General features: G+C 39.3%; 6 protein-coding genes and 1 long non-coding RNA gene across 8 annotated transcripts in view; 3 read left to right on the plus strand and 4 right to left on the minus strand.

Annotated features, from left to right (window-relative positions):
* The first annotated feature begins 7,622 nt into the window (after nucleotides 1-7,622).
* Nucleotides 7,623-13,933, plus strand: kcnk18 (potassium channel, subfamily K, member 18). Its single transcript, XM_018678884.2, has 3 exons — nucleotides 7,623-8,018; nucleotides 8,284-8,430; nucleotides 12,697-13,933. The coding sequence occupies exons 1-3, from the start codon at nucleotides 7,763-7,765 to the stop codon at nucleotides 13,530-13,532; spliced, it is 1,239 nt and encodes a 412-aa protein (XP_018534400.1). The 5' UTR covers nucleotides 7,623-7,762; the 3' UTR covers nucleotides 13,533-13,933.
* Nucleotides 13,934-19,705: 5,772 nt separating this feature from the next.
* slc18a2 (solute carrier family 18 member 2) lies at nucleotides 19,706-41,260 on the plus strand. Its single transcript, XM_018678895.2, has 16 exons — nucleotides 19,706-19,762; nucleotides 19,904-20,091; nucleotides 24,541-24,877; nucleotides 28,790-28,848; nucleotides 28,951-29,034; nucleotides 29,760-29,852; nucleotides 30,503-30,592; nucleotides 30,786-30,829; nucleotides 32,362-32,422; nucleotides 33,182-33,277; nucleotides 36,671-36,749; nucleotides 37,411-37,462; nucleotides 37,880-37,943; nucleotides 38,052-38,171; nucleotides 38,949-39,082; nucleotides 40,697-41,260. Exons 2-16 carry the CDS (start codon nucleotides 19,959-19,961, stop codon nucleotides 40,802-40,804), a joined length of 1,554 nt encoding a protein of 517 aa, XP_018534411.1. The 5' UTR covers nucleotides 19,706-19,762; nucleotides 19,904-19,958; the 3' UTR covers nucleotides 40,805-41,260.
* A 5,914-nt stretch (nucleotides 41,261-47,174) lies between these two features.
* pdzd8 (PDZ domain containing 8) lies at nucleotides 47,175-94,831 on the minus strand. The gene is made up of 5 exons (XM_018678894.2): nucleotides 92,191-94,831; nucleotides 82,198-82,323; nucleotides 77,293-77,395; nucleotides 53,327-53,489; nucleotides 47,175-53,131 (listed from the first exon to the last, which is right to left on the minus strand). Exons 1-5 carry the CDS (start codon nucleotides 93,072-93,074, stop codon nucleotides 50,769-50,771), a joined length of 3,639 nt encoding a protein of 1,212 aa, XP_018534410.1. The 5' UTR covers nucleotides 93,075-94,831; the 3' UTR covers nucleotides 47,175-50,768.
* On the minus strand, nucleotides 70,466-76,910 carry LOC108884807 (uncharacterized). The gene is made up of 3 exons (XR_001961121.2): nucleotides 72,342-76,910; nucleotides 71,630-71,721; nucleotides 70,466-71,043 (listed from the first exon to the last, which is right to left on the minus strand). It is a non-coding gene; the product is annotated as an uncharacterized LOC108884807 (long non-coding RNA).
* Nucleotides 94,832-98,278: 3,447 nt separating the features above from the next.
* On the plus strand, nucleotides 98,279-111,710 carry edaradd (EDAR-associated death domain). Of its 2 annotated transcripts, none has more exons than XM_018678892.2 (6): nucleotides 98,279-98,475; nucleotides 105,498-105,556; nucleotides 105,988-106,030; nucleotides 106,720-106,793; nucleotides 109,569-109,617; nucleotides 109,951-111,710. In XM_018678892.2, exons 1-6 carry the CDS (start codon nucleotides 98,418-98,420, stop codon nucleotides 110,337-110,339), a joined length of 672 nt encoding a protein of 223 aa, XP_018534408.1. In that variant the 5' UTR covers nucleotides 98,279-98,417; the 3' UTR covers nucleotides 110,340-111,710. The 2 variants fall into 2 exon arrangements, with proteins under 2 accessions (XP_018534408.1, XP_018534409.1); XM_018678893.2 differs by having other exon boundaries at nucleotides 106,723-106,793.
* A 1,806-nt stretch (nucleotides 111,711-113,516) lies between these two features.
* si:ch211-125o16.4 (neuroblast differentiation-associated protein AHNAK) lies at nucleotides 113,517-121,000 on the minus strand. Its single transcript, XM_051076773.1, has 5 exons — nucleotides 120,895-121,000; nucleotides 118,765-118,855; nucleotides 118,457-118,577; nucleotides 118,160-118,336; nucleotides 113,517-118,015 (listed from the first exon to the last, which is right to left on the minus strand). The coding sequence occupies exon 5, from the start codon at nucleotides 118,013-118,015 to the stop codon at nucleotides 113,909-113,911; it is 4,107 nt and encodes a 1,368-aa protein (XP_050932730.1). The 5' UTR covers nucleotides 118,160-118,336; nucleotides 118,457-118,577; nucleotides 118,765-118,855; nucleotides 120,895-121,000; the 3' UTR covers nucleotides 113,517-113,908.
* A 10,692-nt stretch (nucleotides 121,001-131,692) lies between these two features.
* The window catches only part of exo1 (exonuclease 1), a 12,753-nt gene continuing 266 nt past the window's right edge, over nucleotides 131,693-144,179 (minus strand). Inside the window, 14 exon segments of the mRNA XM_018678891.2 lie at nucleotides 131,693-131,944; nucleotides 132,819-133,012; nucleotides 134,000-134,089; nucleotides 134,253-134,693; nucleotides 134,901-134,910; nucleotides 136,250-136,478; nucleotides 136,891-137,104; nucleotides 137,194-137,296; nucleotides 137,433-137,620; nucleotides 138,402-138,614; nucleotides 138,750-138,887; nucleotides 140,268-140,391; nucleotides 142,254-142,373; nucleotides 142,515-142,705. Of these exon segments, the coding sequence (XP_018534407.1) occupies nucleotides 131,830-131,944; nucleotides 132,819-133,012; nucleotides 134,000-134,089; nucleotides 134,253-134,693; nucleotides 134,901-134,910; nucleotides 136,250-136,478; nucleotides 136,891-137,104; nucleotides 137,194-137,296; nucleotides 137,433-137,620; nucleotides 138,402-138,614; nucleotides 138,750-138,887; nucleotides 140,268-140,391; nucleotides 142,254-142,373; nucleotides 142,515-142,675 (2,340 nt within the window). The 5' untranslated portion in view covers nucleotides 142,676-142,705 and the 3' untranslated portion in view covers nucleotides 131,693-131,829.

Below are 144,179 nucleotides of genomic sequence, written 5' to 3' on the forward strand. Positions count from 1 at the left end.
GAGGATGTCCCACAAAAGGTGTCTCTGAACAGTGTTGAAGACTTTGGGGAGGTTTACAAAGGTCCTAAACAAGTCCTCGTGTTGTTCCCAGCACTGTTCCTGAAGCTGCTGGGTTGTGAAAACAATATCAACCGTGCTCCTGTTCTTAAGCAACACGACCTGGAACTGCTTTGCTGTCTCTGGGTCTGGACAGCTCACCATCTTCAAGGGGAAAATGAATCCCAAGTTTAACAGTGTATCTTAAAGGACAATGTCAGGGTGGCTGTCCAAGAGCTGAAGATCAGGAGAAGTTGGTGATGCAGCAAGACAGTGGTCCTAAATGTTGAAGTAAATCTGCTACAGAATGACTTCAAATGCATTAAAACCCACCTCCTGGATTGAGAGCTCAGACCCTAACCCATCAGAGATTCTGTGGAAGCTCATAGCACTGTTTACACCAAACATCCTTCAATTTAGCATCTTGCTGCCTGAAGTGAAGTCATTCAAGCATCTTAAGAGTTTTGTGAGATTGAGAGGGAGATTGGTGCAGCCTTAGTAGTAATGTAAATGTCATACAGTACAGTAATGGGCTTTGGGTACTGATCAAAAGAATGAGAAGAATAGGTGTAAGTGACCAAAATGAGGAGCAAGATACGGTGATTCAGTCAAAGTAATAGAATCTTGAACGTAAATGATCTTCACCCTGCCAAGACAATGGCACACTGCAGATACCATTAGGTCTACATGCCTGCATTTACCATAGACTGCAGACTGAGATCCATTAATTTCAATGAAATTAACACAATCAGTTAATCTGTTTGTAAAGGTGAAGTAAATCAGGGAATATTTCAAATGTGGGGTTCAACTGTTCAACATTAAAAACAATGAGTCGGCACAATCTGAAATCTCTGTACATTTCTGCCATCTTTTCTCAGTATATTACAATGACCCTGTGAAGTTTTCACTGTGAGTAACACTGAGAAAGGATTACATTATTTCTGTATTTCATAATAAAAGACAACTGAAGAACACTTCACTGGAATCATGTTATTTTCAGAATTAAGGTTTCCGACAATATCCACTTTTCAAGTGCTAACCCAGTCTATTGCAACAGAGAAATAGCATAGTAAAACCTAAAGGTACAATCCATATATATATACACAAAACAATTAGCACGAGTATCAAAACTGAAAACTGGATTGACTGAAAAGGAATTAGACCCTGCCAACACTCTCAAACTGACTGACTGGTCAAATGATAATGAAATAATGGCTCAGTTTGAGTTATTAAATTTACCTGATGCTGCCTAAGGTTTATTTCCATTCAAAATACTATAGTAAACTGATCATGTTTCAAAAGTCATTACTTGAGAGGCACCCTGGTTGCTCACCTGGTAGTGCTTTCCACTAATCGAGGCTGAGTCCTTGCTGCAGTTGCCCAGGTTCAAATCTGGCCTGGGATAGTTGCTGTATGTCATCCCCTCTCTCTTCCCTGCCTTTTCTGTCGCTCTCTATGACTATCAAAAAATCAAAAATGCCAAGGGAAAAATATTACCTGAAGAACCTTACAAGCATCTTAAATGTTAGTAATTTAATTAATAGGTGCTGTAAATGACTGCTGGAAATGACTTCTGACCTGCAGCTGATTGACTTTCTGTGGCTGTTTCTCAAACTGAACACGATACTGTTTCATCTATCAGTGAGCTAACTCTTATAATGTTGGTAACCTACCAATATGAAACCATTCTGAAACACTGCTAGCAAACTGTGGTCAGATTAACTTTTGTCTCAGCTTCTTTCCCCTCAATAGTTTCTTTCTTTTGTCTTTTGGTAGCCTAATTTTGCTTTTTTATGAATAATAAATTCATGATTGCTTTAAAAGTCCTCACCATTAGCATCAGAGCAATCACTGGATTTGGAGACAAACTATTTTTGTCCACTCTACTGTAGGATGGACTGGGGGAGGGGGAGGTGGGGGCCCTAAAAATCTCTGATATTGTTTCGATACAAAAAAAAAAGTCCATCAAACAATTTAGCTAAGAGTAATAGTGTACTTATCATCAACACCCAAAACTTTGAGCCCAACCCAAAATGAATGCATGGAATTTTCAGGACCTTATGCAAGACCTGAGCATAATAAGACTCAATCCAACCTGCAGCAGACTGACCCTAACATAGAGGGACTGATGCACTATCAAAAAAATGTTGTATAATAATAAATAATAGATGAAAGTTCAATAAGGAAGACATTTTTCAAATCAGGAATGTCTCAGTCTTTTCTATCAACCTCACACAGCTGTGGACACAGGTTACTGGGTCCCAGCTTTCTTCTTACAGTACACCTCCACACAGTATAAACTTTATAAACATTATAACAGATGGCTGGTGTTTCAATTATTCTAATGTAAACAAATCTGACTTCTGACCTCTGACTTCCCTTCTCTGTCAAAGCCAAGCCCATTGGTTCCTGTTGAACATCTATAAAAACAATTTCACAAATATATATTTAGATTTTTGATTTGAGACTCAACAATTTCCTAGCTAGCTGGGCATTGTCTTTAGCTAACTTTTTTCCTGAAAATGAATCAATATTACATTTGCTGTTGGCTATTAATATAACAGTAGTTTAAAACCTTGTAGTTTTAATGACTGTCATGGTCCAATTAAGCACTAATATTCGTTGCTACAGTATATTTTCACCCACAGTTCAAAAGCTTTTAAAGTTAGCCTCTACCTGCAATGCATTATGGGTAAATGAAGTTACAGTAGCATGTAGATTTCAGTAATAAACAGTTTGAGGTTACCCTGAGCAGAGATTCCAACAAAAGAAATGAACTGACCCTGATTTATCTTCACGTGTATTAAAGACACATACCAAGTTTCCATTATGTATGCTGATGACTTTTAAACAGTGCCGGGAAGTCTAATTATATGTTAGTTTAGTTTCTCATCATTTATTCTCATCAACTCATCATTTCCACAAAATTCCTGTATGTTGTTTGATGGTGTGGGAAGTGAAAAACTTGCAAGCTGATCTTTTTTTACCTTATCAAAAAATGCAATATAAGTTATATTATATTTGTTTACATTTTATAACAATCCATTACAATTAGATTTTTAAATATGAAAATATTTTTTTTTTAAAGGAGAAGCCCAGTCCTCTGTCTTCTTTTTATTCACATAAGTTGGTCTTTGCAAAAAGCACATGAACAGCTCTTGAACAGTCCTTGCCTGCAGTGAAGTACTGTCTAAAATGTGCTTTCAGCATATGTGTGAGTAGCTTGTTGTTACATGTCTGGTAAAAGCCAGTATCAGCATTTGTTTCTTTCCTAAAAGAAACTTAGCTTGCACAATGCAAATAAATATGCCATGGTCCTCTAGCTGCATCTCACACACACTATATTGTAACTTTGTTTATTTGGTGCTGGATCACACACCACAAATCTGTGAATTCATTTTCGTTTTGTTTTTTTTTCCAAATGCACTGACAGGTTTTTAGAGCAACACAGTATTAATGTCTGGGTTAAAATGTGGTAATTTTTACAGTTTGTCCATCTGCTGTCCTCTCACTTCCCTCAGGACTTCCAGTACAGTGCAGAACTGAATAAAACAGCAAACAGTATTTCCCAAAATATCTGACTGCTGCAGATTTACTCATCTATCTATCAGGCACACGAGGTACCGAGTATACAAGAGACCGTTACAGCACATGCCACATAACTGCAACGTCCATGATTTGATTCTTCTTCCCTTGTTTCCTTTCTGCCTCTCTGCTTTCAACTGATCTAAAATAAACTGCCAACAAATAATAAAAAAAGAAAGAAATCTAAGACACTATCACTTTCACTATCAATCACTATCACTCAAATATTACAAACAAAGTTCATTACTGTGGATTATTCCAAATTATAGGTCAGACACAGTCCCAGGTCAAACATAGGCTTTGAGTGGTAAAGGAGAGAGAACATTATTACTGGAAAATGTCTGTCTGACTGGAGGGAGGGGAGCGCCTTAGGACTTGGAATTAGATCCCGTTAATGGTTTCAGGGTGTGCCATCAACGCCCTCTATGTCCAAATGGGATTGAATTACATCTTATCAGAATTACATTTTTTCTCTAAAACTTAAACTTTCTTTGTTAACTGTGCTTCTGACAACTTGGTCACTCAGATTATTGTACAACATGTAAATCTGTGAGAGGTTTTCAATGGTCATTTTAAATGAATGATGAGTTTGCTATCTGTTGTTTTAAATGCATCATAATAGCTGTAATAGTTAACTCCTTATATGATGAAGAAGCAGTGATTCTGTACAACCACCTCCCATATTCTGCATCAAACACCATATCAAGTCACAAAAAGTAACACAAACCGTAGCACAACTGTTACTTTGAGTAATACCTCCTCAGTGTAGGCCGGCTGAAGATGGAAAATGGATGACTGCTCTTTACGACTGCATCTCTGCATGGACAGTGCAGCACATGTCCCCACACCAGGTACTTTTAAGCAGAACTCTAATACCTGCTAAAAAAAAAAAACTCCTGTAGGCTGCTGTGTTCTTCACACTCCATGATACCAAAAGTTTAGGCACAGTTCTTTATTCTCTTCTTAAATCTCCAACTCTACTAGCGGTACCTTTGAGATTTACATAAAATAATAATGAGCAGGCCACATGATGACCTCTGATCTAGAAAGACTACTCTAGAAAGCCACCATGCTAACATTTGTGGTTTTGATTTATACTTTAGAATTCTGTCTCACTCATTACCATGATCAGGCTTCTTTCATCTGCTTTGTGATACAGAGCAGCAGCAGCTTACACAAGCTGCTGATGTCTAGAACATGTCTTACATAAAGGGAACCTTTTGCCTCAGCTCATCGCTGAACTTGAGACTGCATTGTGTTTACATTCTTTCATTCGCTGTGATGGAGAGTGGTGACTTCAATTAGTTTTCAGTAGGAGGTGGCTTTGTTAGATGCATGTTATTTAAAAGGAGAATAGTTAACCTTTCTTCAACCTGTATATTGATCACAGATCTTCCAGTCTCCAGTGTCTGTCTAGCCTACTGTGACCACTGTGTGTGGTTATACTTTCAAGGAGGCATATGTCAGCTACAGCTTAGCTATGGAGTGTACGCCTGTAGCTGCTGCAGTTTTACCACTCACCCTTTAACACACAACTGTAAATCTACCCTCAGCCTTTGGGTTCCCAGGTGAAACTTCACTAACATTCTGAATGTTCTCAAATTTGTCCCCATTCATTCAGTGTGCCAACTTGAATTTTCATTACCCCTGCACTCCTACTGTACTACAACAAGCACTGCCAGACCAGTAGTATTTGGCTTTGGTCCACTGGTGTCATGCTGAAATTGTCATGTGGCACTGTCTTTAAAAATTTGCCTTTGTCTTTAAAAATATATACAGTCAAGAATAGTTCAGCAGCCCTCAGTAAAATTTCTTCCAAGCTCATCTTGAAATAGGTCACATTAACACAAACACAGACGACTTAGTTTGCCTTTAAAAGCTTTGTCTAACACAAGGTGTCAGGGCCAGGAACAACATCACTGTGTTTCTTCTCTGACTAGTTGCTTTGGAATGGTGTCACCGTTAAATAATGCGATGAGTAGAGGCCAGAGCACTGTGACTTTCTGATGGGTGTTTATTTTACAGAATGCCAGCCAAAATGTTTATTCCACTGATGCTGAGCAGACATAAGGCTGTTCAAGTGTTGCATTTTACAGAGAGAAGCCAACATTTACTGGACCTCCCCTGTGCTGTAGTTTGGCTCTGCTACACCAATTATGGTCATTATTACATTAAACTGAGAACTGCACTGCCAAAGTACTCAGCAAGCTTCCTCATTAACTTTCAATATCTAAGCAAACCTTCAGCTCCATTCAGAATGATACATAATAATGTATAATAATTAATAAGAATTACTGGTATCAACTGAATTAGATTTCTAACAAACTGTCATTCTCAGATTCTCATTATCAGATGTAACTCTGTAATATTATTGATCATATAATATCTTTGAATAAAATCTTATATATTCTGACCTGTTTATCTATTCATTACACTACAGTACTTTTAAAATGGAGTCCACACCACTATTGAGGTCAGTGTGTTGATTTAATAAAACTAATGACTAAAGGCTGTAATAACTTTGTTCATCCCTGACTTTTCATGCCACCATGAGTTTGATGTTTTTATCTCAGGTGACATAACCCGACAGGTATTTGATTCGATTGGCATGACATTAGAATTTAATAACTCTGATAATCCCTTAACTTTTCATAAACCCAGTACTTTGGTTTATGACTGACTGAATACCTATTGACTTTGACTTCAGCCACAGCTGTGCTTTGTATTTAGAGTTAAATCTACAACACAGTGAAGTGTGCAAAAAGTGAGGGCCTCTGAATGCTTCCTGAAGCCACTGTGCGTAAAGCACATAGCTACTTTTAATATTTAATACTGCTGTGTAAATTTATCCTGCCAGATGCATTTAAGTTGCAATTGAGGTTTCCTGCTTTCCTTTGGTGTTTTCCTGAAAGGATCTTTGACTGAACAAAGTATAAACACAATTAAATCAAAACCAGTAGGTCTACAATTATACAGTCCAGCAGCCCTGTAACAATGTAACGTGTTGGTCATTATTGTGGCTGTAGTTTTGAGTGATTTGTATTAGATCACATCCTCTAGTGCTTTGAGCCAGTTTCACCATCCATCACATTATCACTCTTATAATGTGGTGCCAGGCCACAGAATCAAGCCTAAATTATGAATTTCCTCTGCAGAAGGCAGAGTTTCAGTGCAGTTTCCTGCAAATGAAAAGTGGGAGTAAACTAGGTAACTGGTTAGTTACAAGTTGAAGGCAGTGGCATCACTGGCATGGTTCATAGTTTCAGGTATTTATGGAAAGAGGGCCCAGTTGTTCTCTGACTCTAAATTACAACTGGCCTTCACATGGTTCACTAAATATAGAAATCCTGCAGCACCTGTTGCTCCTGGAGTTTTATAGAGGGTAGGACCAGTTTCTTAGTGATTAAAGGGACATTATTGCTCTTGCAGTAAGCAGGACTTCCAAAAGAAAAGTGAATAAAGTTGATTTATGGTTATCAACAGTGGTGCACTGTGCATTTACTACAGCACTGTACCTAAGTACAGTTTTCAGGTATTTTCACTTTCATTTCCATGTATGTTACTTTATGTCAGAGGGAACTGTTTTTGTAATCTTACACTGTTGTATTGCCACTTTTCCTTCATTAAAGGATCTGAGCTGTTCCACCACTGCTTGGCAGCACTGTATGTTGGATGGGTGGAACAAAGTGGGAGTTCAGTTGGGATGTTTAGTATTCCTACAAGCAGAGGTCAACCAAAGACAAAATAGACCATTGTGTGGAGGTGATCACATTACAGATTAGCTGTTATATTTGTAATGAAGGGTTTTCTTCTCATCGCATTATATAGCATTATTTCAATTCAATAAGAGCGAAAAAAAAATCTTCGACCTCGATCACCTCGATCACTGGGATAAAACTAATCACATCAAACCGTTAGACTGTAGCAGGTTCCCCCGGGACCCTGCAGTCAGATAGGGGAGTAGCCTAATAGGCTACAGAGTCAATAACGAGTCAGTCCAGTGTTTGAAATGCATGTGTGGATGATGTGGTGTTTGTGCTGCCTCAGCTGCCTCCGCGCACATTGCTGGAGCTCAAACCTCAGCTGACGGACGCACGGCCGCTCTCCACACAGACTGTAGGAGCCGCGGTGGAGGAGGTGGATGTGGAGGAAGAAAAAGAAGAGGAAGATGTCAGTGGCAGCGAAGAAAGGAATAAGTGCTAAAGCCGAGTCCAGAAAATGCGCCAGGCGTTTTTGGAGGCTCTTTCCTCACCTCTTTCTGTGCCTGTCTCTGGTCGCATACGCTGCGCTGGGTGCGCTCATGTTCGACTACATTGAAGGAGGGGGAGAGTCCACTATCCAGCCGGACTACAGTGACTTCTTGAGTCAGATTGTCAGGACCGTCCAGAACCTCACCGGTAACTGGCCTCAGATATCAGTTGAAGTATCACCTGCTGTCACTGTAGAAGACAACTTGAACAGTTCTTTGATATCGATCTGAACTTCTTATGGTTTCTGATTAAATCTGTGGAGTTTGGATCTTTGTTGGTGCTAACGATGACACAGTAACTTGGACCTTCTTGTTACAGTCGGTTTACAAAATAACAGCCCAAACAAAAATATTAATAATAACTCTTTACTCGCTTTACTCGCTCTACATCATCTCCTTCTCTTTATTTTCAGATAACTCGTCCTGCACACATGAGGACATTCTGCAGACAGTGGACAAAACCATGCGGAAAGGCTTCAAGTCCAATTGGCTCCAGGGACCCGAGAGATGGGACTTTTTTAGCGCCATGTTCTTCTGCTGCACTGTGTTCACAACAGTTGGTAAGTTGTGTGTGTGTGTGTGTGTGTGTGTGTGTGTGTGTGTGTGCTGCAATGCTGTGTTTTCTCGTCATACATGTCATTGTTTCTATTACACACTAAGCTGGTTACCACTTAAAACATTTCACTGGTTGCTCTTTAGTATTCACCTGCATTTATTTTAACTGTTATACTTAAAAGAGCTTTTAGTTTGATTTAGGTCATCACATTCACTCAGATGAACTCAACATCTTATCTTGACTTTATCTTACTGTGCCTTTAAGTTAAAAAAAAAAAAAAGTTTTTTCCTTAGTTTCCTTAGTTTTCCTTAGTTTATCCTTAGATATATGACCAGATAGTGAGAGAGAGCTGCCATTCTGAGTCACGACAGTGCCATGAATTGCATAATGTACTGTAGCTCTTCACATCACAGTTTGCCAAAACAACAAATTTGGGATGGATAGTAGGATAGTAGGATTACCAAAAGTTACTATAGCTCATCCTGTGGTCACTTGAAAGACAAGCGACACCCAGAGAACACCCGGAGGTGAGTTGTCCAAACTGCACTGAATGTACAGCATTTGTTAGGCCTTTAAGAACAACTATGTGTGATATTGTGCCATTATGGACTTGTCATTCTTCTCTCGTAGAAGGTTTCTTGTATTGTGGTCTGTCTTACTTGTGGTTTGATGCACTTTAGTACTAATGATTGTATGCTCAGCTCCTTGTATTGACATTGACAGTAAAAATGCTTGCTGCATATTACTGTGGCTTAGTCAGTGCGTACTAAGCAGTAACACTCACAGTAATACTATACTTTACACAACAAACATCAGAACTTTTGTTTACTTTCCCAGTAAACGTCGATCAAACCAGTAAAAGTTTGATTGGAGGAAAGTGAGGGGAGTTGAACAAGCTTTCATTCTGGACATCACTAGAAACCATTCACTAATATCCAGAAATGTTAATGAATTGCCATTGCCTTGAAATCAATCTCTGCTGCTCAATGCCTCACTCAAGGGAAGCCTGGTCAGACGATAAATTGAACTACATCGCAATACAAAGATACAAAGTACTGTTGCTGCACTAATCAATAATGTTATATTAACAGTGGATCAAATGATTGCATGTAATGTGAAGTGTTGAAACAAGTAATGAAACAACAGAGAATTCTCCATCATCACTTATACTGTTCCTCTCTGCTGTATGAAGACTTTTAGCTTCCTTCAGTTCAGTGTTTTTTTTATCATGAATTGCGGCTTTACAGCTTGGTTCACTCTCATCACATTAAACCTTGTTTTCAGCAGCAGCAGGCAGCTGTTTCAGCTAGAAAGCTCTGGTGAGCCCACTGTGCACTACTTGCTTGGCAAGAAATGACAGATAATGTTAGAGATTAGCATTTAAGTTAAGTGCCAGATATTTTTTTCAGGAGTGGTGGAAAAACAGAGCCTGAGTGAATATTGCATTTCTGTTCATCAGGTGGCTGGTAACATGGAGTGCTGCTAGCTTGATTTACATACACTTTTTCTAAGCTAAAAATACGACATCAGTGGTATAAACATAAGACAAAGACGTTCACCAACATGCCAATTTACTAACCACACAGTGTTAAAGAATGAATACCATCAAAATTCTATAACATAGAATGGCAGCCCAAATGTACCCTGAGTCCTTGTGAGCGAAACTTGAAGAGTGCAATTCTGCCATTCAGCTGTGATTCCTGGGCTCACAGCTTTAAGAAACCCACATCTATGTGAGTGACTGAGCATGAATAAATGAATGAGCTAGCAGTCATTTTCAACAAATGATACTTTGTTAAATCCATAAATGGGGAAGTATCAGCATTCATCCCAAGTGGCCAAAAGAAGAAAAAAAGCAAAACAGAAGAAAATGAACTGTAAGTGTAAAAATATGCTTCAGATGATGTTTACGTGTGTGTGTGTGTGTGTGTGTATGAGTAAAACAGAAGCCATCACCTAGTTTGTGTAGATAACTGGATTGATTAAAACAGATGCAGATCTCTTCAGTGTGAGAGACTGACAATTGAAAAATGCAGCTGAATCCACTCCTGTGCAGACATGGCATCAGACCAGCATAACTGTCTTAACCCGCTTTAATGCACATGGGGGCAGGGAAACTAAGGTGACTGAGAAAAACTGAAAACAGATGAACAAACAGATATAAAGACAGGAGGAAAGTCAGGGACATGTGGTTGGTAGATGGAGTATGACAGGTGACTGTGCTGGACGGAACATAGTAGGTCCAGAGGAATCATGACATATGGTCTTAAGAGTTTGCAGTACCTTGCAGGGGTCCAAAGTGTGGGCCAGTAGGAGCTGATGGTGATGCTAAATGACAGGTCAGCAGGTCATCAAACTCATTAGGGATCTTCTATAAGACTATACAACATACAGACTATAGACAGTCTGGCCAGTAATTGTTGAGATACTTTACTCTGGACCTAGAACATAGTGTTCACTGCACACACTACAGATATATAATTATTGCATTACTTTCTGATTAGCAGACTAACAAGCTGAGATCCTAAAAAAAGCTCACGACTGCCTTTGTTCCTTATGTGGCTTGTGTGTCTCATAATCAGATGGCAGCTGTTTTTGGATGGTTGGAATAATTGAGGCCTGACAGGCCTATCGCCGCTGTGTGTTAGTCCCTGTGGGGCCAGTGCCTCATTCACAGTTTATCAGGAGAAGCATCATGCTTATATGGATGTGCTTGTATATTTAACTCATTGGAACAATTTCAACATAATCAGAAACCCACTGCCATTTAGGTGCAGTTGTTTATGTTCATACTTATTGTAGTCAGGCGAGCCATCTAAGAGCTGAACTAAGAATCTGCATAGAATGTGCTTGCATAGACAAAGGGAAACAGCTCACAAATCATCCACCAGGGAAGCATCTTAAATGGCTTCAGAATGAATACCTCCACATCACTGACTCAGATAAACCAGTGTCTGCATTAGCCTCTTCTCATACATAAGTGGTTAAGGGAAGCCAGCTAATGGCTAATGGCTAATGGCTTAGCAAGAGCAGGAAGCCCACAACTTAGTGAAGAGAAGGCGCTCTCAGAGGAGACTGCTGCTCACCACAAAAAGCTTATTAGAGGTTGTTAGAGGTTAGAGCCACTCTGTCCTCTGTGTTGTCCTGTGAGTTCTGAACTTCATTCATCTCTCCACAACCAGCATAATGAGTGCTAATGTGTGTGTGAGAGAGAGAGTGTGGGTGCACGCATGCATGTTTGTGTGTGTGTGTAAATGTCTTCTACACACTCTATAAAACAACACAGTGACAATTGCTTTTTCAGTTTGAGATGACATTAAAACTTATTTTCATACTTTCCATGTGATGATAACACCAATGTAACTGCTGAGTCATTAGAATACAGTGTCTGATGAGCAGACAGGTTGTAAAAAAGCCCCCAGTTCAGCAGATTATCTAAACCATGTTATTCGGAGGTAAATACTGAAAGTAAGCATTATTAGCATGCTGCTGCTAATACCTCATCATTGATAGTCCACTGATTGTACTGGAGATTTGGACCTGGACATGCAAACTTAAACTTATAAATTCCTCAGTTTGTAGATTGTACAGTATACAGTATGTGTGAACCACCGGGCATATAATGAGTGAAGAACTGGCTTAGAGGACTGGTGGTTAATATTTTCAACCAGCTGTAATTAATATTCTTGAACAATGTAAAAAACAATGTATTAAATGACAATATGAAAATGGTTTCTTGCCCTGAAATCCGTTAAGTCAGGTTTAATGCTGTAGCTTTGTGGAATTCAGTGGTTGTGTTATACAGTTACATATTTAGAATGGGTTGTTCACTACTATTTTAATACATTTGTCAAGAACATATTTGGAACCACTTCACATACAATACAAGCATCAGAGAGTATTAGAGAGCTGGCTACAGACATGTTTCAAACCCCAAACCAGTCTAAGGCATCACATGTGTATAGTAATTAACATTTATAATTAACACTGATAGCAAATTTGTCTCTCCACTGCCTGTGGTAGTTAGCTTAATATAGTTTTAGTAGTATAAGTAAATTAACATTATTTTATATCTTAACATTACCTCAGTTTCTGTCTGGTTATTGTTTATTTGTTTATTTTCATTATTCTTTAAAGGTGTCAGTTTCATCTTGATGTCATGGGGAAGAAAGCTGCTGACAAATAACAGTTATTGTCAAGTTGATTTCATATTTTCAGGTCTGTAGACTTGACATTACTAAAGTGTCCATTTTCTCTATTACTGTTGCAGGGTATGGGGAGATCTATCCAGTGACTCTGCCTGGTAAGGTGGTATGTGTGTTGTATGCCATGGTGGGTATCCCTCTCATGCTTCTGGTCATTCTGGATGTGGGAGACTTCCTTGCTCTGCTTATGTCCAGAGCCTACATCCGCATTCATACACTCTGCAAAAGCCTCCGTTCCCACACCTGGTCACCGTGGAAGGCTCGTAAGAAGGCAGCGGAGTCGAGCCACAGGGCCCTGGAGGACGGTACCTTTGTTTTCAGCCACGAGGTTGTGATCCGTGAACCCCTCGACATCCGGCAGGTGCTGCATAGCCAGGCGGATGTACGGCACAAGTCCATCCAGCTCCAAAACAACAAAGAAATCTTTGAGAAGATTCTTGCCAGGGAGAATTTACTCAGAAAGGGCCCTCTGCTCAGGACTCTCTCCTGCCCAGAGTTAGACCGGCTACCACCACCACAGAAACAATATGCCATATGGGACTTCACAGGGTTAGGGGATGGAATGGAAATGCTGGATGTACCCTTTGTGCTGATTCTCTTCATTGTGTTTGCCTACATTTTCTTTGTTGGTTTGACTCTCCCACTGTGGGAAACTGAATTCAAGGGCTTTGACCCCTACTACTTCTGCTTCATCACGCTCACTACCATAGGTTTTGGCGACATTGTACCCAATCACCCCAAGTACTTCATGCTTACATCACTCTTCATTATTGTTGGCATGGCCATCATGTCCATGGCTTTTAAGCTGGGCCAAACACGAATTGTAAGCTGCTATCGCCAATGCATCAAATTCATCAGCAGGGGAAATGTGGAGACTTTTAGAAATGAAAACAGTGACTAAGTCACCAAGAGAATCTGCCTCATTTCCTAGAGTTGTACAAGCTCACAGTCTTGGCTTTGAAACAGGCCCTAGACAGGAGTCTGTGGGAATTCCAGGACATTTGTCGAGCTGGTTGTTTGGTTGTAAGCATGAGCAAAATAAAAAAAATGTGCATGTGCCAAATGCTTTTGCCCAATGAAGGAGGGTAATATGCAAAATGATTCCCATTAAGAGAAACCTCAAATTCTGCATATCTAGATACAGCATCTTGCCAAGGAATGACCAGTAGCTGTGCTGCAGTAACTGTACTGCTTTAAGTACTACATAGGATGCACACACGAGTGTTGTGTTTGCTTGTAAGTCAAAACTCTGGATTTCTTGATCCCTGCTAGAAAAATCTAATAAAGTACCCTTTATGGTCAGTATTGCTTCTTCTCTTAAATGTCACTTTATAACACACAGCTGCCCACACAGTCAGCAAATATTACATTTTCTAGACTGTAATATTAACCCTACAGTTAGATCAAGGGTTAGGGTCTTAACTGTACAGTGTTAAAACATGATGCTGTTAAACCTGTCCAGTCCAAGGTTGCTGGTGTTTACTGCTGGTGATTTACCTTGGTTACTCAAATGCCCAAAAGTCAGCAAAGACGCATTAGTTACTCTGACCATTACTGAAAAGAAACAATGGTAAAAACCTTGTCAACGTAGTGCACAGCAGTAGGAACTACTACACTGGTGACGTTACATCTGATGCTGGAGTTTTGAAGATTGCGTGAAGTAGGAAGAGCAGTTTCTGTTGAGGTACTGTGTTACAGCATGTATTGATTTCAGAATATGGCATCATTAATTATGTTTGAAGCCTCACTTTGGGCATACAGCTCATTTGGATACAGACACACCCCAAATACCATATATGGTCAACTACCTCCCTTCTTCTAGTAGTTGCGTGTTGAGACATGCAAGAAAAATAAAGAAAAAAAATCACATACAGGAAGATTAAGATAAGATAAAATCCAAATAAAAATGCATGTCTTCAGAAAAGATAGTTAACATTTACTGCATTATTACATTGTTGAGAGTTGAGTGTGTCTGTGATTTACTCACTGTTATACCTGCGACCCACTAGGCTTTTTTTGGTCCACAAAGTCAGCAGGGATACTAAATGTAGGAACATCTTCAAACACAAGAAGAAATGAATGCATAGAAATGAATGTTTACATGGTTTGATCTTAAAACTGTGCATACTTATGTCCCCATTGTGTTTTAGTAGAGGAGGTTGTGGCAGTATTGTGTTGGTGATATATGCAAATTCAGAAAACATCTTCACCAATTCACAACACTGCACAGGGGTATTACTGGTATATAATATATGATGCATATTTTTGTGAGTGAGGGAAAGCTTAGGAACAGTTCAGTAGTAAATGACAGAATAGCTGATCTTATCTTTAGCCTCTCTCTCTAGATGGAGAAAAATAAAATATGCCATGGGTTCCCAAATGTTTAGCTCTGATGCTGAACTGTTTCTCATCCCAAATTAAGATGTTTCCTCTCTCTAGGAAGATGAGAGTATGTGTTCCAGGGAAGCAGGGTAAGCAGGTAGATAATAGATAATAAGATGCAGGTGGGGACAGACCAGGTGACTGCAGAATTGATTGGGGAAGTGGGAACAGGTGAGAAGATGAAAACAGATGAAAACACTACATGCACACACACGTGCACACACACACACACACACACATGCACACACTCGCACACACAGGAGGACTGGAAGTAAAACGACAATAGACACATCAAGTCATTTCAAAATAAAACAGGAAATGACACAAAGTCCAGGGAGTCTCAGTGGGGCAGATCATGACATTTCCAGTCAATCTGTTTCACATCCCTGAGTTGACGCTCTCTAAGTTCTGCAACCTATGTCTGGGGCATAATATGGATGTTAGGTAGACAGTTAAACCAGCTGAAAACATAACAGGGCTTTCCTCTCCTACTACAATACCTACACTACCTGCACACTGCTTCTGAGAGCAAACATAACATCTTACAGGTGCAACACATAGGAGCACTGGCCTGAATATGTGTTTAGAACTTAGTAACTTGAATGGACAACAAAGCAGCACCCTCATACTATTAACTATGCAACATACCTCAACCAGGAAATGAGCACCACTACCTCATGAGCAAAGCAACAATTTGAGTTGGAACATTATAGATCAGAGTTTATTAGTGATGGGAAAGGTTGACTTCATATCTTTCAGTTCCTCCACCATCTGATGCTTCAGTTAACCTGTATCTCTGTAGCTGGTGCCAGAGTTTAACAGAAAGACCCAGACATTGTCTTTGTATTCTCTGAGCACTCAGCAGTTGCATACAATTGGTCCGATGGTGAGCTGGTAACTCAGTCTTATTTCAGCAATTTAGATCCCTCAGAAAAGATAAGCAGACTCAGACTGAATTTGCTAGAGATTTAACAACTAATTGTAATAACTGGTGTAATAACTGCCTCACTGGTTGATATTTGAAGGACATGCAAAAACAAATTTTACTTGTTTACTTGTATTATTCAAAGTAGTCTCAAAAATATAAATAAAAATAAAGACAGAGTGTGTGGTATTTTGGAGGCTGCTTTTATTTTGACAGACAAGTCTTATGTTGGGGAAAGCCATAGTTCTCGGTATGGTGGCTTTACAGAGAATAGTGTTTGTGCTCATTTCAGTAAGTTGTCACTGGAGGGAACAGAAGCATATTGCTTTTGTAAGTGTCACTGGAGAAATAAGCATCCAGTGTTGAGAGCCAAGTCTGAACTGAAAAGTGATCATCACCTGGCTGCTGCATCTGTGTGGTCAGTGTCACACACATACTAATACTAAGCCCATAGTTAATGAGACGGACTTGGACAGTGTGGCCCCTGCTTTTTGGGAAGACCACTCACCCTCTTTAGCAGTAGAGGCAATTGACTAAGATAATGCCTCATATGTTATGAGGCATCACTTGTGGGGAGTAAGATAGAATTACCTTGAAAACAGTTTAAAACATACAGGAAAACTGGATTCATTTATCGTGGACTGATTGTTCCTGCCCTAAAAATTCACTTCAGGGACAGATTGTTTTTTAATGTGCCAACACTGACTAGCAGTGACCCTGTAAAAGAGTAGAGAGATGACTCGACACACAAGGCTCTTCTCATTTATGTCCAGAGGAGGAGAGTGCAGCCCATGGATACTTCCTCCACAGTGTGCAAATTGGTGAGAGAATGGATTCCTCTGGGGTACTGTTCTATGGAGGATGAAATTATCCAAATAATTGTGCCATCTAAAACCCACTGATGGTGTTGCAGGACACTTATTTGTAAGAAAAACATTGTTTGAGTTCTGCTTTATTTTTAGTAGGCCCATTTGAAAAAATATATTTAAACATTTATTAAAACCTGCCATACTTTCCAGCTGCCAGGGAAGCATAACCAGGCATTAAAGCCTTCCCCTCTGTGCCATTTTCTAGTTGCTGACCACCCATTTAAAGACCTGATTGTTGACTGTGTTGGTCCCCTGCCTCACTCAAAAGCTGGTAATACTTTCTTCCCCACAGTTATGAGTCACCCATCATCCGGCTGTGTATCCCCTCACTTCACCACAAAGTCAGTGGTAATAGCTTTGACACAGTTTATGTCTGTTTTTGGTATCCCAGAGGTTATTCAGACAGATCAAAGGTAGAACTTTTCCTCTAAAATGTTTGCAGGAGGTCACTAGCAGTCATGGTGGTGCAGTTGTTAGTTCTGTCACTTCACAGCAAGAAGGTTCTGGGTTCAAACTCCAGTTCGCAGAGGGCTTTTCTCTGGAGAGTTTGCATGTTCTCTCTGGTACTCTGGCTTTCTCCCACAGTCCAAACACATGCAGGTTAACTGGACTCTAAGTTGTCTGTTGGTGTGAATGTGAGTGTGACTGGTTGTTTGTCCTCTGTATGTCAGCCCTGTGACAGACTGGTGATCTGACCTGGGTGTACTCTCAGCTGACACTGGGTGAAAAGTGAAGCGAGAGGAAATGTGTTGGTGTTGACATCTTATCTTAACCACATTCCTTTGGAAGGAATGATTGTCAATGAAGGTTATGACTGATGACATTATCATCCTATTTGATACATTACCATTTTATTTATTTAGAGGCATATTGAACTAGTTATGCTATCAAGGTGTTCTGAACTCACATTTTGTTACATAACATTATGTGAGAATAAATCAGACGGTTGAATAATTGTGGACTAGGTCAGTGAAAGCCCTGTTGCAGTAGTGTTAAGAGAGCACAAGATGGTGCTGCTGTAAAACCATGAGGAAGTCAGAGAGACGAGACTCACAGTTGCTGCCAGACTCTGTGTCTAGTAAATCCACTGGCAGGTTTTTCATGTTTGTTAGAAGGTTTCCCTTTGTCTCTTCCAACTTCAAATTCACATCCACTTTACTGGCAGAGGAAGGATATGCAGACTGTTTGCTATGTTTTTTCCCATGTAATTTTGTCATTTTCTTGGCACTAAGAGCCATGAAAAGAGCCAAGAGCCAACCCAAAACTGAAAATTTATAGTGAGGATGAAAAAGAGCAAAGAAGAATAGCCCTAAATACTTTTTTTAAACCCTTCATCATCTCTTAATCTATGCCAACACACCCCAGTATCCCTTAAATCAATTTAATGTATACCTTAATTTTCCCTCACTTCGCAAACTTATGGAAAATACCACTGCAATGGGTCAATTGACAAACCCACAGAGAATAACCACCCAACCCCAGCGATATAACCTGCCTGAACTCACTATTCTGGGTTTCCTGCCCCAACTGGACTGTTCTGGGTCACTCTCACCACCCTCATCAACCTCACCATCAACCTCTCAAAGCACAAGTATTAAGGCCAGACATGTTAATTAAAAGTGTTCAATGCATGCATGAACAAATCTTTAACCTCGCCTTGAAACTGAACTGAATCTCTGAACTTTACCGTTGTGGTCAAACAAATCAATAGTTTTTAGCAGTGGACTTCCACTCTGTGGGGACTCCATGGTGTACAGCACATTACTTCCAGGTTAAACAAAAGCCTGGTGAAATCACAGAAACTACAGGTATGATGCAATACATCAATACATGGCTGCTATATAAGCCTAGTAACAGCAAAACATCACAACTGACCTTACTGAACTGAAGCCAGACACTGTCATGACAGATGCTGTGCTCTCCCACATGTAGGTACTGATGTATTTGATGCAGCTTAGGAAAAATGAATGCTGCTGACTGAGAATCTCTGAACAGAAATTAAAAAAAAATAATAATAATTAAATTAGTGAGGTGATCCACAGTTCCCATCTTTGGTGTTACTGCCTTACTTCAACACACCAAAAATGATTAGACCATGAATGAGGCCATATCACGCTGGTTTTGAATACAGGATGTGCTTGTCAGTGTGCCACAATATTTACTGTAAAAGCAGGACACTAGACTGTTTAAACGTGATCTGTTTTCATTCTAACTTTTACTTAAGTAGTAGCAATACTGACATCTGTGAGGCCACTTACACTCTGACTCACTGTTTCATCATGGTCTTCATCATCTTTCCATGCAAGTGCTATACCACAGATTGCCCAGCAGATTTCACCACTACACCACTACAGGTAAATGAACACCAGTGAGGAGTGGAACATAATCTATCAATAAGATCTCTATCCAACCTCTTCAATTACTTTCATTGAAAGTATTGATTAGGCTTTGCATTTCTTTTCATTTCATTTCATTTATGAAACTCCACAAAACATATTTTCTTATATTTCTAGTTTTATTTCAGCTACATTTTTATGACAGATTATGAATAACTGGTTGAACAGCTTTATTTTCCTATCAAATATCAATAAGCAATGAGGTATCAGATGTGCCTGTTGTAATCTCATTAATGCTGATGAAGCAGTGTGAAACCTCAGACCACCAGGCAGGTGGTACATCATGGACTAATACCTCTGGTAATCTCCAGCAGAGTGGCTGTACATCCAAAGATGGCATCAGGTCAGAATTGATCTTTGCATCATCATTACAGCCCAGATCTAGGTTTGGTGCGTGCTGTCTCTAATATTTTCTGGTTCTGGTTTGAATGTTTGAAGGCAGGTCTGACAGGGACCCACTCATACAGGCTGAATGACGTCAGCAGCGGGTCCAGTCAGTAGAAAGACAGCATCCCCTCCTCCCATCTCTGCTGCTGCTGCTGGCCCTTGTGCATCTAAGGTAAGATTTCCACACTGCAGCGGTCACTGCTGCACACATTCTGAGCACTTTGTTCATTCTTTTCAACTAAACAACTGTTTCATATTGACTGGTAGAATTTTCAAAGTTACTGACCCATCAATGCCACTCACCCCTCTCCAGGAGGACCTGACATCCGTCTGTTTTCCACTGTCTTGCTCTTTTCGGGACTAACGCCATGGGGAGATTAGATGCGCTCCGGCAGTTTAATTTGATCAAATGGCTCAGAGAAGAGAGACAGTCGAGGAAACTGATTCTCTTTATTGTTTTCGTCGCTCTGCTCCTGGACAACATGCTGCTGACTGTAGTGGGTAGGTGCACTCCTGCTGTTCTCACCTCTTTATTTAGTTTTTGTTAGGTTGTTTGTTTGTTTGTTTGGTTGGTTTGGTTTGGTTTGGTTCGGTTTTCTGCCAACAGGTAGTCCCATTCATCAAGTCCGTCCAAACACCTGGAGCCTCTGCCTCAATGGTCGGTCTCAGAGTCAGAGAGTCAGCGCTGTCTATGGACTAAACCCGCATCAAAGTCAAAACCCGTAAACTGACGCCATATAATGACGGGGTTTGATTGGTCTATTAGTATCTGTGTATGTTACCGATCATTTCTGACTTCTCCCATTTATTGCATTTGGCTTTCAAATCCAATAATATCCGCTTGACATCTGCTCTCCATCAGAATGACTGAACTCTACCAGATCAGATTAAACAGAAGAGCTAGTCTTAAAAGAAAAATCCCATAATATGATAATTAAATCTCTCTTTCTTGTGTGTGTTTGGTCACGTAACCACAAAGCAGTTGATACATTAACAGTTGCCTCCTCTGCCTTTCGACAGGCGGTTATAACACATTGACACTTGATGCTTATTCTGTTATTTTAAGAATCGAACATATTTTTATTGTCATTGCACATTTACACTGTAAAACGAAATTTGAGTGCAACCATAAAAATATGACTATGTAATAAATACAACTCTGAAAACTCTACATACAAGTCATATATAATTACCTCAACAAGCAGAAACAACCCCTGTTAATACATTCAATTAGTTTTTAATTTACCCCTGAAAACATACCTTTCACCGTATTAATCAAGGTGTTTATTGAGGTTGCCAGCGACCCCTTTATTAACAAATTTATTATTAAGGGATGCGTGACTTTTTCCTTAATTTACATATAGTTTTAAACTTTTGACAATCCATCAAATACCTATCTAAGGTGTTATTGAGGTTGGGAATTTTTCATTTGGGTTCTGAAATGGAAATGGAAAATGGAAATGAATGATATTTAGAGGGATTCTTTAGATTCAGTATTCAGGTTTAGGGTAAATTACTAGATAAATTAATGGGCTGTAGAACACCTGTCCACCTACTTTCTCATGAAGTTATCCAGTCGGCCAATCATGTGGCAGCAATGTGTAAAATCCTGCAGATACAGGTCAGGAGCTTCAGTTAATGAATAATGTGATCTCAGTGACTTTGACCTTTGACCCAGACAGACTGCTTTGAGTATTTCTGAAACTGCTGATCTCCTGGGATTTTCACACACAACAGTTTCCATCCAGTGAGCAGCAGTTGTGTGGAGGGAAACACCTTGTTGATGAGAGAGGTCAGAGGAGAATGGAGCTGACAGAAAGGCTACAGTTACTCAGATAACCATTCTTTCCAACTGCGCTGAGCAGAAAAGTATCTCAGAGTGATCAACACCTCCAACCTTGAGGTGGATGGACTACAACAGCATCAGACCACGTCAGGTTCCACTCCTGTCAGCCAAGAACAGAAATCTGAGGCTGCAGTGGACACAGGCTCACCAAAACTGGACAGTTGAAGACTGGAAACATGTAGCCTGGTCTGATGGATCTGGATTTCTGCTGAGGCAGCAGATGGTAGGCTCAGAATTTGGCTTCAGCAGCATGAATCCATGGAGCCAACCTGCCTTGTGTCATCAGTCCAGGCTGCTGCTGGTGGTGGTGTAATGGTGTGTGGAATGTTTTCTTGACTCACTTTGGGCCTTTCAATCATGGTCTGAATGCCACAGTCTATCTGAGTATTGTTGCTGACCATGTTCATCCCTTTATGGCCACAGTCTACCATCTCCTAATGGCTACTTCCAGCAGGATAATGCTCCATGTCACAAAGCTAAAGTCGTCTCAAACTGGGTTCATGAACATGACAGTGAGTTCAGTGAACTTCAGTGACCTCCTCAGTCACCAGATCTGAATCCAGTAGAACACCTTTGATGTGAGTAGATGTGGTAGAACAGGAGGTTGGCAGCATGAATGTGCAGCTGACAAATCAGCAGAAATGATGTGATGCAGTCATGTCAACATGGAGCAGAATCTCAGAGGAAAGTTTCCAACATCTTGTTGAATCTATGCTGCTAAAACCTGAGGCTGTTAGAGAGCAGAGGGAGGAACTACCCAGTATTAGTATGTGATCAGTATACATTTAAGGGATTTTCAGCAGTCTGTCCCACTGTAAAAAGGATGTCTTTGCAAGCAGTTTATTACAACTCTTTTTCATGTTGTGCTGCAGTAATGATGAAGGGAGGAGGTCAGGTGATGTGGTATATAGAGTGAGAGGAAGTCTCTATTCAGAGGATAAGGCTAGGGTGGATAAATGGCTTGACAAAAGTCCTGTCAGACAGAAGACTGCAGTTTGTTTCTCATGTTTATTTATGACCATTCTACAACCTGAGCTATGTGCTCATTACATTAACCACGATCTTATTATTGTTACCATGACAATGAAGGTCCAGTTGTATTATTGTCATAATTTTGGTGAAGGTCCAGTACCTGCCACTGGCACACTTCCATTGGTCATATCTGAGGGTAGGGACGGGCGATGTGTATGGAGGACTTGTTGGACTTTCTGTGGATTATGTGCTCAGTTTCGTTTTTAAGGAGTGATCCTGTCCATTTTAAGGGGTTTTCCCCTTAAAATCCCTTAATCCATTGAAATATTATATATTTAAAAATCCCATTAATTATTGATGGGTAAATTAATAGAATTGTAAAATTTTTAAAAAAGAATTATAGTGGAGGAAGAGCTATGATTGAGACCAGCATCACCATGCAATAAGGTAATAAGTCTGTTCTGGATCCCTCCCTCAGTTTTAAGAATTTTATAGACAAAGGTTCTCAAATTAAGGCAGAAAAAAGAAGATCACTCAGACATTGGTGCTTAATGCAGAAATATTGAAATATTGAAGGAGATTCTGAAGAAGTCATTATCATACCATAAATGTTTAGTTCATTCTCAGACACACACAAACTGTAAAATTTAAATATTATGTCTAGATTAGTTTATCATGTCTATCACTTTTACTACCGTTTCAAATTCATATTCTAAAGAGGTGTTAACACAACGTGTTTTGCAACAGACTACACAGATGAATACCGGTCAGCGTTGTGTAGATTGATTTACCACTCTAGAAGAAGACTGAAATACCACATCTTTTTTTTAAAGGGTGCTGCACCAGTCTCCTCTTTGTTTAACTAGTTTAACTGACAGAGCTTGTCAAGGAGCAGTATTATGTCAGAAAGAATATGAACACAATGTGGCTCTGGCAAAAAGTCAGCATGACATGGATTTTGTTGACGTGTTTGTCATTCACCATCTGTCACATGAAGTACCAGAAACAGTTCCCAGAACATAGCCTTATCATTTTTGGATATGAATACAGTTTCATACATTATTTAATACATGTGTTTATGTTTGTAAGAAAATAAAAACGTTTTTTAAACATCAGATCCTCTTTCTCTACCCACGATGCTGACCTGTACTCTCTTCCTACAAATTTCTGCAATCATCTCCCTCTTTATTTTCTGTTACCAGCAGCTTCATTGTTCACTCATGAGCGTATTAGTACTTGTCTGCATCACGTCATGTGCATGCCCTCCTATCACTCTAAATACTGTTCCACTCAGCCACATTAGAATGGCAGTGCTTTGGAGCACCCAGGTGGCCTTGGGGTTGTGGGTGCTGATCATGAATCCCAGACTCCCTGCTTCAGATCTGGCTGGGGAGTTTTGTTTTATGTCATCTGCTGTCATCTCTTTATGTAAAACTCCCTCATAAAGCCATAAAATGGCCAAAGAGTGCCAGACCAAAAAAAAAAAATATTCACAACTGTAGTCAAAATATTCTGGGCTGAAGCTTTGAAAGATCAGCGCACTGGTTCTTAATTAAAGCTGTCATTACAGAAGTTGTTTTAGCAGATGACCTGGTTTTAATGGTTATACCCTTCCATCAAATGGAAATAATTATCTTGTAATCTGCATCTTTTTATACAAATTTCCCCCAAATTTAATTAGAAATTCTCAAGTGTTGACACCCAGGCTGATTGTCTAGAGGAGGCAGGACGTTGTTTCTAGAAACAACATTCATTCAAATGTAAATATTGAGTGATTCAAATCCTTTCACTTCCATCGTGTGTAAGTTTGTAATTTGGGGCTGATGCCTGAAACTCTCTGCATGGATAGACACCTCACCTGAAGTGAGAAATGTGTACATAATTAATTCATTAATTTGTATTTTGATGCTGTGGTCAACAAGCCTTTATATGTTGAAAGAAATCTTGGCTTTTTAAGGTTTCTCTCTGTCTTTAGGGTAGTGCTAGTGAGTCACCCACGAAGAACCCTCCTTGTTCTTTTCTGACATATGGTTGTAGTGACATCTGGATTAGCATCATGCCAGTGAGCATCAGTCAGTGGTCGTGTCATATTTCATTGCATCAGTCTCCTCTCGTCTCTTTATGCCCGACAGTTCCCATCATTCCCAGCTACCTGTACTATCTGGATGAGCAGGCAGATGTGGTGTTGAAGAACAACACCCTGTCCCAGCAAGAACCTCCAGGAGCCTTCCACAGCATTGTGTCCTTATATGATAACACTGTGAGGTTGTCAGGCTTCAACGCCACAGTCAGGTCTCCTGATCTGGTCCCTACAACCCCCGCTGTTGCAGAGCTGCCACAGAACTCCTCCGACTGCCCCCAGTCCAGCAGCAAGCTGGTCAATGAGAATGTCAAAGTGGGAATGCTGTTTGCATCCAAGGCCACCGTACAGCTCATCACCAACCCCTTTATAGGACCCCTTACAAACAGGTATGTTTTTGTCTGTGGAGCTATGAGTTATGGCGTATTTCTAGGCATTATTATTGCCTCTGTTATAGCAGTGTGGAAATGTTTGTCACAGAATAATGAGCAGAAGCAACCAAAACCCACATAGTTGTCACATAATGAACAGAAATCATGCATTTTCTTTATTCGTAAACCACAAGCTGCTGTTTACTCTAACATATAAATCAGTTTATGTTCCATCTGATCCATAACTGTGAAGTAAATGTCCAACGTATTTTCGAAGAATTACTTTCCAAATAATATATATAATATTTTCCAAAGAATCATTTTATTATCGATGAATCTACTCATTATTTTCTGGATTACTGAATCAGTTGTTTGGTCTGCAAAATGTTGCATAAAAATATTGAGGAATATCTATCATGATAACAAGTTAGGTTATCAAATTGTATTTTTTAATTGATTTTTTTATTTATTGTTTGTTTGGTTTTTCAGCCAAAAGTCCAAAACCCAAACATATTCAGTTCACTATCACAGAAACTGGAACAAGGAAATGTTTGCTTGGAAAATGACTTAAATAAATTATCAGTTGCCAAAATAATTGTAATTCTTCTGATCTTCTAATCAATTGATCAGCCAACTGTTCAGCTCTCAGCTGTCAGTTCAACCATGAGCTGACAGCAGAAGTTCCAATAAAAAAGCAGTGAAATGGAAAATGATTTTTTAACGAGGTTTAATAAAGAGATTGCAGAGATTGTTGTGCATGAGTTCAGTGAATGTTGGATGACACACACACTTAATTTTCAAAAACTGAATTAGTATTTGTATTTTCAAATGTATTTTTAGTAGTAGAAATTATCTGCATTCAAATTTAACCCTTGGAAATCATTTTAACTTCCTGGTCCTGAAAAGGAGAGCAGGATGTGCAGGTGTGGTCTGTAGATGGGCTAGCTTCAGGTGTGTTTGTTTGACTGGCATTGTTTCCATTCAAAGCAGGAACGTTGTGCCTTTATTCCACTTCTGTATAAAAGGTACAAAGGTGGGATGGGGGGGGGGCATTGTTGTTCTGCCTTTAAGCTGGCAGCAGTGGCAGTCACAGAGCTGAAGAGAGATGGCAGGGTGGGTCAGATGCCGACTGATGCCGAGGCTGCTGTGTTACACATCACTCCTCTGATTCTGGAACACTAGCATGCAACGTTACACCATCTTTGTTTGGTTCAGTGTAAACACCGCGTTCAAGTGCAGTTGAAGATACATGCCCTGGTCAATATTTTTTAAATTGACAATGGATCAATGACTGTGTCTAACGTGAAAGGTGTTATTGCAACAATTTCACAGATGATCAGTGCTGCATCAGCTCTACCAAGTTTTTCAGCTTCCTTTGTCTCACCACCGTATGCTAACTGCCCCACATGAAACATCACAGCTATAGTGTTGTGCTGCAGTTCAGGAGTCTGACATTCTCATTGGCATGTGAGTTACCATGGTGAGGTGATCAGCCCTGAGTGCAGCTTCTCTCAAAGTTGTAAGTCATATGAAAGTCAGACATCTGAAACATTTCTGTATTTTTGAATTTGCAGATATGTGAATTGTATCTGGCTACACATCAAAACCCTCCGGTATAAGATATCTTACCATATTTTCCTTAGTAAAATTCTGACTCAAGAACCAGTTGCATTTCCCTTGTAAAGAATCTGACTTTTCAGTCTCCTGCTGTGCTCTGAGAGCAGCAGTAGACTCAGATTGTAGATGTTACTTTATTATGTTTTATGTGTAATGCACTTTCCTACTGGTTACTTCACAGATAGTCAGAATAAAACTTAACCCTTGCGTTGTCCTCTGGGTCAAAGTGACCCGGTGGGGTCAGAGAAACAGAAATTTTGGGGTTTTAGGGAGGGACACCCTCTCCGTATGGTCAACATGTGAGTTTAATTTAGAGGGTGTTGTGTCAGCTACAGCAGATCTCATCCAACTGAGACAAAGAGAGTGGACTTCCTGATTATGAGTGTTTACATGACGGTGCATGTGCATTCGTTGGTTTTCATGCATGGATAGTACAAAATGGATGAAGCATAAAAAATGGCATTAGGTATTGAGACCATAATGTGCTGAGGAAAAAATGTGTGACCCTGTGTTTGCGTGAGGTATTAGGACTTTGAGAGTAGTTCTTCAAAACTGTTGGAGCCAGCTGATTTTCAGAGCTAGCACTTAGCAGCAGTTGGCGGTATTTCATCTTAAAGTTGCACTAATTGATATTTTTACAATGGATCAATATATGACATGTTGCTTGTGGTGATGAGCCCAAGTTTCCTGTCTGCCTTTTCACTAACTGTCAAATAAAGGTTAAAATTAAAAATTAAAATAAAAAATAATCTAAATGCTGCGTAAATGAACTGCCTGGAGTTACAGTTGTGTAGTGGTGTCTTGGGTGGTGTGGTAGTGGTGGGTGGGTGGTACCCTTTATGACATATTGTTTAATTTAAAGGTGGAATGTAACCATTTAGATTTACTTAAATCTTGTACTTTAGTATAGATTAAAGATACTTGTACTTAACCTGATTGTTTCCAATTTGGCCATCATAATTTTCGCTCACTACATATATTTGACTGCATTATACCCACCTCAGAGGTGGGTATATAAGTCTTGTACCTGCATGTACATACCACGCCTCTGCTAAGTTTCCAATGGATGACATTTTGTTCTTGAAAGCTCCTGAAACAGCATTTGGACATTACAAGACACTGAAAGTTTCCGCTTAATGTCAGGGTACTTACGTTGTAATGCCAGTGCATTGTAATTCTGTTACACTGGTTCAGCAGTACCCCTTAAGGCAGGTTCTATTAAATCTTCTACAGTCCTACACACTGCACTGCAATGATTCCTTTGGTTAGGCATCTGATATAAAATCTCAATTATATATATATGGTAACTAGTTAAGGCCAGGGAGGAACCTTTATCATGTATGCTGACTGGAGTACATCAGCTGACCAATCAATTTTATTACACACTGTATAAATGTATATATTTGTAATCTACTTTACACTTTTTCAGTGTTTTCAACTTTATACTGTAATGATGGGCCAAAACTAAAACTAAAGATTGAAACCTACCAGAACAGAGTCAATATTTTCATGGGAGAATGTGAGATAAATGTTTAGGGAGAAGAGAGAAGTGTGAATGCTCCAACAATGCCAGCATTCACCTCAAAGGCAATATTTAGTGTCTCAGATGGGCACTCAGAAATGCTGTAATTGAGGCAAAGAACACAGTTCCATTACTGGTTCTTAGTCACCTTCCCTCCTGACAGAGGACAATACAAGGCAAGTCAAGCATGTCAGGTATCTACAGGGGAATACAACAGCTCCGATGTGCCTGGCAGCTTTTAGCCTTTTAATGAAAAAAGATGTTGTCATCCTCCCCCAGTGTTTTGGTTAAAATGTCAGGCTAACAATTGTAACTGGTGAGAATGTCATGCAGATGTAGAATTTCTAAAAATGCTTTGTGTTCATGGTGTTATAAAATACTTATTTTCTATGAAGTTTATATTTATCAGTGTTGGCTTTCAGGTGATGATTTCATATTTTCATTTTTCATATTAATATGTTCTGACTTACCGTTGTGACCCCTCATGCATAGAGCAAGACAATCTACATCCTCCATACCTGTCCTGGTTGACCTTAGAAATAATGTGTTCAAACTGAAGGTGGATTCCACTCATGTTATTCTTATACATAAGCACAGCAATATCACTCCTCAGCAGTAATCTACAGATTCTATTTTTCATCTCAGAAAGAGACAAATGTTGAAAACAATGAATTTAAGCTTTAAAATAATGTCTTTTGTGTATATTTGTGTAGACATCTCAAACTAATTCTGCTTACTGTACAGATGTAATGTCTTCTAATGTCCACATTCTTTTGTCTTTGTCCCTTTAGAATAGGATACCAGCTTCCCATATTTGCTGGTTTCTGTATCATGTTCATCTCTACTATCAGTAAGTTCCAGCTAACATGTTTTTATTAACAGAATATTGGAATGCTTACATCATGCCTGATGTTTCTTTGTCTATACTTCTGTTGTTCTCACTGTTGTGAAGTGTTCGCCTTCTCATCGAGCTACGCTCTGCTGTTTCTGGCCAGATCGCTTCAAGGTGTGGGCTCCTCCTGCTCCTCTGTGGCTGGTAAGACCTCCTGTCCATTTCCATATAATGCTGAAATCTGAATATGTTAACATAATCAACAGGCACTGAATGGGTATTTGCAGCACATTGAAATTAGTGCTGCATTATGAGTTTTTTGTATTCTGAATGTGGTAGTCTGAATGGTGCTAAGCAATAGGTGAAGGCCTCAGTACAGGGTCATTTATTTTGATGCCACAGAAATATATATTTTTTAAAAGCCTTATATTTGTGGTGTTTTTGACTGTTTGTCATACAGGACTTATAATGTTTCTTGTAGAGTGGTAGGTGTGAAAGAAATACAAATGTAAGTCAGGTGAAGTGCATTTAAAAAAATGCTTTTTGCCAAAGGTTATATTGAATTTCACATCCATAGTGACATCAATGAGGAAAACCTTTTATCCCTACTGAGTGATGTGAGTAAAAATGAGTGTAAATCTTCAAAACATTGGATGAAAATCAACCTATATATTTTGAATGAAACTCTGAATATCCACCCGTTGATCATATGATGCCGTATGATCCCCAACTCAGTGTCCACAGTCACATTTTTAATTATGAATGTCATAATGTCTTCATAAAAACTAGCCACCTCAGCAGTCAGTGTTCATATAGCTAATATAAATGTCATAGTATTCACTGTGTAGCTCTTATAGGATTTGCTGCTCTGTATCAGCGACTATTGTTTTTGATTGTGTTTATATGACATAATGTCTGTGTGTTTTCAGGGATGGGAATGCTTGCCAGTGTGTACACAAATGATGAGGAGAGAGGTCACGCCATCGGGATCGCCCTGGGAGGTCTGGCATTGGGAGTGTTAGGTATGTATATGTACAAAGTACAGCCACAAGAGGCTTCTGTAAAAGTGACAAATAATAATTAAACACTTCATATTTGTTAATATTTGTCAGTAACAAATTTATATTTCTGTGGTAAACTACAACCATAAGATATATAAATGCATCCACATTTCATATTTTTAGTAAACAAATGAAAACATGTATTCCATGACTGTAGAAAATATTCCATACAAATATTTCATTGTAAATCAGATTTTCCTTGCAAAATTTTCTAAACCAACCTGACAGACCTGTTGCACCCTGAGCTGTGTTGTAGGGGAAAAGCTGTAATAAATGGAGCAATGCTTGCGAGCTAGTTCAGGCAGTTTCCCATCACTCCCTTTGTCTGTCAATGCTACTGCTACCCTGCATCCGTCTTGCTGCCTACCATTTCAGCCCCACCACCACCGGAGCATCCACCTGCAGGCTCCTATGGGGGATTAAGAAAAAATATTTGCTCATCACTCCGCAGTATCTGTATCTGCAGGGAGTGATGAGGTCGGAGCCTTGACACCAGACTCTATCTATGTTCAGCTGCTGTAATAAACATTTTAAACATGAGTTGTCTGACTGAGCTACAGTGATTGTAAGATGACCTCTCCACCACTGACCAACCAGTTTGCCTTTCATAGTTGGACCCCCGTTCGGCAGTGTGATGTACGAGTTTGTTGGGAAGACTGCACCTTTCCTTATTCTGGCTTTCCTGGCTGTGTTTGATGGAGGTACATTTACAGTCTTTCTTATACCCAAACCAAGAATAGAATAGTCATTTTAGAGAACATGGTATAATAGAATAGAATAGGTAGAATAAAATGTGAGCTTAATTTTTTCAGCATAATTTCATCATGAAATGATACTGATTTATTTAGATATTAGAAGAATTACATTAAGTTGGCTCTCTGTGTGTCTCCACAGCTCTGCAGCTCTTTGTTCTTCAGCCCACCAAGGTTGAACCAGAGGTGAGTTTGTTTGCCTTGATAATTCATTTCCTGAAAGTTTTCTCACTTCATTAAGATGACCTTCACAGCTGCAGAACATTTCAAAGACTATTTTTATGGCATTTTTTTCTTAATTAGATAGTAGATACAGAGAGACATAGAGAAAGGTGGATGATGGACAGCGCCTGTTATATAAAGCACCTTTAACTCAAAATACTAAACAGTACCTGACACTTACCCACTTTCAGACAGTTTAACATTCAGGCTCCAAACTTCAGTTTATTCTAAGTTTAAATCACTGACTTAAGATTGTATAAGTACACAAAACCAAAATTATAGCACCAAACGTGTCAGGACCTTCTTTCATTTGTGGAAGTAATGGGTATCATTATCTATGGCCACCAAGAGGCACCAGGCAAAAGCCAACTGGAAATGAATATTAGTAAGTGGACATTTTCTGACAACAATGTTGATGAGTTGTTTCGTACACTGTAGTAAAAATAAAAGATCCCATGGATCATTTGGATCTGTCACCTTTACCTGCTTCTTTTTACTTGTTTGAAGTTTAAATACAGTACAACATTCATACAACTGATGTATGAATGTATGAATGTATGAACAGATATCTCTTGATTTAGTAACATTGTAGTTGCAACAAACATGTTTCATCTCAGCTCTACTCACTTTACTGATGGTGATTTTTTAATGTGAGAATAATCCAATTAACTGCATTGAAAAACACTCTGGATCATCAAGAATTGTAATGTAAACATGTAAATGTCTGCAGAAATGTATCAATAACTCCTTTAGAAAAGAGAGGAAGACTGTACTGATGCTTCTATTCAGAATAACACACAATCTTATATATTAGCAAAGATAACAACCAAATAGACCTGCTAATGGAAGCAAAGCCAACAGGAGAATCTGTTTCTGGTCATTAGTACATTCTTTCACCTTTTCACTCTCAGGCACCACTTAAAGATGTCCAGCAGCATACTCAGTTAATGAGCAAGATATGTTGGGCTCACATGGTGTCATTCTACTTGTATTAAGCAGGAATTCATATTCTCAATTTCATATGTGACCTTTAACAGCACAAACATTTTCACTTAGATTTTACATGAGATTGTTAAGTGTTTTGTTTTCAGTGTGGTAAGGGTATTTCTACACAATACAAAACGGAGATTTCTTTTTCTTTGATTTGTTGTTAGTAATTATTTCGTCATAGTTTTTGTAAGTAAAGGGAGTACTGTCAGCCAGTTTAATAGGCCTGGTTGATTTTGCCTTAGCTAACCAACTACTGGAAAAGAAAAATATTGTCATGAGAGAGTGTGTGAGTCTAATGATATTAATTATTACATTACATATGCCTGTTAATGAATTCAGTCAGTGCTCTGTCGCCATTAATTCAAAGGTTAAAATTCACTAGGAAGAGGTTGTTATCATTATGGTAATGTTGGCAGAGTGCAAACATACAAAAAGAAAGTTGAGAGCCACTCTGAGCTTTTTCTATTTGATGTAGAATTTTGTTATTGTGCCTTTTCCCTTCACAGAGTCAGAAGGGGACCCCACTGTTGACACTGATGAAGGACCCATACATTCTGATCGCAGCTGGTAAGAAAATAATAGCAGCCCAGTAGATGTGAAAAACCTAGCATAATTAGCATAATTCCACAGTAAGGCATCCAGCAGGGATCCTAATCAGATGCCCAAACAACCTCAACTGGCTCAAACTCCTTTCCCTGCTCTCAGGGGTGAGCTGAGACACTTGCTGATTTCTGTTGCTTGTGTGCGCACTCCCTCTTTTCAGTCACCACCCAAAGCTCAAGACCATGTACCATAGGACTTGGAACATGGACTGTGAAATTGAAAGCTTTGACTGGGACCCATAGGTGCAGTCCAGCCATTCTCCTGCAAACTACAGCCTACCAGGATCTATTGCCCCCCAACAACACAACTTCCAGATTTAAAGGAAAACACGCACAATGTGACCACAGGCCAACACACTATTTAACACAACGTCAAATAGTGGAGAAACCCAATGAATTTAACAAAACTAGTAAATCAAACTGAATCTGCCGACAGTCAAGCAAAGCTAGACTCATCAACCCATGTGATGAGAACATGTAGTGGCAGAGAAAGGAATTTCAAGAAATATCAACAGCCTTGAGGTCAAATGTATGTTCTATTACCTTCTATCTCTGCTGACACACTTCTCTTAACTGACAGTAAGCCTAGTGTTTCACAGTGTCTTAGCTCACCAGTGGGACAGAATTATAAAATTCTTATGTTGTCTTTTGTGACAACAGAGTAACCAAAAGAGCAGGATTTCATTTTTATCATCAGTCACTCATTTTCAGTCTTCTTCTCCAGGTGCCATTTGTTTTGGGAATATGGCCATAGGGATGATGGAGCCAACGCTGCCTATCTGGATGATGGAGACCATGTGTGCCAGGAAGTGGCAGCTAGGTATTTACAAAGTTCTGCTCATGTGCTAACCAACAAATACACATTTTGCATACAGAATTTCATTGCAGCACCTGAATGATAACAAATTCTCAATACTTAAAAATTGCTGAGGGCCCTCTGACTGCCAGACTGGAAGTCACCCTCTCTTCCCCTATTGCCCGACAAAGGTGTGTTTAGAAAATACAGTAAACCTATTCAAGAGCTAATCATTCAGTTGTAGGTGTCACTATTACATGGTGATTTGTTCACAAAAACACATTCACAAATGAACTACATATGTGAAACTGCCTACAGCACAGTGCAGAGTCATGTTTCTTCTTAGGTTTGTACAGTAGAACAAGACTGTTAGGAGCCCTAATGTCATTCAAATATTTTCAACAGCATAAACGACAGTATCTTGTCTACAAGCACAAGTCCCAGTATTCTACCACCTAGACTGGCACATAAAATCTGTAAAGTAACTTGCCGATTACTACTCTATCTGTGTAGTAGTAGTATCAGTGCTAATGAATTCTGTTAGTGTATTGCATATCATACTGGTTAAGTTACACTGAGGGTTTGGTTAATACTGTGGCACAAGTCACAGAAGAAAACAAAAATATCTCAGAGTGATCAACACCTCCAACCTTGAGGTGGATGGACTACAACAGCATCAGACCACAGTCAGGTTTCCACTCCTGTCAGCCAAGAACAGAAATCTGAGGCTGCAGTGGACACAGGCTCACCAAAACTGGACAGTTGAAGACTGGAAACATGTAGCCTGGTCTGATGGATCTGGATTTCTGCTGAGGCAGTAGATGGCAGGCTCAGAATTTGGATTCAGCAGCATGAATCCATGGAGCCAACCTGCCTTGTGTCATCAGTCCAGGCTGCTGCTGGTGGTGGTGTAATGGTGTGTGGAATGTTTTCTTGACTCACTTTGGGCCTTTCAATCATGGTCTAAATGCCACAGTCTATCTGAGTATTGTTGCTGACCATGTTCATCCCTTTATGGCCACAGTCTACCATCTCCTAATGGCTACTTCCAGCAGGATAATGCTCCATGTCACAAAGCTTAAGTCATCTCAAACTGGGTTCATGAACATGACAGTGAGTTCAGTGAACTTCAGTGACCTCCTCAGTCACCAGATCTGAATCCAGTAGAACACCTTTGGGATGTGGTAGAACAGGAGGTTGGCAGCATGAATGTGCAGCTGACAAATCAGCAGAAATGATGTGATGCAGTCATGTCAACATGGAGCAGAATCTCAGAGGAAAGTTTCCAACATCTTGTTGAATCTATGCTGCTAAGACCTGAGGCTGTTAGAGAGTAGAGGGAGGAACTACCCAGTATTAGTATGACGTTCCTAATAACGTGCTCAGGGAGTGCATCTCACAGGTGCTAATAAACACAGCAGGCCTATGGTGATTACAAAGAACAAGGTGAGAACCTGCTCCATTTATCATCCAATATATAATGTTGTCAGACACTTACAATAACAATCTGAGCCTGTCAGTGGTACAAAAACAAGCACTTTAGTGGACGTAGTTACATGGGCAATTGCCCATTGGATTAAATTGCAGCAGCTGTTTTTGCTTAATACTGCACCAATTCCAAAGATTTTTGTCCCTACCAAGTCATTCACACCCAAAAATGAGGGAAAGTAAGGCCCAGGTTCAAAAATAGAAGAGTTAAGTGCACTGCTGACACATTCACCAAATCTATATTCTATGTCTGACAAATTAAATGATAGCTGAAGGTTAATGACAACAGCTGTACTGTGTGATCACAGAGAAATTCACAGAGAATCAGTGGCCATCAGTGTGCGTCATTACAGAGGAAAGCTGGATCTCTGCAGTGAAAATTCAGAGGGTATAAGCTCTGGAAAAACATTAAGTCATTCCTTCAACCATTCCCCAGCCCCTCCCTGTCAGTAGTTAGTGAGTAGCCATCACGTACACAAGGCAGGCATGTACGATCCATTCTGTGATGCGACTCTGCTCTGCTGCTTCATGGACCAGGAACTTTCAGTTTAGAAACATACCTCCAACTAAGTACTGATAACTAATATTTTACAAATTAGAGTTTTCTATCAAATATTTTGTCTTTTAGGTTTGCAATCCATATGTGAAGGTGAACCAAATTTGTTTTATGTCTATAAAAAAATGAAAAAAGATGGTGGGGTCAGTGGGAAAGCTATGTAATCAGTGTGTGCGTGAAAACTGTGTACCCTAGACTACTGCAGCAACCTACCAGCTTTGACACATATTGCTTAGGGGTGGTAATAACACATGCAGAGGACCAGCTGGCAATTTAAGATAGCTACTGTACAACCATCTTCGTGTACTCCTGTGGTGTGAAAGCTTGTAAACAATCCAGCCTTAATGACATGAACTCCTCATGACCGTGCAGGTTTGGGCTGAAAGACTTGCTGCTCTGAATTCTAGATGAATTTTAAGCCACATTTGAAGAAGTGAAAAATCCAGGATTCTGTCAAATCACCAACAAATCAAACAAATTCAGTTGTCCTTGTACAAAAAACAGGGCTCAGGGTGCAATCAAAATTACTCCTCCTGAACCGGAGGTCCAACTTTTGGCCAGAGGCTCTTTTGTGGCACCCAGACTTTCCATCCCTCTGCCTCTAGGCTCCATGCCGTATGACATTTAAAACACATGGCATCCAAGGTCTTCAAACTGTTCTTTTGCCTGCCCATCCAGGTTGAGGTCAGTACACCCAAACAAAATAACTCATATTTTCGAGAGGATAATCAGAATTTTCTAAAAGTACATGCACGTTTACTTCATAATACAGACTGAAAACCCAAAATGTCATATTTAATTTTTCAGAAAAACTCATTTTAAAACTCATTGGCATTGGCTGTCTGTCACCAAGAGTGAGAGCAGTTTCTCTGGTAACTAATTCATTTCATATACAAAATAATATCATTATTCATTTCTCCACACTTTCTCTTGTCTCATTTACATAGTATACATACATTTCTTACTTAGTGATCTGACTTTGTGCAGGAGTGTCAATCCTTCATCCTTCTGGATATTTTCTATAGAGAGGCTTCCTTCAGTCTTTGGTGTTATTAGTTTGTTCCTCCAGTGTGTTATATATGAAGTCTAGGTCAGATAAAAAGGATGAGTGGTGAACAGGATATTAGGGTGTCATATACTGGCAGGTGAAAAGCATAAGTCTTCATTACAGACAATGGAAGATGTACAGCAGCTCAGCAATGAGGCACTGATAGAGATCTGCTTATCTTAGAAAACCTGCCCACACCTTCATTCTCTCATCTGTGTGTGTGTGTGTGTGTGTGTGTGTGTGTGTGTGTGTGTGTGTGTGTGTGTGTGTGTGTGTGTGTGTGTGTGTGTGTGTGTGTTTGTGTGTGTTTCTGTCTATGGCCCAGGCGTCGCTTTCTTACCAGCGTCCATCTCCTATCTTATTGGGACCAACATCTTTGGCACGTTGGCACACAAGATGGGGAGGTAGGAAGGGAAATTATCTTTATCTATCCTCTGTCTCTCTCTCTCTTTCTCCCTCTATGGATGTGACATCTGTTTCCGCTCCTCTAAATGAGTTTTCAGTGTTTGTGAGGCTGGCTTTATTGAAGCCTTGATGATACACAGCATCCATAATTTCTGTGTGTACATGTTTTCCCTTAGAATGGTAATTTTTGTATTAGGGTTAAATAAATTCAGAATGTTCTTTTGTTGTTGAATGTTTCCATTAATCAAAACTATTTTCAGTAATATCATAAACCTCTTTACTGTTAAAGCAGGGCTTTAAATTTCCCAGGTTCACCATCACAAACTGTTATAGTTTTACTAACTGCTACTGTTACTGGTGTTGTTTGTTTGTTTGTTTGTTTTGATATTTAATAAATTTTCAAAAAATTCTAAAACATGTTTTCACCTTGTCATTATGGCTTATTGAGTGCAGGCTGATGGGCAAAAATGGCAATTTTATCCATTTACAGATACACCTCCTACTTAATAAAGTGAGCAAAACCACTGTATATATGTTACGTTTTATCTGCATGTTAAACAAACTCACATCTTCCTTCCATTTTATGAGAGATTATTGTGGTTTATTGGAATAAAAGTGTTTAAAACAGATGATACTGATCACATCTTCCCTCCCTTACAGATGGCTTTGTGCTCTGATTGGAATGATAGTGGTTGGAATCAGTGTAATATGTGTAAGTACAAGAAAGACAACTACACCATTAGTGTATCACACATCACATGCCTCAGCCATTAGGGGCACAACAGCAGATCCACTAACTGTGAATTTAAAGTGTTATGATTTTTATGTGCAAAAGAGGTTTGGAGCCAGTGTTAATGTTCTTAGTGCTTGTAGGGTAAAAGACATCCAGAATGTCTAAATCATTGAGATTTTTCCCCTGGGCTTGCAGAGCAGGAAATCTGCTCTCTATCTCATTACTCACCAAATCTCATTCTACCAGTGGGAGTCTGACTCCACAATGACTTTGACTCTAAAATCAAAAAACAGCTACTCTCTTCATGGAAAGTGTTTGATGTTTACACTCCCACGTAACACACAGGAATAAATTAATTAAATAAATAAACAACTATAATGTGTCTGTCTGTTTTAGGTTCCATTTGCTAGAGACATCTATGGTCTGATTCTTCCAAACTTTGGTGTTGGTTTTGCTATTGGTAAGTCTGCAAAACCAAATAGTGTCCTAAACAAACACCACCAGATGCACTGCATGTTTGCCACTGATTGTGCAAGATCTGCAGTATATTGTTTGTGATGTGTTACAGGCATGGTGGACTCCTCTATGATGCCTATAATGGGTTACCTGGTGGATCTACGACACGTGTCTGTTTATGGAAGTGTGTATGCCATTGCTGATGTGGCTTTCTGCATGGGATTCGCTTTAGGTAAGCAGGAACCAACTTAACAAGACTATTAAACTCCTGGTTGTGATACCTCCAGAGTCAATTTCAACTGTAACAGAGTGTGTCTGATCCCTAGAAATCTTTGGCTCATGTCGTTTGTTCGTATGAAATTCTGGTGTCATTGTAGAGCCATAATTCATGGTTATCACACAGGAAGGCAACACAATGTTTCCAGGTCATTTCTCTAGCCTTCAGTGTTTAGTTAAATACTTACATACAGTTAAGAAGAAAATCATTTACCAGTTCTGTTATTATTGCATTTAAACTACTTTCTCTGTTTCAAGATACTGACCCTCACTTTTGATGCTTAAAATTATTTAATAGGGGGTTTTTGCATTTTCTAGCCACAGTTCATGGTTATTATGAATAAAATATCTCTGCCTTTGCTTTTTAAAATAATTCCAAAAGACAAAGGAGAAATGTGTTTATAGTTTAAATACCATACTTTTTTGCTTTTAACGTTTACTTACCCTTACTTACTCTTAATATAACATAACATACTGTAAGCACAAACAGATTTTTTTAACAGCCCTGATTCATGGTTATTATTGGACATATTACCATGTGTGTTTCCAGTCTTAAACAAAAATATTACCCAAATACCACTATCTAATTTCAAAGATTTTCAAGATTGAATTATGTCGTGCATGTTTATCCCAATATAGTCTTATTATTCTGAGCAAATTAGCCTATAGTTACTGCAGTATTAGCAGACAAATCAAACTAAACCAGTGTGTGATCTGTGCTCTAATGATGTAGGTCCGTCTATTGGAGGATCCATAGCTGAGAGTATTGGCTTCCCCTGGCTGATGACCATAATCGGAGTAGTGGATATTTTCTTTGCTCCACTTTGTATCTTTCTCAGGAATCCACCAGGACAAGAAGAGAAAATTGTAAGACTCAATACACACTTAAACACAATCAACCACATCCTGCATGAGCACACAGAAGCCCTGAAGGGGAAGGTCAAAAACACCATTTTAAGAATTGTCTAGTAATAGTTTGGACGGAGAAGTAGTTTTTGGATAGATAATAAGATGTGTAACACCCAGCTCTATTTTTTTTTCTTGTATTGCTGTTAAATAGGAATGACATTGCTCTGACAGGTGGTTCCATAAAGCCTGAATCCCAAAATCATATGCAGTAAATACCACATCCATGTCAAAACTATGGTGGCTGAGAGAGCTCAACACATTGCAACTTAAGAAAACACACATAAATAGACAGAAAACAAGCAAATTAAGAAAACATCTTCATCAATTTGACAACACATGCTCTGCAAATACACACAACACAGTACTTATGTGATGGATCTGAATACTTCTTCCACCACTCAAAGCTGGTAGAGACAGACACGGCCAATAACAACTTTATGGGTTTGGGATTTGTCCCAGGAGAGTGAGAATCAATAGTTAATACAAATCTAAGTTAATGTTTGCGAGTTAATTCATTCTTTCTCTCCCTCTTGCCTCAACCAGGTATTACTACTGTTTCCACTTCCTGTGACTGTCATTTCAAATTAATAGCCCTCTGCAGAGTGGTGTAAGTGCAGTTTCATAACACTGCAGCAGCAACACTAATTTTCCCGCAGGACGCCACTACAAACTCTATACAACAGAAACACTGCAGACATAAAGTTGGCATCTTGTTCATAGCTCCGCACAGCAGAGTGTCTCTCCTGCTGGGCTGCTGACACCGTCAGCCTGTTTTAACTCACCATAACACCAGTAGTTTCTGCCTTAGATGAGCACATTCCTGCAGCTCGGGCATGCAGCTCTCAGCAGTAGAACTTACTTGACACCGGTATCTGAGAGTATCTGAGCAGCTAACAGAAACCATTTACTCTGCCCTGCCTCGCACTGTTTGGTGTTGTTCTGCCCTCCATTTTCATCAAGTCTCTAACCTCCATCACATCTCTGTTTTGTGGTTCGGTTCATTTTAAGACAAGATTTGGTTATTAAGTTTGCAGCCTGTCGCACTGTTGCTCCTGCAGTGTTCTGTGTGAACTGTGCAGCTGAAAAAAGTGTAACGACTCATCAACTGACATTTTTGAGTCGAATCAGGGACTTCCCAACCAATGCATCAAATAGTCAGGTCTACCTGTGTAGGAGTCTTATCCATAATGTTATCAGACACTTATAATAACAATCTGAGCCTGTCAGTGGCAAAGACAAGCACTTTAGTGGACGTACTTTGAAGTGGACAATTGCCCATTGGCCTACCATCTAAAGTGATTTTTTCAGATCATAGGTGTTTCAGTGGAACATAACATCATCACTTCATTAGATGTATTGTTTCAACTTGGCAACATAATGGGATTATTATTATTATAGAATTATCTGGATGACTGAGCACAAAACCCAGATGCTTTTCAAATCTGGAAGATGAACCAGAGTCAAAAGAACATGCAGTTCTGGGTTTTACTCAGTAATAAAAAGATCTCTTACTCAACAAAGTTTGACATATGTTGTAGGAGAATCAACACTTTCCAACAATTGTCTTTTCAGGCAATTTTGATGGATGCCAACTGTTCAATGAAGACGGTGACCTACTCCACACAAGGGACGTACTATCAGGGTGAAAACATGGATCCAGAATATGACGATTATGATTAACAGGACGACAGCGATGCAGGTTAATCCTTCAGAGGATCTATTTTGTTGTACAAAAAAAGGGAACACAGAAAAAAAAATAGCAATGAAACAACAGCCAAGATATTTCCATGTGAATGTCCTGCGTTCAGTCTTCACTGTTCAGTGTCTTCTTAGCAGTTGTACTGGAGCAAACCAAAGTTGTTCTTGATCTGTGGTTGCAAGCGCATTGTGTGAGAGATATTTTTTTAGCCAACAGCCTTATTCAATAGAGAGATGTGTCATAAAGCACTTTTTAGACAGTAGGAGGGTGTTGGGCAACAACAATTTGGTGTGCAAATTGATAGTATATTGGGTAATTGTGTGGTATGTCAAGAAACTGTTGTTTGTGTAAAATCCATGGAGATTTGTTGGCCCAATCTATGGTCATTGTTTGCATAGATACTGCAAAAATACATACCTAGAACCCCTCAAACCTGTTGTGGCTCAGCTGTGTTGAGAAGTCAACATATTCCAGCTGCTTGTGAAAAAGATGAGGAATATATCCTAAAAAAAAGAATGACATATATGATATCCTCTTAATTAGACTAGATTACATTTTGGTGAGTTCAGAGAGAAAGATTATATTAAGCTGTTGTTCATAATGTGCACCAGCATATTCATTCTATCAAGACAACAGGTACATATCCACAGCAGTGGGTTCACCATTACAATAATAGTCATGTCATACTCACCAACCTGCTGTTTATATTCACTCACTGATTCCAGTCACTTCCCCTCTGATGTTTTCCCAATCAATGTAGCTACAGAATGATCAACTGTCTGAGGTTTTTTACAATCCCCCCCCTTTTTTTTTTTTGGCTTGTAATACGAACAATGTGAATACATCAAGTTTCACTGACAATGGCTTAAAATCTGTGTGAATAAGTGAAAAGACTAGAATTAAAATATCTGGAAAAAATAAAAACAAAAAAGGTGAGAGCAACATAGTGGTGAGTATGACATAACTGTTAACATTACACAGGATTTATTGCATGAGTGCTGTAGTAGATGACAGGTAATTCAGTCCTTCCAAGATGTTAGTTTTTTGTTTGTTTTATTTATTTATTTTAAAGCCTTTATTAGTGACCAGCCTTTATTTGTTCATACTGGCCACAATCACAGTTATTAAGTGGGACCAGGCAGTTGTTTGAATACCAGGCTTCATGTCCAGGTGGAGTCATCATCTAAAAAACTGTAATATTTCCAATGGATACTGCTGTTGAGAGATAAACCCTATGCCCTGTTTCCATGAAAAGTATCAAATTGTACCCAGGAGAAATACATTTTACACTACACACATACTTTTACAAGTCAGTATTCCAAGCATGTACCCAGTATTATCTCACCTAATAAAGTTTGGACGTGGCTGATTAAATAAACTGATAGCTTCCACCCTTTCACAATAATTCCACACTTGCTGTAGACATCTCATCGCTAGTTATGTATGTATGTCTGAATTTCATACCAAAAAATACTGTAACACTAAGACAGAATCCAATGCAGCGTCATGCTTGGATGCAGTCTAAGTCTCATAGCTGTCAGCAAAATATGTCTCTATCTCACACTCTCCATTCCCCCAAAAATCAGCATTGTCAAGATGGTTTGTTATTGGTCAGTGAAGAGAAGTTGCGAGTCAGAGTTCCAAAACTGAACCTGAAGTAAGAGATTGGCACAGTCTTCATATGCCTGTGTGAAAGGATCCAATGATTGCAGTGCCATCTATGATTAAAAACCTGAAAAGCTTGCTCAGTTATGGATGACTGTAGCTGTAGTCAGCTTGAATTCATAGCAGTTGTATGGTTAGATCAATCGCAACCAATAGTCATCGTGCAACCAATAAATCGTACACTTTTCCTCTGTCCATCCACACCTGTGCTATAGTTAAACACAGATACAGGTTGTTTACAACAGATCTTTTTGTTTTGACTTGTCAGAAAAAAGCACAGGTGTTATTCATAATGTTAATAACTATATTCCATTTAGGTAATCCAGTTCCATTGTTAGTATTGTGCATATAGACTCACTGCAATGGCTTAATGTGACATCTAGTGGAACTACGGGTAGAAACCCACAGAAAATAGCAAGCCAGTTTGGTCCGCAGGCTTCCTTCCATTTTCTGTGTCTAAAAAGATCAAGACTCCAGCAACACTTGTAGTATGAACTACAGCTTTATATGTGGAGTGCCTCATGGGAAGCAGAATAACCAGAGAGACAGGCAGGTAGTGTACAGGGCAGAGTTCAAACGTATGAACTGTCTTGGAAAAGGTGAGAAACTGTGGTGTTATAACCAATCCCACCTGACATCTGTCATATTTTTGTTTAAGTAAGTTTAATTTGCAGGGTATTATTGATTAATCAGATTCACCCTCAGCACTGAGGAGCCATACTTGGAACAGGGGAAGCAGCAGTAAACTGCATTTTGATTGACAGCTCAATGGATATACCCAAAGGCGACTGATTGGGGGAGGTGTTGCCGTTTCCTGGTGACCTTGTCACTTACTGTGTGTTTCTGCCTTGAGCCATCGTTAATGCTATTACTTACACCTGTGCTTCCTTTGCTATGACAAGTCAAATTGTCTGCTGTGGAAAGGGTCTGTTGTCACATGTGACAAGTGGGTTGTAGTAGAGTATTCCTTTACTAGTATACGCAGTATATATCGTACATGTACGGCCCCTCCTCACTCGGTTTCAGCAGTATGCATTTAAGGGACTGTTTGACATTTTGGGAAGTACGCTTATTTGCTTTCTTGCTGAGAGGTAGAGGAGACTGGTGCCAGTCACACTGTATCTGTATGGTATAATATGAAGCCGGAACCAGCAGCTGCTTAACTTACAGACTGGAAGCAGGGAGAAACAGCTAACTTGGCCCAACCCAAATGTAACATAATTCACCTATCTAGCACCTTTAGCACACAGTCACTAACTACCATATTCTATCTCTTTTGTTTAATCTGTGCAATAACCAAAGTGTACAAACAACAATTAGCTGTTTTACAGAGGCTTCCTTCTGGACAGAGCCAGACTAGCTGTTTCTCCACAGTCTTTATGCTAGGCTAAGCTAACAAGCCAATGGTTGCAGCTACAGATTTACCATACATACTGTAGATGAAAGTGGTCTGAACATGAAACACACATCAAATGTTTCACATTAAAATATAAAACGCATCCTTTGTTTTCACCACAGTTGTGTTCTTGGTGAAGTAGAGTAGCCTCTCAAACAGTAACAGTCTTCAAATCCTAATTATCTACCTAATTGTTGGTAATTGTCAAATGTTACAATGTAATTATTCATATTAAGAGTTTTTTTTAATAATACCAACTTGTAGAGTAATGATTCAATCATACTGTATTGTATCTGTCCATCATATTAGATGTCTCAGGCCTAATGTTTACTAAAATACTAATATCAGCCTTATGGATAGTTTAACACAGCTGATGCCATCAGTTACCTCTTGTTCTCAGTGATTACACTTTTTAAAGGCCAAAGGTGTTGATCATGTCCCTCAGTCTAACTGCTGCCTTTTTATTTCTGATTTGGGAAAATAACACTGATGTTTTTAAGACTCATTTTCTCTCTTAAGACCACTGATATGTAGACACAAAGAAGTATATAAAAAGACAATATATAAATGATACATTTTCCTGAAGTATTATATTGATAATGTATGTTTATCATGCCTTAAATATTTATGGTGTTGTAGTTCTTGTAGAATCACTAATGAAGTGTCCTGAATAATGACATAAGACTTAGATGATAGAAGATGCAAATATCGAAGTCAAATATTCATTTATTATATAGTCCAACATCATAAATCACAAATTTGCCTCAAGGAGCTTAAAAATCTGTACAGCAAACAACATCCTGACTGAACAAAAGTCTTACAGTAGTAACAGTAAGACACTGAGGGCCATTGCAACATGCACTGTTCCTTGAGGTAATAGGGAGCTAATTGTTTCTGGAAGATGAGAAGAAAGCTGAGAAACCTAAACTAAGAACTCTTTGCATAAAGCTACTTGATCTTATTTTACTAAGTTTAAGTGAAGCCATAACTTCTAGGCAAATTGCTAAAAATCCCGCTTTAGGACATGACTGCTATGTTGAGTGGTCTATTCCATGTGTCTATATATAATATAATATATTTCTTCAGCAGATTCTGTTGATGAATTAGGTGCACTGCTGCACCAGTAAAATCTTATGGGAGCTGTAGCTTATTTGTATACTGAGAAAATTTCCATTGTTTAACTTCTAAAGTACAAGGGGTTTAAATTTTGTCAGTAATTTCTTTTTTAATCAATAATCATATGTCCTAATAGAGACCATTTATAGTAAAGCCAAGGAACACGTTTTTTTCAGTAACACTGATGAAGAAATGAGAGACTGCAGTTAGCCTGGACATGATGACAGGACCAAGGCAATCGCCATGTTTAGAGCTGATCTAATATCCTGCTGAAAACTATAAGATAGATAGATAGATAGATAGATAGATAGATAGATAGATAGATAGACAGATAGAATGAAATAGAATGAAACTACAAACTGATTTGTTGTAGTATTTTAATGAACTCAACTCATGTTGCTGATGGACCATAAAAAACTCTACTGGATTTTAGTAAGGATGTAAAATAGGAATCATGATTGTACAACAACAGTTGGAGGGGCTCATCCATAAATAAAAAGTCAGTACACTGGCTGGTCTGAGCAGGTACTAACACATCTCCTGTCAGAACAGTCTTTTTTTCAGTCATGTGTGGATACTAATATTTCTCTGAAGGTCTGTTAATACATCTGTCTATTGCAAACATTCACAAACCTGAGTTTGTGTGCCCATGTCATTTTATCGTTAGTTTGTCGTTAGCAGGATGTCACTGTTCTGATTTTTCCTCTTCTTGTGGGAATGCCATATCCTCTGTCTATTAAATGTGGTGTGCTCTGAAAAATCAGTTTCTTTCTCAAAAATGACAAAACTTAATCAAAGTACAGAGGCAGATTTTCAGCACCATTAACTTTTGGAGCGTTTAAAGCACTCAACATTTAGACCAGTGTTATTCTGAATGCTGTTCCCCATTACTGAAATGACAGTTTGCAGTGAACATGTACTGTAAAGGTACCATGAAAACAGCAAAGACTGCATTCTTTTCGGTTTGGTAACAGAAATGCTCACACTGATTGTCTGTACCGGGTGGTGGGAGACAGCAGAATGAGCTACCATGATGGGGAAATGTGGGAGCAGATACACTGTAATCAGCCTGTCCATCTCAACACTGGGCTTCAATTACTTTGTGGATGATCACACAATACCTTCCCTGTTTTCCCTCTTCACTAAAAACCAAGACAACAGTGGTTCTTACAGCAATGCTGGTACAGAGGAGCTTCGTGTCATGTCCTTTTTTTTGGGAAGGGACACCTCTGAAACACCAAATAATGTACTTCTGATACAGTGTACTCATACATATGAATAAAAACAGGACATTTCCTACAGGTTGTTGAGCTGTAGGAGTGCAGTATTGTACTGTCAGGGTGCCTGCACAGAGGATAGCAGGCTGCTGTTACACAGTAATAATCTCTGTCCCAATTTCATACTAGATTCATTCTAACCATGCATTACAGGATACAGCTGGTTAGATATATTTTGTGTTATATTTTTCTTACTGTCAACAAATCCCACAGAAAGTAGTGTTGTTAATTTTAATTATTAATATGAATATTTTTATATATTTCATCCCTCAGTGGACGAAGTTTGCTTTGTTGTCATTAGTTGTCTTTGAGCAAATTTCTGCTGAGGAAGTCCCTGCGTGTGAAAAATCTCTAGGAAAAAGCTAGTAGGTAATTTTATGATTTATCTGTTGTTGTATTGAAGGATGTTGTCTGCACAGTGCAGTGCACAACCACTTTGTACCAATTAATGAGCAGATAAAAAAAATCCAATATCAGACAAACGTCTCAATGCAGACTGAATTTTTAATTTTTGTTTTTTGGAGCAAAATATGTTGGTAAACATATTAATAATTTAATGTAAATAGTTCTCCATAATCAACTCAGTAACTAGTCCACATACATTAAAGTGTGATTACGTACACAATTAAAGAATTTAAGTTGCAAAATACCCATCAGCTGATTTCAATTTAGACTATAGGCTTGCATTTGTTCATGTAAATAAATGTTTAACTTATATCATGTGTTTGTCTAGTGTTAGTCCTGTTAAACGATCTGTCATTCAGTCTGGATGTAACTGAAGGTTTAAGTCTTGTGTTTGGATATTTGCTGGTGAAGTGACTCTTGTTTACCTTTGAATCACAGATTGTGCCTTTAAAGTGTGTGAGTTGATGAAATCACAAAGCAGAGTGATGGGAATTCATTTGAGCTTGTTTATTTAGGTTATGTACAATAAAGCTTCATCACATGAGCCTTCTTGAAAACTGTACTACATCCCTCACATACACAAAAAGAAATAAACACCATCTTGACCTGCTGAAAGCTGTGGTGGGCAGTCATATCTTAAGTGCAGTTTGAAAGGTTAGGGTTGGGGGAGGGGTGGCAGAAGCATTGTGGTTATGAGTCCAGTGGAAAAGCACATTGTAACAACAACAGCAGCAGCAGCAGCAAAAGCCAAAAGAGGGGTTTACAGCATCAACTCCTCCCCTCAGGTTATCATTGATCTCCAAAACCCTTCAGGTTAGAGATAGATGGGCACACAAACTACACATTTTTAGAGAAAAAAGAAGAGAAATCACAGACATTGGGATTCATTGCTGATTATCAGTTTCATTTCCTACAAAAATATTGCACAAAAAATCTGAATATACAGTGACTGAGAGATTGACAAGTATAGCAGCCAGTAAGCCGATATCTACATGAGCAACATATCTATTACACTGAAAATAACAGAAGATGAGCCTTTGCTTCCTAAAGGCCAGTTCATGCTTTCCACATCTGCGTGTCCACCAAGAATCCACGTGACGTCACTTCTGGATGACCTAAAATTTGAGACCGCAGACTATCCACACAGCGAGCACGCTAACTGCACATGCACCAGAAAAGTAAACTGGATGTTCGTGTCATGCGACGCATGAATGTCAAGATGTTTGTTCTGTATTCCACATCCCTGGTCCTATTCTTGTTAAGCTGTCACACACATGCTTTCATTGCTGGACTTTTTCATGCTCTTCTGCAAAACAAAACAAACTAAGGAGCTCCTCTTCTTGCTGTCAAGAGGTGGCTAATACGTTTTCTAATGCACGTACCAAACACGTCCACATATGCCTACCCCTGACTGAAGTATGTATAGAAGCGTGTGCAAATCCACAGCTGTCCACATCCATCCCCAAGTATGTTCAGGGCTGCTTACTTCTCTCATCCCATTAGCTTGGACATGGACTTTTGAAGTTCCACAGCATTAAAGGAAAAATCTACCCATCACTAACTCACTCTTGAATGGTATTCAGTGCATTTTGGGTGGTGTCTTATTTTCTTATTTGCTGAATCTTTCATTAGCTTAGTCGTTGTACTTTACCCAGGAAAATCTTAAGGTGTCTCAAGAAAGCTCTAATCCTAGCCCTAAAGCAGGATTGGCCCATGCACCTCAAGGCATGGACCCATACTGGGCTATACTGTCTATCAGGCTGTGAGGAGACAATGTGATTCTGCAAAAACCACATTCTTTCATCATCACCACATCCCAGTCTCAACAGATGATTTACTTTGAAGAAGGTCATCAGTACACAAACTCATCTGTCCATCATCATCTACATACCTACTCCATCTGTGAGTGCTATGACTGCTCTAACTACCAGGCTAAAATGAGCAAAAAACAAAACGTTTCATCTCAATGTTTCATCTAACAGGTCTACAGTTTATACCTGTTCCCAATAGCTAAACTCCAAGGCAGAGCAAAAAGCCTGCCATCATCTTGGCTGCATCCCACTGATTTCTCCCTAAGAACTTTAACTGCTTATTTTCTCCTCAAAAGCATTAATGTTGTTGAAGGAAGCTGTTGTGTGAGGAGAGAAAAAAGTACAGAGGGATAAATTCAAATTATCCATCTCTGCACACCTGTTCACCTGCTAAAGGGGCCTGTCAGGCTGAGAGTGAGCCCAGAATCTGGCAAATTGACATCATCTAGCAAGGCAGGGTGTTGGCCAATCAGATATTTGCACATGCGCATTCTTAGCAGAGTACTTGGTAATGTGAACACCCTAAAAGATAAAATGACTACTGCCATAGTAAATGGTCAGATTTTTAAAATCCTTCCTTGTAATACTAACTGCTACTGATAAACCTTCACTCAAGAATCTCTAACTAGACTCCCTGGATCATGATTCATTATCTAAGGTTTTGATGCATGGCTGTTTTTTACTTTCAATCAAACATTGGCCCTATACTAGTACATCTAGTCTACATCTAATTGAGTTCTCTGTCACAATTCTGATGGACTGATAACAAAAACTGCTGACTGCTATTGATATTTTTAGAAAGCTATCAAACTCAACCTCACTGAAGATCCACAATCAAACTCAACTGTATTTTTTCTGGAAATGTGTGATGTGGCCCTGACTGGCAAAATAACCACCAAAATGGATTTAGTAATGTTTCAGTGTTTTAGGATAGATTTTTGCTTTAGATGCGTAAGATAGTCCCTCTTCACAAGCAATTATTTTCCAGAGGCTCTATCAGGGTAGACAGATGAACAGCACAGTAGCTAGTTATGATAGAATCACTGTAACAGGCTACATTAATGCTTGATGTTTTGCAGGGAAATGGGTAGACGTGGTGCAAAATAGTTGTATGCACAAAAAACACAGACAAGGCTTAACATATGTCCATTTGGGCATGAAAACAACTCATGAAGGCAAATGAGCTGCACTAAATCACATCATAATTCCTTGAAGTGCGCGCGCACACACACACACACACACACACACACATTTCTGTCTTTGCAAGGACACTCCTTGACATACTGCATTCTCTAGCCCATTACCCTAACCTTAACCCTCACAAATAAATGCCTAACCCCAACCCTCACCCAAAATGTCCTGGTCCTCACAGAAGTAGTACAAGCACACACACACACACAAAGTTAAATAAAGGTTAGAGAATTTTTACATCATGAGAGCTCCTGGTTAACAATTATTCAGAACTCAATCAAAAAAAAAAGTCAGTAAAAGGGAAAAAAGAATGGGTTACAGAATTACACATTTGGCCTAATACAAACAAATCAACAAAAAGAAAGAGGTTCCACTAATAATTATGCAGCTGCTGAAATCCCAAAGAGCTTTGTGAGCAGGGAAAGTCACACCAAATATCCAATTACATTACAGTAAAAAAGTGCTCAAAACAAAAGATATGTATGACTGCTTGCAGGGTCCTTACACAAAAAGATGTTCCACTGCAGTGGATGTCCAAGCCTGCTTTTGCTTAGTAGTGTTCACACTGTTATAGACTCAAATATGTTACCTTCATATGGACTTGTTATTCACAACAAATATTTAACATTTTCCTTCTCCAAAGATGATTCAGACTAGTAGACCACAGAAATGTGCGCATATTTTTAAGTCCTTAAGTCAAAGCAGTTACAGACAATAAAGCAAACTAAATCAAATTCTTACTATGACAAAACTGGATGATAAACGTGCAGCACTACTGAGGGCTGAGATAATAGTGTAGCTTTCAAGCTTCCCTTTAAAAACCCAGAAATACATGGAAAAGCATGGAAACAGCATTACAATGTGCAAATCAAAACATCAAGACAGATTTACCATGATTCTTTAGGGAGTAAATTCTTTTAACCATCCTTTCTTTTTCATGTAAAATGAAGTGAATCAAACACTGGACCTCAACATTCCCAATTTTTTAAAATGAACTGTGGAAATTCCTCTCAATAAACAAACTGGACACAATTTTGTGCAGAGACATGAGACCAAAGAAGGTTCTGCTTCCTTCTTATATTATTTAGTGGAGTGCCTCCACACAGATCTGCTCCTCAGTAATGTCATCCAGTAGTGGCACCTCGACAGGGCTGCAGATGTCACTGTCATAGACTTCTGTCCCCATCAGGGCCTCTTCCTCCAGGCCTTCTCCTTTTCCTTTAAAGCCTTGCTGCTCTGAAGGAGAGGTGCTCTCTACTGACTCCAGGTCCTCAATGCCTGCACGGTAATGGATCATTAGCAAGGTGAGGGCTTGTAGTCTCTCCCCAGACTTGGCCAGGGCAGTGCTAATTAGGGCCTTGCGTCGGGCATCTGTGGCCTCCCTCTCTTCCAGCAGAAGGGCGTTATTGTGCTCCAGCTCCTGGTCAATTTCCTGCTGTAACTTATCAAGCATCAACTCGAGCTTCTGGGAGCGCTCATCTGTGGGCAGCCCTCGGTACAAGTCGCGCCCTATCTCCTTCACAGCAATGAACACACTGTCATCCAACCCACCCTCCTTCCGTACAAGTTTACTGCTGCCACCGCTGCTGGCGGGCTGTTTTGAGGGGCTGGCACCACTGGTATAGGTCTCAGTATCACTGCTCTCATTGTCTGAAGTGTTGGGTGTATGCTTGGGTGAGGGCTCCACTGCTCCAGGCACCACATCAACCACCTGCTCAACTAGCCGAGTCTTGGGCACCTGGCGGAGATTAAGCAGACGGGAGCTGGTGTTGATGATATGCCGTGTTAGACCAGTGGTGGCCCGGTTTATGGTGGATTTGGCTTCAGGGTCAGCTCCACGACGTTCAGTCGCTGCCACACAGAAAGGATTTTCAGAGAGGCACTTGTCCTGGCACTTCTTGTGGCAAACATAGGCGCAAATCATACACTGAGAGGCTGCCTTGGTCCAAACCTTCTTCTTACAGTATTCACACCAGGTGGGGTTCTGGAACTGGGTGTCCTGGAAGTTGTGACGAACCTCTACCAACTGAATGGCACCGTAAGCCAAGTCATCACGTGGTGCTGAGGGAATATGCTCCCTTTCCTTCTCCTTTAGATCCTCATCCTGAAGACTCCCCTCTCGCTCCCTTTCTGCCAGCCCCCCTGGATACTCAAAGTCACCCTCAGATAAGTAACAGAAGTTCAGAGTAACATCTCCGTAACACAGCTTCTCATTGAAGCCCTTGTGGGTGCTGAGGCTGCGTAATGCAGTGCGGCTGACATTAGCTCTGGGCTCTGGAGACCCCAGCCTAAAGGTGCTCTGGTACTCTGCTGAAGATGTGGCCATACATTCTAGGGCTACATGTTCCAGCTGAAGACTCACGTGACCCAGGCACAACAAACTACCCAGCTTAAAGGGATCTTTGCACCACAGAGCCACATTAAGGTACTTGTGGTTGCTCTCTACGTCAAACACCATAGAAGCTTTGGGCCAACGTGCTGTCTGGTTACGAAACATGGTTTCTGGGGATTCCCAGATAGAGTGGTCCTCTAGACTGTCCCGTGTGCTGCATGAGCTCTCTGAAGCTTTGTCCTTTACTTGATCAGCCTTGTTACTGCTGGTCACAGTGGAGGGGACTGACAGCTCATCACTGGACTCTGCTGGCCTGGTGGATTGCTTTGTCTCAACCTGTTTGACACATATCTTCTCAGTGCCAGCCTTGTCCTCATTGGCTCCAATGACAGGAACTTTTTCTGGAGATTTTTCAGAAGCACTGATGGTGGCAGTCACAACAGGAGGAACAGTAGCATTAGTAGATGCAACAGAATCAACACCTTCCAAAAGACTGGTCTCTGAGGAGGCTGATGTTAACCTTATCTGAGGTCTTGGCGGCACTGGGGGGCGAGAAGGAGGAGGTGGGGGAGGAACGGAGGGGCGCTGTAGACCCTCCCCTGGATCACTACTGATCTTTTGTGGAGAGGGCTTTGGTGATTCTTTGGGCTGAGGCTTTAGTGGTGACTGGAGACCTACTAGATTTAACTTGCGGTTGAGAATGGGTGATATGGTACCAAGGGGCTTAGAGGCCAAGTTGGCCACAGTCCTTTTGGGGCTTTGGTTTACTGTAAGTAAGAAATCTTCCTTAGTGTCACTGGTATTTGTGGTGCTGTTGTTAGGGCCACCAGTCTGGCTAGGTCTGGAGTCCACAATCAACTCTTCAAACTCAGAGTCCATGTCTTTGCTGTCGGATATGTCAGAGAGAGTGGTGATGGGGGCTGGGTCCTCCTCATAACCACCTGGCTGGGGAATGAAACCTGTTTCCTCTAGCTGCCCAAACCCTTCCTGAGGAGTTCCCAAGCTCCCCGAAGAGGGAGTCTGGTGACGAACTGGTCTCTCATAAAGTACCACCACCCTGTCTCCAGCCTGCTTCAACAGTTTGGGCACTTGAACTGAGGATGTCACTTTGACACCTGTCAACAGAAAGCAAAACAGGAAACAGGTTTTCAGACAATAATGTAAACAATGGAAAGAAAAAGTTTTGAAAGTTTGTACACAACATTGCAAAATATTTATAATTTCATTTAGTAATCTTAAGAATATCTTAATATATTAATAAAATTAACTTAATAACATTGATAATTATTTCATGCAGTGACATGTCAGACCTCCAATGGCAATGAGGCGGTCACCCCTCTGTAGATCTGCCAAAGCCGCAGGGGAGTTAGGTGTGACCGTTTCAATGCTGACGTGGACTGCATCCCCCTCAGTGGCAGGAACATGCCTGAAGGTCATCCCCACACTGCCACATTGCGCCTTGATAACCTCCGTCTGATGCACACAAGAGAAAACTGAGCAATGAACACCAGCACTGACTTTGAGATTATAGGCAACATGTGTCTGCAACTTATCCACTTGATATACTAGTAGAATTGTAGTGGGCAAAAATGTGATTATGATCAATGGTAAGCGATTTCCCTTTTGCAGTACACTACTTCTATCTTACAATATTTACAACCCTGACTTTCTCATTCATATTAAGATATGGAGAAGATTTGAGTGTACTCTGTGAAAGATTAGGTTGAATGAGTACAATCAGACATACAGTACTAAACAGAAAAACAACCTTTTCTTTTTTCATAAGATGAAAGTGTATTTGGTAAAGAAGATTTTGGTTATAATATTGTATGATTTGTACTTGTGGTCATTAATATTTTTCTTAGTAAGCAAATATTCTAAAAAGATTAGGCTCATGTCATAAACACTTGGCGAATAAAGCTGGAGAAGAGTGTGTGACATGTCTTTATTTTGGATTGTGCTTTCTTAATAATTGTATTTAATTGACCTGTTTAAGATGGTTTTCTAAACATGCTACAAAACAAAAGTGATGAATTGTGTAAGTGACAGCTCCCTGCTCTGAGTATAGATGTGTTTTACTGGTGGCAGTAAATGTTTAGATGTCAGATTTCCTGAATTGAATAAAATTTAAGTTAGTGTGACAGTATTTGTGTGGTCCCAAATGAGGCCTGTTGTGCGGTGTTTAATACTTTGGATTTTGTCTGGTCAGTCCTGGAAAGTAACAGATGAGAGTGGAAGCTCCCCAGTTTTAAATGAAATAATTATTGTGTTACTCATTTTTTTAAAGATTCCAGTTACCTGTTGTTATCTTAGTCTGTTCTTTAAATTTCTAATTTACTACTACTAATTCTAATTTGCTTTGCGGCAAAAACATTTCATGTCAGTGGTTAACAGTTTAACAGTTTTATAATGGAAAACACAGTATTTCTTAAACTGTTGACCATTAAATGACTACTGATAGTTAAGGTGGTATACCTAATATGCACAGTGCATTTTGGTGAGTAACACTAAATGAAAACATAACTTTTGTTTGTTTGAAAGAAAACTCAAAAGGGCACCTTCAACTCTCTGAACATACAGTATGTCTTTTAAATTTAAATTGTAGATAAATAAATTTGTATTTGCATTTTGTTCACTGCTGTGTATTTCTCCATGTTGAAGGTCTACAACCTGACCAACTAGACTAATTGTTTAGTGCTGATGCAAAGGAATAAGAACAAGAATAAACTGTAAGATGACAAATGCTTCAAGTGCATCACTGACATCTGCCTCCAGCACTTTGACAACAGACTCAAACTGAAAGTGGCAATTCTGTGGGAGAGAGCTGCAATTATACCACCACCCCCCAGCTGCCTTAATAACAGCCACTGTGCACAGTCCAAGTCACAAATCCCACAACACACCTGGTGTGATGTGGAGGTGACCTGCTTTATGCCTGTCAGGGTGTCTGTCAAATGACAACGCATGAGCAATATCAAGACATTTGCACTTCCCGTGCTGATGATCAATGGTGTATGTAAACCCATGCAACTTTAATTGTGATTGGTGAAGACTGTCAGCTTATTGGAGACATATGGTGAGATCTTTCCAGGTACAGAGAAACAGCTAAATGAGGTGGAGTAGGAGAGAAGAAAGAAGACTAAGATGGTACAAGCGTGCTGGTTTAAAAGAGAGAAAAATAGGGCCGACGTGATGTGGGTAGACGGAGACGAATGACTGTAATTTCCCCTGCTGTCATTTGTTACGTTGCTGCTGGAAGGCAGTGATTGAGTTAGGGCTGGCCTTGAATAAACAGATGATCTATACAAACTGGAAAGGCTTGATAATAAGCCTGACTGGCACTGCCAAATGGCTCTATAACCTGCTGCACTCCATTTGTGGGAAAGTTTCATTCACAAAAATGTTACCAAAGAGTAAAAGGAATGTTATACTATGGAGCTTCAAGTGATGCTATTGAAATCAGCAAATCTGAGGCAGCTGTTAGAGTGAGAGAAATTTCCTCATAACCACTGATCTGCATAAGCTGCCATGTCAATAAGTGCATAATGTCAATGACTGTCCCCACAGGGATAACAGAACATACCTGTGTGTGTGTGTGTGTGTGTGTGTGTGTGTGTGTGTGTGTGTGCGTGTGTGTGTGTGTGTGTAGGTTTAATTTAATCTGGCCATGTTACAGCTCTTCCACGAAGACTATAACAACATTGCAGAGGCAACAGGTTGCTGTGGGGAAAATGTGGAGGCCAAAGGCCTATTCAGCTTCACATCACACAATGATCATTACTTAGTGTGCAGGTGGGTTCTGTGAACAACTGCTCTGAATCTGAAGGCTGCATACAATGAAAGGAGAAAATCACTGGCACATTAACTGGAATATTGGAAGTAGAATAGTACATGTATCTACAATATGCAACTGATAATATGGTCCATCTCACAAGGTTATCAGATCTGATCACAATTATATGGACAAATAAATTACACTAAGCATTTTAATGCATTTTAACATGTTGCAAATACTGTATATTATACTATAGCCACTAGTCTGATTCCCCACTACATAATCTCATATCCAACTGCAGTGCATAGCATTATAAGTACAACACATTTGTATGTGCTTCTGTACTGTATTTTCATGTTTAGCTATTTTTTGTAACCTGGTCCAGATGCAACAATATTTAACTCATTCATTAACTCAAAACAACATCAGTGTAGCAATACTGGACATAAAATGCAGCACAAATTAAGTGTGAATATTTCCATCAGTGTAAGAACAGTGTATCTACATGTCGAAAACTGGACACTGGATAAATTAATGTGATTTATGATATAGAACAAGAAAGAAAGTCCTCCCAGGCTTTTTTATGTATAGAAAATTACATCTTATTCTTTTATCTAATATTTGTATAATCTTGTATTTTTCATAAACTGAAAAACCCACCGGTGAGCCCCAGCATTATATTTGGTAATTACTGTGGCCAAAGACAATAAGTAGTGATTATCCATTTTGATTTTGAAGTAGAAAATTTCCTGTTCTCAGATGCAAAGATTTGCTGCTTCAAGTTGTCATGCAAATCTAAGAATGATAGATTTTAGTGGAAGAACATCTAAATAAATGGATACAAGAGAAATTATAGATCATTTCAACCATATTTTCTAGTTCAAATGTGAAACAAACATCAATATATCAATCCTATGTTCCATGCTATTGCCTGAAAATGCTATCAACCAGAATGGCTGATGGTGTGGTATATTTTTTAATCCACCACATTTTTCTGTGACATTTGGCAAATGGCAGCTGATAACCTCAGATCCTGATGCCAGTGCTGAGTGGGTCAGCTTGTGCTTGGCTACTCACGATTTACATACAGACTTTCAGGACAGTGCTATTTTGCCCTTTGAGTAAGAACTGCTGAAAGGTGAGTGTTGGTGCTTATTATCACTAATTGGAGCAGCTCTGTAACTGTGTGTATACAGCTGCACCACTGGCTGCAATGTAGCCACTGTGCCTTCAATAGATTTACAAAGGAGAGTATACGAGTCCATTCAGTTGAAGCGCAAATAGTGGCAATCTCCCTTTTACACACACTTACACCAACAATATATGCACAGTCACAGACCCTCATATGTACCTAATTATTTGTCAGTGCACACAAAACCAGTGATAAGACTGCTGCTCCCCAGCAGCAGCATTGGTTTCAGGAGAATAAAGCTGACCTCTATTTCTTGGGTAAACACTTTAGTTTCACCGTCAATCAATATACAGTATTGTCCAGACCTAAAATAGAGCAAAGGAATGATTGTTGTGCCCAACTATACAAAATTACTATAATACCCCCTTTAAAATTCTGTCTTAAAAACAACCACGGTTTTATATTCATACTTTTGGCCATCATTTGTATCAGCAAAATAGCAGTTACTCCATCAGACAATGTGAGACAACAATGGTTGTTCCAGAAATTGCTTAAAATAAATACTCAATAAAATCTCAGCTTTCAACACACTGTAAATCACAGAGTCATTAAAGAAGCACTCTTAACACATCAAACATTAAAAATACTTTATGTCTGTCGATGTAAAGATTATTACAAAATGAAACCACACATCTGTGTTAAAAAGCAGTCTTCCAGTTTGAAAGGAAAGTCTTAACTGTGTTTGGTAGCAGACATCACTGGAGGTCTGAGGATAGAGGGTGTCATATGCTGTATACACTGCACTGCTTGCTACGAGCTACTGCTGGATGATGTGCCAGTTTTTGCTGTAGCTGTCATTTTCACTACACATTTTCTACACAGTGTGAGTTTCAGGCACACTCTCATTGTGTTGGGGAAAGCTGCAAGCACTGAAACTGTACAACTTTTTTTATCTGCATTCCAATCGCCACTGGTTTGAAAAAGCTGCTTTTCAGACCTGTAGTACGTACTGCATACAAGTTTCTTTTTTTTTTCTTAATTAAACTACCTGTTATTGGTAACTATCGGGTTAATGAAATAATTCCCCTTTACAGCTGTTGTTCACAGAGATGATTTTGTTTGGTGGGGAAATACAAATCCAAGACACACTTCAATAAAAAAGTGAGATATAAATCCTCTCTCCACTGACTTTGCTGAGAGAAGTTGCTGTTTGGTGCTTCTCCAAATGCTACGTTTAATTGCTGTGTAGTGAAGCTTTTTCTTGGGGCTGAGCAGCTGTGACTGGACTAACCTTGTTAACATCGACTAAGACAACAAGCAGCTCTTGGTTCCTCTGCAGCACTGAGCAGAAAAAACAAAGAAAGAACACAGCAACCCCGAAATGGCCAGATGTAAATAGAGCAATTTACCATCTATTCCAGCAATTCCACCCTCACTTTTATGTGCACTGCCACAGAGAACAAATGAAAGGTTAATATGTTCAAATGATCTCCTGTTCCTCCAGGACAGAAATCCAGACAAGGCTTCTTTTGATCCCTTGAATAAAACTCATTGTGATAAAAGACATCTATTACACTTTGTGTTACACTGTGACATATCATGGGCAACAGTGGATCACAACGCACAAATAAACTTGAAATGAAAATAATTCTCCTCTCTTTTCATCACAGATACTGCAAAATACTACAAAACTTTATCGTTGTTAGCGTGGATTGATCCAAATTATAGCTATAGGAGCTGGTGTATTTGAATAATATGTAACAATTGGAAATGGCACAGTCTAGAAAATTGGGACATGGAATGTGTTTCCAAAGCCTCATATATCTTATTTCTCTGTGCTTCATTGTTGTCCAAAAACTATTTTGAAAAAAAAAAAAAAGATAGATGAGCCACACTACTGAACTGGATGACATGCTCCTTCATTACCACGAAGACACACAGTTATTTTGACACAATCCCACATTCACCATCCCGCTGCCAAAAATACTCACCACAGCACCAAATGTGGCTTAATCCATCACTGAATATAGTCACCAATACATGCACAATTTCCTCCTGTTTAAGTAACATGCTAAAAAAAAATTACTGTGACGAGCTATTTCAGGAAATTACTGAGCCCTTTTTTTTGAAAATAAAATGATATATTTGTCAGCTGTTTTATTAAGATTTACTTTTCATGGGACTTTCCAACAATAAGGAAACTCGTGAAGTTGACCTTCTCCAAATAATTAGAATTCACAATTTTTGTCATATTGAAATTTGTCTATAAGCTTATGGTGGCCTAAAATGGATAGTTATTAATGCAGAGAGGCCACACTAGCAGTTCTGTGAGGCTGCATTTAGATACAGCAGTGCTTTGAGTTAAATACATGACCATAATGATGGTATGAAGTATCAGACAAATTAAAAGTTTGACCTCTTTCATTCCCACAGCACACCCCAGACACCTTCTCATGCACTCTGAACTGAATCTCCCATGAGAAGTTTGTGTCATTTGCATAAAGTGCGTAACACTTTGCAGCACTACGTCACAGAGAGTAAGCTAGCCTGCTAATTTTTTCTTTTATTCATCAACCTTGTCAATTAATTTTGTATTTGTCGCCTGAGTGACTGATGTTTTCTATACATGAGCTGTTAGCTTCTAGAGGTACGCTGCTTCCAGTACCTGTAACCACTGAGAGCCCAACAGAATTTAACAAGCCAGCATCCTGTAATTATCATTTATGGCTGCAGCTTTAATTAATCAGCTATGACTCTTAAAAGGTACACATACAATGATATCACAACATAAAATGCATCAAACAACTCTTCTCTGGTAGACTATGCTTTATTCACCAGATATTTTCAGCTGTCCTGGTCTCTTCAGGGAGGACCACCTGCCGGTTTAATTTTGTTCGATGTGAACCGTCACAGGTCTCAAACTCAGTGGCACGCCATCAGGACAACCAAGACAAGCAGTGCTTGACCAATTAATGCTAAAAATAGACACAGATAATAACAATACTGAAGTGGAAATGATATCTTTCATTATATCTCAGAGCAGTGTTCTGTCCCATTAAGGATCTGATGTTGACTGGTAGCATTTATTCATCATCTCTAGAAGCTGGGCTGACTACCAGACGCTGCATCTATAGCTTCTATGATATTCACGGGCGTGGCTGTGTCCTGTTGACAAAGGCTGGGTCTGGTCTATCAGAGGGGGAGCAGTGTTTTTTGTGTGTGCACACACTGTGGATCATCCTGGGATCTTTGATGGGTGACTTTGACATTTTTCAGTTAATAGTAGATATTTTGCAGATTACCATAGATTTTTTTCTTTTTGTTTTATTTTTCTTATACACTGCACATTTGATATGTTGACTGTGTTTTTATTCCTCAGTTTATTCTAGTGTGGCTGTTTGTAGCTCATGTCAAGTTCTGCTGTAAAAAGCTGCTTTACTATTCAATTTAAGAAATTTCACTAATTGTATTCTGCATCTAAAACATAAAGTTTGATAAAGAGTAAATTAAAATAAATTACTTAAATTAGTTTCAATTAATAAGTGCTAGACAGTAAATGTAGTGCACTATTTGGGTGAGTAACCAAATTCATGGTGTGAAATTTAGGTTATATACAGTGTAGTGTCCTTAAAAACTTCCACAGTGGAATGAAAAGTTTCCTAAATTCCACAGCGTAATGCGTTGTATCTGACAGATGTGAGAATTAAAGTGGTAGAACATTATACCAGTAAGTGATGAAACATCTGAAATCTTAATTTACTGCTACATCTCATGATCCAAAACTGTTCTGACCTGACACAAATTAAAAATGACTGATGAATATAATCTAGTCTGCAGTGTATAATTTTACCATCTGTAATTTACATTACACTATGTCTAAGTTTAGTAAGCTATTGTTGGTCTATCAGTGTTCTTCAGACAGAGACAAATACTGCATATTATAAAAGTTAGTGGTCAGTTTGTGAGTGATAGCACTACCATTCCAACTCAATTTTTATATTTATATAATATTATATTATAATATTTAACACTAGGGCTGGGTGATAAAAGATACTGATATATTGCAATATAACTTTTCCTAGACATATAAAACATTAGAGGCACGTCAGGTTTGGTTGACGCACACAGCACAGAGTAGCACACCTGCTAATGTTTTGGAAACTGCAGCCGTGCGCAGCTGTAGGTCAGGAGTAGGAGCGAGATAAAAGAGAAAATGACGACAGTAGATGTTAATGAGTGACAGTGTTACTGCAGAAGATGCCCCAGCAGACACAGCCCCGAATGACAGCTGATAAAAAGAGTAGAAAATACAAAATACAAATACACATCTGACTTAATGTTAGCTAGTTCATTCTACCATTTTCTCTCTTTGCCTCTTCCTTCTCTCTCTCCCTCTCAGCTCAACCGGTTATTTTGCAAATTTATAATAATGCAGCAGCTGCAAAAATTCGGGCCACCACTATGAAATGTATTTAGCGGACACACTGCAGACATAAAGTTGGCATCTTGGTCATAGCTCAGCCTGTTTTATATCATCATAACACTGGAAGTTTCAGCTTTAGCTGCATCCGTTCTCACGACTAGTATACAGCTCTCACCTGACACCAGAGCAGAGAGAATTGGAACGACTCACGCTGCCTGCCTCGCGCGGTCGCTCTGCCCTGCATTTTCATCAAGTATGTAACTCCACAGTTAGTTTTGTGGTTTGGTCATTTTAAGACAAGATCTGGTTGTAAAGTTTACAGCCTGTCGCACTGTTGCTCCTACAGTGGTCTGTGTGTGAACTGTGAGGCAGCTAAAAAAAAGTGTAAAAACCCATCCACCCGACTCTCTGTGAGTTGAATCAGGATCTTCTGACTGATGCAGCAAATAGTCAACATTTAGGGGGCAGCCCTAAAATTGACCTTATGGTACCTTCACATCTCACTTAGGAGTAAAATTGAACCTTGAACCTTTGAATTCAATATATAGTGACTATAGTGATTTGCTTTATATTGTAATATCTATCAATATCAAACGAAATTCATGTTGTAATATGATTTTTTTCCCATATCATCCAGCCCTAGATCACACCAAGCCTCTGTAGACTGTACTGTCATACTTGTAAACATGCACATATATTTGAGTGCAATATGTTATACTGGACTCCGTCAGATAAGTGGTCAGGAGGTCATGTGTATACTGTCTACAGGGGGAGGTGGCTAGCTGCAGGCTGGCCCGAAACCCTGCCTTGATGGATAGCTTAGATGGAGCAGCATCTCCTGTTGCTTGGCTGAACATCCTTCTGTTCAGCAGATCTGGGAGGGTGCATGTGAGATGGAGAGGTGGGGGTTGAACAAATCCTTTTCCCTGTCACTGCACTGCTTGGTAATTGAATCTAATACCACATGTCAGATCGATTTGTGTATGGTTATAGGGTACAAGTCGCTGCGAGGCAAGTGCGCCGCAATTCCCTGCCACATCCAATTAGTAGCCCCGGTGGTGATGAGGGTGGAGTGGGCTAAGGGTGGTGTGCATGGCCAGTGGCTGCTCAGGTGTTTATGCAGGCACTTGTTAGCCTGGTTACCAGTGACGCATGTTGTGTAGTCTATGTTCTCAGGCACAATATCACAGGCAGGCATTAATTACTGCAATTAAAATACAGTATGAAGTCTGGACTGGAACATTTCCATTCTCTTCTGTAACACTATCCCATCCATAGCAGTTTTATCAGGACATCATCTGGATGTCTCCATGGAATATTACCTCATTAAAACCATGTCTGAGTCAGTATCTTGTAAAGTTGACCTGAGCTCATTAGTACTTTTCTAATGGGTCACTGCTCCATCCAAAGGGAGGCAACAAACAAGTATAAAATACAAAGGAAAAATAAAGTCATCAAAACAGCACAGCCCTTCAGTGGGATTTACTCTCCTTCCAAACTCCAAACTGAATGGTCGGAACGAGTCAAAAAACCCTCTCCCCTACACCTATCCAACACTGAATAGTCCTGTGTCTGACCATTTCCATAACTTTCTGAAACTGACAACCAACAGACTGCCTCCTTCACATTGTGATTGGCCAGCTGTGCAGAGGTGAGAGCAGAGCCAGACATTGTCCTTCCCCTCTCTAGTTCTCTTTTCATTTATTGCTATTAACTATCTGAAAATATTTGTAAATGATAATGCTCATCTCTATCTATAACACTTTAAAATCCCAATGTGGTTGAACAGCACGTCTTAGGAATTAGTTCTGAAAGACCATTAAGTTGGACTTAGTTTGACCATCAACTGTGCCGCTGACAAATATTTTAATCAATATTTTACTAGGAACTCAACTCCAAGTAATTTCAATGTTTATCTGTGTATCTAAGAGAACAGAGTGAAATTACTGAGATAATAATTCTTATTCTTATAAATTCTTAGAAAATATTCTTTACATTCAAAAGTGTCATGATAAACTTTTGACAAGTCTTAAAGATCAGATATCTTCTTCACTGGTTTTGGACACAGGTCTGTCTCTCTCCAGCTGCTGGTCCTGATGAAGGTAGTTAAAGTACTGATGTCATCTGTCATATCATTTGTAATGTGTCATTTTCTGCCACTAGGGGTTTCTCAATCAAAACATTAACAAAAGACGTAGTTTATCAACATACGTGGTTGTCCTCACCACTGTTGCTGTCACTACAGTCAGCTTCTCTAGGTTAGGATTCCTTCAGTGTCAGTGGTTTAGTTTTTTACTGGGAGTTGAATTATCCTCAGAGGTCTCCTCCTCTCAAAACAAATGGACCAAGTTTCGTCAGGGCTGTTCAGTGAACACAGGATGTCTTGGAGGGGCTGTGAACTGAGCTGCTGCTGATGTTTGCTCAACTTGTTTCTTTGATAACTTCAGATCCAGACATCTGACAGCTAAAATCCTTCAATCCTAACATCCTAAAAATATGGATAAAACTGGATAAGTCTATTTTGACATTTGTGGCAGACTGATTAAAATTACAGATTCCTCTAAAGATATATGACATAGGTCTGTTGTTTTTAGTGATTTTAATGTAGGAAGTGACATGTTATACCTTTGAAAGTTAAACTGAGGGATTTCCACTATTTTTACGATCTACTACCATAAGCTATCAGTACACAACTGAGCAAGAACATACAGGACAAGAAAATGACATGCACAGTCAGCTAATGTTAAAAGATTCTAGTTTATGTACAGACACACACACAACTCGACAGCCAACTTTTTTGCAATCTCTTAAAATATCAAAATGCTATAGAGTTTTACAATAATTCTTCTTTGGCTAAGTGAATGGATAAAACCTTGCATCAAATATTGACCAGAAACCACAACAGTTTCTTTGTAGTTTAGTTTTTATGCACTGGATTTATATCAATTGGTTATGTTGGTGAAATCAAAAAAATAAAAATAAAAATAGAGGCCTGCTAACATCATTATTCCCTCCCTTGATTTTATTGCACACAGGGTCATAACAATGACCAGACATGTTTTAACAGTGTCATTGTTGCGTTGCGTTGCATTCTGGATCAACTGCGTTTAAAGACACAGAATACTAAATGTTGGGTAGCCCCGTTAAGTCAGGAGTGAAGACATTCATGAATGCAAAGAGATGTGAGTTTACTCTAGGGTTGTTGTACACCCCAGTTGGATGGTCTGCCTGGAATCAGTTGGAAAAACACCTGAATCTCAGAGAGCCAGTCTCACTGGATGCATTTAAAGTAATTTAAAATGACTTGGGAGGCATCTGGCTCAGATGTTTTGTCATATTCATACTGCCCCTGTTTTATGCCTGAATGTTGATGACTTGTGACAAATATTTGATGAATATTTTTGATATTTTATGTTTCTGTAATTAATTTTCATTGTTAATGGTTATATGTATTTCTATTTACCCTATTTATTGTGCTGGTGCCAGTCTTAGTCAGGACACTCTATAAGGGATAAATTTAAAAAAACAGAAATCTGTAACATTATCATTACTCGCAGATGTTGTTTTCTCCATTTATGATTAACTTAATAAGAACAATTTTCACATCCATTGACCATCTCCACCCACCTGAGGCCACTTGTACTCCAATGTATCCACATAATCTCAACACAGCAAACATCACAACCTGGACACACACACACACACACAGAATGATGGACAGATATTAATGTCTCACTAGCAAAACCTAATTCAATGCAATTATGTTGTAGAAAATGGATAGATGTCAATTTAGCAGTGGATGGCATGTCTTTCTTGAGCAAAATCACTGTGAAGTTGCGTTTTACACTTGTTTACTGTGTGGCTCAATCTGAATTTTCAAGATGCCTTTTTATCATAGCAAGCAGGTTTCAAAAGCATTAAGAACAAAGGAGTTGTTATGGAGACATGACAAACAAAAAGGTGCTCTGCCTAATTTGCACTTGTATCGACAGCAAAAGAGGTTTGGTCGCCCACACAGTCCCTTTTTGTAGCACTGTCCTTGTCCTGGCATTGAAAAACAATCATCTGGCATGACTGTTACATCATCCTAGTTAATTAAATGACAACTAAAGTCTAAGCTACTACCACTGGTTCAGAAAGGAGTAAGACACCATTTCCCTTGCTATCAAGTTGGCATTTCAGTCTTTCCTCCCCTTTGAACACCAGTGCTTGTCTGTCATGCAAATACTGTGTCTATCTCCCTCCTCAGTGAGCTTTAGATGCTGGGATAGCCAAAGTGTCATTTTGCTTTTTGGAGCCTATAAGAAACGATCTGACTGCTTGACCACCTAACATTTACTTGTCACTCATTTAACATTTGCACATTTAACCTAATTTCAGCCTATTAAAAAAACAACTGTTAAACATAGCCAATTCACACAGCACTCATCCCTCTGTGAGTCTGGGAGGAAGAGCACAACAAAAATAAATGCTTTTATTTCATTTGGCTCTGCTGCTGCACAATATATCCAGTATAACATCATTTTTGTTAAGGAGAAGTAGAAACAGCAAATATACTCAGTGGTTACCATCACACTAAATAACACTGACATAATAGAAGAAAAACAGACAAGCCTACGTCATGTCAGTTGTCAGATCCTTCTAGATGGAAAGAAAGGGTATTCAGACTAATTTCATAAATCAACAGCCTGTATTGTGTCAGAAATACTCAAAGACTGTAGGGAGTTTGTTAAACCAACAAAAACTTGTGGCTTACACTGCTGGAAGTCAGTCAAGGGATATGATCCAAAGGTCCAATGGTGAAACCTTAAATTAATCAAAGTGTGTGTGATACTGAAATGTGTGTGTTGTGTGTTGAAATTTGTCCACAGGCAAGCATACAGGTCAACATAAACGGAAAATAAACCTTAAAATAATATAGTAATATTGAATAATATTTGCTTACAGAAGTACCAAATAGTACCAAATTTTCTCTTCTGAAATATTTTCATGAAATTATTTGAGAGAGTACATTTGGAAATTAAAGACTCATAAAATAAAGCTATACCAAATGTTTTTAATTCAAGGAAATATCCTGTACATTTAAATCTGATTTTTTTGATGCCATATGTGTGACATTCATGTAATGTAAAGGATGTAAAGTGAATCTGTATTGTAAGACTTCAACATGCAAGTCCAAAGACTTGCACTCACTGGCTGCACAATACAAATAACTGACTAAATTCAGAGTATATTTATCTAAATATATTGTTTACACTCTGTCAAAGAGTGTATCTAGATACAGGAACAACACTGGAAGGAAACACAGAAATTCGACAGCTTCAGTGACCCCTGGCTTTGATCTGGCCAGTTACATATCAGTGTGGGCATTATTTGGAGTTATGAGCGCCAATTCTGGCACTCAGCAGCGAGTAACAGGTCATGCCTTATCTAATGAGGGAGCATGCCTATAGGATCTGGAAAAAAACGCTCCAAATGAAAATAGCCAGAAATCTGTAATATGGCTGTGGCTCTGTCTGTCATGCACAAAGCGGCTTGTCTATTGAGTTTCCTCTGAAGTGAATTGATCAGTGGAAGAAGCGATTAGAAACAAACAGCTTGTAGGACCAACCTCTCATGTCTTTAATCTGCTTTCAGCCGCACGGACAGCCGTTGTCAAACAGAATTAGAACAGGACATTTAATTGGCACGGCATGTCAGAAATAGGTGATGAATGTGTCACCCGCCCCAAGTCAATGTATGTGCTACGAAAAATGAAAAAGATGATAGGCTCCCCTAACTACTATTTGATTATGTGTTGGATGTGCACATTGACGTGACAAACAATGCTGTATCACACTGTGTAGTTTCCACATCACATTCCACACTTCCGGGCGGCTTTTAAAAATGTAAACTGTATGGACAAAGTTTTCACTCAGCTTTGTATACCCAGAAAAAAATTCCCATGGTAAAAATATGTTGCTATAAAGTTACATATGCTGTGATGAATCATTCATCCATCCATCATCTATACCGCTTATCCGTTAAGTGTTGTGGGGGGCTGGAGTCTATCCCAGCTGACATTGGGTGAGTGTTATTAATCATTTTAATAATTATTTTATTTTTTTATTTTATCCATATTCCCCAAATCCTGAATGGAAAGTGACACCATGGCATGTGTGGTGCTTCCAATACTAGATGACTCATATGTGTGTGTGTGTGAGAGAGTGAGTGAGAGAGAGAGAGAGAGAGAGAGGAGAGAGAGAGAGAGAGAGAGAGAGGAGAGAGGAGAGAGAGAGAGAGAGAGAGAGAGAGAGAGAGAGAGAGAGAGAGAGAGAGAGCACGCGCGTCACGCTGTCTCATCAACCAACCGTCTTTCATCCGGTGTCTGATTAAAGACACAAAGACACCCTGAGTGGAACATCAAACAATCACTGTGATGGGGAGGGGTGTGTATGAGTTTGTTGGGGGTGCGTCAGAGATGCTAAAATTACCTGCATAAAATTCCCTGTTCTCCCTCTCCAAGCCTGACTGGTGTTGAGTGTGTGTGTGTGTGTGTGTGTGTGTGTGTGTGTGTGTGTGAACATTGACCACAGTGCAAGAGGCTAAGAAATAGACACTGGGAGAGCAAATAGTGCTGTGGCTGATCCAGAGATCTTGGGAGACAGCTGTGGATAAGACTCTTAAGGTTAAGATGGAACAAGACAATGAACAGCCTCAGATATAATCACTGTCAGTCAATCCCTTCAAAAATCCAATATTAATAATTAATCAAACTAATCAAATGACTCATACTGAAGCATATCAATCACATCAGATGTTTTTGAACTGAAGGCAAATAACAGCAGTTACATTGGTCTAACCCTTCAAAGTGCTCAAAAGTGACAAATCCTAAACATGTGTCTGATGAGAGGCTGCGATTTCCTCTAATTGGACCTCCTAATCATTGAGAGTTACATGTCTGCTGTTGATAAAACACTGCCTCTTCTTTAGAGTCTGGGAAACTGGATGATTTTGGGCCCTGGGCCATGAGACTGACCACACACAGCATCAGCCTCATACAGCCGTAAATAAACATTCTTTTCATACAAGACAAAGCCACCCACAAGCACAACCGCTATTACACAACAAGATGTTAAGCTGTAGTTTATGTGCACACACACACACACACACACACACACACATTGAAAGTCCCTTCAGTGAAGCTGTCAGCAAGCATCAGCACTCAGGGCAGACGATGGAATCGACTGGGCAGATGTGCAAACACGCCTGACAGAGTCCCCCCTGCCCCCAACCTCAACACACCGTAAATGAGTAATAAAAAGACAAACAAACACAAAAACATCCGCTCAGTCTCACACAGGAATCAAACTGGGCTTCATTTACCCTGTTCACAGATAGTCCCTGCTGCAGGTGCACAGACCAATGGTGGGGGCAGTATCACTGCTTTCTATACAATAAATATGATGAAAAACAATATGCAGACACTACCAGATTGAGTTTACCTACACACATGAGAGACTGACTGATGCCTTGTTCACTGTTCAATAAACAGAATTTTGTTTTCCCATGTCTTCATTTGTCCTTTTTTTAAAGTATCACAATAAATATTGAATTGTGGACTTGTTGTAGAGGTCTTATTATAGTGCGAGATTTTGATATCATTACATCCCTACTATAAAGCAACAACTGTTAAGCCTTAAAAACCTATGCCCATAATTCACACATTAGACATGAGCAAATACATACTACTTAAGTTTACAATTAACCACACCCAGCCAACGCAATGCATAGAAGCACTGTACATCCTGTTGAGGTGACACCAAAGTACTAACAGCGGACCCATTTCCAATACTACACACAGAATACAAAAGAAGCTACACTTACACACACATATTCACGGTGTGATTAGTGTGTGGAGAAAGAGGCACTGCTCATTACACCAATCCTAAAGTAATGATAAGTACAGAGAAGAGCCTAAAACCAGCAAATAATAATCTAGGTGGACAAATAGTATTTGGCAATTACAAACAACACTGAGCAAACAGAGTGTCTGTGTAGTTGAATAACACATTAAAAACCAGCCAGTGACTCTCAGGCTCATTCAAAACTGGTATTGTGGCTATGTATTGTGAAAGCCACGATACCAGAGACTAAACAGTGTTATCCAGATGGAAGATAGAAATTTTAAACCAGCCCTCGAAAAGCATATTGACCATCCAAGGGCCCTTCCTGATGAGTGTGAGTCTTGCCTTGGGAAGGCAGACACACGGTGCTGTGAAAAACAGGAGTAAGCAGCTCACACTGGTTAAAATGAGAGAATATTCAAATGGCATGAAAAGCTTTAACATACACAAGACAAGTGGCTGTTTTCATAAGGGAAGCGAGGGAAGCTTATATCTGGCAATCATCAGGGGAAAAAGGGAGAGAAAGATGGCGAATTGACCTTTACCAGATGGTATAGCCTTTAATCCTTACTACGGAGTCCTGCTGTGGACACGCAGACTGGAGAAGTCTGATAAACCAGGCTCAAATGCCACCGTGAATCTGCATTTCTATGCCTATATTAACAAAAAAGGGATACAAGTGCTTTGAAGTGGGTCCACTTGGAGAGGGCTGTGGGGAGGGCTGTACTGGTCAAGTGTTGGGAGTGGAACAGTTCACATATTTATTACTTACTGGATTGCTGGCTGCACCTTTAACTGACCATGGGGTGACTAGGTTCAAGCAGCCCTGAAGGAAAATTTGTGTATGTATTTGTGCAAGATGTGTATGTACAACAACATGTCATAAACTGCTTGTTGTTGTTGTCTATCACAAGCTTTAGCTGTAGATCCAGCTATTTCAGATTGTAAGAACTGAAGGTCAGTGAGAGTTCAGTGGTGAGATGTAACATTTTAAATTAAATACAACAACTGACTATTTCTATTTAAGGCATACTTATAGTTTTACATCAGTACAGTTATGACACACTGAAAAAAATATATACTTTGGACTAACCTAAAAAAAATTGCTGTAATTTGTTACACCTGAATTTTTTATTTTTTCTCAAGTTATATTTGTGATTTGGTCAAACCGTAAATTTTGATTAAATATCAATCAAACTTTTCATTTAGCCAGAGACAAAAATTTACATTCACTCAAAGTAACAAGATTATTTATTATAAAGACCATACACCATTTTTTACTGTTACAAATACATTTTTTAATTTGGGAAAACCTAATATTTATTCTTACATCTAAGTCTAGTTTTTACCTTAGAATAAACAATAATTGCTGTAATTTTGTTACAAGCAATATTATTAACTTTTCTCAAGTTAAACTTTTGATTCAGTACAAAAATTTCATCTTAAGCAATATATATATATATATTTTTGCCTAAATTTTAAATATAATACATAAATAAAGACCGGAATATTCTCTTCAAAAGACCGACATTTATTGTGAAGTCTTTTTAAAATGCATCACATTTTCCATTACGTACAAAAAATAAACAAATACAAGATAATTAAAAAAACATCAAAAAAATAAGTGAAATAATAGCTCAGAGCATGTTTAAAGCATAGGTGAGGCCAAACAGCATGGCAGATGCATGTGCAACTGATGACAACTCATTAAGGACTTCCACACCTTCAGCGACAATCCCAATGTCATGTGGTGGCTGAAGAGGATCCTCCTCTTCCCTGACGAAAGACACAGCCATTGTACACCTCTCAATCTGATAAAAGACACTTCTTTGAATAAAATCTCAATAAAAACTTAAATTAGGGTTCTAGTGATGAAAAAATGGAAAGACTTTGTAAGTCTAGCAGATAGTTTAAGGGAAACTTTGGCACTTTCCAAGTGGATATCCAGTCATGTTGATGGTAAATGTAGTCAGTTGACACAATAAATTCTTCAGTGCTGCTATACTGACATCGAAACATTAGTCCTCCTGCTACAAAATCTGCTGTTCTTGGGGTATTGAGGTACTTATCCATGTATTTCTTACAATGGATAGCGATCAGCATGCCCCCAGTTTGGAGAAGCAGCAGGAACACAGGCGTAGGAAGTTAAGCAATGAACTACTGTGGACAGGTTCAGCAGCCAGAAGTATGTATTCAAAAACATCTGTGTCATTTTGGTGTTAACCCTGTCCACTGCAGTACATTGCTTACATTTCTGCACTAGTACTCCTGATGTTTCTCCTGTAGGACATGGTGACGTCCTGTAGGTAATATGCTGACTATGGTTAAATAGCTCATATAAGTCCACATTGAATAAAATGAACTATCCCTTTAAGCGATTAATGGAAAATTACTTACCTTACACCTTGATAAGACTGTTCACTTTTTCCCCAAAGGTACATAATGAGGCATTTTAGCAGACATTGTCTGTTAAGATTCATCTTGAGGCTCTAGGTAAGAGAGCAAACACAATGTTACTGTTTTTGTCATATGAGGCAAACTTAAATGTACTGAGCAAATACATATCTGATCAAGAACCAGCAAAGAACTCAAGCAAAGCAGAAAATCTAGATTTAACAACAAAAGTCTACAGGACACAGAAAACAGCTTTGGTCTTGGAAACAGCATAAATTACGTAACGCTAACGCTTTAGGAAAAGGTGACCTGGGTGCATGCATTGCCTTAAATATGAAGCACTTAACTGTTATTGAATTAACTAATGAAAAGCGGTGCGTGTCAAATGGACTCAATAGTGAGTCCTCTCTCTCTCTCTCTCTCTCTTTGCGTGTGCCGACATGCCGACAGAGGAGGACAGGTCCTCTAATTTACTCATGAACTATAAAAATAACAACTATATTAGCTCTAATATTAACGAAGGCAACAATAGTGTTTCCCTTTGAATGAGGAATGAAGGCAAATATCCTCCTAGCGACGGTTAATGTTAGCTAAAACGCCAACACACAAAGAGTCTGTAAAGTAATATTAAACTAGTTGTCCATGCTAGCGATAACCACGGATGTGCATGGAAAAATAAACATTACCTTAAAACACCACAATTTGGAGTTCTTACCTTGTTTAAATGACTTTTTGAGGAAGAAATGACTTCACTCGACGAAGCAGAGTAATGGCGGACAGTAGGCACTTGGCAGAGGGCGACCTCACTTGATATGAGGTCACATGGTCACATGACACGAAATCCAAAGTCGAAATACAAAATCGAAGTGCTGCTTTTAATTCTCTCTGTCGGATGTGTTATTTGCTTTTGGGCAAACGGAACAATACAGGTTTAAACTGAAAACCACATTATTCCACCAGAGTAATGTAAAAATGCACTTCAAATGAATGACAGAGATGTTTCACTTTTTTCAGTGCAGCTTTAGTTACAAGTTACATTGCAGATGAAGATTTTACATATAAATCATATGATGAGCATATATATGATGCGCTGTAAATTAGCTAAGATTATTTAAAGTAATTAGCCCCACCATGACCAACTACTACAGTAAAATACTGCATAGACGTTAATAGACCACTAATACTAATATATAATATATAATAATACCCCTCACACTCACAGACCTATTTTTGTACATGATAAGTACTTTTAATAGCTTTATTTACTTTTACTTACAAATATATTTTTTACAGTGCAGTCATGTGAGTCAGGTAATTTCATCTATATAGCCCCAAAGAAATAAAATCTGATGTTTCTAACTTTTTCTTATTTTTCTTCTTTCTTAATATATTTGGATTTTGGACTGCCAATTAGGCAAAACATGACATTTTGAGATGTCACCTTGGTCATAGGAAACCATGAGCATTTTTTAAAATCACTATTTTCTGGTATTTACGGCAGCTGTAATACAAAATAAATATTATAAAATAAACTGATAAATGATTAAATTGATGAATGAAAAGTGAAGAGCAAGTGTCCCTTATGTTTACGCTGGTTATTAATAAAGGCTTCAAGAGCTAAATACATTTTAAAATTCATTAATGATGTGGTCTACGAGGGAACAGAAAACATTTGTCACTATAGCCCCTTTTATACAGCCTGCTCAAAGCAGGAATGTTGTGCCATTATTCTGTCTCTGCCTCCTTTATAAAAGGTGCAGAGGCAGAATGGGGGACACTGTTGTTCCACCTTTAAACCAGCAGCAGACGTAGTCACAGAGTCAAATCAACGTCCGTAAAGGGGAGAAGAGGCACAGTGGGGCAGACACAGTCCAACATCATACCGTATACATCATTTTGCATTTATACTATTTAAGTTTATTCACAGCTACAACATAAAATAGGTGAAACGCATTTAACCCCAGCAAGACTTGTCAAAGTAATTAGTATTAGACAGCACTGACAGAAAGACAGGAAGCACAAACATTAAAGAAAATATGCCAGAAATACAACAAATGGGCTCTGGGATGCTAACAGGAGTGATACTTGTGAATTCCCATTAGGCTTCATAGCCAACTTAGCCTAAACTTAGGTTCAGTTTTGATATTTTTTTCAGGTGAGAGAGTAACCATTTAGATCTCTAATTTGTGGTCAGTTTATCCAATTCAAATCTGAGACCACATTTTATCCTCTAAAAGGAATTCTAACATATTTCTAAATGCTTTGGACAACAGAGCAAGAGAGAGAGTGGAAAATTACTAAATGGGGATAAGACTGCTCTCACCAGGACAATGGTGCACACTGAAAGCAAGTGGGTCCTCACATCTCTGAAAACAGAAATGTGAGTACGTGATGGACACACAAAACTATCTGTAATGTTGCTGCTTATACAAACAGAGCCCATCACTAGTCTTTTAAAATCTTGTTTTATTTGATCCTGGTTTTTATTGCTTATTGTTTGTTTAATGTTGCTCTGATGCATACTCTATGTAAAACTCTGAATTGCCTTTGAGTTGGAAAGTGCTACATAAATAAATGCCCTGGAGCACTTCCTGCATTGTTTGCACCTCTTGTATGTGTTTAAGCATTTCTGGATTTTGAGCACATCCTCTCTTGTATGTGCCTTGTCCTTAGAGGCCAGTGTACTGCAGGCTATCTGCAAATTGTATTTACTTATTTTTAATTAGAATTTTTTCAAAATTCTTTAAATAAATGGCACCATATATCGGATACCCCAGTGAAATGTTGGGGGGGGGTATTAACGTATGAAAAAAACTACCACCTACAGAAAAAGAGCCACTGTCTGACAGCAGGTCAAACTGTTCTACAGCGTGGTGTGTTTTTTTAATTGCACATGCAGAGTAAATATTAGATCTGAACTCCAGCACTATGAAACAGAATTATGGGGTATTTATGTTAGTAAGTCCAAAGCACATTGTTTTTGAGCTAGAGAAATGACGGAGGAAGACAATGTTCTTAGGCTTGAGAGGAAGACCTGATATTTCACTGCCACCTGCTGGAGGAGGATTCAAATCCTCCAAAGTCATTAAACATAACATGAAAAAAACAGTACAGGGCAATTACTGTTCAACAGAATCTTTGAGCCATTGCAAATGTCATTCAAAAGTGTGTGGCAAGGATAGCAGCATCAGGCTTTGTTGGAGCAAGAGCCAGTAATTAGGGCTGACATTTCACTCTAAAACGGTCATTAGTCACTTCCAAACAAGCCTGATGTGATAACTGTAATATCTTTAAATTGCAGCAATTAGAAAAGGTTTGCCGAAGGGGCTCGAACATTTTCTTTGCCTCTCAAAATGTCAACAATGTGCAATCTCATCAGTGCAAGGAAGATGAAAATAAGCTTGTATTAATGTGTCAATAAGACACAATATATAGTATCTGCAGAGGAAACGCTGTGCTTGTGTGTGTTGTGTTGGCTTTGAGAAGCTGCTCTGTTTTTAAAGATTATTCAGCAGCTGGAAACTGGTGGAGCTTGGTAACAGGTGATTTATTTTTTTAACTTATAGGTGGATTTTGTGTTTTGGCAGGAGTAACTCTGTTTGTTACCATCACATATTTGACTGTTACAGCTCTTTGGCCACTTGAGTGAACATTACACAGCATCTGGCATCTCTATCTGTAAGACTCATAGAAACAAAATGGATAAAACACAGAGCTTATCAGTCATTACTGACTGTGGTGTTGGCGCATGTGATGCCTAAGCCAGCCAAGTCTCTTTTTTCAGGTATACTGATATTCCATCATTGTTCAAACAAATTTCAACCTGGCCATCACCAAGGCAAATCTTCAATTGAGTTCCAGTTCTGAGTGTTTTTTTTAATATATATATTTCCTGCGGTCCAGAGAAGTGGCTTCTATCTATTGTTACATGCTTATTTAATCGGACTCTCCGCTGTCTGTGTCATCATCTTCTGTTTTTGCATATTCTTTTCCTTCTTCGTCAGATCACCCTCCCTCAACTCAAAAACAAATAATTAAGACAAATACAGACTCAATATATCACAGGACACTGCAATAAATGTTTAACATATATATTAAACTTGATTCAAAGTGTTTAGCCGATTTCAATCATAATTTCACACTAATGACAATATAAGCATGGCAGCAGTATTATTAGATTAGTTAATGTGTGATGTGACGGTAATTGTGTTTTCCTGCTCAAGGCTTTTCAAAATTGAATTCTGTGATCATACAGATTAAAGTTATGATATTAACAAGAGCCAGGGATGTCATCACTGCAATTCCTGAGACATCAGATTAGTTTCTCATCTAATTAGTTTATAATAGAACAATATTATTGTTTTATCATTTGAATAACTAAACAAGCAGCTTACTAGCCACTAGAATCAGATTTTTTGAAAATAGTGTGTGGCACTGACAGGAGGCTCAGTGACCAGACTGTGGTGCTGTGCTGGTTGTCATGGAAACCATGTACTCACTGACTCAGTTCATACCTGCCCTGTCTTCACACTAACTAATAAAAGTTTTTTTAGATTAACAGATCAAATGTAACAGTGAATCCTGATTTTACCTGTGAGATAACATTAGCCAACACTCGACACTCTGTTTCCACCTGTACACTGACACCTTTCATTGCCTCTGATGATTGATACTACTAATTAATGCAAGTCGAAACAACTCACAAAGGAAACTACACTATGCAGACATACAGAAATACCACCGTTATTACTTTAATACTTCACTTCCCTCATATTGATGTTATCTCCACTAACCTTCCTGTGTCACTCACAGCAGTCAAGCTGGTGAGCACTGTGCGTCTTTACAGGGAGATCTGCTCCCTTTTTATCCCCCAGCTATTCCATAATTTGATATCCACAGTAGCACGTAAAGGAAGGCTGAACAATCAGTGGTCATTTTTGAACTTTTACACTGAGAAAAATCTACAGATGATGTGATTTTTGCAGGGTGTCTGTGCCAAACAAACATGTTCCCTTACATCTGGTGAATGTGATTTGTAGCCAGGGTATGTATGTATGTAACGCCATGCTGCTTCATTTATAACACAGCTCCTGTGATTTGGATATTGCACTTGGTCATGCAATTTCAATCATATTTTGATTAATTGTTTGGCTCTACTGCTACTTAGAGCACATAAATCACTTCCATCCACAACATCAACCAAACAAAGAGTAGCCTGTGATAAAAGCTTCCAAAGTCCAGATCCTGTGGACCTCAAGTGCTGCTGTGGCTGTGACTGGGTGAAGTTTCTTTATATTTCAGTCGTATAGTCTGTTAGTTTTACTCTGTGCACGAGAGTTAATTTTGCCACAACAACCTAAGCTACCAGGATATATATTTGTATTTTTTCCCAAAGTCTGAATTTTATTTGAACCACATAGAAACGCTCATCATTATCTTATCATTATCTAGTATCTGGATTGAGAAACTAGGTTTTGATAATGTCTGGCTATTATTTAAAGTCCTGTGTGACTGTATGTGCTTTTTGTTGATTTGAAAAAAAAAATTCTAACCACTTTACTGTAACTTTAAGCATGAATTGGTGGATTTCTAAACCAGAGGAAAGAGAAAAAAAACTAGGAAGAAAAGAGAAATAAAGTTCAGAGGTTGAAGAGAGGAGAACCCACCCGTTTGATGGAGCTGCGAGTTGTCTCCTTCCACTGGTGGCTGCTCAGCTCCAGGGTGCAATGAACGTAGGTTTCTCTGTCATAGGAGCCCAGGATGAACAGTCTGCAGGGTGATGGCACAAAACATGTAAGAACTACAGAAACTATCTCCACAGACATTTAAAAGCACCAATAAAGTCAAATCTTTGTGCGTTCATTGCCTTGTTGTTTCTCTCTTCATATTTAAGAGCCTGAAAACATGTTTTCTCAAATAGGTTATTCCCCAGAGTTATAACATACCAATGTTTCACATTGTCTTGAGGGGCAGGTCATACACCCCCCACCCACCCACCCACCCCAATGTTCAATTAAAGTTATTTACCAAATTTATGTGCACTTGAATCATTCTCTGAATTATTCGGATCTGTCCAGTTTTTTGCAAATAAACTCTTTCAAATCCACAAGTTGTAGTTTTGGCCTCCTCTGTCAGAAACTCTCCAGGAGACACAACTCACTCTCACTCAGCCTGAGAGTCTCTACTGTATTTTACAACAACAACCAGCAACAGCCTGAGGTTATAAATGTTTCATTAATTCTTCATCCCCACACACAGACAATCTCCCCTCAGTTTACATCAGAGAACTTAGGAGATTATTCAATACAGTACGTCATTCCACTTTATTTCTAAAACATCCTTCTTCTTTCTTTCAGGAAAAACCTTCTTCATTACAACAACATGGATTATTCACCTGGAATTTTACTACTATCTTAATAATTCAATTTAGGGCTGCAAATTTTCATTACTGATTACTCAATCATTTATATTATTATTTAATATCTATTGATTATTTAATGAAATGGCTAAAATTGAAAACGAAATACCTGGAACCCAAATATATGGAATTTATTAAGATATAACACAGACAAAAAATTTTTCTCATTGTTCAACAAAGGATTATTTTCAAAATCCGTTTATTTGCTGGATGCTTTTAGGAAATAGTGAAAATTCCCATCTCAAGTTCCCACAGCCTGACATCTTCAAAACAACAGTTTCAAACTCAAAGACATTCAATTATCTATCAGGTATCTGTCTCTTCTATTGTCCACTACCAGCTGTCCCTCATTAACCCTGTGGTGTACTGATACTGGAACTGGAAAGGATTAAGGTGGAGTCAAAACAGTCCGATGTACCTGACTGTGAAAAAGAAAAGATGAGGTCACAGCAACATATTTTTTGGCTACTGCTGCCCCCTGCTGTGCTGAGGAGATCAATGCATCAGACAAGCCTACTACTTTAACACTGAGACTACCCCAGCCTGAAACACAGTATAACTCTAAAGATTCAAGATTTTAAGATTTCTTTTTATGCTCCACATAAAAATCAAATATGCCACCAGTCGATAAGCACACTTCCATGCAATATGTAAATATAAATAAAAGCAATAAATCAAATGAGTAAGAGCAATAATAAATAAGATAAAACTGTGAGGCTAAAAGAGAATGATTAATATAAAATCAGGGAGCAGGAGCAGTATGATCCTCTTCAGATGCATGATGCCCTCCTGAATAAGCTTTAACAGTTATAGCACACTACACCTGGTGTCTGTAACACAGAAAACCTTGTGATATGATCAAGTTTCATACTCAACTTGGTAGGAGGGGGGGTAGACAGCCTCCAAATGTGCCTATATAAAATACAGTTGATGTAAGAGGGAAGAGGAAGAGGAGACTGTATGATTATAATGGGCAGGACATGAATTATTAATAGATGATCCTGATCTGATCATCTTGTGGTCTATCCACATCAAAGCATGGCTCAAAGCACACACAACTAGTCTCCGAGGCAACAAAGGATAGGCTTCTCTATCAGGACAACCCTGGGCTAATTGATTTGACTCTTTGGCCAATTAAAATTTAAACAAGCCAGCTTTGGACAAAGAGGAAGTGTGTTTGTCTCAGAAAGGGGCAGAGATAGAGTGTGTTCAGTCCAATATAATGGGTTTTGTGAGGACATTATGTACAGCAGTTGCCACTGTCACAGAGATGATAAGAAAATAGTTAAAATTCTGATTACTACTTAGATTTATTCACTGTTTCCTTGCTGGTATTTTTTAGTCTTCACTTTATAAAATATGCACTCTGAATTGCTGATTGATCATTAAGTCTGCCACAATAGCAGAATTGGATAAGATGACTTCCCAAACCAGATGTTTGTGAGCTTGTGGGGTTTATACTGTTAAAGTCTGTGTAAAGCAAATTCAGAGATTTGTCTCTAAACACATTATTTATGTTAGAAAATAGTTCCTGAAAACATGTGTAAAGTCTGTAAACTATGTATCACTGTATTGTGGAGTTAAACTGTTTTCCATCAGTTTCATGCTCAGGATTTTATGGGCGGGTCTGAAATGGTGGCTCAATGACGCACTGGATGTATTTGCTGTTTTTTTTTAACCATTGAAATTTAGCTGGGTGGTTAATAATACATTTTTCTGTGGTGTGACTAACTCAGAATGCATTAGTATTACTGCTTTACACAGACTTTAAGCAGTTGACTATAAATGAATTCTCGACCTGTGGGAAACACAGTGTCCAGTATGTTCTTCAAAATGTCAGGTAGTTCAGTAGGACAAAGAATACAAAGAAATATGTACACAGCATTACTAACAATGCACTAAAGCATACAGTATGTACTGAAACAGGATGTGTAAAATATGTAATGTTTCTAGTTGAAGGTTTAGGAGGAATGCTTAATTGTTAAATCAGCTTGTGAAGCTTTGTTGAACAAAGACGCTGTCCTTTGTTTGAGCAGAAGTAAACAGAACAGAAACAGAAAAAGCTTCACCAGAGTCACTTGGCAAAGACCAAGTAAACAAGTACTCCTTAACAGCCACAATAATCAAATGGCTGCAATCAATGGTTAGATGTAGCTGAGGTCTTACTGAAGGGTCCTACTGGCAAAGCTCTTCACAGTGAAGAGATACAAAAGTTCCACTTTAAAAAGGCGTGACATGTATTCCAAATATTTCTACCTGTTGGTTCACATTGTCCATTTTCTTGTGGCCAGTACTGAGGGTCCTGACATGTCAGTGTGCCAAACAAGAGCATCAGTGCGGGACAGAACTACTGGCCTAATACAGGATTAAATACAAGCATGATGCATACACTTATGTGTCAGGTTATTATGTCCCCTAACTAAAACTAATGCAGTCTACTACAACAATCATTGATGAAGGTTATGATGTCCTCTTTTTATTAAAACTACTTAGAAGAGGTGTTGCAACTTTATGGTCACAGTGGAGACTTTTTTTAACTTGACTTTGTGGTGCTGTTGTTGAGTACTGTATTAAAACTGAAAGGCAATTCTAATGAATTTACCCTCTTTTATATAAATAATGTGGATTAAATATTAGTAACATCCCCAGTGAATTGGACTGAGTATGCTGGCACAGCAAAAAAAAAAAGGCAGAAAAAAGGCAGTGCTATCGCTCAACTTTGTTCCTACGCAATTTGACATCATCCTGCAAGACACTGCATTGGCCACTCACTTACATGCAATAAGATTGTATTGGAAGATAAAATGTTTTTTTTTAATCCAGTTGTAAAATCCTGCTTCATAATATTGTGACTGGGGCGCTGTCATTTTGAGACAGGTGTCTCTTAAACTAAATAAGTTTAATTGGAAGCTTACTGTTTACTGTGTCTATGTTTTCTTTGTATGATGAAGCATTAGCAAAGATACCTGGTTCAAACCAGGAAAAACAGCCCCACACCAAAAGTACACAAGTACAAATACATTGTATGACAAGTAGGGCTGGGTATTGTTCAAAAAATTTTGACACCGGTACCAGTACCGATACCTTGACTTCGACACCTGTTCCTGAACGATATTTTTTTTGATACCAATTTTTATCAAATCAGTTCTAACAGAGAAAATTACATTACATATTATGGTACAAATCTTGAGTTTTATTTTCAGCTTAATAATTTTAATAATTTTCAGTGCAAAAGAACAAGTGATGTCAAGTGAAGTCATTGTCTAATGCTCACTGCTGCATACTAAGGACCTTTAAATTAGAAACAGACCGATATGGTTTTTTCAGGGCCGATACCAATACCAATTATTTTTAACACACACACTGTAGTTCACAACACAGATACACGTGAACCACGTCTGTGGGCATAACCAGGGAAGTACCACATGTAACGTTACAGCCAATCACCGGCAGCATGATCAGATCTTGATCACGTGATTACCTCGAAACTTGGCACTGAAAAACAAAGTGTCTTTCTCTACCGGGTAGCATCGAAAATTTTGGTCGGTACCCATACCTGATGACAAGAGTGAGTGTGTGAGAGAGAGAGAGAACTGAGGAAAATGGAACATGCACAGTATGCAAGTTTTCAACCTAGATTCAAACCAGGTACCCTGTAGTCACAGGTTACATGTCTAGATCACTAGACCATCCTGACAGCTTACACTGACAGCAATGAACACTTAACATTAACTGAGCTCTAGAGTTAGTAAAATACCTGATCAACACCCCCAACACCACCATCAGCATTCATAGTCATGAAGTCTTTACAAAGACTCACCCTCTCCTTCCTAAAAACCAATCACAGACCCCCCTCTGGACCCTCTGCATGTGCTTCATATTCAGGATCTTTACCATCACACTATCAGCTCAGCAGTTAAACTGTGCTTCTTTTATCTTCACAACCTGAACATTGAATACGACACGCGGTTATGTGAATTAATGCTGTGGAAGTTTAAATATTCACCAAAATTTCAATTTTACAGAAAAAAATTCTCTTCGGTCCAGAATTTGACAAGTAGATTTGTTGTTTGTACATTACTAATAAGAAGAAGAAGAGGAGGAAGAAGAAAAAGAAGAAGAGGAAGAAACAAAAGGAGTTTAAGTATTTCACCTGCTACATTCAATGAGGGTGACTTTGAGTCGGCCTTCCACCAGCTTGCTGTCCCGGACTGACAGATCCAAATCACATGCTGAACCCAGCGGAGGCTGCACTTGGAATGGGAAGAAGGGTTTGTATCTGGAGAGAGACACAGGAAACATCCAAAGAACATTTTAATTGAACACATCCACAGCAGCACTGATGTAAAATTCCTGACTGTACTTAAGTAAAATCAAATGCATCCAACTGATACATTGGTACCCTAACAGACAGGGGGAACCCTATCATGACTCTTAACTGCCAGAAATACATAACATTTCATTACCCTTTAAACGGAATTCACACTTTGCTGTTACTTTAAATGCAAAAAGACAACAAACTAAGAGTTAATCAGACTTGAAAAACCTGTCCACCAGGTCTAAGAGGACACACAGTGTGAAATGCACCAACGTAAGCGGCAGTCAGTCAATGAATGCTGGCCAAACTGTGACTACTTGTGTTAGGTGTAGTGCTTGGTGGAGAACTGGCTCTCTTAGTGCAGCAGCCCTGAGTCTTCATAAAACCAATCACTATAATGTATAGGCCTGATGTCTGAGAGCACACAACCATCCTCTGATATTTTGGGCTTCTGGTGTTTCTGTTGTTAGCCTAAGGCTCCTACTGCTCTAAATACTGGACTTTATTCAGACAAGTCATCCACTTTACTGATGAAACTGATGTTACTGTCTCTTACATACAAAGAGCAAGTGCAAAGGGACAGCCAGGATTATCTCAACAGTCAAACATCCAAGGCAAACTGTCAGCATGTAAAGTGCGGTGGCTTTGTTTATGTTGGTTGTTAGCTTGTTAGTTTATAACTGGCAGTGACTAACACAGTATTAGAGGCTGTGCTGATGCAAACTTTCTGGTTTTTTCTGCCTCATCTCACAAATTGACGGATTGGTGATGTATGTGTATGTGGCATACCCACAGAACCAATCCCGGTATCTGTGTTTTTGAGTTATTGGTACCCTGCAGTTCCAAAGTGGAAATACTCAGCCATGGCGACTGCTTATTTCACACATGGTTTGTCTTGTATCATATAAAAACACCATATGGACGTGTGAGGGGAGGGGCTCTTAGATCAGGCTGCAGCAGAAAGCTTAAATTGGGAAAACTATTTAAACAACAGTATGCTTCGAATATGTATGTCTGGGCCAAACAGCGCATAAAGTACAATATGACAAAATGTAGTATTTGAAAAATTCCCCAATTTCTTGCATTTTAAATGATGACACTATGTAATCTGTTGCTTGCTTTTCCAATGTGCTGGCTTGTTTTCTGAACATGAAAATGTTATAAATGAGTGATGCAAATTATTTGTTGTCTACTCAACAGTAAGAGGGTCTTGTCAGAATCATCATCTTGTCAGAATCATCATTCCTCCATTCCAACACAGCTATAGCTTGTGTTGTTGTTGTGTGCTATTGTTAATTTGGATTTCAAAATCAGGATTTATTTCTGGTTTCATTGCCTCACCTCATCCCAAAAACTTCACCTCTCTGGTGTGGGTAGACAGATTGTTACTGCTGGATAGTAACTGCATTATTGACACTTATATTGCCATATTCAATAGCCTAGCCCAAGAAAATGGAAAATTTGATTTTGAAAGATGTCCTGGAGTCCTAAGGTTATGAAAACAGGTAGGTGCACAACATCTAATACTACATTTATAAACGAACTACCCAATTTCCACCGATCCTACACTGTTTGGACACCCAGATTTATTGCAAATCAGTGCCCAGTCACTGTGCTCCTGTTCAAAGTGACAACCACACAAAGACCCAAAAATAGACATATCTTTTCTAATATTAAAGGCATAAGAAAAATAAATTGTGCTCTCTTAAGTAGATATAGACCGATGTGGTTTTTCAGGCCGATACCAATACCGATTATTAGTAGTCAATGGAGGTCGATAACCAATATTTGGAGCCGATATTCATTTGCAGTAAAAGTGAAAATATTGGCGTCAAAATTTTGAATAAAACAAACTCCAACACTTAACTTTGTTTAAATGCCTTTAAGCATATGTTTATTAAGCAGCTTTTCAGATTTGCAACATGTTAAAGTTTTTTTTTTTTATCTTAGACAATAAACATCTTTGTTTTAAAATTCTAACTAAAAGTGCAGGGAGCTCCCGGGCTCAGAAGAATGTCTTATGAAGTTAAATGAAAACGTAAACAAATAAATAGCTCCCTAACGTTTTCTACAGTAAATAAACATATATCTGCTCTCCGGAGCTTCTCCACCTGGCAAAACTTTTTCTCCTCTCCGCCATGTGTGAGCACTGTGCATGCACAGCTTTCACTGCTGATTGGCTGTTACCCGTGCCATGGCTCTGCGTGTAACCAATCAGATGGTGCTGTGGGTGGGACAATGCTGGGGACAGAGTAGTGACTGCAGACCGAGAGGCGTGGCTGCATCAGAGCCAAAATAACCCAGTTTTAAATTGCTCCCTTATCGGCCGTCAGATTAGAAAAAAAAAAAGGCCAATGACCAATATGCGTCAAAATGCTGGATATAGGCGCCGATAATCAGCCCGGCCAAATCGATCTATCCCTACTGTTTAGTCTCAAATGCAATCCATTCAGGTTAGTTGACAGTTGACAGTAGTTGAAAGGCTTTTGGCCCAATAAAGAAATGACAGAAATTCTGAAAGATGGAAACTTTAATCACAAAGTTCTTATTAGATTATCGTCCCACTCTGACCTACTGAAAAGTTGATGAGAGTGGAGTTTATGGGCCATAAAACCAAAACAACGGACTGAAAGATGCTAACACTCTGCACAGCTAAAGGAAACTATCGGGTAAAAATTCTCTGTGGGTTCATCATGACAGGCGACCTCTTCCATGGTACACAGTCACTAGATCTACTGTTTATATAAAAATATTCATATTAAGTAATTAATTAAATTAGCAATTTAAAATTTCTAACGTTTAACATTTTATGAGCTGTAGCCAATAAATTGACGCTGTGTGTTATCCAATCTACAAAATGAAACTTGGCTGCTATCTGGTAACATTAAACTGTCTCAGCTAGCCAGGCGTGTGTTACGTTATGCTGATATAAGACACCACTGATGAGGTATGTTAGCAGCTTGCTGGGTAGCCCTGTTCATAAGTGTAAAACTATATGCTTAGCTCAGCTTAGCTCATGATGAACAATAATTATTTGGGGTCTATCAGATAACCTCAGCTTGAACATCATTAGATGTGGTAAAGTTACCAGTAGTTTGTCATTACTAACACATGCAGGTGGGTGCCATTTTTTGAATAATTTTTGAGAGAAATTACCAATACTTATTCTCAGTTAAATAAGTAGGGGTATTAGTCATGTGGTATAATGTGTCCTCTGGTGGTCCAGTGGTAACTTCTTCATTTTCCTGAAAAGACATTTTTATTTGACTGAGCCCGTGTCAAATAAGAATCTGTTGATACTAGGGATGCACCAATACCACATTTTTTCAATCCAAGTACAAGTACTTACATTTGAGTACTTGCCGATACAGAGTACCGATACGAGCACTTATTAATGCTATTAAACTTTGTACATTTACTTGAAAGCATGTTTTATTTTCATCAGATATTGTTTCATTCTCTGGCTGTAAGAAATTGCTGTGACTGACATTTGAACATAAACTAAAAGCCCCTCATTAACAGCCAGCTGGAGGGTGTGTGCGACACACAGCAGGCTCGGGAGTCCAGCATCACTCATGGCTTTGATCATGTTTTTCGCGTTATCACGTAGCACAACATGAACAGAACTTTTAGGGACCTCCCATGTCTGAAGCATGTCATCAAACACCTGCGACGGCTTGGCTGGTGTGCGAACCCCAAAACTGTTTTGCATGCGGGACGACTCTTCGCAGAGTAAAATCCTCATCAATCCACTGTGCAGTTAAACTGATGAGGGACACCAGGGCTAATGCTGCTTGTCCAAATATCAGTGGTGAAGCTGAGGGCCAAAATCTCTTGCAACAGGCTGCAAATGTGCCTCTTCACAAAGTTGAGTAGCTTTGGCAACACTGTGTCAGTGAGGTGGTGTCGGCTAGGGACCTCATGCCTCAGCTCCAGTACACTGAGAAGATGTCTAAATCCCATATTATCAACAACCGACAATGGCTGGTCATCAAGAGCAATGTACTGGGTCAGAGCCTCTGTTATTTTCACTGTGCGCAGGTTGTCTCTTGACATCTTCTCCCTCTTCTCCAGAGTTTGCTGCAAAGTTGGTTGTGGCTGTTTGCCACTATTAGCACACTCTCTGAACTCGGCATCGTGTTGGTTTTTTAGATGTTTTATCAGATTGCTTGTGTTGAAAGTACTCGCTTTTGTCCCTCCTCTTGACAACTTTGCAGAGCATAATTTGCAGTTCACTTTACTTTTATCACCATCATCCACTTTGAAATACCTCCACACCACCGACACTGCTCCTGCGTGCTCTCAATTAGCACCTGACTGCCCAACTGAACGTCACGCTGCCGTAAAGTGGTATCGGTGCTGTGGTATCGGAACACTTTTACGAGTACAAGTACGAGTACGAGTACAGGAACAGGGTATCGGACCCAGTACCCGATACTGGTATCAGAATGGGTGCATCCCTAGTTGATACAGTAGATCTGTGTGTGACCTAGACCTCACTGCTGCACTGTTCATCTGCTGTGACACTGCAGAAAGAGGCAAAAGGTACACTACAGAGAGGCTAATGGCTCTTTTTAAACTACAGTACTATTTCCAGCTCCGGGCAACTGCAGTTGTGTTGTTTTACAAACCTCATCATCTCTCACTCCTGGGCCATCAGCCAAAACAGCTAGACTACAGTGACAGCCCAATCAATGCACAAGTCCCCCTCCTGTCTGTGGTACAATCGGAGAGGCTGAGCTAAAAGGGAACTGGACTCCCTCTAAAATGGCCAGCTGTTTGCTGTAGTGCTGTCATCCTTCCCCTACTGACAGGAAATGAAAAAGGTTAAAGAGGAACGACAACAGAAATCTACATTATGTAACAAACAACCACTGAAACTGGACATGGGGTGTGAATGCTCACGGCTCATGCAGGGGAAGCTGAAGTACATGCTGTAGTACAAAACATACATGTGTACATATATATATATATATATACATACATACATACATATACATATAGTATGCACAACATAAAACCAGGGAGCTGGAGTGATGGCTGGGGGAAAGTAAAACCATTACAGATTTGGCTATGAAAATAGAATTCCCCCATAGCTGGAGCTGGGACATGGGTGCTGTAATGCCTGGATTACCTCCAGTGGGCTCTGGTCCCAGCCCTCCCCTACACTCAGCTACCATCTGTACCATTCAGCAAATCCCAAGGTCCAACCTTCATTCTCTGAGGCTGCTCTTCATTACATCATCTCATCACACTCACTCTGCATGATCGTGGGTGCTACACATTCACACGCACATTTAGTGAGTTCTTCTGTTTGTTGCAGTAGGCTACTCTCCCACACAACTCAAAGGCAGTGAGTCTGTGACACTAAGTGTTTAACACAGATCTTCTGATGAGGTATTTATCACATCAGCCTTTCTGATGGGCATTTAACAGGCTTGTGCGTTCCTAGGCTCAACATCCCAGATCATTAGCTCTTCAAAGAGTAAACAGTAAATCCTTTCAGCCTCTTCTGACTTCTGCTGTTGTACTGAATGCTCTTTCAGACAGTAACTACTCATAAGTCACAGTTATAATAGGTGATGATGAGCAGACTTGTCTTTACTTGAACTTAAAGAAATTATTTACATACATTTTTAGGAAAAACAACACAGTAAAGGCCATATTTACTGACTGTGGAAAATGTTCATCTAATAACTATTAGCTGCAACTAATATGACAATCATTTTCCCAATTATTACTAACTTCGTCTAGAAAATGTTTAAAAAATAGTGAGTGAGATAATAGTGCTTGTTTTGTCTGACCAGCAGCTTGAAACCCAAAGCTGTTCAGTCGACAACTGATTGATAACTGATTAATTAGTTATTTTTCTAGCAAAAAATTTCTCAGTCACATATGAAACAGAATCATCAAAACTGAGAAGCTGAAACCAGGAATTGAGTGCTGCCACCTCCACTAAACATTCAGAGTCAAACCTGTTTCAAATGCTAAAACTGCAATGCTGCAAGCCACTGGGTAGTTTTCTCTGTTTTACCAGTTAATGACCACACCATCCTATGGTTTGAGTAAAAGTCTGCAAAGTTTGGGCAAACAAAGGAGTAAAAGAGTGTGTATCAGAGAGAGTAGGACACTGTAATAACTGATAGGAAATACAGGACATAATCAGCCTGTCTCTCCACTGATAAAAGAGGGCGGGCGCCAAGGTTCAAGTGGACTTGAGTCAACAGTCAGAATGTAGCTGTCTTGTAGCCATTCTGCTCCTCCTCAGAGGACAGCTGTGACTTGAACGAGTGCTGTCCATATCAGACAAGCTTAAGTACAAGATGCCTCCAGTTGACGTTACTTGGCAGTCACCAGTACATGCATGTCCATTACCTGAGTGCTGCTTAGTCCCATCTGTTCCTGTTTTTATCTGGTGAAATAAGGACCTAATAACACAAGTTTCTGTTGTTCAAGTTTTGCTCTCTCTCATTTGTACTTCCCCTTTTTTTTCTCTCTCTCTTTCTGTTTCTCTCACTTCTTTAAACTAAATTCCCATTCTTACTTTCAGCTAGACACAGAGCCTTAGAGTTAAAAGTATTTGTCCCCTTTGAACCTTTTCATGTTTTATCATGCTACAACTCTGAATTGTAATAAATGTATTTAGTTTTTTGGTTGTTTATTTTTTTTACTCATACTAACAGCACAGAGGTCAAAAATATACAAATGTCTATAAATTTAAAGATTGTATTAACCCTTTCTCAGTGACACACCTAACCATCACTGGAACTTCTGGGACTTTGGCGATCATCTGTGTGTGTTAAATATGCCTGGATATGTTGGGTACAATTTGTGACAAGTCATTAAATTTCAAAATTAATGGTACAAGAATACTTTAAGGTACAGAATTTTCCTCAATACAGTATGGTGGATCATTCAAAAACAGAAAGAACACAGCACAGCTGTAAATCTGCTAGAGCAGGCCTTCCTGAAACACAGCATGTGTGTGTGTGAGAGAGGAGTCACCAAGAGGCCTGTAAGCTAAAGGGAGACAGTGTGCATAATGCAACTCGTGTCCAGGCACCTTTCAGTTGCAGCTTTGAGGCAGAGAGGCAAAGAGAAAGCCACCGTTGAAAAAAAATCTCACATGACTAGTGTTTGCTAGAAGGCATATGTAAAACTCAGAAACAAAGCGGATGGAGACTCTACAGCCTGTTGACACCAAATTGAGCTTTTTAGTCCTCATAGTAAATGTGTTTTAGGAGAAACGCCAGCTGAAACACACCATTAGGTGTTTTCAGACCAGACCCTCCCCTTTATTTGTTGTCCACACTGGTTACAAGCTCTTAGAACGCCTATTTTGAGTGACTTTCTTAGCTCCTGTTTCAGAGTGGATACTCTCCCAGCACAAGAGGAACTTGTAAGAAATAAGTAAGCATTTGGTGAATGGACAGAAATATACATTGACTGGTTGAACACAAGCCAATGAAGCACTGGAAAGCACCATTTTTTAAAAGCCCATGTAAAATTATACATTGTGTGTATATGCGACAGGGCAAATACAATGTAATTTTGACATTGCTACACCAACCACTGGCCTGCTTAAATCACTTCAGTGTTCCTATTGGTGTTGGTAAGAGATAGCAAAACCGCATCTATAGCACAAGCTAAAACATCAGAGGTCCCTAGTTTAATATTGTTTTCCCCCATTGAAGCTAATACCTATTGTCTCCTCCTTTGGATATTCAGGTCCTTTGACTAAATTTACTTGTGACTGTCAATCATCTGACAAATCCAACCCACCATATTGAATTGTGTTAATTGGGTTTTTTATAGCATTGCTTCAATAATGGCATTTATTCTGGCTATATGACATGCCTGTCTGTGCTGCAAAGTTCTGTTACATTGAGTTTCTGTATATTGTTGATGGTTTCTATAGCCATGACATCATAATGATTCAGGTAGGACACGAGTGAAGGCCTGGGTGTGAAATGCACGGTGGCACGTTGGTGCAGTGTTAGCACTGTCGTCTAACAGCAAGAAGGTTCCGGTTCGGGCCCGGGGCTTTTCTGTATGGAGTTTGCATGTTCTCCCTGTGCCTGCGTGTGTTCTCTCCAGATACTCCAGCTTCCTCCCACAGTCCAAAGACATGCAGGTTAATTGGTGACTTGCCCATAGGTGTGAATGTGAGTGTGATTGGTTGTTTGTCTACACATGTTGGCCCTGTGAGGGTGTACCCCACCTCTCACCCAATGACAGCTGGGATAGGCTCCCGCGACCCTTAATGGATAAGCGGTATAAATAATTGATGGATGGATGGATGAAATCCCTGTGGTTTCTGTAATTGTGCAGAATGATTTTGACACACTGAAAACAAGCGATGTCTAAAAAATTAGTTGCAGCTGTAGCTGCAAGTGGGAGGAGAGGAATATGAAATCTTCTGACTCATGAAGTAGACAACTTTAGATTATGGCAGAGAATTGGTTCATCAAATATCTGCACCAGGGTGGCAGTACCATGTCTAAAAGATGTTAAAAAACCCTAGCTGAGTCTATGTCGTTATTCAGAAAACATGTGTTATCTGTTAAAATGCGCTTGTAAAAACAGGTTTCTATATCAAAAGCATTTATTCTTGTAGGGAAGTCATAAAAAGAGGGCAACATTACTACCTGACAAACACAGTATATGACAAAAAAAAATCTTAACCCAAGATCTTTCCAGAACTTTCAACTGCATTTCAAAGTCTTGAAGAGTTTGCCTAGCTGTCATGGAGAATGTCGCCACAATAATTAAACATTAAGAATATTTCCATCTACAATTTCCATGAAAAGTCACAGAAGTCATGAGCTGAGAAAGACTGTTTTGATGCAGTCAAAAGCCCCAGGACAGCTACAGAGTCCAGGACAGCACCAGAGTGGGCCTTGTGGTGAAACTATTTTGCTGAGAAACATCATGTTAGATCATGTGCTGATTCCATTACCCATAGACAATCCTTACAGACATGTAGCAATTTCAAGTGAATCCATGGATGCAACTGGAAGACCATTATGTGCATGCTATTGACATATCCTGAATTATACTCACAGTGGAAAAACTGTAAAAAGAAAAAAAAAACATGAAGTATCCCTGCATGTCTATTAAAACCTGCTTGGTGTTTGTTAATCTGATACTGATGAAGACCCTGTTGTTCCACAACAGAACTCAAATGGAACTGAAGGCACTACTCCCTGCTGAGGAATATAAAATCACTGAGGAGGCAAAGCAGTGAAGTCACAATTACCTAAAAAAATTTGGACTATTTTTCATATTCAGATATGGCAGCAGTTCGAGATTTTGAATCGACCATGTTCTTAAGATTTGAGCTGCTTTCCCTAGATGAACTCCCAGTGGAATAAAAGTGCAAAATGTAAAATAGATTTTGGGGGGAAAAATTCTATCAAATGGTACCAATGCTATCAATTAGTAATTATGTTATTGTTAATACCACCAGTGGTGGAAGAAGTTACTAGTGTTTGATTGACATGAAAGAATGAGCTCCTTCACAGACAGTCCATTTTGATGCTTTGAACCTTCTCCTGTAGAAACAGCTCAGTAACTTCTGTATGATGCAAAACTAACAGTCAAATTTAGTGCCTACAGTGTTGGCACAGTATGTAATCATGACACATTCAGGCATTATTCCTCACTGTTCTGTAGCAGGAGTTTTGTTGTTCAAGTCTAATGTTCAGTGTGTTTTTAACAGGACCAGGCCTTGCTGGTTTAACTGTTTGGTGAGGAATGTCATCAGCAGTTGTTGCTCAGCTGCTGGTTGGTATAGTTTGGTTTGGTGAACAGTGTGTCTGAACCTACCTGATCTTGTAGTTGGGTAAGGTGTGTTTCTTTTTGATCACCCGTTTCAATTGGTTGACTATGATGGAGGTGAGCTGAGGGAGTGGTCTTCCTTCAAACTGCGACTTCACCTCAAAATCCACCAGGGGGTCCTCCAGGAAGGAGAAGGACCAATGGGAGAAGGGCATGCGCGTGAACTGCAGCCTCAGCCTACCCACCACGCGCCTCATTTTAACGAACAGGTAGGCAGACTTCCCAAATACCAGCTCTACGTCGATGGCGAGGTGAAAACCGCCATTGTATTCGATGTCCACTTCAAAGTTGAGCTCCTCTGGCATGCCGTCTTCGTTCAAAGGCATCGGCTTCATAAGTTTGGCCGTTTTAAAGACGGGCAGAGAATTGCCCAGGGAAATATCCCTGAGACTAAGTCCCTCCAGGAGCCGACCTGCCGTCTTGGTCTGCAGCAGCTCCTCAAACTCCACCTTGATCTTTTTGGTGAGCCAGTGTCTAACCACAGGGGTGTCGCGGAGCTCTCTGAACAGGAACAAAAAGATGGCATTTAGGAAATTACACGTTTCAGGTTTGGTCACGTCCATGGGCTCGCTTTGTGGAGGCGGTGGCGGCTGTTGTTTGGGGCTGCCGCTGGTGACAGCCGCTTCCTGCTGCCTTGTTGAGGCGGCCTCTTGCTGTTTCGGTGCAGCAGATGCTGTGCTGTCCTGCTGCTGCTGTCCTGGTTCGGCATGTTGGGTATTAAAGTAATCCTTCAATGCGTTATCAGGCACTACTTTGACATACTGCACTGTCCTGCCTATGGGCTCGGGGCTCCTCCGGTATATCAGCAAGAACTGTAATATCAACGTAACGACTGCTCCGGAGAACGCAGAAATCAGTATTAAGTAAATCATCTCGAGCAGCTGCCCTGACGCCGTCTCGGAGTCAAAGTGCTTTCATATTTAAAGGTTTAGCCGTATTAACAAAGCAAGTTCCACCTGGTCGCTCTCAAAGCTGCCATATCATCTGCTTCTTCCCTGAGCTTCAGACTCTTCACCTGATTGGACAAACGGGTTGCGTCGATGTGCGTAATGACGAAGCCAGAATGTGTTTCTTTCGATGCATTCAGGATATGTCGGATTTACCAACTCCAAGAGTAAAACCTCAGTTGACCTTTGATTGTTGCGTTACCTGCTATCTGGAGATTATGTCGTAAAAAATAGGATTTCACCTCTGTGATAAGACATGTATTTTAGAGTTTCAGTTTTTCTCTGATAAAGCTGCTCAAAAGGCAGCTGAGAACTATAAACATTACAAAAAAATCAGCTCTTGTATAAAAAAAACTTCTGTTTTTTTTTTGTCTTTTTATGATATAAGTTATTTTCAGGTACTCTTGAGTTGTTTCATTTCCTACACATTTAAAACATTCATGATAACATTCATGTTGTTACTGATTTATAAAGTGAACACATATTGAGGAGTAAGCACCTGTGGACATCAAGTGTTTTCATGTGCAGGTGAGAAAAACCTTCACTAATCTAGTATAGTTTAATTCAGGATTATGTGCATTGTCAACGGGTATTGTATCCTGTGGACTGGACTGATTTGTGTTTGGGGAAATGGAAACAGGTTTAATTTCACACTGAAAGGTTGAATAAAATGATGTTGTGTAGCATGACATATTGCAATCAAAGGTCACCCCAACAATGAAAACATTTGGAACTGGGCTAGCATCATGCTATAACAACAGATATAATAATACTTAAGTTACATGTTGTTATAATAGGAGAAGTTTCTTCTAGTTCCAGTGTCCCTGTTCAGACGTCACACGTCACTTCACACCCCATCTGGGCAAAATGACACCTCTGATCCAGCATTTACTACAAGACACTGATCACTGCAGGGAGTAGCATGAGGCAGTCATCTTAAAGGGAAATTACACATCCTTTTTAGCCTGAATTTTACTGTCATTGCTTGGTCAATGGGCAAGCATAACATTATAATTACCACAATTACTGCATAGATAGTGGATATGAGCATCACAGTCAAGAGTAGAACTGGCCAGTTCTACCTGAACATGCAGTAACAGTCTATGAACTATATGGACTTGGGGTAAAGACTGCGCACTTAGGCTGCAGTGCCTCTTTGTGTGTGCATGTTCTCCCTGTGCCTGTGTGTGTTCTCTCTGGGCACTCCAGCTTTGACCCTGCTGTAGCTGTTGTCTTGCTTTGCCGTGTTTTTTCTGACTTCTTGTGTTTCCTTGACAGCCCAGCAGAGGTCCCTAGTTTAATATTGTTTTCCCCCATTGAAGCATATACCTATTGTCTCCTCCATTGGATATTCAGGTCCTTAGACTAAATTTACTTGTGACTGTCAATCATCTGACAAGTCCAACCCACCATATTGAATTGTCTTAATTGGGTTTTTTATAGCACTGCTTCAATAATGGCATTTATTCTGGCTATATGACATGCCTGTCTGTGCTGCAAAGTTCTGTTATTTGTGACTGTCAATCATCTGACAAATCCAACCCAGTGCAGGTAGCAGACATTCTGATGGATTCTTGGAGCCTGAGCAATCATGTCCATGCATCTGTAAGGTTCAAGAAGTTCCTGTTTGTTAACATTTATTTGCTTATTTTCTCACATTCCTTATCATTATTTTATCTCATGTTATTTATTGATTCATTTTATTTCATCTGTTTTAATTTCATTTCAACAGTTTTTTAATGTGGGTCTTCTCTCAAGTGCAGTCATTTCCTGCTGTTTGCATAATGTGTTGTCTTAAATGAGAACTCACACTGAAGCTTCATACTGAAATGTGTCAACAGTGTTTCATCACTGTAATGTAAAACTAATTAATTGATTTATTTATTCATAAACTGTTTTGTCCTTATATCATAATGACATTGTGCTCAGTTTTACATACACATACACACCTCTTATTGTGTGACAGACAAAGTAAAAATTAAAGACTGTAGACTAGGGATAGACCGATAATTGGCTGGGCCGATTATTGGCACCGATATTCGGCATTTTGACACATATTGGCATCAGCCATTTTTTAAAATCCGACGGTTGATAAGAGATCAATTTAAAACTCAGTTATTTTGGCTCTGATGCAGCCGTGCCTCTCTGTCCGCAGTCACTACTCTGTCCCCAGCATTGTCCCACCCACAGCACCACCTGATTGGTTACACGCAGAGCCATGGCACAGATAACAGCCAGTCAGCAGTGAAAGTTTAACTCACTTTCTGTTTTTGTTTGAACTTAAAACAAAGATAAGTGAAAGATAAAATAACATTTCAGTTATATTGAAATTTTGGAAAACTTTATTTACTGTAGAAAACTTTAGGGAGCTATTTATTTCATTTAACTTTATAAGACATGCTGCTGAGCCTGGGAGCTCCCTGCACTTTTTGTTAGAATTTTAAAACAAAGATGTCTATTGTTTAAGATATTGCTTAAGAATAAATAAAAAATGTAAAAAAAAAAAACCTTTAACACGTTGCAAATCTGAAAAGCATGCTTAAAGGCATTTAAACAAAGTTAAGTGTTGGAGTTTGTAATATACAAAATTTTGATGCCAATATTTTCACTTTTACTGCAAATGAATATCAACTCCAAATATCGGTTATCGGCCTCCTTGACTACTAATAATCTGTATCAGTATCGGCCTTGAAAAAAACATATCGGTCTATCTCTACTGTAGACTACTGTCCATCAGGAGAGAGCTTACTAACTTTCATGACAGGCTATGATAATAAGGCACACAAATGTACAGAGGGACAGAACAACTGCCACTGAAAGTGAAAGAAAAAACCACAAAAAAAAACACTATTAAAAACAATATAAATCTAGACTGGGCTCTATTGGTCATGGTGAAGGCAGTGATAATATTTCTTCCACACACACAGTGGGTGTCAGTGGCATCATTATGCTGCCTCCTTCATCACAGTGTAAGTTTCAGTTCGTATGTGAGTTTCAGTTCATTTTCACTGTGTGTGTAAGTGTGTGCATGTGGGTTTACTGTGAAGGTCTATTCTACAGAGAAATAAGTAAAATTTGTATACACACACAATACTCAGTAGGATACATTTTGTGTTGGTTTTTGGTTGGTTTTTCTCCTGTGCTGTAAGAAAAATACCAAAATATCAATTTGAAAAGCGTGAATTACAACTTCAGTGTGTGATTATCAAAATAGTTGTTGACCAATTTTCTTCTAATCAACATAATAAGTAACTGACTAATTGTTATAGCTCCAAAAAATTAGTGTTAAAAATCTGAATGAAAAATATGATAATTAGTATGTTTGCAAAACAAGTTTAAAACAAATTTTGTGTTAAGTAATTTCATCTCTCGTAGCTGTAGGCCACAAGAACAACAACTCACAAAATTTAGACATTTCAGGAGTTTGTTTTCCTGTAGAGGATAGTAACGGCTTCTGTTCTGTATGAGAAAGCAGTAGTCTGGAGTGCTGGTGCATCAGATAATCTTCAGACATGGTTAAAGTCTTTTTATCTAAATAACTGAGAACAGACAACCACTAGTCCTACTGACTCCATTCATTTTGATCCAGTTCATGATAACCACACAGGAGTTACAAAGAACTTAAAGCAGAGACTGTCTGGTAGTGCAACAGGTGTGGAGGCAGGGTGCAGCTGAGTAACCATCGTGCACCACATCAAGCTGATCACACATCCTATTGTGAGCTACTTATTTATGGTAATCCTGTCAGAATAGTGTGTTATTAAAGTCATCACCCAAAGGCCTGTTGGAGAATGGTACCATTCTGTTCTTGACCCCAACCTCAACATTCTACATTTAATGTTTCTTTACCTGTTACAGGTGATTAATGATACAGCATTTGCATTATAGAAATGATATATCTAAGACTTAATGATTCAAATGATTACTTTATCACTTCATCTCCTATCATTAGTGCTGACTAAAAGTATAAAACCCATCAATGATTTCATTTAAGTAGAGAAAGTCAGATTAGGACTGTTCAACAGTCCTGTTGCTGTTCAGCACTGTTCAACAATGCAAAGGTTTTATTTACAGGTACTGGAAGGACATTGGTGTTGCTGATGTTGTACACTCTTTTAAAAAAAGCCTTTAAGAAACCTTTAAGGAGAACAAGAATTTTTGTAGCATTTCTATTTTGTATCTTCTATTATGACATGAACTTTGGTAAGTGAACTGCAGGTGAATGAAGTCATACAGTTAATGACAATCCATCCAGTATTTGTATTTGTTGAGACTCGACATATTCAAAAATATGTGGACAATTATACATTACACTGAATCAAAGTGGCAAGAATAAAAGATCTGTGTTTTCAGTGCGTGTGTGGGAGTTCCTGCGACCTGTTCCTAATCATATGTCACAGTTTATGTTTATTGCATCTTAACAGTTTTCTCTCAATGGAAGAATGTATTGAAGAGTCAGGAACAGTTTAAAGCTGCACTGATTAATATTTTTATATTACTATAGAACTAATTATTGTATGTGTTGTGAAAGGACATGCTTGTAGTGACAAAGCCACAGAAAATCTGTTGCCTACAGGTCTCCTCAACATTTAGTCTTTTTTAACTCATTGATCTGGTTTTACTTCTTGCAGCTGTTTGGTTCAGTCTCATTCTGTCATTTTGTTGTCTCAAAAAAGTTTTAATAAATCCACTGTATACAAAGTTAGCATCTAGCTGGTGGAGCATTCAACAGCTGAAGAGACAGATATCTTTCAATGAGCAGTTCTTTACAAGCACATTCACCATAACTACCTTATGACATAATAATATGTTATGTTTACAGTTAGTTCAGCTTCATTTAAGTGGTAAAAAAAAAAAAAAAAAAAATACAGGTGAATGTTATTTCATTGGTATACAATACAATATAAAGTGAAAAATATGAGCTAAAAACATCGTCTTCATTAACAGGCAGCCAATCAGTACATTCTCACACTTTATCATTTAATTGTCAGTCAAAATTACTTATTACTGTTGCCGGACTATTTCGGTATAACGAGTCCGGCAGTTGTCGCCTTTTAACGACTTCCGACATGGAGAGTTTGAATTTACGTGGGGACATTGAAGGCAGCATTGATCCTGCCACCTTTTCATCACTGAGGTGTTTGGGTAGTGTGAGCCGCCGCTGGGCTGGCGTTAGTACCTGTTTATCTCAGAGTGGAGAATAACAGTCTGTTTTTAACCCTACACTTTACACCGAGAGCTCGGTCTCATCCTGACTTATTCTCCTGCATGGGAGACGTCTCGGCTTCAAACATGAGCACTTTGCGGGAGTGTAAGGAACCATTTGGTAAGTTAAGTATTCTCTTATTTTCATAGACTGGCTCCATGTTAGTTAACTTGTTTAGTATGTTACAGTAGCAAGGGTTTTATTGAAAACATTTATTTAACATTGTCTTAACTAACAATGTAAAGTGTAACTCTAACCCTAAACTGATCTTATCACATTATGTTTCAACGTTTTTGTTTCAACGACCAAAATATACGTTTTGCTATTTAAAATGCTGAATTTGATCGGATTTAGCTTAATAGAACATTTGTAATTCGTCTTAACTCATTTTAGCACCGTTGGTTTGTGGTGAAACAGCAAGTGTTTCCTGGTTAGCCTGCAACCACAACTAAGAAACTTTCCACAATTTAAAAATTCCCGCTAATAATGGAAAAACCGTTACCCTTTACACACTGATATTTGCTACCCAGTACCTATTTATAATTGTGTGACCTTCAGGTCCTCAGAGACTGATTTGAAATGAACATTTAGAGTAACGATATGACAGAAATGGGGCCATGTCTTGCAGGGGACAGATATTCGGGATCAGACTGCAGTTTGTCTTTTCCTTCATTGTTCAGTGGTAGTGAGCTGTCTCAACTTCAACCAACATTTAGGTTGTTAGGTTGTGAAAAATCCCCTTTGGCTGGTGATTATCCTCCTCCACTGAGACGTTTTGTGTTGCAAGAACCTTGTATAGATAATTTATTGTTCTGTAATCGCAGATGATTTACTAAGACCTCAGATGAGCTGAAAATCTCGATTAAAAAGACAAAGCCAGTGTCACAGTGGAGGAGGACAAATAAAGGGAGTTTACACAACATGGAAACCGTGCCATGGGCAGGAGTTTACAGAGATCAAAAGTGCAAATTTCCCCCCACTTATTTACTCGTCAGCAAATAAATATGGAAAATGTGTTACGTTGTTTCAAAGCCTTCTACCCTGCTGCCATATATGCACTGTGATGTAGAATATTAAGTTCCTTCAGCTCACCTTTTGCCTGAAGATGGTGAAATTTTGAGACGTTTAATCTAAAAACTAAATATCCTAAAAATTTATATATGTATGTGATCAGAGTGTGTGAAATCCTCCTCAGGTCATCAATCGTCCACATTCTCAGAAATATTAGCCTTTATCAACAGTGCATTATTATTCTCTCCTAAACACTTAAACACTAGGGGGTTGAGGAGGGAGGGCATTGTCTACATATGATCAGTAATTCACATGATTCATCAGCAACACAGATATGAACATATAGTTGTACACTACTTTGTATTCCATTCTTGTTTTCAGTGACAGTCGTTAACATAAGAATCTCTAACACTCACTCTCCAATGTCCAGTTGTTTTTGATGAGAGCCACATTCACTGGTTTCTGTAGTAAATTTACATTTAAATACACTGTATGTATATTTACATCATGCTCTATACTCACCATCAGGTACCCATCAAAGTAATTTGACTTCCCAGTACCTGCTGTCTGAGCTCTGAAGTAAAGATGATCTCATGGCATGTGTATGTGTACATGTACTACTGACAGCCAGCTGTGTAATTTCCTTTAGATTCAAGTGTGACCAGCTTAGTTTTTTCTGCCTGCACTCTGTGTTTGACACAAGATAATGAACATGTGTTTAGTCACAGTGTAGGTTAATGGCTGTTTGTCCTATATGATCCAAGGATACACTGTAGTTCCCTTTACCATTCCTAAACTGTAATTTAGAGCCAATCTTGAGTAAATCTATAAGCTGAGGGAGGATGTGGAGTTTTAGTTCAGTTAAGAGGTAAGAGGTTGTATCTGTGTTTAAACTGGATGACTTCAAGATGGTTCAGTGACTTTATCAATTTTTTTTGTAAATGTATTTAATCTGTTTTCGTTATGTGGACACCATTATGAAAAGGTTAATGTAACAACAAACATTCTATCATTATTATCAAGCAGCAGTAGTAGTGGTAGAGTTACCAACAGTATCCAGCCCCCTTTAAGTCATGCTCATGTTTCAGCCTTCACACTTCACCTTTTCAGCACAATGGCTGGAAAGTGTTGAACTTGACTTAAATAGCTTTGTGCCTTCGGGTCTAAAGTTTGACCAATATTTAAGAAGGTAGCACTAATGGAGATGTTTGGTTCAAGGTTGATCTGTCCACTCAAACTTGAGAAAAGTTTTTTCGATGGGCTCTCTAGGTGTTTTGAAAATCTGTTCACCCAAATTACACAAAAGGTTTTGTGGGTTGAGTTACTTTTCACGTTGGAATGAATTCTTGATAAACAATAGAATATTCTTCCATCCAGCATTTCTGTGCATCGTCTTCCACTGTAGCAGGGATTGCCAGACATGATTCGTAAGCACAGGTTTTGGTTTTGGTTTTGGTCTCTGTGTATACACAATGGTACCAATCTGGCAACCACATTGTTGACAACAACCATGGCCCACAGTTACTGCACCTGGCTGCTGTTTGTCAAAGAAGTTGAATAGTCTCAGAAAGAAAGTAAATAAGACCTTTAAGACTGGGTTCTTCACCTAGTCAGTTGTAAAAATAGTCTGAGATACTACAGTACTTTAAACTGTTAGATGTGATGCAATTGTTTTATGTAACTCTGATCAGGGAGAAACATCTATTTTAACTGGGTGATGTGTCACTAGATATCAACATTACAATCTAATCATAGGCAGCTCATTAATATGTACACACATTGTGAAAGACACACCAACCACCTTCTATCAGTTATGTTACATGAATAGCAGAGAGTTTGTGTAAGGAGTGTGTGTGTGTGTGTGTGTGTGTGTGTGTGTGTGTGTGTGTGTGTGTGTGTGTGTATGTGTGTGTAGCTGCTCTCAGTCTAGACTTCACTGTGGCCTGAGTCAGGTATTGACATGCCATTCACCTCTATTCATGTGAAGAGGCGAACCCATGACAAAGCAAACGGGCTGCTAAACAGGCTGCTGAGATACTGTGCTTTGTCTTTTCATGGGTGGTCAAAATGGAAAAAAGATGGGTTCACCTGCATGGAATTATGGCTCTAAGCAATGTATTATGATGTGGTTTATATTTCATCTCTTGAACTTTATCCAGAGCATGCAGTTACATGCCCCTGCATTCCCTGAGAGGGAGAAACAATGCTCAACTGATCTGGGGTTCAACTTACACTTGATAATTGGGTGACTGGCTGTAAGTCCTAATACTTAATGCTCTGTATTTAAAGGGGAATACCACCCAGGGATGCACTGGTAGTTTTGCATGTTTGAGCAGATTAACCACAAATTGCATATATTTATATCCCTACACCATTTTACAAAAAACTTTTAGATGGATAACCTACACTTACGTGAGATCGATAACTCATTGCAGTACGCAGTTTCTCATTTTATCTTTACATTTTTGTGCTGTAAAATGCGCAAGCTTTGACATCTTTGGAAACTCTTTGTGGTGCTTTCAACATCTTTTAAGATGAAAAGATTAAAGACAAGAAATGTACTGTTGTTCAGACAGAGTTTTTATCTTTGCTTCTGCCTGGCAACAGCTGCAATCCCTGTTTTGACCTAATTCAGTCTGAGGAAATTCTGGATTTTCTAAGTTAGATTTGAAGGGAGTAAAGGCACAAGTCAGTGTCTCAAAGGAATTATATTCACATGGAACAATTTTGTACCTCACGATTTACCATTGTCCAATGCCAGTGTTCAGTATCAACATCAGATGAAACATGCCATTTATGTGGTGAGGTGGAAAATTAGGGTGTGGAGGTTGGAGTGGTGGATGTGCATGTAGTGTGCCAGCTGGAACTGGAACCACAACTTTTCACAAACCTTAACCAGAATGTAGTTGCTGTGTGCAGATAGAGTAGCAAGAGATTCTTTTTAAGATATTGGCATGAGACGAAAGTTCTAGTTTTGCAAAACTGTCCAATATTGACATTTTTCTCTGGCAGCAAGGGTCTGATCATCAGGATGAGCATTTATAGAGTCTGGTGTCATTTGCAATGAAAATTGGTGATGGCAACTTATAAAACCTGGCAACTTATAAAACCTGCAAAGAAGTGGACCAAGCAAATTTAATCCCATGCCTTGTTCTGAAACCAGACTGAAATGGTGGTCTGCTTTGGAAAATGGTCAGTGTTGATGTCAAGAAGGCTGATGATATGGTAAGTCCTTTAAAGAGCTCTGGCACTGTAGTATGAAATTTCTCTAATAATATAATTATGAGGGTGGTTTGAATTAGTGCTGTCACAGGATGAAAAAAAAAACAGAAAATAAAAGTCGTAGTAGGTTCAACATGAATATTTTCAACATTATTTTGGTTCCATGCTCAAATACTCTATAACTAGTTACTTTCTAAAAATAGAGAGACTGAACACAACATGGAAGTGCAACATGTCAACATTTCCTAGTAGTCATCTGTGGGCTGGCCTACAGAACCTGTGGTGATGGGGATTTACCCTTCACTTCCCCTCTCGTGGATTACACTGTCACCTTCCTGTGGTCTCTTCTTTTAGAAAGTGACGACATTTAATTCCATGATGAGAAATCTGTCATCAGTGCTAGACATAACAGTTGAGATACACACATGTTGAGTTATTGGCAGCACCATAAAGTGTAAAAATGGACCTGCAGTACGTGGTGGATTGACCACTCACTTCTCTCATTTGCTAAGACTTTATGATAATGATCTTGGGAAATCCCTGGAATGTCACAAAGATTTGTCTGAATGTTTGAATAATAAGATACTTTACAGACCTCTTACATTTTTTCTATTTACTCTTTATTTGTTGTTGTTTCATGTATACTGCTTAGGTGTTTTTGCACTGATGAGTTTTGATGTCAGACGTTGTACAGGGGACTTTACGTGTGTGTGTTTGTGTGAAGTGTCATACTGATGCACATAAGCCTCCACAGATCAGTGTTTGTGTCGTGTCGGTGCTCATATATGTGGGAGGCTGTAGGTGACAATCATCTTCTCCTTCATCATTTTAACCTTTAAGTCGCGTTTCGAAACCTGGATGTGGATATAGTTGCGATATATCCACTGGAGCAAATGTGAGTGAACGCTTATTTAGGAAATGCAGTAGGATGAAGTGTTTTTGAATTTTGCAATAAATTATAATGTAAAAAAGTTTGTCAAGGTATATGTGTATCTTTGTTTGGTAGTTGAGGGTTACAGATATACACCATTATATATACCATTAATACACCATTCATAACATTATGACCACTGGTATGTGTCAAAGTGAATTACTTTGACACATACCACCCACCTAAACATCATTGTAGACCAAGCACAGCCCCCCATGGCAACAGCACTCCCCAATTGCAGGATCCTCCCCCAGAAATGTCTCAAGGAACATGACAAAGAGCCCAAGGTGTTGACCTGGCCTCCAAACTCCCCTCAGATTGTTATGTGGGGAGTCTGGAGGCTCTTTGTCATGTTCCTCAAGATATTTCTGAGCAGTTTTTGTGTTGTGGTGGGAGCATTTTCCTGCTGGGGGAGGCCCCTGCCCCTGGGGAGTGTCATTGTCATGGGGAGGGGTATGCTTGGTCTACAATAATGTTTAGGTGGGTGGTATGTGTCAAAGTAACATCCAGTTCAATGAAGGTTTCCCAGTAGGACGTTGTGTTGTAATACAATGATCAATGTAATTCACTTCACCTGTCAGTGGTCATAATGTTATGGCTGATCAGTGTACATTAAGTTTTGTTTTTACTTAACTTGCAGCTTAAATCCACAACCAATAAAAGTATGTGGTGAACAACATAACTGACAACAATTTAATCTTGTGTTTGTGTGAAAATGTGTTGATAATGTATACTTTAATTTTTTAAAAAGCCTCAGTGATTTCCTAAAACAGCAAACATTACTTGCACAGGAGGAAGTACTGCATTTGTTAGGTACTATTTTTGCAGAAGGCTAACCAACATTTGGTGATTTAGTGAGTCTTTCTAGCAGCAGGACACACTACTCTGTGCTCTGTGGCACAGAGCAGTACAGTATATCAGACAATATTAGTCTGCAGGATTAATTCACTGTTGGTTTGTTGACAATGGGAAATACAGAATATTAACAGACACAGAACACCACTAGTGAGGCCATGGAGAAATGTTTCAGTGATCTGGTATGAATCACCTGAGCAGTACTCAGTATTTTACTTTACACTAGGAATCTATGGAAGATACTCCTTGTGCCAGAATCCACACTTTGTATTAAAATAAACCGGGCTAACGCACATGTTTACATGTGGCTGGTTTCACTCTGTCTGTGACCTGCGTACATGACTGCTCTATACACTCAGCTGAACAACACCTTGAAAGCTGCGTGTAGGAAATGGCCTGCTAACACCTGAACACTTAATCCTAATTCTAGTTTCCCATGCAAATGAAAGTTTCATCGTCATAGACTGTAACCCAAGAAAGCAGTTCTTTATTTAGAGCCCTTTGGATACAATGGCTTTACAGTGATGTAGACTGATGAAGGCCCACATAGCCCTGTCCAGGTATTTTCTGGAGCTGAAAAGCTGCCTTTGTGCTGCTGTCCCAACTCATCTGTGAATGTGCTTGTTAAAAATATTCCTTTTCAGTGCTGAGGGTATTTGATTTAAGAGTTTTCCAAGTTGGTGCTGAACAGTATTTTCATTGTTTCTGAGAAGCTTTCATGCACTATTACAAGCTCTTCTGCTTTATTCAGGGATGTGGCGCAAGATAAACACCTCACTTTATATTCGGCAGGACTATTTTAGCTTGTAAAAGAACAGTGTCATGACACAAACTACCATAATGTCATTGAAAAGTCTTCATAACACGGTTACTGAGAAATTAGGTTACCACAGAGTTTAGCTCATTTAAATGATCATGGTGTGTCATTACTTCCCAGTTTTAGTGCCTGTTTTAACATGTCCAAACTACACATACTCACATACCACAAAATGCTTGTTGGCTGGAGGATGTGGCTTTTCTGTGAATTTCTTTGGTGGATCTGATATGTAGTGCAAGTGGATGAAATGAGTAGAGGCAACAACATATGTTCACAATACTGAAACCTCTTCCTTTTTTGTAACAGACAGAATCAGCTCTGAACCCGTGGAGGACACAGACACCACCAGCTTTGTGGCAGAAATTGTGAGCACCTCTTCTTTCTTCTTTGCTCCAGTCATGTGTTTCTTTAACTGTCTCATTGTCTCGACCTGTCCTCTATCCAGTTTGCTTTGTGCTGATTTCTCATTGTTCTTCTTTAGAAAGCTGAGTTTCACAGTAATCTGCTAAGAAATGTACCATAACTGAACACACTGTGCTGTGATTGCTAGAGCCTGAGGGCTTATTGAGGAACAAGTTGTAGCAGGCTGTTCCCTCTCTGTGTACACAAGGGAGTTATTTTCCTCCAAAGCTACAGACTGATCTTGATCGTTGCCACAGTCATGTACAGACTGAATGTAAAGCTGCTGCAAAGAAAGTTGACAGAGCAGGAAAAAAATGTGTTTCTCAAGTTTTTCTTTTTAGCTTTAATTGTTTTATTTTCTCATATTATCATGTCTCCCTTGTCTCTCCCACAGTCCTTGGAGGCCAATTATCCAGTGCAAGTGACAGATCGTCATGGTAAATAAGAGTCAAAGCACAATGCAGGGATACACCTATTTCTATCAGCATTCATTGATTCATATCAAATAAAAGGTGGTACTTTTATCTGCAGTTGCCTCAGAAATTTTTTGGACACCTTTACTTTTTGAAAACTTCATTGTGATGTAGATTTAAGTTAATAAAAGTACAATACTGCCCATCAATCTACACTCACTAACCCATAATTGATTAAATTGCGAGGTCTGAATACTTTCTACACAGTACGTAATCATCTGCTGTTGCTTCCATGGAAGTGTAGAGTTTCATTGACTATAACTTGACAGCAATCTAAAAACTGGACGCAAAAATAGGTAAGAAAAAAAACTATTTAAAAAAGCTAAAAATAGGTATGACTTATTGTACTGATAGTATTGGAGTATCATTCAAGCTGACTGGTTGATTTAAACAGAGATGAAAACAAACATATCACATGCAAATAGAAAAGAAACCCGCAGATAAACATGTCAGAGCGACCCCCGTGCGTGTTTGCCTACAAGGTGGAATATTTCAAGACAACAGACAAATGTGGAGTTCACTGTTTTATCATCTCCAGTTTAAGCCTGTACTGTCTCCTGTGAAAAATGTTCAGAATTTTCAGTGATAAATGTATACCTGCAGTGTTTTGTTTTATAAATCAGAATACAATAATGACACTAATGTGTCTCCAGCAGATGCTGTGACACTCCACCTGAGCTCCATGCCCTCTGGATACCTGAGTCCTTCCTCCAACAGAATAAGACAGGTCAGTGTTCCCTCCATTGATGCACATGTGCGTACACAACCTGTATGTTTGAAAAATAAGGTCTACCCCTATCATCACCTTTTATAGAAACTCAGTGCTACAAGTGCTATCACTCGTCACTGAATATATATGGATTTACACAGAATTATGTAAGTTTACTTTAGTTTACTTTAGTTTCACTTTGTCACTTGCCCCCTTGTGCTGATTTCCTTCTTTCTCTTTCTTACACATCAGGTAGTTTTTGGGTATTTGGTGTAGAACTTTTTCGGTGTAGACCAACTACTACATAACCATGAACATGTAATATAGCCTATCAAGCAAAATGTGATGGTCTTTTACCCAGAGATGACATCGCAGTAACATCACTCATTTAAATGGCCACAACTCTGCAGTCATGAGTCACTTGAAAACATTACACAATGCATCCTTTTACAAATACTGTGGACAGCATTGGGGCATTCTCCAAAAATTGCCACCATCAACCAGTCAGCAGTCACCATCAATGCTACACATGTCTTGATGTAGATCTGGATCTAAATGCAGATTAAAACTACCAGATGTAGAGAATGATATGCCCCTTGGCAGAGGTACACACTCTGTGTGTGCTTTCTAATTTAAGCTGTGAAGATACAGGATGTGGCTTTGTCCCACTGAACTAGAAGGTGCAGCTGTGAGTATTGCTAATAACAGAGCAGGAACACAGAGGATATAAAGAGTGTTAACGTCATTTTCTGTTATGCAACTTTCTAAAAGACAACATTGCATGCATCAACAAAACATGCAACAAAACATGCATCATAAGGAAAAGGTTTGAATTGAAGAAGAGAAGGATTTGTCCATGCCTGTCTGTCCAACAGTAAAATGTATACATCCCTCCAGGTAGTGTCTGGATTCTCTGTCTGGTCTTCATGTACTGTAGTATTCAATGCAGCTTTTGTCGAGACATGTTGAACTTGCAGAAGCCAGGGAAAAAGCATTACACAGTTTGAAGTGCATAAGTTGTATAAGAGGAGACTGTACCTCCCCCAAGCATACTGGAGAAAGGCACAGCTGTGGCTCAAGACACTGTCCAATATAGCATGACCACATCATACTAAGACTGTATACAGTTAGTATGGAAAACAACCAATTTATCCAGTTGATTGACCGGAAACATCAAAAGTTTTTGTGGAACTATCTAAATTTAGAACACAAAAAGTAATGGAAATTTGTGTTTGGTAGATTATTTCTTTGTTGTAACAATGCTTCTTGGCAATAAATCTTATACAGTTGGAAAGCCTGTTTATAACCCTTTTAAATGGTGCCACATTTGTAAGGAAGATGCTTCTGTGGGATGAACAGCAGAGCTGAGTATGTGGGTTGCGCTCATGAAAAATTTGCCAAATCTTCTCTGCCAACACCATTTAGCTTATTCTACTCCACTGACTCTTTTTTGGTGTTTGGTGGATTGGATGATTGAAGTTTGAAGAAACAAGACATATTGGCAATTTAACAATTTATTCATTTAACAAACAGCAGCCTCAGTAGCGTGTGGAATAACCATACACAGCCACAACAGCCTGGCACCTCCTCCTCATGCTAGTCACCAGCCTGGTCACACATTGCTATGGCATGGCATCCCATTCTTCAACCAGCATTTGTCGCAAGTCAGCCAATTCTCCACTCCCAAATTCTGGAGGTAGTCTCTGGTAAACCCTGCTCTGTGGGGGCGAGCGTTGTCATCTTGGAGGATAGAGGTCGGTCCCAGACTGTGGAGATATGGGATAGCCACTGGTTGCAGAATCTCATCTCGATATCTTTCTGCATTGAGATTGCTTCCAATGATGACAAGCCTCGTTTTTCCAGTGAGGGAGATGCCGGCCCACAACATCGTACTGCCTCCACCAAAAGATGTTACTCTATCGGTGCAGCAATCAGCATAGCATTCTCCGCATCTTCTCCACACTTTGATCCTACGATCCAACTGCCGTAGGCAGAATCTGGACTCATCGCTGAACATAATGTTCCTCCACATGCTCAGGTTCCAGTGCACGTGTTGCCGACACCAGCGCAAACGGGCCTGACAGTGAAGGGCAGTCATAGCAGGCCTCCTGGCAGCCCTGTGAGACCAGAAGCTCAAAATAAGAGTCAATAGCAACAGCAATATAAGCTGTTTGGCATTGGCAGAGGAGATTTGGCTAATTTTTCATGGGCATAACCCACGTACTCAGCTCTGCTGATTTATTGCCAAGAAGCATTGTTACAACAAAGAAATAATCTACTTTACTTTCCTTACTTTTTGTGCTAAGTTTAGTAAATTCTGCAGCAGAAAAGTGTAAACCACAAGTGTAAACAACAGGAAATTTAAGCAGCCGTTGGTGCAGGACTTGGTACCAGCAAAAATATAACTACAGAGAAAGGCTAAAGGCTTTCATTAAACCCAACATTTGGGAAAACTTGAGACATCAAAGTATATCGCTAATTAGCAAATACTAGCATATCTGCTACACATCAGTATATTAGCGTTGTTGTCATGGGCCTGTTAGCATACTGGAATTAGCATTTAGCTCAAAGCTGTAGATCTTTAGGTATTTATCTCACTGAATTAGCCAAACCACTTTCCTGGAAATGTCATCATAGCACATTTCCAGGAACTATGATGACACACATATAATTCATATACTGTATGTAAAATGATATATAACTTGTTAGTGTTTTGACTTTTTACTGCAGATGTGTTATAACCAATGCTAATAATTGTTTTATGAATAATTGTTTTGTGTGTCTGTGTTGCAGCCAGTTGAAGATGTTGAAGAGTGCAGCTGCCCAACATCTACTTCACCAGGTAAATCCTCTCTTATAGTGAGAGGAACGTTACTAAATCCATCTGCATGCAAGTTGTCACAGTTTGGGTTCAGGGCTTTGAGGGATAGGACCCAAAAAGCAGACAACCATAAGTCCTGGGGAGTTCATGACATGACATGGGGACAAGTGGGAAGTTGGTATGCACCTTAGACCAGTAGGCCACAGGAAGGCAGATAGTAACTGAGCAAATGAATGATGAAATGAATTCAATTCATATCTACTATCTTTTAAATTTGATGTTGATGTACTGTTATTTATGATGCACATGCTCTCTTAAGCTAACTCCATCTTCCTTGTCCATTTCTGAGTTCAGACTACCCCAAAGAACTGCAGTTACTAAACAGCCCCTGTGAGAAATGCTGCTGCCCTGCACCTCCTCCCAAGATCAGTGACCTCATGAATGACAAAGATCTCCTGGACTTACTGCGGCTCAAACTGGATCCAAACCACTGCACCATCAAAAACTGGAAGAACTTTGCAAGCCGCTGGGGGATGAGCTATGACGAACTGACCCTGCTGGAGCACCGGACCCAGGGCTCCTTGTCCCACAGCCCCACCCAGGAGTTCCTGCTGCGCTACAACCAGAAAACGGTCACTGAGCTCACTGAACTTTGCCGCATCTACCAGCGCATTGATGTACTGAGGCTGCTGCAGAGCTGGATAGAGAAAGACTGGCCGTCACGGTGGCAACAGACTCATTAACCAGTTTGACTCTGTATATTTATCCTCTCTGTTTTTTTCTCTGTCACGATTGTATTTGTTAGGAATTTCTTCTTCGTGAGCTTGAATACACATTTTTTTGTAACTTTAGTAAGAACCATAGCAAGTGGTCTTAAGAAAAGGTAAAATATTTACCAAAACTGGGAACTTCCTGTAGAGAATGTCGACATCATTTGGTCTTTCAGGTAGCACAGTATCTTACAGACAGTACAGCCCTGGAACACATTTTAGCCAATCTACTGGCATAGCAACTAATAAGTCCATGGTCAATGAATCTCTCGTGATTCCCCTAACTTTTTCTCTAATGCCACCAGCAGGTTGAAGTTTTCAATTATCTAAGGAAATACTTCAACATGTACTTGGCACATTGGTACAAAATACAGTACACACATTCATGGTTCTCAGATAATGTATCCTAATGATTCAGATGGTCCTTTGACTCTTTGTCTAATATTGCCACAAAGTTTGAACTATTAGGATGGATGTAAACGTTTAGGCCTCCTTTTTCCTCATCTTGAAATTTGTTTTGCTTGTCTGCACGGTATTTTAGTGGTAAATGAGAAGAATACAGTGCACAGGTTGGAGGAGAGGCACAAACACAGGAGATTCACTGAAATTAGGCAGCATAAAGAGAAATGTTGGTATTTGGTGGAAAATGTGCTGTAGGCTTTTTCATTAGAAATAGATGTCTCAGAACCACATGTCTCTGACACGTCACTTTGAGGCTAGTCTGATGATTTTATCAAGAAAACCAAATGATAGCAATGGTAGAATTCTGCTTAAAATGAAAATAAAAATAAAAGATAAAATAATTCTGTGTTAAACACTGGAATGTTGGTAAATCAGTCTGCATTTATCTATAAATGAGTAATTCTTACAGTATGTTGTTTGTAGCTGCTTCATAGTGTATGAACTGCTTCTACCCCAGTTCATTAAATCCCTATGGCCATCTGAAGGCAGTAGAACACATACTGTATATTGATAAATCTATCTTGTGTGACACCTGGCTGCTGCAATATAACATAAAATACAACACCCATCAGGCAGGTTATGTATTGTGTTGTTTAAGTGGAAGATTATCAGACCTCATCAGTCCTGTGTGTCCTTGCTTCCTTTCCAACTTTCTTTTCAACAAAAGTAGCATTTCATGTTTTATTCTTGAAATGCATGACAATGCAGATGTTGTTGTACATTTTACATTTTATGATGTGACTGATTATCACGTGAGATACAGTCGAAATAAAACAGAAATAGTGTTGGATTGGTGTGATCATGGGATCAGCTTCATCAACTTTTATTATTAGTTATTTCTACCAGCAATGTACAAGCCAAATAAAAATCCATACCATCTGCCTCTGGCTGCAGATTTGAAGTGCTGTGTGTTCAGACTGTACTGACAACAATATAATTTCCAGTATAAACCTCTTCACAACTTTTGAGCTGTTGTCATGCATCACTGTGATTCCATCCATCCATTGTGTATACCACTTATCTGTTAAGGGTCGCAGGTGGGGCTAGAGCCTATGCCAGCTGTAATAGGGCGAGAGGCGGGGTACACCCTGTATGGATCACCAGTCCATACAGACAAACAACCACACTCACATTCACATCTATGGGCAATTTAGAGTCACCAAATAACCTATGCTGCATGTCTTTGGACTGTGGGAGGAAGCCGGAGTACCCAGAGAGAACCCACGCTAGAATGGAGAAAACATCAACACATTAAAGCCCTGGGCCCGAACCGGGGCTCGAACCTGGAACCTTCTTGCTGTGAGGCAAGTGCTAACCACTACCACACGCATCACTGTGATTGTCTCAGCTATTTCAGTGTGATGAGACCAGTGATGAGTGAAACTATTAATCACCGCATCCTCCAATGTATATTCCAGAGGTCTCAGCCAGTCATTTCACATTTTGTGCTGCTACACCTACATGAACCAAAATAGCAGATGTGCCCTGACACACCCACATAGCTTGTGCGCCAAAGACTTACGCTGTGCGCATGTGCAGTTAAAATAAATGTGCATCTGACTGGATGTGTGTATAACAAACAAAGCACAAAAGCAGTGGCAGATTATTTATTTTTATTAAATAATTAGTTGTAGTTTTGGCAGTAATACTCACACACGCACCATGTTAGTGTTTATGTACCTCACTACATTTGAGTAATAACCACATTGGCCATTGTCTTATTTACTGTTGTTCTATTGTTGCTTCTAGTGGAAAGGAGTATGGGAAACACCAGAACAAATACAGATAGGTCAGCAAGTATAATAATTCTTTTACAGATATCTTCCTAATTTGGTCTGACCAAACAAAATATTCTACAAAACATTATAATTGTTAAATTTGCAAACTAAAAGTACAGTAAAACTGTACAATGCTCTTCAGTGTTATTTGTCATTTATTTTATTTTTTTTGTTTGTTTTGTTTTTTTGTTTTTTTTTTTGATTGTTTGTTTGTTTTTGGAAGAAATAACTTTTCTGCATTGTACTTGTTTTCTCATAGTGAAATAAACATGTCAAATGCTGTAAAAGCCTTTATCAATTTTAAAGGACATTAAGTAGTAATTTCAAGTTCAAAGGCCCCTGTCTGTTAAATACATACACAGTTATGACAGACCTTTTAAAATAAGAACTCTAATGATATTTTCACCTATATTTATTAGTAACACTTTATCCAAAAGGGCTATCATAAAGAACTATGTAATTTCAGGACTGATAACAGGGAAAACAGTGTGTTCAATTGGTACATGTGTTCAACTGCACAAAATGTCTCAATAATTGAAGGTAATGAACAAGAAATTGATATAAAAGAAAATTTATGGACAGTAAATTTAAATTTATATATATATATATATATATATATATATATATATGTTTGTGTGTGTGTGTGTGTGTGTGTGTGTGTGTGTGTATAAAGAAGATTTATATATATTATATAATAAATTATAATAAATTGATATTTATTTGGGGAACTTGAGCTTTTATAATTATATTATTCCCACTTTCCTGGTAATTAGTATCTTTTTTTCTACAGAGCTTTTTAGAAACTTCTTAGAAATTTAGAGGTGTTGAGAGTGAATGGCTGTAAAGCAACCAACAAGTCATTAGTTTAACTATTTTCGCCCTTATATATTAGGAGAGAATTACAAACATACTGAATATACTGAGTTATTTATTGAACAAAAACAGTTAAACAGTTACATTCACTCATACTGACATTGACTTATCTTAAGATTTTTTAGATAAAGTAATACAATTCTCAGAAAAAAATGTGATCGCATGCAATACTGAGGCAGTTATTTAATAATAATAAGTAACATACTTCCTAATTAATAATGTTTAGAAAAAAGCTCATATAAATAACAGGAATATACACACAGTTTATAAAAACAAGTTCCTTCAATTGGCAACCCAGAGTTAGAAGGAAGGATGGAGGATACTGCAGCCGGCATTATTTGTATAAAACTGTAGCAGGAGTAAATTAAACAATTAACTTCTCTTTTGTATGTATTTACAATGTTTCTTAACTGAAGCTTTATGTAAGAATCAGTCAGCATCTGAATCCTTGACATTAAGGACAAGCATATTGGAGAGGCTCAATGACAATTTGTCATTTTCATCCAATGTCGAAATTTCAGGGGCTGACAATCCCAGCACAGACTCTGGCTTCTCTACTTTAAAGGTACCTCCTCTCACCAAAGAGGAATCTTCTGCTTCTGCAGAGGCACTGACATCAAGACTTGGGGCAGCAAGCTTCAGATCAATACTTTTCGCTTCGGTCGGTGAGGCATTAGCTGAGGGTGCTTTTTCCTTTGCCATTTTCAGTCTCTCCATAATGTCAATTTTTTCTCCTGCTTTTGATGTTGCATTTACTATTGGCAAGCGGATCCCCTTGCTGACGACATAATCCTTTTCTTCTGTGTCAGGTTTGGATAAGCCCAAGGTATCACCAATTCCTCCACAGCCATCAATGCTATTTCTGGGCAGTCTGTGGAATTTGAATACAGGAACCTCCATATCAGCATTTGGCACATCAGTTTCAGAGTCATTACCACTTCCCTCTTCATCAGCACCTGAACCAGACTTTAATCCCCATTTGAAGGGCCATCTCAGCTTACTTTTTGGAGAGCCTTTAACTTCAGCATCTGCCTCACCTGTGAAATCCAGTTCAGGTGTGTTAAGGTTTGTCTTCACTTCAGGAGCAGAGACGCTGACATCAGGTGAACTAATCCCTCCTTCAACACTGGGAGCTTTGACCTTCACATCAGGTGAGACATCAAGATCTGCACTGGCATTAACTTCTGGAGATTTTATTTTAGACCCCGAAAATCCAAATTTTGGAAACTTGAAATGTGGCATTTTGGATTTTTCAAGATTAGCATCTATACTTGGAGCTTTCACATCTACATCAGGTCCTTTGATATCTCCCTCTAAATTTGCCGCATTTAGGTCTATTGCAGGGACAGAGATGTTAGTATCTGCTGTAGTCGTGTCTAGGTTGACTTTGGGTGCCTCAATTCCAGCCTCAACTGAAGGATGAACACTGGGAACATCTACTTCAGGACTTGAAAGACCAAGTTTTGGAAACTTGAAATGAGGCAATTTAAAGTCACCCACATGAGAATCAAGACCTAGATCTGGTGTTTTCAACTGTGCATCGGGTCCTTTGATGTCTGCTTTGGGCAGGTTGATATCTACATTTGGAGCTTTCTGTGTGACATCAGGTGCTTCCAGTTCAACTTTTGGCAATGTGGTGTCTATGTTTGGTGTTGAGAGGTTTCCATCAATTTTTGGTGAAGATAGGCTGAGATCTGCTTTTGGTAGATCCAGATGTGGTCCCTTTACATCAGCCTTGGGCAAAGTAAGGTCCCCTTCTGGGCCGTTAATCTTTGGGGCAGAAAGATTGAAGTCTGGTAAATCAACATTAGTTTTGGGGAGTGAAAGGTCAATATCTGTCTTAAGATCAGTATCCAGATCAGCCATTGCTGATTTAAGATCTACATCAGGAACAGAGACTTCTGGAGTCTTAAGCTCTGCATCTGGTACCTGAGCCTTTGGTCCTCCAAAGTTAAATTTTGGCATTTTGAATGTGGGCATCTTTAATTTTCCAGAAGGAGCATCAATGTCAATGTCTGCTGTTTTAAGGTCTGGTCCTTTCAGGTCTGCTTTGGGCAGGCTCAAATCTGGAGCATCAAGGTCACCTTCAATTTTGGGGGCTGAAAGATTCAAGTCTGGTGCTTTTAGATTAACATCAGGGGCTGTTAGATCTGCTTTAGGTAGCTTTGCATCTACATCAGGAAGGGATAGATCCAGATCTGGACTCCTGAGGTCAGCATCAGCGTCAAGGCTAGGTCCTTTTACCCTTGGCCCAGATAAGCCAAACTTTGGAAGTTTTATTTTGGGGAGCTTGAATTTTCCTGCTGAGGCATCAACCTCTGGAGCATCAAGGTCTACATCAGGGCCTTTGAGATCAGTTTTTGGTAAATTAATGCCAAGATCTGGTGTATCAAGACTGCCTTCAATGTTTGGTGCAGACAAGGAGAGATCTGGTGCATTTATGTCTACATTTGGTGCATCCACATCAACTTTCGGTAAGTCAAGACTGGGATCAATGTCTGGTGCTTTTAAATCAGCATCCAATTCAGGACCCTTAACTTTTGTCCCTTTGAATTTAGGTAGTTTGATTTTAGGTAACTTCCATTTTCCATCAGGTGAGTCAAGTTCAAGATCTGGACCATTAAGATCCACATTTGGACCTCTGACATCAGCATTAGGCATGCTGACACTTAGGTCTGGAGCATCTATTCCACCCTCAATGTTTGGTACACTCAAATCCACATCAGGCCCCTTGAGGTCCACATCTGGTACCTTCACATCAGCATTAATGTCAGCCTTTGGACCCTTCAGTGTGCCAAATTTGGATTTCTTTAATGTGAACCATTTGAATTTCCCAGATGGGCCTTCAACATCTGGTCCATCAACTTCTAACTTGGGGCTTTCCAGGTCAGCTTTTGGTACGTCTAGATTTACATCTGGTGCATTTATCTCACCATCAAGCTTTGGACCTGAAAGATTCAAGTCAGGGACAGCAACAGAATCTAGATCCACATCTGGACCATTAACCTTAGCATCTGGGGCTGACCATTTAAACTTTTTAAGAGTGGGCCATTTGAACTTTCCAGATGGAGCTTCAATGTCTGCATTTGGTGCTTTAACATCAACATCAGCTTTGGGTAAATTCAGGTCAACATCAGGTGTATTGATCTCACAATCAGTTTTTGGAACTGAGAGATCAACATCTGGTGTGCTCAGATCTGCATTAAGATCCATATCAGCTTTGGGGCCATGAAGTTTGGGTTTTTTCCACTTAAGGTGGGGCCAGTTAATTTTCCCTGATGGAGCATCAATGTCAAGATCTGGACCCTGAACATCTACATCAGGGCCTTTAAGGTCAGCTTTTGGAAGACTCAGCTCAGCACTGGGTGCATCAATGTCACCTTCAATCTTTGGACTTGAGAGGTTTAGATCAGGTGTGTTTAGGTCAGTGTCTATGTCTAAGTCTGCTTTTGGGCCCTGAAGTCTGGGCTTCTTCCATTTAAGATGAGGCCAGTTGATTTTACCAGATGGAGCTTCTGCATCAATATCTGGGGTTTTCATATGCAGATTAGGGCTTTCAAGGTCTGCCTTTGGCAGATTAATGTCAACATCTGGGGAACTTATCCCACCCTCCACTTTTGGAAGGGACAGATCAACATCTTGCGTGTTCAGGTTTGCATCTAAGTCCAGATCAGCTTTTGGGCCATGTAGATTTGGTTTCTTCCACTTTAAATGAGGCCAGTTGATTTTACCAGATGGAGCATCAATATCAAGATCTGGGGTTTGAGCATTTACATCTGGGCCTTTGATTTCAGCTTTGGGCAAGTTAATGTCAACATCTGGTGTGCCCAGATCCCCATCGATCTTTGGTGTAGAGAGGTTGACATCAGGTGCAGACAAGTCAGCATTTAAGTTGGCATCGGGGCCTTTAACTTTGGGACTTTTCCATTTTAGATGGGGCCACTTGATTTTACCTGAGACTGGCTCAATGTCAGCATTTGGGGCTTCTAATTTTACATCAGGACCATTCAGATCCACTTTTGGCCCACTCAGGTCTAAATCTGGACTTTTAAGGTCTAAGTTGGGGGTTGACAGGTTAAGGTCTGGTGTCTCTAGACTTCCACTGACAGGGAGAGCTACATCTCCAGAAACATTTGATTTTGGTGTTTTGACCTCAGGTAGACCGAAGTCTGGCATTGTGAATTTTGGAACCTTGTATTTTATGGTGTCTGTCTTGATTTCCGGTTTCTTGATGTCCAGTGAGGCACTGGGAGTGTTGAGCTGGGGAGTCGAGACACTGACATCAGGTGCTTTGAGGGTGCCATCTAGATCTCCATTTATATCTGGTCCAGTCAGTCCCAGGGAAGGCATTGTGACACCAGCATTAGCTGAAGGCTTATTTATACTGAGACTAGGAAGGTCTCCATTAAGAGTGGGACCACTTATTCCACCCCCCAATCCCTGTGTAGCATTTAGCTTTCCACTCAGGTCATCAAGGGAAACATTTGGTGCCTCAGCAGATGCATTTAGTGACAGATCCTTCTTTAGGTCAGGCATCTGTTGGTGATGAAATGATAAACAATGTAGGTTAACATACACTTTAGCACTAAATACAAAACATCATTTAAAGAAGACTCTGTTGTGTATATATATATATATATATATATATATATATATATTGCCTGGGGTTATGACATCTACCTCTGCAGAGTCTTTGAGACGTAATCCCAAGGAGTCAAGGCCTGCTCTGGCACCCAGCTTCCTTCTTTGTCAGAACCTTCATGTTGTTGTCATACGGCTCCAAGACCCTCAGGATGTTTAGCACTTCATTTTTGTTGAGGTGGTCTAGGTGTATAGTGGCTGCAACAATCTCATCCCCTGCAACAACAAAAAAACTACTCACCAAAACCATTTCAACATATTGATATTTTTTCTCAAATTTCATATGCTGGTTGGACTGTCATAAAACAGCAAGAAATTCATAGGTTTTTCTATTACCTGCTTGCAAGCCACTCTTTGCAGCAATTTTGTCGTCTGTGATTCCTGTAATGATGACTCCTTTCTCTGAGTCATCTAGGAGCAGGCTTTCCGAAAAACTTCTACTCTTGTTGTCTCTGCTCTTTATTTGAAAGTGGTTATAATACACAAAATAAGACAGACTTGTAATATTTTCACACATTTGCACCATAACCTTTGTTATCATCCATCTTTTCAATGTGAATTAAGAATGTCTGCATTTTTTCTGTTTATATCACATATATTTCTACTATATTTCTACTGTTTTTGTGTTAGTCTGTCATACTTACCATCATTTCGTGGCTATATTTACATCCACATATCATGGAATTTATATCAAAATTCAAGAAACCATGGAACTCAAAACCACATCAAAGTTACCTGTAAACACCAGAGAAAAGCAACATTAGTCATGATATTAAAACTTAAATCAGTGGCATAAATACACTATGTACCTTAGGCAAGGTAAGGATGCAGGGAACCAGTGTAGAATTTTAATAAATGATAATTGTTTCAGAAACATTTTTAAGCTAAAGTGAAATCTCCATGTACTGACTCAGACTGATTACTGATTGTTGATATTCTATATTTATGATAAAGTATTGAACTACTGCCAAAAAACAGGTAAACTGCACATGCCTCTATGAATATTTAATTCTAAGACATATTTCTTACATTCGGACCTTATAACTATTTTCCATATTACCATTTGATTTGAATTATGGATTGTTGTCATGTTTAAGGTAACCCACATCATGCCTGTACAAGCTGCCCAAAACCTCTGGTAATTCCTGATATTTGACTTCAGATGAATACATACAGTAGAAGAAGAAGGCAAGAAGACAAGATGGCAGCACAAACAGCACTATAAAAAGTCATATCATGAGTACAATCATAGTTGTAGCCACTCTAAAATCATTCCAACCAACAGTATGTAGCTCATTCTTCTACCCACACACCTGTGCTCAGACTTCTTCACCTGCCTTTAGCAGCTCTTTTTGACCCTGACTGACAGAGAAACGACGCCCACACACTATCACCTCACACTTCAGGAATCCAAAACCTCTGCCAGGTTTGTTCAGGGGAATGTATGCGTCCGAACCAGTCAGTTTGGATGCATTCTGAGTGACACACCACACATGAAACACACACACAAACACATCCACACACACACACACACACACAGCCCTCCCTTCAACCACACCCCAACATTTTCACATGTAAATGCTAATGTTATTCACTTGCAGCATAGTCGCATAGATAAAACCAGAGCAGGCTTTAGGTTTGGTGATGCTTGGTTGGGGAAATAAAGGGAATCAAGGATGTTTTCTTCCACTGGGAACTGTCCCATAATGCTACAAAGCAAATCTGATGTTAAACAGTCAACACCCATCAGTGTTAATGCAACAGTCACAACGTTCCTCTAAAAGCTAATCATGTCCTCAAGTGGAATTAACAACTCAGCAGTCATAACTGTCAGAAACTGAGCAAGTAACTTCACTGTGCAATGAGAGGCCACATGAGAGGCAATTAGAAACCTGTTGACATCAGATTTCCAAGGATACATAGAGTGAGAGCTCAAAATACACATCAGAGATTTAAATAAAAGACATAAAGAAATAAAAGACAGAGGTATAGACAAATTACATTAACTGCATGACAGCCTCAGGCTCTACACATACTTCTCCAAACAAGAAATAAGCAGCAATACTAAGAAAACAGGAAAGGCAGTAGTGAGTGCGGTGTGGTTAATAGGTGTATCCTGTAAAACAGGGTGGCAACATTAAAACTGACACCAGCTGCACAATGTTAACAGCAGGGTGTGAGTCAGATGACCACAGAATTCAACATTTCCTAGCCAGGACAGCAGCACTACCAATTATTTTAATATTGGATATAAAACTTTTTGGATTTAATGTTTTAAATAATAAATGTTTTATTTGAAATCCTCACTTGTTGTTTATGCCAAAAACCACAACACATTGCCAAAGATCTAGACATTGTAGTTTGGCCATGACGTATCAAAACAGCATTTAAAAATCTTTGACTTGTGAATAACTTTGGAGAATATTATAAGACAATATGTACTTCCAACAGATGTCAAGAATATTACTTAACCACTTTTAACTACTCTAATGTTAACTGAAATTCAGTGCATATCCCATCACCAAATCTGAGACACTGAGTTCAAGTTTTTAAGTTTTAAATTAATGTAATTTTCCATCATATTTTTTCCCTAGAACAATTCAACATGATTACCTGAATAACAAAAAGTTAAAAACTCCACCTGTTTAGTATAATACTTGAATTCGAATTCATATTTCATTTTTAAACAACATGTTTTACACAATAGAGGATTTTTATCAATTATCTCATATCAAGCAAAAAGAAGCCACAGACCACATATTTGATGGACTCACCATACACTGCTGCTAAAGACGCTTCCACCTGAGGAAGTCCAGGGAAAGATGTCTCCTCCTTGGAGTATCAGTTCTGCTCTGTCAGGCTGGATGGGCTGGACCTGTCTATAAACTTAAAGCCACCAGGAGAACAGGTTAGGCCGCATCAGCACCGCCTCTCCTAGTGCTCCCTTTCTCCATGCAAGATAGACACACACACACTCCCACACATACACACACCTTAATTTCAAAATATGTCACAGAGAGCAACCTGCAGACCTCTTGGCAGCCGAAACCTGACTAGAAAGCACATGCGAGAAAGACATAGCAGAGGGAAGCACACCACTCCTTAACAGGACTAACCAGGTTTACAAAGAAACAAATGCGCAGCAACTGTCTCACACAAAAACATTTCACTAACTTCATTTTGCTTCTTTGCAAAATGAAGAAACTGATTGTTTGCATTTTTACTTTTACTTTACATTTTCCTAAAATTATTTCTTGATTTATTTTCTGTATACCAGGTCACACTTCAGAGCCAGGTTAGCTGTTTTCCTGTTTCAGTCTATACTAAGCTAAGATAGTGAGATTGGTGAGATTGTTTTGTCAGCTGCTCTGTCCAAGGTCAAGAATGAACTTTTAGCTCTCAACACTGAAAAATGAATGTAGATTTAAGCACAGGCTCTGTTTTCAGTAGGGATGTAGGTGTTGTATAAGAACTTCAGAGCTGATATATATATGTTAACCACATATAAACAATGAAACCCTGTTTTACATCATGGTGTTCGTTATCTCCAGTGCAGCTATCGTACTGAGACATCATGCATGATCACCCACTAACTGTCCTCTGTATTATCATCTTCACATGTGCAGTGATGGAAACTAACTACATCTACTACTAGTAGTATGAGGTACTAATATTTCTGTTACATGCTTTATACATCGCTACATTTGACAGGGAGATATTGCACTTTTTATTCCAACTACATTTATCTGGCAGCTGTGGCAGATTAAGATTTTAAGAACGTATAATGACCACATAAAGTACAGCCTGTTGTTACAGAGCTACACCTCTGCCACCACACCATGAAATATTACTTACATTCTTCACTCTTTTACTTTAAATACATTTAGTAAAGTAAATTATCTGATCAAAATATGTGAAGTCTAATTTGTGTGGCCTGTGATTCAACAGTGTTTCAGTTTCAAGTGAACAAAAATATACAGGGGAGGATAAAATCATACAAAAAACACTCTGTGGTGCTAATAAAGCACAGACAAGGCAAAGAGGTGTTGATTAGACCCTGTGGTAAATTTTCAGATGATAATTTACAGTGTTGGTGAACTGGATCTGTTTACTGTTGTAAGGCATTTCAGTTATTTTCGAGATAGTGTCACTTCAACATTCTTCTCACCAGGATACATACCAAGCTACAGTACACAGCACAAGTCACTACCCAACCCATCCAACTAATTAATACAATGTGACGACTGTGTATGGCAGAGATCAAGAAGGGTGTTGTCAGTGTAAGACGTTAGCTAAACAATGAGCGATAGAAACTAAAGAATTCTTAATTAGGAGAGGAGGAATGAGTTGTCTTTTCAGTTCCTCAGTGGAGTCACAGATCACAGATAATAGCTACAGACTCTAACTCTGCCATAAAGGGGTGTGTGTCAGCTGTAGAGGAGGTTTCTCATCAGCATTTTCATATGTCAGTTTCCAGCATGAGACAGCCAACAGAGTTTCATAGGGATCTGTGGCCAAACTACTGTTACTTCACATACACTACAAAATGATTAAAGGGTCATTCCAGTTAGCTGGGAAACAAACAACAGACAGATAAATGATAAAATGGCCAAAATCAGAGTAGCAGAGGCCAAGATACATTCACACATTCACTTTTAGTCTCTAGTCAAGCATCAAAAAACACTGGAATCTAAATTTTCCAATGTGTAACCAATAACATCTTTTTACAGACCTTGCCAGTTTGTAATGCAGACAGATCCATGTAAGACATTACACAACTGTTTTCACACAGAGAGTAGTACTCCTCATGGCTAATAGGCTAATCTCCAGGTGCGAAGTGGGTGGAGTGGAATGACAAGCATGATGACATGTTGACCATCAGAGAGCACACATCTGTCTACCCCCTACCCAGACCAACTATAGAGTTACCAATGACAGGTAAACTCAATTTTACTGGTATTATCACACTAGTCCTGCTCCATCTAAACAGGAGTTATCAGAATCCTTGTTTGCATTAGACCTCTGTCCTCTAGATCAAAATCTACACTTGAGTAAATTGAGGTGGCAGCAAATCAATGGTAGGTGCCACAATGTCTTTATAAATTGAGCTGTTTCTGTAGGAACTATCCAGATGTCACCCCAAAACACCAAAAAGCATCTAGTTTCCTGAGGCTCCAGGGAAATTCAATGAGGGTTTTCCATTTTAAATGGGGCCACTTGATTTTGCCTGCCTCCAGCCTATCCCAGCTGATAGGGCTTACTGGGCTGACATTGGGCAAGAGGCAGGGTACACCCTGTACAGATCACCAATCCTTCGCACACATATAGACAAACAACCATTCACACTTTAGAGACAATTTAGAGTCACCAATTAACCTGCATGTCTTTGGACTGTGGGAGGAAGATTGAGAACCCATAGAGAACCCAAGCAGGAACAGGGAGAATATGCAAACTCCACACAGAAAAGCCCCAAACAAAGCAGGTCAGAGTGGGAATGATGACGTTGCATAGGTATGAATTCTGGCATGTTTCATAGATTGCATTTACACCTAACCAAGGTCCAAACACCATGAGAGTCAGACTGCCTCTAGAAGTGGTCTGACAGATCTGATCACAAGTTTAGACCCTACACATGCATTTTGCCCTCTCTGGATAAGATGCCTGGATAAAGATCACATTTTACAACCAGGTGTAAACAGGGTCAGAGAGTTTGTGCTGGGTTGGGAGCTCCTGTACTGGCTGTATGTGATACTGTGCTATAAAAATAAACTTGACCTGACCTGAAATAAAACGACTGCTTTCCTTTGTGTTAGGTAAAGTTATTGTTTGATGACTGATTATACAAATTATACTGTACAATGGACCAGTGTGCAACTACCACAGCTAAAGCTTCCTGCTGCTCCTCTGTATTCACACTGAATCAGCAAGTGAACATGCACCTAAAGGTGCCCTGTGGAGCCCTCTTCTAAACTAAAAGGTGTTATGTTTACATTCAGAGTTCTATCTCTGTCATGTGTATCCTTGAGGTTGAATAAATGTGTTGAATGAATTTCCCTCTTCATGGAACATTTGCAAAGCCAATTTTTAAAATACATGTGCATTAATTCTATTCATGTTTGCTTACTTTGTTTGTACGTTGCTATGTTTCTTGGCATGTAACTGCCAGACATAGCATAAAACAAACCTCCAGTACACATGCATTCACAGAACATGAATCATGAATGAAAAATAGTGCTCCATAGCACTGCTGGTGGTCACTCCACATGATACCTTTAAGGTACTGGGTTACAGTCAACTTTCATCCAGTAAGCTGATGAAAGAGCTTAGTAGATGAAATATTAAATGTTATAAATGATCTTAAACGAGTTTGCTTTTGTCTGACTTGATCCTTCTTCCAGCAGCTCTGTTGCAGTCATTCTGACCCTGTCTCCACTCCAGTGCTTCCCCTAAGTTTCCATTTCTCAGTAGCAAATGTTCAGATTCCCAGTCTGCTGCTACAGTTCACACTCACAGACGCTGACTAAAACTGTCTTTGTCTGACCTCCCACACCCTGTAATTCTCTTAAGTGTTTGGGTTTAATCTTTTTAATACTATATCCTCTTTTACCTTTATTAGAGAAATGCCTGGGATTTATGTTTAGGACTTGTCACAAGACTGAAGATTGAAGTCAGACTAGAGTCAGTTTTATTTACTGTTATTTATGATTACCTGAAAATATTTATTAACTATTTAGATATAGATTAGAAGTTGATTATAGTTTTTGTCCTCATTTTTCTGATTTAATGTGGTTTTCCACAGGTACTGTATACAGGTATGTGAAGCTATAACCAAACAATAATGACATGGACTTGGACTGTATTTATGCCGTGTGTGTCTCTGACTTGGGAGTAACATGCACACACCTCTGGTAGAAAAAACTATGGTGTGGATGCTGTTAATGGATTACTGTTCCTCAATTACAATCATGACCATGGTCTTCTTTGAAAAGACACTTTTTGAATTTTGAATTTTTTGAATTTTACATTCATACCATCCAGTCAGAATGACTATAAGACACACTGCAGCAAAATTACAGAAGCACAAATGTGGTATAAATGTATGTTTTCAGCCTTTTTGCCATAAAAAGAAAAGGTAATACAAGGCCTGTAGTGGGACCTTTTGTGTGGACTACACTTTCCAGCCATAACTACCAGTCTGTGTTAACAGCTCTTGCAGTGGTATGAGGATCTTTGAGGTGCTTTGCACAGATAAAATCAGGAGACTTTGAGCTTTCAAACAAAGTATAATTTGTTAACTAAGTAGCACTCCCAGGCCAAATCAGCAGGACAGTATATTTTTAAGTTTATGTGTGGTTTTACAAACCCACAAAATTCTCAAAATGACATTGAGTATGGCCAGAGGTTTTTGAGTTTTTCATCACAGGATCTCCTTCTAATAGAGATGCAACAAGGAGGCAGCCTTGATATTTTGACCAGAGTTCTTTTTCTTTTGCTGTAGTTCGTCAGGTTGCGCTCTGAAAAGCTGATCCACCCACAGGACACAGCCAGTGACCACCCAAAGCCACTCAGAACTCATTGCTCAAGCCTACAGAGCTAAACCACATCCCCCAGGTCACATCTATATGGATGTGTAGGTGGAGAGTTGTAAGACTTCTGTTTGTATGCGCCTGTTCACATGACCTTTGATAGGGAAATGAATTCTAACAAAGAGTGGGTTCAGTTTCTGTCCTGCCAGTCCCCCAGGCAGATGACTTGGGTTCAGGTGGGAGGAATGTACCATCATGACATCACAGTTTAGCATGCAGATTGTAAGAGCTGATTGTTTGAAGGAACTAAATCTGTGGCACATACCTGGTACAGGTGAGAACTCTGTGGAGAAGCTTCCAGATGCACAGGACTCTGAGATACAAAAATGGCATCACTAAATTACATTATATGTACATATATATATATATATATAACATATATATAACTTAACAACAAATTTGTGTTTTCATCCAGTTCTACAAAATTGTAGCCACACCCTGGGGTGCCACATAAAGGTCTGGTCCCTGTGCACATGTATTCTTCCCACACCTGTCTGACATCACAGCTGTGGGAGCCTTATCTTTTAACTTTCTAAAACCTGACGTTCACACCACTTCACACTGCAGCTTCTTTTACATAGAGGCAGCGCTACACTGGCATGAAGACCCTTAAATACACCAACTTTACCTGCTCACACTAAGTCACTCAAAACTGGTGTAATGCTGCCACAGTGTGTGATTTTATACAGCATGTCGGCATCTGTCATTGTAAGGAGGGCCTCCTCAGTACCATGAATTGAGACTGAAAGGATCTGAGGCAGTTAGAAAAAAAGGCTCAATCAATGGCCTGAAAAAAGAGATGCAGTTGTGTTCTTATGTCCGAGGGGCATTGGTTTTTCCTGTAGTTTTTTTATTAGATGAAAAACCCCACACAACCCCGATCACTCACACTTTGACACATTTTTAATTTCAATCAACTTCATTTAGCAGAAGTGTTTCAGATTAGAGCAAAGAGGAGGAAGAGAAGCAATTCATTAAAACACCTACACCAATCAGCCACAACATTAAAACCACTGATAGGTGATGTGAATAACATTACCTTTAACTTTGATACATAACACCCAATTTAACATTGTTGTAGACCAAGCACACTCCCCGCATGGCAAATGCACTCCCCAATGGCAGGGGCCTCCCCCAGCAGGATAGTGCTCCAACCACACCACAAAAACTGTTCAGAAATGGCTCAAGGAACACGACAAAGAGGTCTTGACCTGGCCTCCAAATCCCCCAGATCCAAATCTGATTCAACATCTGCGGGATGCACCTACGCAATATTATGCAAGTGGTTTTAGTGTTGTGGCTGATCTGTGTTTATAGAAATGTTTGTGACTTTATATAATAAATCAGTAATGTTTGTCCATAATTTCACTTTCTGTGGTTCACTCCCAGCAGATGGATCTGCCCACATGAAGACTGTTTTTCCAGTCCCTATAAGAAGCACTGGTGCAGTCAGTGAGAGTGTGATACATCTTTGATGTATGTGTAAGTATAGAGAAAGGTATGATGAAAGTTGCTGAGGTAGGAGTGGCTGTGAATCTGCCTTTAGATTTAGGTAGCCCAGCAAAGTTTCTCATACAGACTGACAGCATGACTGAGTGTCTAGAATCAGTTACAGTTATAAGCACGTTACCATACATAGAAAATAGCCAGGTGTTCACACTGTGAGTGAGAGGCTGCTGGTGATTTTGTTCATACATGTCTGTTAGCCGAAGGCTGCTTTTTCTTGAATCAAAGAGAGAGAGAAGAAAAAACATGGCTCCTCGATTAATGTTTCATTCACTGTCTGCACTTCAGGTCTAAACTTGTGCCTTTTAATGAATACCTGTGGAACAGTATTAAAGTCTGTGAAACAAAGATATATACACACACACACACACACACACACACACACACACACACCTGCTCTACTGTTACAACAGCACAAACGTTGTTTGCATCGGTCAGCTGAGCTGGTATGTTGTTTGCAGCAGAGGATTTGTTGTCCAGCCAATGATCAACATCCTCCTCATAGCAGAGCAGGCCTTCTCCTTAGTAAAAGCAAAATTCTTCTTTTATCAGCACTAAGCTGCAGCCTCTTGCATAAAACTTGGGGGTGGGGGAATGAGTGCATAGACATTGTCATTCCGGTTGTTGCATAGCACTGTTATCTGCTGAATGGTACCCATAGTGTAGAAAGGCATGTGGAGCATGTGGAGTAAACTGAGTTTTCTACAGCGCCATATGCTGTTCCAAGCTAGCGCTGAAACAAACACAGTAACACTGACACAGGTTCATTCATTCAAGCCATGAAGTGTGCCAAGGGTTACATACCTCATGTTTGGTTACTCCTGAAACTAGTGGGCAGAAAGAGACACTACATCTAACACCTCTAAAACCTGACCTGTCATATGGAAATAACTAAAGATTCAACCTGATATCACAACATCACTCAACAATATGTTGTGTTACTCCACGTCTCAATGAGGATTGTAATTTAAAAAAAAAAAAAATCTAATATCATAGTTTGTGTGTGTATCATTCTTTTAGCAGTCTTTATTGAACACTATTTTGAGCAGTAGTTTCCTGTACACTAATGAGTTACACAGAACAGCATCAAGGCAGGAGGTGATAACAGAAACATCCTGTTTAACTTGAGCCTTCAGTTTGAAGCAGCTGCAAAAAGCTTGACTAGTCATGGTGTGAAGCTCATGTATGAACCAATCAGCCATAACATTTTGAAGTGAATAACACTGATCATCTTTTTTGTGGTGTGGTGGGAACATCATCCTGCTGGGGGAGGCCCCTGACATTGGGGAGTGTTGTTGCCATTGGAGGAGTGTGTGCTTGGTTTGTGACAGTATTTAGGTGGATGGTACGTGACAAAGTAATGTCCAAATGAATGTTAGGACCAAAGGTTCCTCAGCAGAACATTGTGTTATAATGAAATGTTATTCACTTCATCCACCAGTGGTCATAATGTTACGGCTGATCGGTGTAGATCAGAACCACTGACAGATGAAGTGGATGACATTGTTTGTTGTTGCCATGGGAAGTGGGAAGTCTGGGAACAATGTTTAGATGGGTGGTACATGTCAAGTAAAATAAAGATGAATGTCAGGACTCATATGCATTGGTGACTTAAGTTGTATTTACTATATAATACTTCTTAATTTACAGGAAACTGTAGAGCCAGTGCGTTCACCCCAAAAAGATAATACTGGGTAAATATACAACAACATCATTGTGTTTCCTCTCCCCTGTCTCTGACTGTGAGGATGTGGTAAATAGGTGATGAGAAAACTTCCCTCCAAATAAGGTAGATAGATGCATGGCTACCACATACAGAGGCCTATATTACAGAGGCTGAATACATTTGATTATTTGGTAAAACCTGTTTATGTGAGATGCATAAGAAAATCAGGATATCTCAGCACAGTTAGGATTTAGATGCATATTGCAAAATGTGATCAAATGTGAGAGACGTTTTTTCACAGCTAAAAGGAGCATTAAAAAAGGTGTGACGTGTCTGTAATATTATTACCATTACTGCCGTTACAAACTTGTGGGCCTCACTGATTTGCATGATAGTGATCAAACCGTGGGTGTGCAGAGCAGCAGCTGTCAAGGGTTCCATGGACCTGACATGGTATTGTGGGTTATCAGTCATTGCTATAGTTGTAATACTGACAATACACTGTATGTAACAAATGTTAATTATTATTTTTGAAAAAGCTGTTACATTACTTAATTAGATTAACTTATCTACTCATTTTGAATGTTATGATCTCTTTTCTAACTCAGTGCTGACACTTTGACAGATCCAGTTTAAGCTCCTCAGAGAGTCAGATTCCTCTACAGTATCCAGAAACAGTTGAACAGTTCTGTTTTCTGAACTGACTCATGGCAGTTTTCACCAAACGATTCAAACATCTCACTGGCTGTATGATTAAAAATGTCTTATCTATCTATAAATTCTGCCCCGGGGCATGTATATACAACCTATCTTGTTTAATCGGTAAGAGTTATATAATGATGCACTTATCTGTGCGTGATTTATTTTGGATTGTTTGAAAAGTCAGAAGGACAAGTCTTGATACAGTTTCTGCTCATGTCATGTGTCCAAAAGGGAATGCTGAGAAACTGCATTCTTGGCACACTGCTGTGCAGTGAAGAGATTTCATTTCTCACTGTTCAAGTCTTCAACATTGTTGGTTACACGTACACATGTATTTACTGTGGGTAAATACAGTCATATTGTACGGTTTTATGTCATGGAGGAACAACAGGCATCCCAATCATTCTGCATTTATTACATAGCAGTTACATTCCATACAAAACTGGATCATTGTAAATCTATCTTCATCACTTCTGCACAAGTATGTTCAAGAAGTATTGAATGAGTCAACTTGGGGTTATGAAATCATTACTTGTTAAGTAATCAGTCTACATGTTTAAGATCTATTCTCATCTCTTTTAGATTGCACATAAAAGATCCTGTTTATACAGAATAAAATAAAGCACCCATATGGCCTAATAACTCCTCAATCCCATATTGAGCAACAGTTTTCACTCCTGTATTAATTGCAGCCAAACAACTGTGGGTGGAGCACAGCAGGTACAATCTTGACAAAATAACAGTTGTGTCTTTAAGTATTAAAGTATTAAAGATTTTTTCAACTGGTCCAGGAACATGGAAATGTTTCCCTCAGTCTTCAGTGACAGTGGTTTTAATGTCCTCTTCATTACTATTTGTCATACTTGTGGATTTGTCATACAAATGTTTTTTTGTTAAAAAAAAAATGGGGGGGATGTGAATACACCGAGAAACAAGGACAATGTGTTCAGGCAGTATGGTGATGACTGGGATTGTGACACAATCACCTCAAATACACTGCCATTGCCTCTTCACCTGTCCTTTAGGAGTACTGTGCCGTAGATTGTGTCCCAACTAGGAAGCACATGTGTCAAGATTAAAGCAGTCAGCGAGGCCACTGCCCCTTGAGCAATACTAAGTCAGGCTGGTTGAAAAGCGACTTCAGTATGCCTGGTATCTGGATTAGCTCAGGTATTCTGCCCCACAGCAACACTGAGCAATGACTAGTGTAATAAAATTCCCTTGATACACATCCATCTTCTTTGACACTTCTACACTAGAGCAATCATTACTGACATTAAAGATAAAGCTCATACAGAGAAGAAGGTCAACCTACTTTACATCTCTGCTCTTCAGGGGTGAAAGTATTCAGACCTTTTATCAAAGTGCCAATACAACAATTAAAACATACTGTAATACATGTAATAGTCCTGCATTCGAAATCCTATCAAAGTACAAAAGTATTATCAGCTACGTAATGTCAAAGTTAAAAAATGTATTCCACAGACAGGATGCCCCTATGGGTCATATATAAAGTATAAAAATATAAAGTATCATTAAATGGATATACTCAATACACAGTACAGTGGTACATAGTTGCTCATTTAAGGGAAACAAGTAAAGCTTTAGCTGCAAAACTCCTGAGTGGGTTTAGCTCAACTTGTCATCTTATAAGTCTCTTTAAAGTCACATCCAACTCTTCTTTTCAATTATGTTGATGCTGATTGTGTTATAACAATATTATGAATTAGTTACAGTTAGGACTGACATATACATTTTTTGATAAAATAAACACATATTGTACTTTGTCTATTAACAGTTCATCACTTTACAATTAAACCCACCCCCACCCTTCCAGCCACTTCTCAGTCCGACAGGTGAGGATACTCAACATGCCTCTGAAGACGTGACAAACCAGCAGTCTTATCACCACATTCTTTGGCTTGCATGCAGGCAGGGAATTTTCAGTAAACACTCAAGTATGCATTGTGCATTTTGTACAGCCATCTTACTGTGACTTAATCTGACATTCTTTGACTGTTGTGTTGAAGCAACAGGTGGAGGATGTGATGCAGACACACATAAAGCAGCTTGTGTAGGAAACTCAAGACCCTGACCCCAAATACACTTGGATCAGAAGATAGTTGCTTTATTTAAACTATACACAAAGAAATACAAGTTGATGAGAAATCACTGACATACGTAGTATGTTTAAAAGCTTCACTTCCACACAGAGCACTCAGCACTGTGTAAAACCTTCAAAGCATCTATCAGAGGCTGGTGATTGAGTTGTCTGTCTGAGGTGAGCTGGCCAACAGGTTGTCTCTGACTGGAGACATGGGCTTTGGCTTTCCTTCCTTAAAGGGAGACATCTTCTGGGTATGTCTGAAAAACAGAAGCAGTATGGTTAACTGCTACATAATTATCACGCTTGATTAGAACGATGGATGTGAAAACTCTTATTGAGTCATTAACAGTTGAGGCATTAACAGGGTAAAACAGGGTAATGAGCACCTCCATCTAATAAAGCCATAAAGACTGCAGTGATTAATGTAAATAATCTTTAATGAAAAGATTCACCAGTTTTAACGACTCTGAAGTTGCCCAGGTTTATGTAGACTGCTAGGTTCAACTTGTTTATTGAATGTTTACTTGGAATCAGCTTCAAATATCAATATATCACATATAATGACACACATCTAAACCTGGTGGGCTAACTTGTCAATGATAGAATGCTCCATTAACTTTCCTGAAAGTCTTTTAATGACTGGAGACTTTGAGTGTGAACATATCACAACTGACATATTTTAAAATCTTTGGTCTGATCATCTTTTTTATGTTGCAAATACTGGACTTTTATGTTTATTTAGATTTTATTTAGGTTAATAAGGCTACTAGGTAGAGTGCACTCAGAGCACCATGACCAATTTAGTTAATCTAGAGAGAACATGCAGATTTTTCCAGTCAACCAAGGCGTTCTTTGGTTGAGTACAGTCCTTTGTGAAACATTAAAAGACTGTTTCAAACCGTTGGGTCATGTCACGACTGTTGATAACAGTCGCACAAGTAACAAAGCTGTTATTCAGTCAGGTTGTAACTAGCATCTAGTGTAGTTACCAGTGTATGTAGTAAAATCCAGTATATTGTATTTACTAAGACATGATTTTCAGGTAATTCATGTTGACAGGCAGTCAGAGGGAAAAGTATGCTCAAATTTTCTATTCATTTGCAAAGTAAGCATTGAGTATTTCTCGTTTACTTTTTGAAGCTGAAGTTCTTCCAGAGGCTGCTGATGGTGGCCTGTGTACCAGCGTTGTTCTCATTATTGGGGGAGACTTTTTTCCCAGAACCCGCACTCTTCTTCCTCAGTCCACTGGCCCTCGCTAGGCCCAGTGTTTGCACCTTTGCTGCTTGACCCTGGCTGCTTGACTTTGGCTTTGACAGACCTGGAACCTGGAGGCAGAAAGACCATGTATAGGGGAAAAGAAGAAAACAGGAAAATACACAGTGCTGCTGCAAAATAATGCCTTAAACTTCATTATTTCTAAATTGTAAATGTAATAATCTGCTGCCATTCTAGACAGTGTGTCTGTGTTGTAGGGACTTAAGAGGCTTCCATATGGACTCAGTTTTCAAAAATCCTCAGTGAGTTGGTATGGAAAGATTTGTTATTGGTTACTGGCAGAGGAGGGGACAGACAGGGGGTTTAACTACCTGAGACTCCATCAACATCTCTTGTTTTTAAAACCTACTTTGCTATATACAGTATGTTTGGAGTCATTGTTATCAAATATTATTTTGAGCAAAGATTTTCTTCTCTTTATAGGATAGTAGATAGTAGAGATGCAACATTTCTAAAACCTAGATTAAAACCATAATACAAACATCCCCAATCTCATTTTGTGATATGGGAAGACAGAACGACATCATCGTGGTGGTACCTGCTGAATTAATGAACAGTTTAGCTAGCCTAATCAATTTTCACAGTTAGTTTAACAGTTCATTTTACACCAGATTTTTCACAGACCACTTGTGCCAGAAAAGTCCTGTCTCAGATCAATGAGGTTAATGAACCAAAAATATTGATTTGATGCATAAAGATTTGAAGTTGGTCTCTCCTGTGATGAGGTGCCACAGGCTGCTGATCATTTCTTTAAAGAGGTGTCTCTGGTCTGGTCTGTTGAACAACAAAATCAAAGTTCACAGGTGGTTGTAGGGTGATTTTGTAGAGTTATTTGTGTTTTTCCTGACACACAGTTTTTGCTTGCAGTGAGGCCTGCAGAGAGCTCATCAACCAACAGAAAACATATCAGTGTAGCTGTTATGGAAGCAACTAGTTGCAGCTGATATGTCTAATGGTAAAGAAATAGTACAGAATTACAGTAAAAGTAAGAACCAAAAATTTGCAAAATGTTGAGTGTATCTCAGGCGCAATTTCACCTTTGATCTCAGAGTGCTGGGTTTCTTGTATACTTCTGTCGAGTGTGTGGGACTCTGTTCTGGCTCTGAATCTTTGTGTGAATTCATTTCCTGAGGAAACACATGAAAAAACTCACATAAAAACACAAAGCCAAGCAACACACACCCACTCATGAGCCATGAAACTCTGATGATGATGTATGTGTGAAGGTTGACCCAGCTACAAGGGAAGTACAGACAGTTATGAGGGTGATGGAGATTTGTATAAACATACAGACACTGCATCCTCCTGGTAAGTGGGGACTTCCTCTTTATAGAAGGAAGTAAGGTAAGACTGGGAGGGCTGGGAGGGCTGGGAGAAGTAATCACTGTCCTGGGATGTAAGTGAGTCTGGGAGGTTGTACTTGTCATCTGTGTTTCCATCAGTGGAGGATGGACATGAGGAAGATGCATCTCCAGAGGGTATGTGGGTCTTTGGAGAAGAGGAAAAAGTCTCTTTCTTGTACTGAAATTGCTGCAGAGCGGCCAGGCCTGAGGTGGACTTCAGCGTTTTTGATTGTTCCATGGAAGAGGAGCTACCTGACCAGCTGAACACCCTGAGGCCTTGACTGGCTGAACTGGGAGGTGTGGTGTTAGGTGATGGAGGTGGGCTGGGGGTATCCACAGATGGAAAAGTGGGAGCATCACTGTCACTGTTCTGGGTGCTGGAGGAGGACTTGTCCCGAGTGGGCTTCACACCATGAGGTATTTCCTCCTTAGTGCTCAAGACTGGCCACTGAACTTGAACTGCTGAAGAATCTACATGTAGGAATAAACACAACCACATTAGGATACAATACAGCCATAATGCATTCTAAAGCTGCATGACTATAATAAAATACCTATTTGTTTTATTTTAGAGTGAAACAAGAAGATGAATAACAGGAGATCCACTGATATTCAACACATAAGAGTAAGCGTACTCCAAAAAAGAGGTAGAAACAAAAACAGAGGTATCGGGGCTTTTTTTTTCTCCAAGCTTTCATATTCACTTTGAAACCATCATTTACCTTAAACACCAAACAGTAACAGCAAAAACAGAAATGAACAATTAATGCTCATAACATTATGCAAACAACTTCCCTCCCAGAGCTTCCCTCTTCTTTAAGCAGCATTTACTTTGATCAGTTTTAGTGTTATTGTGTATTGTTATTATTGTATGTTTGTCCATGGGGGCTTGTCTTCTACACAAGCTGCTTCCAGCTTGACCTCAAGTAACAGATCCAGCCTGTCAGGTACTTTTACAATGTTAGGCGTTTAAATTCTTCACATGTCAGATGTTCTTATTGTATATTGTATTTGGCATATATTGTATTTCGATTATTCACTTAATTTAGAAATCGGGCAGTGCTCAGTTCTGCCTATATAACCAGCATTGCAACTTGGAGAGAGTGAATTTCTCATAACTGTGTGTTAAGTATAGAGCTGTCAGAATATGATTTGCCTAGCTTAGCATAAAGATTGGAAACAGGAGAAAACACCTAGCCTGGCTCAGCACAGTTCATCCCATCTGTATAATTAACACTTGGTATCTGGTTTGTTTAATCTGTACACAAAGAGAAACTTGTGGTTTTAGAGTTATATACCAGAACTATATCCTGACAAACAACAGCATATCCATCCACCCAAAATGTCTGTGTTGAATCTCTGGCTACAGGTTTTGGTGTTTGGTGTTTGTCATAGTGCACAGTAACTACACCAGCTATTGGTTAAAGCTAAAGTTAGTTCTAGATATCTCTGATGCTTTATTTACCATCTACCACCACACAATTTCATTCTATGTTGAGGTCAAATAATCAAATTAAGTAAAATTTGATTACTGTAAAAAGGGAATTTCCAATTAGTAATGACTTAAGGTCAAGGAAAGGAATCAGTGTTTCCCCTACCATCGCGTTGGGCGGCCCGCCCTGCCAACGTGACCCCCTGCCCTCCCAAGAATGGTGATTTTTTTATATTTTTTTATTAAAAGATCATTTATGTTAGCGTTTCTCTGTCGGCGTCCTGTTTCAGGTGCGTCTCTGCATACGCGTCCAGACACAGGAGCGAAAGAGTCGCAGAGGAGACAGTTGACAACTCGCTGTTAAGAGTAAGAAAAGCTCCGACAAGTATTGTAAGTCTCTGTAAATCATAGATGGACAGACGCTGACCCCAAGTGTCCGAAAGTAACTCCAAATTTAATTTAGCCTTTTATTACGCGTGCTATCTGCCAACGGTAAGAGCCCCCCACCCTACGCTGAGGAATCATTAGATGTTGTTGAATCCATGTGGTATCACCTGCTGCATGTGGCCTGGCCATCCTCCTCAGCCTCCTGGTTCCTCCTCTGCAGCAGGGTAGCGAAGCGGTTGCGTGGCCGGGACTGACAGGTTAAGGTGGGCTTTTCAGGCTGCTGGTCTGACCTGGATCGTTTCTGACCGGAGGAGGAATACTGCTGCAGCATGTCCTGGTCTGATATACTGGAGTCTATGGAAAAAAAGACAAATACAGTTACTTGTATTATCTTCATAGTATTTTCCTGCCACAGTGATTCAGTTTACTTAATGGACCAATTATAATACCTGTAGATTTAATTTAATAAAAAGACGACAGTGTTTAAAAAACATTCCTGACTTAGGTGAACCCATAATGACCAAAACTTAGTTACATAAAACCAAACAAACATATTTTCAATGGTTTTGTTCATGACAGAGCAGAATTTGAATTTTCATGTGTAGATGCTCTCTAAAATAAAAACAATAAATTGTTGGATTTTATTCAATAATGGTCAAACCAGACAGATCAGGCTTAGAGTCTGTGGATCTAACAAGTATAGTATAGGTATAATTGGTTATATATCAGAGAACATAAAGCAATCTAAACACAGTTGACAGCTCACCCTCTCTCGGTCTCTTCACCTGCAGCTCTCTGCAGGGTTTCCTCAGACCTTCTAGGCTGATAACTCTCTCCTTCCCCCTGGTGGAGGGAGGCCTGTCTGGAGAAGCCACATGCTTGGGTGGGGCAGCAGAGGCTGGCTTGAATCCTCCACTCCAGATACTAGGTCCAGTGGGGGCTGGTGAGTCATTCCACCTGTGACTGCGGGGTTTAGACTGCTAAAAGACATTTGCAAATTTGTTGTAAATTAAACGTATCACTTTATTGTGATTCATGAGGACTTCTTCAACTGATTATGATCCGATACCTGTGAAATGGGCTTGTCTGGGCTGAAGTCATCTATCCTCTCCATTGTGTTGATGTCAAGGTTTCCTAGGGCCATCTGCAAGCCTTTGTCATCTCCTACATTACTGGATTCAGCAACATCAAGGACAGAACAGTGGAGGACAGAACTGTTTCCCATTTCTAGATTAACATGAACAACGGGTGTAAGCTCATTTACAGAGGTGACACTTCATCAAGTGTGATTCAGGAACAAAAGGATACAGTCCAGCATAGCTGAGGGTGGTTGGGTCAATGTGCTCTGGGTATGGGTTGAGGGGTACAACCTTCCTCCTGACAGGATCAAAGACCAGCTGGTAGAGGAAGGTGTTATTGGCTCTGATGAATCCCTCGATGTACTGTTCGGGGACGACTAGACTTGTCTTCAGGTACTGGCCCATTTTTCTGATCACCTGACACAGCAATTGTATAGAGAAACAATATTTTTTTACAATATTTCTATTTATGTGTGCGATTTTAATTGCGTACCTACAACATATGTTTCTACACTTAAGGCTATTTTGTATTATCTAAAATCAGAACCTTTATGTCCTACAGCTTAGTCTGTACTAACTTTAGCATTATCTTATATTTAAAACACTTTCTCATTTTTTGAATCAACTGCATTTTACTTTATGGTCATTCCTTCTTATGGGATAATGATTCATTTTGAAATGTACTACAACAGTAGCACAGGAAAACAGCTCATAAATTTGACAGTCATTTTGACACAAGCTTGGTCAACACCTGATAATAAGTGAGCTATCTCCATGACAACTGAGCAAATCAGGATGTGGTTGAAAGCTCTGAAAAAAAATTTTGAGTTAAGATTATTTTGTCAATCTACTTAGACTGCCCACATTGGTTACTATAAGCTAGCAGTCATACCAGACCACATAATGTTTTACCAGAGTGTGTAGGATTGAGCAAGGGTGTTTTATTATATATGAACTCAACTTTTCAACTCCTACAGGAAAAGTGTGTTATGTCCTCCTTGATGCATAGTCTCATTTTAAATCTTCTGGACCAATGAGCTGATTGGTGGAAGAGATGTGTAGGGTTCAGTCACAATGTAGGTGTTCAGGCTAAATTGCAGTGTTACTCAGAACCTCTTATAAGTGAGGTGCCCTTGGAATCCCAAGTTCAAACAGTAGTTACCTTGCTAAATGCGTAATCCTCTTTAACTGGTCTCACCTTGAGGATATCAGGGTCTTTGGCTAGCCGAAGCAGCTTACAGGCCTTGCCCAGGCCAATACCATGCAGGGAAGGCAAGTAGTCGCAGCCAGAGAGGATGCACATGTACCGAAACTTCTCCTCTGTGAAAACGTTCCCCAGGCTGCGACAGCGGCCCAGGTTACTCTGGTCTATCTCCAGACCGTTTCCCTGCTTGTCCATTTTGAGGATCACCTAAATGATTGTGAAGACGATTGATTTATGAGTCAGGTAAGTGATTTATCTTAGGGCAATATTTGAGGGAAACAAGTGTGTGTGTGCATGTATAGACAGATATGTATATATATGTATTATATACTGGTCTAGTACCTTTTTGCAGCCGAATGCCAGCAGGTCAGAGTCCTCTGTGATGACAGCCTGGGCCAAACCAGATTTTGTGAGGTAAGCTAACTGAGCATCAGCTTCATATGGAGCTACCATACAGTCTACCCCTCTGACCCTCGCAGCCTGGTTCAACGGGGGGAAAAAAAAACCAAACACACAGACACAGACACAGACACACACCCATGCACCCACACATACACACACACACACACAGAAAAATTTTAACCTGTTATACTTCACAAACATGTAACAATGCAGGTAACAATAACGCCTGAAAAGAAACACCAAGCATCACGAGTGTCTCAGGGGGCTTTCATCACATTTTTAATGTTGCCAAGAAAAGTGTGTAACTTGGAGAAGTGGACTTCTGCTGGGGTTAGCTGTGTAAGCACAAACTAATTTCCTATAAATGCTCCTAGACACTTCAAAGACTTTTCAGCAACTTCAAGTGGTTTAGCATTACCTATTACCTAGAATTATATCTGGAAGTAAATATATTAAATATATAAAATATTCACTCAAGGACATTATATACAACATTCCTGCCACCAGATGTCACACTACAGCACCAGCTTTATCAGCCACACTTCCAGCCTCTCTTTAGCCAATGGGAGGGTCTCACGTGCACCAACATGCACATGTGGCTGGACCAGCTACCAAAACAAAGAACAGCACCCAGGGGTGTGATTTCATACTCTGTTCAGGACATCATTACTCCACTATATCTTTACATAGAACATAGATGTTTACTGCTTTGTTAATGTTTGAAATCTCATAACCTTTGACAATACCAGTGGCTCAGAACACTATTGTGTTCCTCCACAAGTGACTGCAGGGTTCTGGCTGCTATGGAAGATGCTAGCGAGCAGTGAAGAATATGGTCTATGTTTAAAGAATCGACCCAACCAGTTGAGGCAACCTGTATGTAATCGATACAACATAATTACTTGTAACCAAGGTAATACACACAGTCATATAATTTACACTTTAAGGAGAAGGTGGTGATCGGACTGTAGAGTCACATTTTCTGGTGGGCCATTTTCTGTAAGGTGCTCAGGTGGCCGCACATGTTGTTCGTGAGACTTTTTGCCATTATTGTAAAAGCATTTAACTTACCATTATTTGAACCCCTGAGATGGGCTAAGCTCAGACAGCTGTCTGCAAAGATTTTCTTTCTCCTTGCTACTGCAAAGTGAGTTGGTGAACTTCTTGCCTTGTCTGTTGTTAGGGAGTGCTTATGGTGGAATTCTGATGGGTCTCGGGTCTCACTCTTCATTTCTTTGTAAGAGGCTGATGTTTTTCACATCATTAAGCTTATCAGTTAAGGTCTTGATCTCCTGCCCATATCCAGGTATTACATATAGTATCTGGTGGGCAGTCAGAATTCACAGAACCCAGTTACAATTGTAACTCTTGTTAGCTATTAGACTTTCAAAATCACTGTTTAACCTAAAACTGTTTCTATCCAAATTAAGTAATCTCACCAAAAGCACTAAGGCTCACCTTAATAAGATTATGAGCCATGGCTGGTGTGATGTTAACACAGCGGGTAAAACAGTCTCTGGCCTCAGACAATTTGCCCTCACGTAGCAGCTGTCTGCCTTTTTGAAGGTTGGATTCTCTGCGCCTGTAAGATACATGAATGAAACAGACTTAATGATTCAACACTTTCCACAATGGTCATATTTAATAGTTAGAATGAAGTCACCCTGTAAAAACTAGAAGATGATGATTTTCCCTAAAACTAAAGATTTGTTTGGTGAAAGTGTCTAAAGGCTCAAGTGACAGCAGTTGTGTTGTGGCAACACTGCTAACAGTAAAGAGAAAATTAGGAAAGTGATAAATACAGCCCAGGCTCCTTGTGGAGGATTTTTGGATGCCTTCTGCTCCTTGATGTTAAAGCATTTGTTTGTGGGAAGGGCTTTTGGTCTCACCTGTCTACAAGCCTGTACACTCCTCTCAGCACCTTCATACATTAACAATGCTGTTCTGTTGCTATTTTGGAATGCAGTTCTTCAGACAAACCAAGCATTGTCTGAGCGTGTTTGTTACCGGGTGTAAAAAACACTGGCTTATTGTGTTTGGCAAAGGCCATCAGTATTTCTCAGAAACAATAATGTAGTTCCATTTTTTGTTATGGTCATATTTCTTTGTGGTGCAGATACCTGATCTAGGACAGCAACTAACAATTATTTTATATTAATCTGTCAGTTATTTTTTCAATTAATCTTTCAATGATGTCCAAAAACACTAAAATGCCAATGACACTTTCTGAGCTGGGCTCTGTTCTATTGTTCATGTTTCTTGCTGCTTTGTTAGTATCATGTGAAACATGACATGACAATTACAGTTTACAGCTTATGGCCTCTGTGCTTTCATCCCCTGCTTCCCATTTATGGTATGGGACACTCACACATCATCTCTCACTCTAGAGCTAACTTTGTATAGTCTGCTATCAATTGTGGCACATGGTAAAAATTGTGAAAATGAAGGGGTGAGTGTTTTAGGGGTCTACAGTTAGCTGCTTCATATCTTCATACTGAAAATATCAATATTTGAGCCATCATGACATTGTGACAATGGGTTTTCTATCCCATGCTGTGCATATCCTTGACTGTAAATGGAATATAGTTTATAGGTTATAATTTCAGTTTGTCTGACAGTTCGATTTATGACCAAATCCTGCAAAGCTGATGAGATTACCATCAGCAGCAGCTATATTTTGTATTAAGTGCTAATTAGGAAATGTTAGCCTGCTAGCACATTAAAAGAGGATGATGAACATGATAAACATTATACTATACCCACAAAATCAGTATGTTAACATTGTCACTGAGAGCAACTTAGCAAGCTAATATTAGAATTTAGCTCAGAGCACCACTGCTAGCATGAATGTAGACTCTTAGCTTTGTTGCCTCAGAATTAACAACCACACTTCCTTTTGGAAGAGTCTTTTTTCTAAAAGGCTGGAAAATACAATGTATGTATGTACATTATGTTGCACTGGGTATGTAGTGTTAGTTTCATTGTTGGATCTCTGTAAATAAAATTATAAAGACTATGGTCTAGACCTATGTGAAAAGTACCCAGAGAAAACTTCTGTTGTGAATAGGTGCTAAATAAATAAAATAATAAATATATTATAAATAATAAATATTATAATAAATAAATTGGCTTGATTTTTGTAACTGGTATTCAGTGTTGACTTTGTATTTGGATGTGGCCAAAATGTTTCCTTATCTTACTAAAGTTAGTGTAGGCACTATTGGTGTCCCAAGAGTTCTCATTCCACTGAACACTTTTTACCGAGCAGCTCAGTAACTAGTCTCTTTGTTCAAATTCCCATAATTAAACTGAAATGCAAAAATGCAAAAATAATAATTAGAATTTCCCTTTTATTTTATTTCCCTTGTATTCTAGGTCTAGGATATGTTTGTGTCCTGCATCCACAGCCTCATCCATGACGGATACATGAAGGTAAATACTCACTCTCTGCGAGCCTTTTCCACCTCATGTTTGGAGGGCAGATTGCGTCCATCAAACACCAGTACTGGTTTGACACCAAAGTTCAACAGCATGTCCACAAATTTCATGCAGTACCACACATACCTAGTTTTGGAAAAAATAAAATGCCAATATCAGCTCTGGACATTCAGCCATCATTACAGGTAGATTACAAGGTACACACTGACGATACTTCTGAAAACCTGTTCTTGTTCATTCCTCAAAAATAATTTAAAAAAATCTTACTGATCAGTTGGTTCTCCTTTAGCAAGCTTCTCAGCACAAGAAAATGCTCCTTTGTGCAGCCAGCAGTATGTGTCCACAGCCACTGTCTGGCCTCTGTATTTTTTCACACTGATGGGCTCTGCTGCATCTTTGATGAACTGTAGTAGTCCAGAGATTCCCATTTTCAGCTGCTGATCAGAGCAACACTCAACCTGTGAAAGAACATAGTCATAAAAACAAATGCTCACACTTTAAATGGGGAAAGGTTCATCTTAACCCACAAACAAAGCTCTGGGTTAATAACATTTTTCTTTACAGCCATTCCTATCTAAAAGTGCCTCATATGAAAAAAGATGCATGAGCTAACAGATGAAATAGGTTCTTATAGGTTCATACAGGAGCTCCATTTCTATACATGCTTTTAGAGTAGCCAACTGTCTTGTACAGTGTATTATAGTATATTACTATCATTGTATAATGTATAGTCAGTCCAGTCAGTTAAATGACAAGATACTTTCAACCAGCCTCCTGTGAGCTATTTCAATGTGTTGGCTACTGCCAAAGCTCCTCAGCTTCCTAATTAAAAACATTTGCTGGTTAGTTTTCTCAAAAATGCTTTTCCAATTCTAACGAAAATATATTATATTCTCTTCTATTCTATTTTTATTCTGTGTCATTTGCAAACTGTCCTGCATACTGCCCTGTCTTTCATTCGCAAACTGTTGTTGCACTGCCCTGTGTGATGTGTTCTGTCTGTATTTGCTGCTGGAAATTTCCCCGAGGGAGTCATCCCAAAGCGAAGTCTAAGAGAATTTGAACCAGAGATGATTTAGTTCATGTTTGGTCCCTGTAATTAGTCGTAACTGTTCATTTCATTTTATTGTTAAGGTTTTGGATTTTGTTTCTGTAGATGTTAATGTTATAACAGTATTTTTATTGTTCCAGTTACTGATTCTATCACATATCTGAAAAGAAACTTGGTTCAACTACTCATTCCTCACATTTTGAGCTGTCAAACACAACCAGAGCCAGTTATCACGTTCTCTAATTGATGTATGGTTTAATACAAGGAATAACACAGCCAGATGTAATCATCATTCTCTACTGCTGTTAGGGGTTGGTTCAAATACTCAATGTTAATATATAAATAATTTTAAAAGGTCCAGACGTTTCTTTATCTTATATATAAACTATATCAAACTTTTCATTTGTTTATGTGAATATAGCTGCTACTTATATGAGACAAATCTTAAATCCATCAGCTGAGTTAGTTAGCTGTAGTTGGTAATGAGTTGTTGTATTTCTGAGAGGTCTATTCTGTGCTGCATCCACTATATACACAACACAAGGCTAACGTTAGAGCTAGCTTACACCAAGCAAAATTTAAAGTGGAGATTTCAGTTAACATTAACGGCACCTGAGGAAGTGTCAGGAGAACATCGGTACGCCGAATGTAGCATTAAAGCTGAAGAAATTATAAATGCTGTCGATTTACAATTGAGGCTCTCTGTCTGTGTGTAAGTGTGTGTGTGAGTATATTAATGAGTAAGTCAATACAAGTTTGAGTACAGACTTCCCTGGGTTCCGTAGCCTACATACAGGGATAATGTCCCCGTATCCACAACATTAACGTCTCTTATACAAATGAGGCTAACAGCTGAAACATACATTACAAGATATCGTTCC

Source organism: Lates calcarifer, linkage group LG16_LG22 (genome assembly GCF_001640805.2).
Source record: "Lates calcarifer isolate ASB-BC8 linkage group LG16_LG22, TLL_Latcal_v3, whole genome shotgun sequence".
NCBI classification, from domain to species: domain Eukaryota; kingdom Metazoa; phylum Chordata; class Actinopteri; family Centropomidae; genus Lates; species Lates calcarifer.

Bases quoted from the DNA above. Each gene is read 5' to 3' on its own strand.
- kcnk18 (XM_018678884.2), top strand. From the start codon at position 7,763: ATGTGGAGGAAGAAAAAGAAGAGGAAGATGTCAGTGGCAGCGAAGAAA. The intron at 8,019-8,283 runs GTAACTGGCCTC...CTTTATTTTCAG, and splicing joins GACCGTCCAGAACCTCACCG to ATAACTCGTCCTGCACACAT. The intron at 8,431-12,696 runs GTAAGTTGTGTG...TTACTGTTGCAG, and splicing joins CACTGTGTTCACAACAGTTG to GGTATGGGGAGATCTATCCA.
- slc18a2 (XM_018678895.2), top strand. From the start codon at position 19,959: ATGGGGAGATTAGATGCGCTCCGGCAGTTTAATTTGATCAAATGGCTC. The intron at 20,092-24,540 runs GTAGGTGCACTC...TATGCCCGACAG, and splicing joins CATGCTGCTGACTGTAGTGG to TTCCCATCATTCCCAGCTAC. The intron at 24,878-28,789 runs GTATGTTTTTGT...TTGTCCCTTTAG, and splicing joins ATAGGACCCCTTACAAACAG to AATAGGATACCAGCTTCCCA.
- pdzd8 (XM_018678894.2), bottom strand. From the start codon at position 93,074: ATGATTTACTTAATACTGATTTCTGCGTTCTCCGGAGCAGTCGTTACG. The intron at 77,396-82,197 runs GTGAAATACTTA...ATCACCCTGCAG, and splicing joins ACCCTCATTGAATGTAGCAG to ACTGTTCATCCTGGGCTCCT. The intron at 53,490-77,292 runs GTGGGTTCTCCT...TGTGTGCATCAG, and splicing joins CTCGCAGCTCCATCAAACGG to ACGGAGGTTATCAAGGCGCA.
- edaradd (XM_018678892.2), top strand. From the start codon at position 98,418: ATGGGAGACGTCTCGGCTTCAAACATGAGCACTTTGCGGGAGTGTAAG. The intron at 106,794-109,568 runs GTCAGTGTTCCC...TCTGTGTTGCAG, and splicing joins CCTCCAACAGAATAAGACAG to CCAGTTGAAGATGTTGAAGA. The intron at 109,618-109,950 runs GTAAATCCTCTC...TTCTGAGTTCAG, and splicing joins CCCAACATCTACTTCACCAG to ACTACCCCAAAGAACTGCAG.
- si:ch211-125o16.4 (XM_051076773.1), bottom strand. From the start codon at position 118,015: ATGCCTGACCTAAAGAAGGATCTGTCACTAAATGCATCTGCTGAGGCA.